This window comes from Pholcus phalangioides, unplaced genomic scaffold (genome assembly GCF_987345545.1).
Source record: "Pholcus phalangioides strain wild (caught in Gottingen) unplaced genomic scaffold, Ppha-v1.0 ptg000010l_1, whole genome shotgun sequence".
NCBI lineage: Eukaryota > Metazoa > Arthropoda > Arachnida > Araneae > Pholcidae > Pholcus > Pholcus phalangioides.
Window position 1 is genome coordinate 39,292,957 of NW_028301603.1, and position 144,179 is coordinate 39,437,135.

Genomic DNA, 144,179 nt, shown 5'->3' on the forward strand with positions numbered 1-144,179 from the left:
GTTTTGACTATGGGCCCAGGACAATATTTATCTGAGGTTTTACGTCATACATATTGTCATTTTCCCAATGTTATCTCGTATTTGGCCTTTTGTTTTATTTACCTTCTTCGGTGATCTCATCTCAAGCTTGTATGTCTCCATTCAGGAATGTTGCTGTCCAGAAGATCTGATCACGGGAAATATCATTGTCATGATGGAAACTTCACTCATTGTCTTTCTTTCTTCTGATGGAATGGGAGAGGCCGAAACATCTCTAATTTTTTGCCAAGAAAAATACCTATTTGGCGGCCTACACCAGTGTTTCTCAAACTATATAGCTCCCTCATTATCCTGTCGAGAAATTGTGTTTTCCCTATCACTTCAAAGTAACCTTTCACAGCTGTAATGATAATGACCTCTTTATTTGATTAGTATCTGTTTCCCACCAAGCTAAATTTTGAAGTCTGGGAACAGAAAAAAGTCACGTGGTCCCAATTACATAGAATTTTGTCGATGAGAGACTAGTGCAAAGCCATTTGGCTATTGCAATGGTGGATCTCTGCGATGGGGCATAGGCTTGGTGAGATAGGACTTCTTTTGTGCGCCAGTTTCAGTGGTTTCATCTGCAGCTAGTCTCAGAAATATGGCACAATATTCTCCAATCCTTTCGCCCCCCCCTATTCCTGGGGCCTACTTCCTCTAACTGGAGGTAGCGTGCGTAGAAAATGCTTTAAGGACCCCAAAAACAATGGGGGGTGTGCATCACTTTTTATAGTAGACGAAACAGACTTGCCTTTTTGGTGCCGTTTCACCGCGCTCCATCCATGCTTTGACTATTGTTTTGACTGGTGTATAGTGGTATATGCATGTATCTTCCCCCCCCCCCCACAGCCAAAAATTTACTTCGGAAGTCTCAAGGGTTACGAGCCAATATCGATAAATTTTATTTTGAAATGCCTTTTTGTATTCGATTTAGATCAATCGTGAGCAATCGCGGCACCCATCTTGAACAAAGCTTTTCCATTTCTAATTTCTCGTGGAGAATATTGTGAACCCGTTCTATTGAAATGCCAACAACATTAGCTATCTCAAGCAACTTCCAGCTGGTATCTTCCACGACGATACCAAGGACTTTTTCAATGATTTCTAGGTTGATGGCCTAAACCGTGTGTCCAGAACGCTCTTCTTCTTTGGCGGATGTGCGGCCCATTTAAATTCGTTTACCAACAAATAAAGGATCTTTAATGATGGAGCAAAATCCCAATACACCGATTGCAATTCAGCTTTGATCAACTTTGGCAACTATTTTAGATAAACATGTTTTCTTTTCTTTTACTGCAAGGCTCTTATTATATCCATTTCCAGAATAACTGTTGACAACACGAACCTAGAACGACCTGAAAAAATAAACCACAAAGCTCATTATGCTCAAATATGTTGCTCCGCCAATCAAATGCAGTAGCGCATTGAAGCCATGGTTGGTGTAAGAGAATAGGGATGAGGGCAATTTAAGGGGGTCATCCCACACCATCTCTAAGATGGCGAGAAATTTAAAAAGTGGAAGTACATACTTCTGTACCCCGGGAATTAATAGCCACCTCCACAGGAACTAATGGATATCATATATTGATGATAATTGATGATAACTAATTATGTGTGATAATATGATGGAATATGAATAAATGATGATAAAGTCCCCATTCGATGAGTGAGATGGTGGAGATGCAACATGTTAATAGTGATGTTATTAATGCTACATATGAATATGTTAATGGTGTATAATACATATAATAAATAACGGTTAAATAAGGGAATATAATATCTGTAAGTCATGAAGTAAATATTTCATGACTTACATATGCAGTGTATCAATTCTGAAAATTCCAGTAGGGACAAATTAGCCATATCATACAAGTACATGTCAGAGACCCGGAACATTGGGTCTGGACATCTCGAGAAAACTTTTAGGCCTAAAAGTATCAGTGCTATTATAATTGGAGATTTCACGAAGATATTCATAATCAGAGTTGTGTACAGGATCATAGCAGTTTCTGGAGAGCCTTTCGGCATAATTCATGGCTGTTTCAATCTTGGTATCTCTGGGTATATGCTTATTTCTGATAAGCCAGGTCAAACTTCGGAGTGTTACGTTTTGGAAACGTTCAAGAGCAATAATATTAGGATTTCTAGTGCGCGATTTAGGCAGGAGCTGCGTGTAAAGTAATGAAGGAAGTGTGATCAATTTATAAAAAATGAGTTCGTTGTTAATAGAAAGAGGGCCTCATTCACCTGCGAATTTTGCTAAGGGCCCCTCTGGCTTTTTTAATGACTCAAACACAGTAACGCAATAACGTTAGAGAGAGGTGCGAACGAGTCGGTGTCTCGAAGAAGACTATTTATTATACAATATAGGACACAATATACAAGCACCCACACACACCTACGCTGATAACTGCAAACGACCTGTTCATGGGACATGCAACGTCATCTATACACATACATGTATAACATAAACCAGTGCGATTACATTTTTAGCACCCTCCCTTAATAGCACATTTTCAGACAACACAAATGCATAAGTTCAGACCATACAAATTTCGGCAATGCTTTCGTGAGCATATCAGCAATTTTCCATTTACTACAAACATATTCCATTTGAGTATTATTTTCTTTGATAACATTACATAAAAACTTGAGCTTAATGTTCAAGTGCTTTAGCCTATCATGACTATTCTCATTTGCAACACATTTAATGCAAGATCGATTATTTTCATATACAACAAGTTTTTCAACATCCAATTATTTCAGAAGATACGTTCTTAAACCACAAAAGATCTTGAATTTCTTTTACCATAGCAATAACATCTGCTTCGGCAGAACACAAAGTAATGTTTCTTGGACGACAATGGTATAGGACAGTCATTTATCATAATAACATTACCTGAGACTGATTTTTCTATCATTGGGATTTGCTCCCCAATCTGCATCGACATACACTGACAATTTCGAAACATGGGAATCATTTCTTTTGTATTTAATATTTTCATGTTAACCGTTCCCTTCAAATATCTGAGGACCCTTTTCAAGGCACTAAAGGCAACGCCAGTTTGATGCTCTTGGAGCTCACTCAAACAATTGACAGCGAATAGAATATCGAGTCGAGTAACGTGAGCCACGTACAACAGAGAGAACCTATGAGATCCCTGTACGGTCCTTCGAACAAATTCCCACTCATGAAATTAGCAGATGTTGATTTCGGTTCCATTGGAACAGCACTAGGTTTGCGTTCATTCGTATTAAATTTCTGTAACAATCTCTTAAAATATATTGTTTCTGATCGAGATATAAACAATCAGAAGAGAATTCCATATAAATAAACTAAGAAATCTGATGCCAAAATTCACATTTTGACATTTCAAACTATTTAGCGGCCATTCAAGTATTACGTAAGCAGATTTTCAGCCATTTTTGACCCCCTTTCCCCCCTTGTCAGCAAAACACTGACCCCCCCTCCCCCCGTCAGCAAAATTTCGTCAGCAGCTTAGAATATTTCATATCTTCAAAAAGGGGTGGTTGATGACGTAAACAATGACAACACTTTCATTTCGGGGGGAGGGTGGGGGGAGGCAAAGTGATAGAAAAATATATTTGGCCATCTTTTCCCCTTTCGGTCATTTCCTCACATTTCGGGGGGGGGGGAAGACTAGATCCCCAAGTCCTTCCCACTTGCTACGGTCTTGCCTTCTATCTCTAGGCGATGCTGATTTGGCCCGCTGGCCGTAGTTTGCCCATCACTAGACTAGATGACTGGCAACGTATCGGTGGAGGGGGGGGGGGGATGGGAGGCCTAAGGCAACAGTGCGACCTAGGAGGCAATGAAGAATGTGCGACCACACATTACCTATTGTTCCGTCGAAACTCTCTCGCAGGCAAGCCTTGAAGGTAAGGGAAGAACAACAGGGTTCCAGGGTTAACAAGGTCTAGTGATTGCTATCAGGCCCGTAGCCCGAAATTTCATGGGGGAACCACTTTCATTTCGGGGGTGGGGGACACCAAAGTGATAGAGCAAAAGATATGATAATCTTTTTCCCTTTTCTCACATTTTGGGGGAACCAGACCCCCCCCCCCAAGTCTACCCCTCGTGGTAATGCGCTTATGGCCCCCACGGGACAGAGCCGGAGACATGTCTGGCACTACAGATCCCATCCATACAAGTCCCATTCCTGGCTACGTCCTTGATGGCTACTGGGTGCGTCGTCAATACCGGAGTAAAAAAAACCGATGCCCCCCCCCCCCCAAAGCATAACCCGATTTAAAGTATGGAGTATTAACCAGTATGGTAGTGTATAATTCCTAGATCATAACCCCATTTTAACTAACGAACCTGTATGGCGGTGCATAATGTGAAAGACGCCACTTTAATACCGGATTTGAATGCGGCTGTCGCACGGCGGTGCGTTTCGCGAAGAACGTGGTAAAAACTCTTTACTCGCCTTGAAATTCGTTGCATATTCTTGAAAACTGTTTGGAACAATAAATACTACGCTTTTTTACCGGCAGGGCGCAAATTATATGATTAAAGGGATTTTAAGGATATGAATGGATAAAAAAATGATATGTTTTTGTATTATGGCTATTGATAGATAAAAAAGCATGGATTTGTTCATGATATCTCATCATCATCATATACCTGTATATGACATTTGAATTGCAGTAACACGTAAGAATATTGATGTGCAGAGATGCATATTAAAAAACTTATAATAACATAAAAATGCTGCATAAAAAAATTGATTAAGAATTCAAAAAGAAAGTAAATACCGGAAGTTAAAATAAGCATAAAACGTAATTTAGACACAGAAAATTTATAATAAAAAGTTTGTAATGGATGGAAAATCTTATAGTCACAACGATATATTGTTCCGGGTAATTTTTCGCAAGAGATTGCAAAACAAAACAGCAATTTTTTCACGCATTTACAGGCTAATCAGAGAGCTAACAACTTTCTCGCGAAGTTCAATCACAACTGACTTTTCATCGAATCTCTCTCTTCTCTCTTCCCGAATCTGGCATCCTTCTATTCATAGGTCTGGTAGAAGCTTCGAGAAAAAGAATATTCCACAAATTTGTATTTCATAGTACCAGGTTTGTGGCGCCACAGTCTGGATGGGCGTAACCTTCTGGAAGCTTCTGCCCAACCCTCCACAAAGTCTTCGCCAATCGAATGCCTTTGCGCAATAGCGAAACCAGCATCAACTGCTTTTGAGGTTTTTTTGGATCACGTGATATCTCCCTCTTTCTTTGAGGAACATACAAACCGTGTCTAAGTTAACCAATATGGCGACTTCCTGCGCGACTCATGAAAGAAACGAATCTAGATTTAAAGAAACGTAGAAATGAATATTTATTTTTTATCTTTATTTAAGGGGCCTAGGTATTTCGATTTCCCCCCCCTCCCCACCCCCTGAACTTCAAGTTATCCATCTGTCTGTTCCAGCTTCCAAAAATCCTTAGTTAAAGCTGTGGAATTTCTTCGATGTACTTTTTACGGGCCCATAATTAATTTTAAAAACATCCTAAACTACATGAATTTATGCAGTTGAATATCAAAAGACAAAACGGAGACTTTAATTTTTTCGTGCTTGAGAAGATATAAATAAAAAGTTGAAATTCATGTTATTGCCTGGACATACAACTCAAAAGTATGTCCGGCTAATTACTTCATATTTAATTTCATCGGCTTCGTATATCTAAGTGAACTCAATATTTCAAAAATCTCGAATTCAATAAAATTTTTAAAATTATTGATGTGACGGATAACCCCACCAAATTTACGAATTTCTACAATAAAATCGGCAATTTTAACACTGATTTCTATGAGGATCATCCTTTGCCTGCCCCTCAAAGTGATGCTGATGATGATTCTGACAACTATTGAAAAAGTGGCAAACAATTGTAAAGGCATAAAATATTGTAAATATATACTGGCAGCATTAAAGAAGTGACAATCCATTGTAAAGGCATATTATACACGTCTGAAACGCATTGCTAGGGAACCACGGTAACCAAAGTAAATGATCCGAAAGTGATTGTTGAGGACCCAAAACCATTGTTGCCCGAGAGATTTTTGACCATTTGGGGCATTTGCCTTGCTCTGATGAAATTTTAAAGTAGCCTATCGTTCAAATCGGGTCCCATTTGATTTAGTATATGCAAAATTTGGTGACGGTCGATCTAAAATTGTGGATTTGTATAGAGAACACACATACACGCACACACAAACACACACAGAGACGTACAGAAAATCTCAGTTTTATATATACAGGGTGATCAGCGAATAAGCCCTTATTTCAAAATTGAATATCTCTACAACAAAGATCAATAGAATTATGCGGTAAACGGTACGTTTATTAGCAAAACTGTAAAAATGTTGCACAGAAATTTCGGAAATTTAGGTTTTTTTTTAATTTTTTAAAATTTAAAAAAACAAAAAAACAAAACTGGAGATTTTGGGGTTCCGAAAATCCATCCTCATTTGTGTGAAGAGAAACCACTACATTCGCCTAAAGTTACTGCATGGGCTGCGGTATGCGCCAGAGGCATTATCGGCCCCTTCTTCGTGCGAGAAACGATTACTACTGAACGTTACGTTACGATTTTGGAACAATTTGTCAGCACACATGGCGTTACATTCTTACAGTTTTGCTAATAAACGTACCGTTTACCGCATAATTCTATGGATCTTTGTTGTAAGAATTCCGCTGGGTAATTAACAACTTCGTCTTGCTTAATCACAGTATCGATTGACTTACACGTTGTCACTTCGCCTGGTATTCCGTTTTGAATGCTGAAATTGATGGCATTGACATCGTTGTTCGTAGCTGCTAATACAGCACGTGCACTGAGCCACTGATGATTTTTGTAATTCCGCGCGATATTTGGGAAAACCTTTAGAATCAATTCGTCTTTGGTTGATAGTTTTGATCAAGCGCTTCCAATGCTTTTTTGTGAGCCATTGTGCATTCGTCCCACATGAGATAAGTTCACACGTTTGGAGAAGTTTGCCCATTCCGGATTTTTTCGTGATATTGCATGTTGGAGTCTCAGTGGTTTGCAAATTCAACGGCAGTTTCAGTGCTGAATGCGCTGTTCAACCACCATCCAAAAGAAATTCCAGATGATGCAATTGCCAGTGCAATTTTATTCCGTGATCGTATGGTTGCCAAAATGATTGAAATGAGAAAAATTTTGTCTGTACCTCCATGCGCATCTATGAAGTACAATCCACCGCTTTGATTTGTAATTGCTTGCATGATTTTGTCATATACAATGCGTTGTTCTGGAACCAATTTCGGCGTGCAAAAAAAAATTTACCTTATCACTAGTTGGAACGGAAACACCAGTTGTAGTGGATATGCTACACAGTTCGTCGATATAAATGAATTATTACTCCTTTTATGCTTATAAACAAAATATTTATTGACACCTCAACTTGATTTCTCCAGCAGTTACTTTTTTCGTACATAATAAAACATATGAATCACCGAACAGACAGACAGACATATATTCGCTTTTATATACGGGGTGATTATAAAAAAAACTATCCCGACATATGGGCCCCTAACTATCATACCATTCACAGAAGCTGAATGAAATTTTGGCATAAGGTATTTTGATGTATGCGCTCAAGAATGATATTGAAAACAACAGTGTCACTCTAACAGTTACGGTTACAGTGAGAAAATTTCGAAAATATCAAACGGCAACACCAAGTTTTTTTGTATTGGAATGCGATCTCCATACTGAAAAACACTAAATAGCGTTGGAATGGCACCTGTAGCACGAAAATTCCCGGAGCTAGGCAAGGAAAAAGGACTTTGCCGTGCACCAGAGCATTAATGTTCGTTTCATTCGTCCCACCGTTTGAGATCCCAGCCTGATTAGTCCCCCACAAGGTCATGTGGAAAATTTGTGAAACACAATAAAATGCTTTATTTTATGTGCTGCTTCTCTGTCCTTATTGGTTGTCCTCACTTTTAGCCCATCTACCGCCGGTGATTTTCATGCTACAGTTGCCGTTCGAACGCTATTTAGGGGTTTTCACAATGGAGATCACATTCCAATACAAAAAACCTGGTGTTGCCATTTGATATTTTCGAAATTTTCTCACTATAACCGTAACTTTTAGAGTGACACTGTTGTTTTCCTTATCATTCTTGAGCGCATACATCAAAATACCTCATGCCAAAATTTCATTCAGTTTCTGTGAATGGTATGATAGTTAGGGGCCCATATGTCGGGATAGTTTTTTTATAATCACCCTGTATATAGATTAGCTATAACACCCTATAACATTTTTCTTCAATGAGGCTTTTTGTGATCATATCACGTGATATCTCTCTCTTTCTTTCAGGGACATGCAAACCGTGCCCAAGTTAACCAATACGGCCACTTCCTGCGCGACTCATGAAATAAACAAATTTAGATTTAAAGAAACGTAAAAATGAATATATTTGTTTCGCTTTTTTTTTTTTTAAGGGGCGCTAAGTATTTCGATTTTCCCCCTTGAACTTGTTCAAGGTGGAAAATTCATCTGCCTGTTTCTGCTTCCAAAAATGCTTAATTAAAGCTGTGAATTTTTTTGGATGTACTTTTTATGGGCCCCATAATTATCCTATCTATTATAAAGATTTATGTTTAAAATATCTTAACCCACATGAATTTATGCAGTTGAATATCAAAGACAATACGGAGACATTAATTTCCATGTAAACCCCACTAAATTTCCGCATTTCTACAGGAAAATCGGTGGTTTTAACACTGATTTATGAGGACTAAGAGGTGATGAACGAAAAAAAAAGAAAATGTACGCCGAGAAGCTGGGGTTTGTTCACTCTTCATCTGTGAAAAAATCAGGGTCGACCGGCAAAACTATTTTTGGGAGGGTTTTGGCCACGATTTTGTGCAAAATGCATCACTATGTGTCGGGGTGTTGTAGGCAAAATCAAGATTCATCTGAAAAGACCATGTCGTGCCATTCTTTTGACCATTCGTTGACGCTCAACACACCATCTCAGCCGCCTGTCGTATGGAGTCGAAATTAATCGCGGCAATGGATGTCTTGCACTTGCTACAAATTCCCCGCTGCTGTGCAGACGTTTTCGAATGGTAGACGCTATATTATCCGCCCCCTCCCTCCTGAGAGGCACAAGCGTCAGCCGTCCCCAAAGAAAAAAACCCGAAGGGAGATTTTATCTTACACCCCCCCCCCCCCGCAGCACTCGCCAGGCCTTCTAGTCATTTCTATCTTGCCGGCCTACCAAGCGAGCGAGCGACGCAGTCGTAATAAGATGTTCGTCTGCTACCCCATGAAGGCTGCCGCCAGGTGCACAGTTTTGATCCTGGAGAAGGACATAGATAACAAGGGTCTTTTCTACCGAGGCCCGAGGTGACCACCGATACATGCAGGCTCCATTTCCGTCCCAGCTCTATCGGTAGTAAATTGCTGTATGGCGATATGACCGGAGTTGGCGTGCGGTAAAGCAGTGGCCGTGAGGCCAGCCAATTGGATTTTGATCTTCCGTTGGAGGGCTCCCAGATGAGCCCCTTTGGCCGTCGTTGATCCTTTCCATGATTGGTGGAGTTGGTTCTATAGAGTCAGCTAGCCCTGAGGCTAGTCAATGGGACAATGTCTTCCGTTGGGGAGCTCCTCAGCTCCCCACTCTTCGGGCCTTTTCTTCAGTCATGAAGTCAGTTCTGTCTTTCAAAATTATTTCTGTCAAACTCCGATCTTATCTCCAGGATCAATTTACTACCGACTGAGTTGTGTGAGGAGTGTTTTCACCTAACAGTCAGAGTGCATATCTAGTGTCGTTCCTGATTCTTCAGTGCTGCCATCTTTCACATATTTCATATTGTGAGTTATGTGGAATGATTGAATATTTGTACCGTTGCAGGCCTGTTGTTCTCTGTGACGAAACCTTTTTGACAGGGAGATCGGCTCACATTCATACCTAGATGTTGGAAATCTCAGAAAACCAATTTCAGCCGACCACCACTGTGGCACCGGTAGGGTTCAAAACCAGGTCCTCGCGATGTGTGGCTGGTCACTATGACCACTCTACCACCATAGTGCCATCTTTTAAAGAGTCAGGTATATTTCCTCGAATCCAATTATAATATCCCCTCCTTTCCCAGTAATATCGAGTTCTGTACGTGCATGTAGTGCCGCCGGAGATGCTGTAGCTGCTTCCCATAAAGCTCTTGAAAAGCACTCTCAGGTTCGAAACCAGGACGATGTGACAAGAGGGGCGAATTATATATGTAAGCTCGTTTGATCGTCCCGCATTTTACGGGACAGACGGGTTCCCCATATTATTCGTCTCTTGAGGCAATTGTTCCTATTGCCGTTTTTCGATCCGCGCATGAACGAAAGTGGAGGCAGCCATCTGCAGTTGTGAACAAAGCGAAAACAGGCATCTTCAGCTGCGAATGCCAAACTGCAGACAACTTCAGCTGCGGATGCCAAACTGCAGACAACTTCAGCTCCGAATGCCAAACTGCAGACAACTGCAACTTCGAATGGAGCGAAAGCAGCATCTTCAGATTTGAATAGAACGAAAGCAAGCATCTTCGTTCACAGTCAAATATCTTCAGCTGCGAATGAGCCGAGCCAAATGTCTTCAGCTGTGAATGTACCCGAGGAAGTCTTCAGCCGCGAATATATAGGGCGGTGGCGGACATCTTTAGCTGCGAATATTAGTCCCGTTCACGTGGGAAGTAGAAAAAGCGGGTTTAAAACCCGCTTCAAGAATTTTCACCAATGACTGCTCTCCATTTCTTTCCTTTTACGAAGGAAAAAGTCGTCAAGCGGGTGCTAGAACTCCCAATGCTACCGCAATATTTGCGTATGTGAACGGGGCTATTTTGTAGGTGCATTGGATCATCCCGTATTTTACGAGAGACAGATAAATTTTAACCATATTTTTTGGCTCTTGGGAGGGGCGATCACCCCCCCCCCTCTGGATCCACGCATGTTAGGAACACTTCCGACGCTTCTGCGAGGCACGTGACACACAGCAGTGACTAATAAATGCTTGCTTGCAAAGTCGCGGTAGCCCGGTCGATAAGATACTCGCCTAAAGTACCAAAGGATGTTTAGAGGTGTCGCGAGTTCGATACCCGGTTCGTCCTTGTCAGAAAACTTTCCTGACATAGGGGTACAACAAAAAATGACGACTTGACCGAAGCACAAAATTGCTACCGCAGTGAGTCCCCCATCGAGGGGTTAGCGCACCAACCTCTCGACGAGTATAAAAAACAAGCCTGCCGTTCGGAATCGGCAATAAATTGTAGGTCCCGGTCTAATTAGCCCTCGTGTGCAGAAAATGACCGTGGTGCGACAAAAATGAGCAAAGTCACGACGAGGGCAAGCGTGATGTCAAATCCACGGTCTATATGTGTTAACGTTTCTTGCCCCCCCTTTTTTATTGAGGGCATCAATTTCACGTTGAGTAAGGTGGAACGTGAGTTTTTTTAACCCCCACACCCCCCCCCCCCCACTTGTCCGATGCAAAACCACATCTACGAGATTTTCTACGAAATATTTACCCGTTCATAGTCAGGTGTGTAATCATCTTGAGCAAGATCTTATTTTTCAAGTTGAAGCGATTTATTTTCCTTGTGACGAAGATCCGGTTTTTGTTGACTACTTATTTACCTTTATAGCATCTTCGAATTGGACGGATATCGGATATGTTGACGCAGCGGCTTGTGGATACACCCTCGTAATGTGCGCGTGCGTGTACTACAGAGTGGTCCCCTCGTGTGTGTGTGTGTGTGTGCGAGTGAAGTGAACCACAACCACTCCGAGTAAAAACAAGAGACGAACGAAGACCATGGAATAGACTCCAGCGTATTTTCACACGATCCAACGACATACCCAAATTCTCGGGGCGGGCTTCTTGAACGGTTCCGTAATAAGTACATCGGTGATGCCAGAAGTGTTGTATTTCAAGTGATCCATATCGAAACTTGTTCTTTGCCATCCACCAAGACAACATGGGGAAGTCGAGAGGTATGTCTACTTTTTACTTTTGTAACGAACCTTCACTGTCTTAGGCCGAACGCGTAGTGAGGCGACCACGAGGCACGGGAGTGCATAACAGAGGCCAACGATGGAACAGTTGTATTGTTTTGTTCTACATCGCACATACTCGAGCCGCCAGACAAAGAAGAGAAAGAGGCCACTCAACGAGGCGTGCGCGACTTGGACAATACTGATTTGTTTCACTTCGATCTGCTGATTTTCGCCATCTATACTGATTGTACCGCTTCTTCCTTTTTTTTCTTACCCTTTTCTGCGGAGGGATCATCATCATCATCATGCCCTTAAATTTCAGAACCCCACCGGCCATTTTCTTTATTCTCTTTCAGTATGTTCCGACGTCTCTTCCTCCACCCCTTATGCATTTTGTTCTTCCTAGTCGCTAGTCTTGAAACTCGTATCTCTCCGCTCCACTGGTAGGATGAGTTGCCATCTGAACGTTTTCCCGTCCTCCGACTCCCATTTGCGGTACGGCACGCCATCTCTCATCTCCAGAGAGTCCCATAGCGCCCAGTATCTCTTGGTGTGCCCGAGTGGCATGGTGGTAAGATGCTCGTCTACCATCGCGAAAGTTGCTGTCGGGGTAGCGGGTTCGAACCCTAGGGAGGATGTAGATAAGATATTTCCCCTAACGATCTCGAGGCGACCACCGATAGACAGCGCCTTCACTTCCAACCCATCTCACTAATGGCAGTAAATTGCAATATAGCGATATGGCCAGAGTTGGTGTTTGGTGAAGTAGTGGTATCTCTTGGTCGTCGGACTGGAAGAGGCGACATCCTGCCATGTTGGTTTATTCCCGGTGGATTCCTTCAAGTCCATGATCGGTCGTATGTCGGAATCTTCTAGCTGGGCCCTCCTGGTGTTCTCGTGGTTCCAAGGATCGTCACTTGAGATGTTATCCGTCTCACTACAGGATTCACCGGCCCGTACTTCTCTTCCGCCTTGAGGCAACGACGGCGGTTCTGTGGACCTATTTCTCTCATCAGGGCGTCGGCATTTCCATGCGCTTTTTCTTTACGAGGCTGGACCGTCCTCTTCATGTCATCTCACTCTCGTGAGAGAACAGCTCTCCGGTCCTGCCATTGGTCTTGTCTGCATCGGCGATGCACTCTTTTTCTGCTTCTGGAATGTCCATCACTTTCCTTGGAGGTACTTCGTTACGACCAAGGTTTCTAGGTTACGACCACATCCGAGCAGGGCGATACGCTCCTTCGGCGTGTGCAACTGGTCATTCCTCACGTCCAAGGAAATTCCGTGTTCCCTCAAGAAACCCGCTCCGATGATGCACGGATCCCTTATGTCTGCCACGAAGACGGTGTGTTGGTAGGTGACCGTGGCGAACTTCAGTGACACTCTCAATTTACCTCGCACAGTCATTTTCTGTCCTGTGACTGTCTGCAGCGTCAGCGATGTTGGTACGTAGAGAAGTCGTTGCTAGAATTTGCCGCGAGTCAGGTCCGTCCTGACGATGCTCACGTTGGCTACGGTGTCAATGACCATCCTACACGGCAGTCCACGGATCTCGCCTCTTACGTGGAGTCCGTGGTCTCCTTCGTGCAGCTGTGAGACGTGGTACACTCGGCATGGTCATCTTCCGCACCGGTAGCTGCGACTGAGCATACCCTCCACAGGTGGCCTTTTTCGTGGCGCTTCCAGCTTCCCAACGACTTGTGTTTCCGGTTCCCACGATCGTTCTTGGCACTCTTCAGAAGTTCTTTCAGCTCTCTGATGATGCCCGTCCTAGCGTCCTCCGCAACAGCACCGCTGGCGACCATCACTGGCGCGATGAGGCAAGCGATGCAGCTCGAGCGGATTGGTTAAAAAACTTGAAATTCCGGGTTTTAACCAATCCGCGCAGAGTTGTATGCTGCATCGCGCCAGTGTGAACCCTGCCTTACGGAAAGTCTGAGACAAAATATCGATGCATCCCGTATATTCCCCACCTGATGTAGAACGAGGCTCTTGGCTGTCCCTGCATCTACTTCATCCTCACTCCGTCGCATCATGATGCAATCGTTATTTTCCCTGTCCAGAGATTCCAAACCTGAGGGGGTTCTGACCCAAACTTGATTCGCATGGGGCTTCCTAGATGGGCCGTACAAATTCACAAAACAGCCAGGGGCTCTTGAGCTATGAGTCATGACCGACACTCGATTCACAGGGGCTCTTGAGCTACTACTTCTAAACCGCACATGCACCTTGTCCACATTCCTCTACGGAATTTCTAACGAGCTGGTACATGCCGGAATGTGCGCGTAAGTGTTGTGAACCTAACGTTAAGTTTCTTATTGTGTGTAAGGGTTTTTATGTGCAGTGCTGCCATCCCATAAATGGAATAGCTTCCTTCCCGGAGGTAGTTAATTGCAACACAATTGACACGTTTAAAAAAAATGCGATGACCATGTTGAGGTAAAGCGAGAAGCTATCCATGCTTAGAATAAGACAATCATAGCTATTCTTTATGGGCTTATGGGCATTACATAATATTTCATCATGTATATATATATTGTTTGAAATTGCATTTTTAATTGGGTTGCTGTATTTTTGAAATATGACATCCATATTTATTATGGGAGGCATCTTTTTCTCAGCCACCTCGTTGGGCATTTTGCCTACTATGACGTTGCATTTGTAATGCTTGTTAGAATGCTGCCATCTGTTTTTTAATGGAAATGATTCGGGGTGGGTGGGGGCATGAAAATTGAGTCGAAAAGATGCGAAATCTTCACGGATGCTGTATCAAGTCAGTATCTTCATCCTTTGCTTAATCACCTAAACCCATTCACGAATAGTCTTTTGGTAACTAATCTGGACGATCAAATCAAGTGACATCGGGGATATGCAACTGCTGGATATATGCTGCCATCTGTACATTTTTTGTCTTAAGCTGTCCGTTGGGACAGGATAAAAGAAACCGCGATACGCTTTTAGACTGTGTCACGAACTCTTTCCATTTCCGTTAATTCGAGTATCGAGCATCTTATATCCCCAAATCTTGTTTGTACGGAAAATTCGCCGGCAACAATTCATTGCCATACAATTCACTGAAAAGAAAGTTCATTGACAACTGTTAAATCCCCGTTACACATGTGCAAATATTGCGGCAACATTGGGAGTTCTAGCACCCGCTTGACGACACTTTTTCCTTCGTAAAAGGAAAGAAATGGAAAGCAGTCATTGGGGTGAAAATGCTTTTTTATATTTCCCATGTGAACGGGGCTTTAGTCACCTAGGAAATGAGAAGGTGAGGGAGTTAGTGAGCGATCTCAGTAAGCAAACAAATGAACAATGGAGAAAGTGAGTTGAGTAAGCGAACAAATTAGCAATCGCGGAAGTGAGCGAGCAAATGAGTGATGGGGGAAAGTGAATGATCGAGCAAGTGAACAATGAAGAAAGTGAGCGAGTTACTGAACAAATAGCAATGGAGGAAGTGAGTGCGCATGTAAGGCAAAGAGCAAGTGAACGAGTTAGAAAAATCCACCAGTTACTCAATCACTCACATTGTCACTCACTCACTGACTTGATCAACTCACTCTACCACCCACTCACTCGCCCAGTCGGTAACTCACTGGCTGATTTTGTCACTCACTTTGCTTCCTCGTTCATTCGCTCACCACACTTGCTCTATCATTCGTGCTGAGCAGTTATCAGTATATTGTTCGTCGGTCAAATGAATAGCGCTGAATTTTCGGTGAGAATCCCCTACATATTCCTCTATCATTAGCTCTCTACTTAGGAGACGCAAATAGCGCGACGACCAAGATATACTGGTTTTGTTCTACACCGCACTTACTCTCGATAAGCCAGGCAAAAGAGAGAAAGAGGCCACTGAACGAGGAGCGTGATTTGAGACAAACCTGGTTGTTTTCACCTCGATCCGCAGATTTTCGCTATCTGCTGATTGGTTCGTGTTTCTCCCCCTTGTTTTTCCTTCTTTCCCTCTTGTGCGGAGGGATCATCATCATCACCATAACAAAAATAGATTTCAGAACATCTATTGCCATTTTACTCTCTATCCTCCTCCTCCTCTACTATGTGCGGAACAAATCTCTCTTCCTCCACACTCTATGCTTTTTCTCCCTAGTCACAGTTCTTGCAACTCGTAACTCTTCGCTCCACTATGAGAATTCCGTTTAGAGAATGGCAAGATTGGCCACTTGAATGTATAGTCGATTAATAAACATCCTCATAGAAGTCAACCGAGAGGGGGGGGGGGTGGAGTACATACTGAAAATAATAATACTTAAATATCCATCCAAGCCTAGGTTGCAAAACCTTTTGGAGAGTATGGGCCACTTCATTGGTTTGAAACTGTACCACGGGTCGCTTGAGTAATCTGTATATGAGCCACGGGTCACTTAAGTGATCTGGAACTTCATCGCGGGCCACTTAGGTGATCTGCAACTGTATCGCGGGCCGCTGAAAGGGGACTGAAAATGTGTCAAGGGCCACTCAAGAGAATTGACAATGTGCCGCGGGTCAAGAATGTTCTGCATCTGAAATTGTGTCCCGGTCACTTAAGTAATCTAGGAATGTGGCACGGTTAGGGGCAGATTTTCAACGTCAGGAGTACCGTCGTGAGTACTGTATCCCCGAAAAAACCACCTTTTTTTCTTTCTTATTTAAGTGACCCAATATTTCAGTTGACAGCCTGGGCTTCAACCGACCTCAATCCGCTTCTGGCCACGAGCCATTTAGGCGAAGTGAAAATGGGGGCCAAATATAGGGCCAAAGTCAGTGGTTCTCGACCTTTAAAAGGTCGCGGTCCGGTTTATTTACTTATTTATTTCCGTGATTGTGAAAGGCCCGGCCATACACACACACGATTAATGGGGATGCAAATGGGTAAAAAATGAAACAACGAAACCACTCACAGGAGTGTTTGACGGATGTCAGGGTCCGGTTGAGAAACACTGACTTGAATGTTGCAGAGCTGCACCGCGGGCCACTTGAATGACGCTTTGTCCATTTTTTTACAAAATTTACTTTAACGTCACGGATCACATCAGATGACTCCCAGGGCCACATTTGGCCCGCGGAAGATGGGTTTTCAAAGGCATGTAAACTGAAGAGCCAAAAAAACTGGTAAAGGCAGGCGTATGCAAATAAAGAGATATGGAACCAATCAGAGTACGGCGCTGCGGTCGGCAACGCCTATATAACACAACAAGTGTCTGGCATAGTTGTTAGATCGGTTACTGCCGCTACAATGGCAGGTTATCGAGATTTAAGTGAGTTTGAACGTGGTGTTATAGTCGGCGCACGAGAGATGGGACATAGCATCTCCGAGGTAGCGATGAAATTTGGATTTTCACGTACGACCATTTCACGAGTGTACCGTGAATATCGGGAATCCGGTAAAAAATTAAATCTACTACATCGCTGCGGCCGGAAAAAGATCATGCAAGAACGGGACCGACGAGAATCATTAAACGTGACAGACGTGCAACCCTTCCGCAAATTGCTGCAGATTTCAATGCTGGGCCATCAACAAGTGTCAGCGTGCGAACCATTCAACGAAACATCATCGATATGGGCTTTCGGAGCCGAAGGCCCACTCGTGTACCCTTGATGACTGCACGACGCAAAGCTTTACGCCTCGCCTGGGCCCGACAACACCGACATCGGACTGTTGAGGACTGGAAACACGTTGCCTGGTCTGAGGAGTCTCGCTTCCAATTGCTTCGAGCTGATGGACGTGTACGGGTATGGAAACAACCTCATGAATACATGGACCCTACATGTCAACAGGGGACTGTTCAAGCTGGTGGAGGCTCTTTGATGGTATGGGGCGTGTGCAGTTGGCGTGATATGAGACCCCTGATACGTCTAGATACGACTCTGACAGGTGACAGGTACGTAAGCATCCTGGCTGATCACCTGCACCCATTCATGTCCATTGTGCATTCCGACGGACTTGGACAATTTCAGCAGGACAATGCGACACCCCACACGTCCAGAATCGCTGCAAAGTGGCTCCAGGAACACTCTTCTGACTTTAGACACTTCCGCTGGCCACCTAAATCCCCAGACATGAACATTATTGAACATATCTGGGATGCCTTGCAACGTGCTGTTCAGAAGAGATCTCCACCCCCCTCTTACTCCTACGGATTTATGGACAGCCCTGTAGGATTCATGGTGTCAATTACCTCCAGCACTACTTCAGACATTAGTCGAGTCCATGCCACGTCGTGTTGCGGCACTTCTGCGGGCTCGCGGGGGCCCTACACGATATTAGGCAGGTGTAGCAGTTTTTTTTTTTTTGGCTCTTGAGTGTATTATCTAAGCCAGTGTTTCTTAACCCTGTGTTACCTTTTGTTCACCTTTTCATTTATTTCCATATTATGCTATACACGGACACACGCAATTACCGTTTACTCAATTTCAAAGTTGGACAGAAAACGAAACTAAAGTTCATGGATACCTCGCTAGGTGGCATTTCCGTACAAGTTCCCATTCATATGAAACTGACCGCACGGTAAATTCATTCACTGGCTCAAGAAAGAGAGCTGGAACTGTTGTCGGTTCGGCTGATAAGTTCTTTTCCCCTTGAAGAAACCTGAGACGACAACCGATAGATGGCGCCTTCATTTCCGGTAGTCAATTCCGGAACGTGTGTGGTAAAAGGAGTATTCAGGTTGAAATCCGGAAAAAATAACTACAGGTCGGCCTGATCAGTTTTTTTCCCGAGAGGATTTCCGGAATGTGCATGGGCCCCCCCCCCCTGTAAACCGAGAAAAAGCAACCCGCAAGTTTGTGCATGTAGGACCTGAAAGAGATAAGTGCAGCCCATAACAATAATAATAAAAAACAGCACCATCGAATCGCCTCATGATTGGGGCCCGGATTCTTATCCCCTAAAGACGAAACGTAGGTTAAAAAAACCTGAATTTACCGATCACACAGTAATCACGTTTCATCTTTACGGGCACGAAAATCCGAGCCCTACTCGTGATTAATTTCTACGCAACGAATATATCCAACAAACGCTCCTAACGCACAAAAGATTCAATATTATAACAAAATAAACTATCTAAACAGTCAATCACTATAAATGTTCCCATCAATTATGAAGCGGACGGTATACCAAATAAAGTAAATATTTGAAAATCGCCATGTCATTCGAGCACGTAAATATCGTTCCCGCAATTTCGAAGAGTTAAACACTTCTGTTTTTCTTTCAACTCTTCATAGGCCTTCCTGGCCACTTTGTATGGTGACAGTCGTCCCAAACACACAGAATGGGAATCGGCTTAAAATTCCATTCTGGTCTGGTCAGGTCGAAGTTGAACGGGAAGCAAAATGCAAGCCGAAAACTTCACAGACATCTCGTTAGGTGGCTCTTCCACAGAGGTTCGCATTCGTATAAAGATGACCGTACGCTGATCGAAGGCCTTCATGCCCAGGCATGACCACAAGGTTATGCAAATATACGTAATAGAGTCCGCATCGAGCAAAAAAAAAAATCCCAACGGCCAACTACGCGGCCTAATGGTGGGCGTCCCATAAAAATTCGTAATTAGTTTAAAACTCATAAAAGTTGAAGGAATTCGTATATTTGAATGCAATTCTCACGAAGGTTTTCTTTTTTTGGTAGGACAAAACATTTTTGTTCTAGTTTTCGTTGATAGAGAGCGCTGCACGAAAGCACATCATTGGAAATGTATGCAAATGAGAGTCCTGTAACATTAAAGGGTGCGACGATTAACGGCCCATGTTCGGAATTTTACTGTCACTGGTGCTCACGCAAGTTCTTCATTACGATGATGATATTGGTGAAGTTGTTTTACATCAGCCACGAATCACTGGCTGAAGCTTTGGGAACGTTTCAGACACAGAAGAGATAGAAGAAGGGTCCCGTTGTGGAATTTTGTTATTTGTTTTCGTGCAGCGTCCTCTACTGACAAAAATCTGAACTAAATATTTTTCTGTAAAAAAAAAAAAAAAATTCTTTACGAAAATAATTTTCTGTCGCAAAACACGAATTCATCAAATTTTTAAACAGCTTACGGATTTAAGGGACACCCTGTACTTACTGCCAGTATATACGCAGGTGAAATGAAAAATTCTCATAGACATGAGTGTCATATGGTACTACATGCACGCATCCGGGAGGCCGATCTTTCGCCCAAGAGATCCGCAACAAGCGAAATATGGTAAGCAAATGGCCATCAGTATCCACCAGGGTTGCATAACCTTTTCAGTCCTCCGGCTATTAACGCTAGTTTACTCACCGTGTTTGTACTAACGCTAGTTTACTCACCATGTTTGTAGCCAGAGGACTGAAAAGGTTATGCAACCCTGGTGGATACTGATGGCCATTTGCTTACCATATTTCGCTTCCGAAGGATTTAACAACTGGCTGTTGCGAAGATATATTTCGGAAAGAGAGAAAATTCAACTGCCCCTGCGGGGAATAGAACCCACGTCCTTTCACTGAAAGGACGTGGCAACAGCCAGTTGTTAAATCCTTCGTATGGTAGCGGAGAGTGACGTCATCCTTGCATATTTCGCTTGTTGCGGATCTCTTGGGTGAAAGATCGTCCTCCCGGATGCGTGCGCCTGTAGTACCATATGACACTCATGTCTATGAGAATTTTTCATTTCACCTTCTGCGTATATACTGGCAGTAAGTGCAGTAGTGCAAGTACAGGGTGTCCCTCAAATCCTTAAGTAGTTTAAAAATTCATAGAAATGGAACCGTGTTTCTGGGGTAAGGAGGTCATTCAAGTATTACGTCAGAATCGGGGAGGGGGGGTTTCAGATTTGCTGACTTTTGATGAGAACGGGAGGGAGGGGGGGGGGGTTTGAAGATTGCTTACGTCATCAACCACCCCTTTTTGAAGATATGAAATATTGTAAGCTGCTGACGAAATTTTGCTGACAGGAAGGGGAGGGGGTCAGTGTTTTGCTGACTTTTGCTGACAAGGGGGGAGGGGCAAAAATGGCTGAAAATCTGCTTACGTAATACTTGAATGACCCCTAAGATGTAAAGTTGATTTTTCTTTTTTTGAGGAGAAAATAAATGGTCCCTTCGGGAAACCCCGTATGGCGAACTATGTTTGCCGAGCCGGCGGTTAGTATCTCTTAGGGTACGTCCATAGTGAACCGCTTCTCGCTACTCGCTTTATCGCGGCTGAAAAAAGATCGTGAAAACTCATTGGGGTGGCCATACTGCGCCCGCCTACCTGCATTTACCAGCTCAAACTGCTTTTACTCGCTTTAACCGGAATTAATCATTATTTCTTTTTCTCGCTTGACCGGCTCACCGCTTGCACTTTAAAACGGATATGTTCCTCGTATTCGTTTCGTTATTCGTATTATAGTGGAATAGTAAATCGACGGAGTTTTTGTAACGATTAATTATAGTTATTACTAATCGTTGATTAATTATGACATAATAAAAGCGAAATTGTTAATCATTAAGTAATTAAGGAAAATTAACAATTATAGTGAATCCAATTGGAGTTTTTATGACGAATAATTATTGTTAATACTTATCGTTAACTAGATATGACATAATAAAAGCGATATCATTAAGTAATCATTAATTAAGGTTAATTAACGATTATATTGAATCCAACGAAGTTTTTGTGACGGATAATTGTTGCTAATACTAATCGTCAATTAGTTACGACAATAATAAGTGCATTAAGGATCATTAATGATCATACTAAATCCAACGGAGTTTTTATGACGACTAATTATTGTTAATATTAATCGTTAATTAGTTGACATAATAAAAATGATATCGTTAATTAATCAAAATTTCGTTTGACTTAGTTTTATCGTTAATTAGTTTATTAACTAATTATGGATCATGATTCAATTTTATCGTTAATAAACTAATTAACGATAAAACTAAATTAAACGGAATTTTGTAACGATTAATTCTCGTTTTTTCTAATCCAAAATTTGTTGTGGCACTAAAAGCGAAAAATCGCTGATTTATCATCAATTAATTAACTATAATTGGCGATTACACTAACCCATTGCAACTTCAAGGCGAGTCCTATTCATTTCATGTACATTCGTCATTCTTTCATGTTTAATTTTATGATAAATATTTTTTGTTGTCAACAAAAACACACACAATAGATCCCCACGTGATAGCTCCATGATGCCAACTGCTCATGCAGGCAGACGCTCCCGCGAGTCGTGCACTATAACCACCGCCAGCTAGAATCGCGCGGGATCATCTCGCCTTCTACAACTGCCGCGGTTTAAACAGTAAAGCGAGTAGCGGGAAGCGGTGCACTATGGACGTACCCTTACTCACCGTGTTTCACAGTGTATGAGTAACTTACCCGGCTCGGCGAATATGTGTATGATCCATTTTAAGACATGACTTCTTCCAGCGATTGGTTTTTATTAGATCCGGGGGGGGGGGGGATGCATGATGAGCCAAGAATCATGTTTGACATAATCCTTGGCCCCTTTATGATCAGTGATTATCCCACTTTCTGGATCACACCCCTTCCCATTCGTTCATGATTTATAAATTAATGAACTCGCTTATAATCTCTCCTAAATATTGTATTTCCAGCCGAATCAGGCGCAGCCTTGATGACATTTCAGTTCGAAGATGTACTGCAACAGGCCGGAGATTTCGGTCGCTACCAGAAGAACCTCATATGCCTGTTCCTGTTACCGGCCGTCACCGTCATACCCTGGTTCATGCTCGGGGTCGTTTTCCTCTCGTCCACCCCGGATCACTGGTGTAGGAACCCGGAGGTGGAAAACTCTTCGATGCTGTCCCTCGAAGAGAAGATGCTGCTGCTGAGGCCCGAGAACGACCCTTTCTGCTCGGCTTACGACGTCAACTTCACCAACGTCATCATCACCGGGGGGAACTTGAGCATGGACGATGGAGGTTGGGACACGAAGCCGTGCAGCGAGGGCTGGAATTACGACGACACGAACTACTACGCCACTGCAAGTACCAGGGTAAGAAAATAAAATACATAATTTGCATTTATTTCTATCTAGACGCAGTGCCGTCTTAAGGCATGGGCCCTCACAAAAATGAGATCTGGTAGGTAGCATCTGGTGGCAGCATCAGCAACGTGAGCTTTGATCTGAGTTAGGTCTGGCTGCCCGTGTACGGCCAGCACCTCCTAGAGATGTTGTTAGGGTTGCCAAGTTCATCTGTAACGTCATTCAGACTACTTAGCAAGTTTGCCACATTTTGAATCACAGCATCCTATTTCGCTTCTTCTTATTTTAGCGTAGAATCTTCCTGGTTGGCTCACAACAAATACCGCACGGTGATTGGATGTGGAGCATAGAAATCGCCAATTCTGGGCCCAATATTATTTCCTTTTCTACACAACGATGATACTGGCACGAGTAGGGAATCTTTTTCTTCCTGAATGTTCTGAGGGAAAATGGACTACCTGCTGACGTCACGAGCTGCGTGCAGACGCCTTCTATCTCTACGAGGTGCTGGTACGACCCCTGGTATGTCGCGCACGATCTCTAAGGACAGAAGATTCGTTGGCTTTCTAGTTTAATGGTCTAGGACTGCAAGACCTTGATGACAATTTACGTGTTTTGTTGCCAACTGTAAGGTCAGATTTCAAGTATTTGTGTTTTAAGTATTGATCACAAGTTTAACATTGATGATTAATAGAACCATTAATATTAATTAAATTTAATTAATAATTAATTTAATTAATATTAATAGTTCGACTAATTATCAATGTGTTAAACTTGTGATTCATATATACTTCGGGCTCTCAGGAACTCTGCTATATTTATAAAAATACAATGATGTATTTTTCATGAGTAGTTTTGGTGATTTAGTGATTTTAGCGCTACCGCTGCAGGAATCGGCAGTTATGATAAAGGGGGTTTTGATGGGTTAATTGGAACCCCGTATCACTAATTATGGTTTTCGTACTCAGTGATTTTTGTTGTAGTAAAACGTATTCTGTGTTCAAGGAAGGGTGCCGTTGCCCTTAAAAAAAGCGGTCTTTAGAAAATTATAACTAGTAAGACCTTAAATATTTGAAAGCACCACGGTGCTCACTTAAACACCCAATAATGTTCGATGTTCGTCTAATTTCGTACCTCGTGAGGTCCTAATCGAACCCCACCCCCCCCCCTTCCCCGATTGAATCATCGCATTCAAGAGTTTGCACCAAAGAACTCATAAAATGCTGCCCTCACTTTGAGCATAGGCCAGAGTCAGAACAGGCAAGACGATGCTGTCTTACGCCTACCTGAATGGTTTTTCTGGGGCCTTCTTATCTGGCTAGAAGTGGTATGTTATAGCCTAACTATTTGCGAACAAACTTGCGGAAATTTTAGCTAGGTTTCCCTGTATCATGAGACCCATCTCTACGCTTGAGGGCCCCCAGGTAGGCTAGTGCAACGTCTGAAGCAAGTTCTTTACCTAATGAACCTAGAGCGGGCCACCACCGATGTGGATGGATCCTTCATTTCCCACCCAACTCCATTGGTTGGAAATTGCCTAATGGCGATATATGACCTGAGTTGGTATGCGGTAAAGTAGTTAGGTAGGCCAGTGCATTAAGACGGCACTGCACAGAGGCAGATTTATGATTTCGCTGCCTGTGGGCTGTAAAAATTTTACCGCATTTCTCTTACTCTAGTCTGATTTTCTTGGCGTCTCATTCTTCGAATTTGCCGTCCCGGGTTATGGCCCGCTCAGCTCTCCTCCCTGTCAATATGATTCGGCTCTATGTCCCTTTCTTCGTCACTCCCATGCACATGCTCCCTCCCATGCTCATGCACTGTTTTTGCCACTTTCGTGCTTGCACATTCTCGAGGTCATTCTTTTTGGTCGCTCACTGATCTGGTCTCTGTCACTCTTTTGGTCGTGCACTGGCCTGGATCCCTTGCTCTCTCTGTCACTCTTTAAGTCGCTCACGATCTCGTCCCTTCCCGTCTATGTCACGCTTTTGGGCGCTCACTGACCTGGTCCTTGCTCTATATGTCCCTTTTTTGGTCTCTATCATGCATACATACTCTCCAGGTCACTCATTTCTCATAGTATCTCAATGACCTAGTTCTATACGTAGGCAGTGGTGGATTTACGATTTCGCCAAATTTCTCTCATTCCACTCTAATTTTCTTGGCCACTCATTCCTCAAATTTTCCGGCCAGTCTATAGCCCGCTAAGTCCTTCCGCCTGTCAATATGCTTCTGCTCTACGTCACTCTTTTGATCACTCACATATTTTCCGCACTATCTAGGTCCCTCTTTTGCTCACTCCCATGCTCACGTAGCGTTTTTTTTTCACTCCCATGGTTACATACTGTTTTGGTCGCTCACATGCTCCCTCATTCTCCAGGCCACGCTCACTGACCTGATCCCTTGCTCTCTATAGGTCACTTATCAAATCACTCACTGAACAAGTTCCTCGATGTCTAGGCGGAGGCGGATTTATGTTTTTCCCACACTTCTCCCATTCTACTTCAATTTTGTTGGCCGTCCGTCCCTCAAATTTGCCACATGGACAACTTAATTCCCCCCCCCCTTTCACCTATAAATCGCCTCTGGCACTGCGCTCAAGTGGTTTTCTAGTGCCGGGTCTGAACGGGTGCTCGCGATTCGGAAAGGTTGAAGACCCCTGTGCCAAGCCAAAATTTGCATCCAATGGACAGTTACTTTCATAATTCTTGCGCCTATTGCAATTGGTTGGTGGAGTAGAATCAAAATATGGCACACACACACACTCAGTTTTTCCTCCCGTAAGTTTTGATCAAGTATCAGTGAATATTTCTCTTCCCCCCTTGGTTTATTGCAGTGGAATTTGGTGTGTGAATATGGACACTACAGTAGCATGATCGTCAGTACAGTTTTCATCGGCAATGCTTTCGGGGCATCGATAATGGGGTCGTTGCCAGACAGGTCAGTTTTCGTCTTCTATTCCTTAAAATGTAAGGGGGTCTGTGTTATATGTGTCTAATGTCTATGTCTAAATGTCTTTGCTTCACTCAATTCTGAATTCATTCTGCATACAGAAGCCTCTGTTACAAAAATTCGATACGCATTTCAGAATCGGCCGGAAGCCGACGTTCCTGTTTCTGGTGCTCCTGATTGGCTTGACGGAGATCACTTCCGTTTTCGTACCTGACTTTACCCTGTTCCTGATACTGAGGATCATAAACGGGAGTTGCGGAAGCCTGATGTACATCACATCTTACGTTATACGTAAGTTACCAAGCATAGTTTTTTGTTGGTTTATCTCGATCGCTGCTGGCACTGCGCATTACGTAATGTTGAGGTTTGTGGGATACGAGCAGGGTCGCAGCTACAGTCAGATTTGGTTATAATGACACAGATGGAAGATTCCACACGAAATTTTGTCGTTATAACAGAGTTGTCGTTACAACCGAGGTTGACGTTTTTAAGACATTTTCTCGATGAAATAATTTAATCGGGACAGTAAAGAGGAGACTGTGCGTGAAATTTTTATTTCTGTGTGATCAAGGTGCATCAAGAAAATGCGGGAAATTGGATCAGTTAATACGGGACACATTGCGATACAAGCACGTCAAATGCCGGCGAAAATGCCAAATACTGGGAAATCTGTACGAAACGAAACGCCGAAAGACTGAAATAATATTCCGTTTTATAAAGGTGCAAATAAAAGCACTAAACATTGAACAGACTATATTTTGATTCCGTTTAAGGCAGGTTTCCGTCTCGTACAGTGTACGTCTTAGACAGGTTTCAGTGTATAACCCTTGGCGAGTAATACAGTATTACAGCAAGTCTGGTAAAATGTATTTCATGAGGGAGGGGGGGGGGACTTGGCGAATATGTAAGATGGATATTTATGTAGGTCATATAAACACAATTTATAAATTACGCAAATTACAGTAAAATCTCTCTTTTGCGGACACCAACGGGGCAAAAAAATTCGTCCGTAAAATAGGGGGGGGGGTGACCGTTAATAAGGGGTTTGAAATGCATACTTTTATTGTAAAAGGGGACATTATATTATTTGGCAGTAAAAGAGGGGTGACCGCATCTGAGCGGTGTCCATTAAGAGTGGCTTTCACAGTACCTTCATTTCTGATTCTAGTAAAGATTAGGAATTGAAACTTAGTTGGAAAAAAAAACGGGACATTTTTATAAGGAAAAGTCGAGAAAGGCAAAATAACGGAAATGTTTTGTGTGCTGGTCATGTCGATGAACAAGTGGGAACGTCTAACACGTTGACTGGCTCTGAATTAATCAGCTCTAAGCTTGTTCATTCCCTGGATATGATCAGTTCTGTGCTTAGGGATTTCTTGGGGAAACGAGAACAAAAGCTAAAAAAAAAAATTATCGTTATATCCGAAGTGGTCGCTTTTCATCGACGTTATAAGAAGGGTCCATTAACATTGTGGGAGTCAGTCTGGGTCGCCAATTATTGACGTTATTGTCGAGGTTTCGTCATAACCGAGTTTGACCGTAGATTGTGACTTCTTCAGCTATAGGGGCAAGAGCACATTTTGATGCCCCTCTCCCCCGGGCAATGCAGAAAGAGCAATTAAAAGGTGAATTCTGCACTCCCCTATAGTGCAGCGCCCCCTTGGCACCAGACCCGCCTACCGTGGTGGTCAAGTGGTCATAATGACGGACTCACATCGCTCAGTATTTTTGCATCTAAGAGCAACATGTACAAACTACAACGATTCCAGAGTCGCTTCCCCAGGCGCTTCACTCTCTGGAGCACCAAAATTTTTCTGCCTCAACCAATCTGCACAAAGATTTGAAGGTGTCGTCCATGTATTCCCACCCACATCAAGGAACTGTCTCGAAACTACTTCGAAAAAAAAAGAAAGGGCTTGTCACCAACATCTGAGAGAGATCTCCGGTTATGATGCAGGCGAGTTTCTGAAACATCCAAGGGGCCTAAAAACATCCTCCATACAAAATATGTATACGAATTTTGAAAAATGTGGGTGTGCGCTTGTGTATACGCTGTATACATATTTTTGTAAACATTCAAACATTCAATAGTTCATCTTTTAAAAGATTCTGCCCATGTTTTACACATATAACCACTTACCTTGTTTTTACAAGATATCTGAAAAAAGAACACAAGGGGCAAAGATTGGGGCAGACGTAAACACTGTGGGGGGGGGGGGGAAGAAACACTGACATCATCAAGAGTTTCATTTGCTGACACCCAGACACCAGGCAGGAGATGAAGAAACATTGTTAGATATCCCGGAGAAAGCGAGGATGCAACACAGTAGATATTCGCTGGTTCCACGGTAACGAAGACGTCGAAGAAACGAAGCCCGTAGGTTGAAGAAGAACGCAACTCCGTAGCGTTATGAAACTAACCACTACGAACTAACGTCGTTTTAGGATGTGGGGGCGCCATGTCCACCCCACTCTCCCAACACAATGGAAAGTCGAATATATTTTTAAATACTTTTGTAAAAAAATGTCGTTAATGTGCTGTTTAATCGATTTCTGTTAATCTAAATGCTGAAGGTTGGCGTAACTCGAAATTTCTCCGGAAGAGATTCCTTTTTGTGACCCCTTCCTCCAAAGGTCGATCCTGCGTACGTCCTTAGTGATAGATCGGTAAGGCCGGGATTACACTATAAAAGTTTGATAAAAGTCCTTTTATATAAAACTTGAAAAATGCTACCAATAAGATCATCGGTTGGATTTTCTAGAATGTAACCAATAATCTTATTAGTGGCATTTTTAAAGTTTTATAGAAGTATTTTTATAAAACTTTTATAGTGTATTGATTGCCGGGATTATACACTATACAATTTTTGTAAAAGTGCTTTTATAAAACTTGAAAAATACAACCAATAAACTGATCGGTTGTATTTGCTCGAATGTAACCGACCAGCTTAATCGTTGTATTTTTCAAGTTTTATAAATGAACTTTTATGAAACTTCCGGCCTAAGGCTGGAATTATAGTATAAAAGTTTAATAAAAGTACTTTTATAAAACTTGAAAAATGCCCCCAATAGGATTATTGGTTGCATTCTAGAGAAAATACGACCAATGATATTATTGGTAGCATCTTTCAAGTTTTATAAAATAACTTTTATCAAACTTTCATAGTGTAATCCCGGCCTAAAACAAATATCAAAAGGTACAACACTCATGTGTTTTAATGAATATAAATTGATTATATATATATATATATATATACACCGTTTTTCCTCATAGAAATTTTAGTAGTGACTAGCGTCATCTATGTGTGTGTGTGGGCGGTTGAATATAAATTTTTAATTAAATTTGAACTTTACTATTTTTGTTTTTCCATTTTGCTAGTTTATAATGAACATTCTATAATTTTCTTATTTGATACTAATTAAATGCGAAAAAGGGGAGGTTAATTGTAAGTGCATATTTTCTAAAAGTACGTTTTTATTTATAAATTAATTCATTAATTAAAATTTGGCATTCGTCGCGGTTTCTTTCGCATAGTATCATTGTGGCTCTCATAGACAAAGTTTCTGGAAGGGTCCATTGTCACTCATTAGGGGTCATTCTAGTATTACGTCATCTCAACCACCCTTCGTAAAATTATCTAATGTTCTTAATGGCGTCTTTACCGAGTAAGCCAAAAATGAGAAAAACCTTTCCCTGGTTTGTGGGCACCTGTTGATAAGTCCTCTAGAGCAGTGGTTCTCAACCGGGGGGCCATATGGCCCCTTTGTGGTACTGGGATATTTCAGGGGGGGGCCACGGGAGAAAATAAAGAGAGGAAAGGGGGGGGCACAGAGAGAGCTGAGAAAAAACATTTAGGTGTGAAGCTTTTTAGTCAAGGGTGCTCAACCTTTTGAAGAGTGCATGGACCACTTCATTGGTTTGAAAATGGCGCCATGGGACAATCAAGTAATCTGGAAATATGACGCAGGCCACTGAAATGATCTGTAGATGTGCCACGGATCACTTAAGTGGTCTGAGAATGTGCCTGGGTCATGTAAGGAACCTGGTTATATGCTGCTTCATTCATTTTTACAAAATTAAGTTTGATGTCTTGGGCCCCCATCAGAAGATTCCAAGGGCCACATGTGGCCCGCAGGCCATGGGTTGAGCATATATGTCTCAAATAAACTATGGTTGGGGGAAGTGTAACTACTTACAGAATCCAGCACCCATAAGAACCGGGCCATCTTAAGTCCCCAGGCCTGGACCCCCCCCCATATTTTGCAACAGGGCCCCTAGGGTGGGGTCTTTCGCAGATCTCCTGGCTAGATTTTTCATGGGTCCTTACATATTAAATTTATAGTGTAAAAAACAAAAAAATTATGAGAATCATATTGGGCCCCCAGGCTGCTGCTCTGTCAGTCCCACTCTTGCGAGGGGCCACGCCCAGGGGACACATATCCATTAAGTGATCACTCCTCATGAGGTTTCGTACATTACAATGACTTTCGAAGATAAGTGGTAAATATGTGGTATATGTGTTATACTTTTTCCAGCTAATTATGGGACTACCAGCACATCAGGCCTACTAGCCTAGGGCCCATGACGTTGAGACAGCCCTGAATAGAACTAGAGGGAAGTTCAATAAATTCTAGCCCAGTGGTCTAGAGACCAATTTTATTTACAAAAAATTTTTTGGAGTCGGCTGATCTAATGTATACATGAATTGACATCATCATCATCGTGCCGCCCCAGCAATAATGACCATGCCCCCACCCCCAGACTTCAAAGTCTATTTCCGCCTATGCCCCCCACGGTATCAACCCCATCCGGTAGAAAATCCCAAACTTTTAAAAGCACTTGGTCACACAGTTGAAGATCTTTATCGAAAGATTAACCAAGACTGCAACTAGGGGGGGGGGAGGCAGGAACCTGGGGGGTCTGGCACCCTGGCTTGGGATCAGGAAGGGTGGCGAATTTACTCTTTTATTTCGTTAAAAAATGTGGGGCAGGGAGTGCCAGAATGGGTTCAGATCTGCCCAAGTAACAGGGTAAATTTCAGTTCCTAGTTGCGGCCCTGAGGGCGACACAAAAGCAGAGAAACTAAGTTAATTGCGAACAAGGACTCGTGCCATTGCTCAGTTTTTGGATTGAGGGAAATTTTTTGCTATATTTCCATAAAGCAAGCCCAGAGCCGTCTCATCAGCAGCAGCATCATAGGCCCCCAACCCCCGGGTAAAAATAAGTTTCCTGAGCATCTCCCCAATTAAAAATACCTGCTTGCCAATTTTCATACTTACTCTCTTCAAAACTATAAGCACATGAAATTGTCATGAGGCCTGATGAGGCCTGTCCGGCATTCGAGGCTCCCGAGCCGTGGGATCATAGGTCTCGAGTGAAATGATTTTTCGATTCGGGCCCTCCCCTCCCCACTTACGAATACCTGCTTACCAATTTACATACTTATTCTTGAAAATTGTAAACAGATCTAGTTGTCACATGGGGTCTCGGGTAATGCTTTAATGTTAAAAGTAAAGATGATGATGATGAGGGGGGGGGCACAAAACTCACTTGTGTGCTTAGGACCTTCATATAGATTAATTCAGCCCTGTTGAAGGATCTGAAACTATGCCCCATGGGCTGCTTAAATGCTCTGTAATCGAGCCACGGGCCACTTACGCGATCTGTAAAAACATGTGCAACTTATTTCATTTTTACAAAATTAGGTTTGAGGTGGCGGACCACATCAGATTATCCCGAGGGCCATATTTGGTCCATGGGCCATGGGTTGTTATGCGATTTATCATTATATGGCTTATAGGGTGGGTCGCAATGAATTTCTTAAGATAAAATTTGTGAACTCTTAACCTTCAAATAGCATTGAAATTAGCATAAATTGATTATAATAACATATAAAGGCATTTTCTTCCGAAATTTCTTCCGCACCCCTATGCGCCCCTCGAGTACGTCTGATTCCAATATGCGTTAGGAGGTAGAGGGGCAGGCATGTATATATAAGTACTTCATGTATATACCGATCTTCAATTTATTCTTGTCAATACGCCAACCTTCGAATAGCCCAGCCCCATGAGTGAAATAAATGATTGATTGACCATGTATTATATTCTTTACCCACCGCAGTATTGGAACTTGTTGGCGCTGACATGAGAACCAGGATGAACGCATTCACCACAGCGGCCTGGACCACGGGCTTGTGCCTGCTGCCCTTGTTGGCGTGGCTGACGAAGAGCTGGATTGGGTTGAGCATCTCGATTTCCGTCGCGGCGTTTTGTTTGCTTCTGACCTGGAAGTAAGAACCTATGAACCATTGAAAATTATCCCGTGTATTTATTTATATAATACAATGAAAATGTAATGAATTATGAAATATATATTTGGATTCCCCCCCCCCCAACAAAAGGATTTTACCGGAGTCACCGAGATGGCTCGCATCGCAAGGCCGCTGCGAAGAGGCTTATTCCATTCTGTGCGATGTGAGCAAAAAAAACGGAGGGAAAGCTCACGAGTCACCGGAAGTTTTGGACCAGCTGAAAGTGAGTAATTGAATGCCTGTTGCAATTAGTTTTTACCATAATATAGGAACAATTTACCGTAAAATGAAAAGAGATTGTACCAGGTTTTGAGGGTTTTTTTTTTGCTATTTCTTCATTTACCAACATAATTGGCTGAAATCGGTACAATTGGGGCACATCTCTGCTTCCTATTTCGAAGCAGAAAACAATTTTTAATTATTGAGTAGGTTGAAAAGTATTCTTTTTTGTACACTGTTGTTAGGAACCATCGAGTCGACTCCGACTCCTTGTGACTCTATAGATCAGCGGTTCTCAACCGGTGCTCCGCGGCCGCTCAAGGCACATAAAAAGAAACCAGTAAAATTAAAAAAAAAAAAATTATAAATATTTTTTAAATAGTAAAACTAAGTAACTTTGATGAATAATTAAAAAATTGCCATACAGGGCTCCGCCATTGAATTTTTTTACTAAAAAGGGCTCCGCGAGTTCATAAAGGTGGAGAACCGCTGCTATAGATCATGGCTCTCCAAGCTGGTCTGGCATTCGCAGCATGCTTCAGTTGTGCCAACTTCATTCCGGTGCTTTGCACACAACACCTCCTCTATCCATCCATGGCTAGGTCTGCCTCTTCCTCTCGTTCCTTCCATTCTTCCAAGCATTATCATTTTTCCTAGTGAGCCTTCTGTACTCATTATATGTCCAAAATGAGATAGTTTCTGTTTGGTGACTTCTGTTTCTAGAGAATAGTTAGCTGTGACTTCCTTCGATAACCGATTTATTTGTCCTTTCAGCATTCCATGGAATTCGGAGCACCCTTCTCTAGCACACCAAAGTTCAAAGGAATCAATTATTTTTCTATACGCTTTCCGTAGTGTCTAGCTCTCACATTCATACATTATTATTACATTATTATACTGTCCATGGAATTCGGAGCACCCTTCTCCAGCGCCAAAGTTCATAGGAATCAATTGTTTTTCTTCATGCTTTCCGTACTGTCTAGCTCTCACATCCATATATTATGATAGGAAAGACCAACACGTTTATAAAACTAATTTTTTGTTTTCATTACTACGGTAGCCTAATGTATAGAAGTACATTAGGACACCTCTTTTTCTTATTGATAACATCCATGAACTCGATCGTGGCACACAACCACACACCACTTACCTGTGAAGCAGAAATACTCCAGTTAATGTTGACTCCTTTTTAAGTTGAAAGTTGACACCCCCCCCCCCTCGGAAGCAGATACAGTCGAATCCCGTTTTAACGAATACCGTTATAGCGAAAATCTCGTTTTAACGAACACTTTTTAATACCCAAAATAGGTTTACATAGGAACAATGCTAAGTAACCTGGAATTCCTTTATAACGAAATTTCGCTTTAACGAAGTGATTCCTCCGGTCTCTTGGCGTTCGTTATAACGGGATTCGACTGTATTTTATTAATAGCCCTTATACTAAAGTTCATCTGGCCACACGCAAATCCAATATTTCCTCTTTCCTCACCATACGAGAGAGAGAAACACACACAAGCTTTTCCCCACTTTCATTAAAGTTGGTTTGCATTTTACCCAGAGAGATTTGTCCCTTCAGATGAAACGGCTACGAAATCATCTACATTGAAATCTGCTGTGGTTGCAGTGGCGCCATCGGCCCACGTAGTTCCTTCCACCCACGATACCTCCAGCGACAACAGTTTTCTTCACATACACACGTCCAATCGTTGAAACAACGAAGAACAGTGGTTACAGTACAACAAACAACAAAAAGGGGGGGGGGGAGAGGCACAATCTCACCCCATCTCATGCGGACTTTTTTTTTCACTTAAAGTGCCATTTGTTTCACAATCAAAAATAGGGCACAGAAATGAAACTTCACAGATTCTCCTTCAGGGTGCTAGGTGAATCAAAAATGTATTACTTACCAGCAGGGCCGTAAGTAGGATTTTAGCTGCCCCTAAATTTTACCGCCCGGGGCAGTCCCCCCACTCTAGTTCCGGTCCTGCTTATCAGTGCGTGTAAAACCATGGTACCACGGGAACCATCACTTTATGCGGGGTTTAAGAGTTTGACAAAACAGTGAATTGTCAATTAAAAATTGTGAAGGTTTTACTGAGCTCTCATCACAGAGAAGTGTGATAACGCTTGTCGCTTTGTACCAACATATCATTATCTCCTGGTAATCACTGGTAATCGGAAAAATTAATGACTTTAATAACAAGCCACTAGAGCAGGGGTTCTCAAACTGTGCACCGTGGTGCCCTGGCAGCGCACCTCCAACCTTTGTCAGGTCAGCTTTGTCAGGGAACGGTGACCCTGACAAAGGTTTTTTTTTTTGAAAATATCCTTTGTTAAAAAGCTCTGGGGAGCCGGCGGAGCTCGCGGATAAGTATCGAATAGGGAAATGGGGCGCCGCGGGTGGGAAAAAGTTTGAGAACCCCTGCATTAGAGGATATTTGTTTTCTGAATCTCGGGATGGCACATTCTCGCACTCAGTGGCATAATCTCACCCCATTTTACTGTAATGGGTAAATAATTTTATGAATCAAGGAAAGAGACTGCTCTATATTATGTCGAGGAGAGGAACACAGTTTGCTGTCTCCCCCTGGAGTTGAACCCCTGATCCTCTAGCAATCCGGGCAAGTGCACTAACTTATACACCACGAGAGACGTGACCCTGCATTCCTTAATTCCCTCACAGTAGCGTGACGCGCTGATGTAGGGACAACCACTACTTAACCGTGCACACACCTCCGTAAACATTTTACAGGGGAATTTCTAATGAATCTTAGTACATGCCGCAACGTGTGTTCTGAGAGTATGTGCCCCTACTGTGATTATGGGATCAGAGTTACGCATGTTTTGTGTTCTATTGGTGCTGCCATCTTCCTGTCATATTTTGAAGTGAAAGTGGCAGATACCTGAATTTTCATGTTATTTAAGAATCGTGTTGAAGGGGAAGTATAGAGACTGCAACCTAACTCAACTTCAGCAAATTGCCTCCAGGTGGCAACGGTACAGAGGTAGATTTTTCTCAGACCATAAAATGCATAAAGAAAAGAGACTTGAGTCAGTCCCGTATATACTGGACGACAAGCAGCATTCAGCCCCATCAATGTTTTATTCATGTCGACGCCTCCGAGTTCACCCCTCGACATAATATATCCAGAGAAATCATTTTCCTTGATGTATTATAGGCTGAGTAAAATCTCTCTCAATCCTCTGAAATGTTTCTCAAGTGTGTTATCTTCCACAGATGATTGGAGAAATGATGGAGAAAGACAAGCAGGAGGAAGAGAAAGCCAGCTATTTCGATTTGGTGAGGTATCCGCAATTGCGCAAGAAATTCTTCATCTTGCTGTTTCTTTGGTGAGTGAATAATTTCGATTTCGTATACGGTCCAGACATGAAATGAAACTGTCCTGTTTCATGGATCTTCGATGATTGTATTGTACATGTCTTTCATTTTCAATGCAGGACATGCAATACACTGGCCTATTACGGTCTTCAAGTCAACGTCAAGAACTTATTTGGCAGCGAGTTCTTCAACTTCTTCCTGCTGTCGGTCGTCGAGTTCCCCGGTCATGGCGTCGCTTGGTTCGTCATGCAGCGTTACGGTAGGAAATGGTGCACGGTCGGTGCTGCTGCGCTGACGAGCTTATCGTGCCTGGTGCCGGTATTCACGATAGGCCTACAAGGTTGGTTATCATCCCCTTTTTTTCTTTTCTTATTTTGCGTCATGGGGCGAAGTTAGTATCATAAGGCATCATAAGTAATCATCTGGGATCAGAGGCGGATCTATGGCTTATGATGTTTGTCGGCTTTTCGAATTTTGCCGCCTTTTATCTATTCTAGTATGGTTTTCTTAACCACTGATTCCTCAAATTCGCCTCCCCCCGCATATAGTCCACTTATCCGCCCATTCCGTAAATATGCCTCAGTCTCTAAGTCACTCTTTTGGTAGCTCACATATTTCACACCTTTTAGGTCAGTGGGTCTCCACCGTAGGAAGCCCGCGGACCGGTTGATTCCTTTCTGCGACTAGAAGGTTCGTGGAATAATCAGTCCACTTCCACGCCTGAGTGTTTAAACCGGATTCATGCCCCCCCCCCCCACTTCCACAAGAGTGGAGCTGGCAGGGCTCTAGCCTCGGAGCCCGAGACAATTCTAATCATTTTTTCTTTCCACGCTATAAAATCAATATAGAAGGGCCCGTGAAAAATCTGGTCTTTGGCCCGCTAAAGATCCCAGCCTAGGGAGCCCTGCTCCACGATGTGGGGGACCATGACCTGATTAATCGGTGATATGCAACTCAAATAATATGGCCCTAGTCTAGAGACTCAGAACACGCCACCTTTGATTCATTGATAACCTGCATAATATAGATTCAGCAATAAATTTCGGTAATCAATATTTCTTATTTTCTTATGTAGATGTTGAAGGTGGCAGCGGTGACATCATCAGTGTCATCGCTTCCGTATTTGGAAAACTCGGTGCCAGTGCGGCTTTCATGTCACTGTACCAACAAGCTCCAGAACTCTATCCGACGCCAGTCAGAGGGCTGGGGATGAGCCTGAGCGCCAGCAGCGGCACCGCATTCTCCCTCGCTGGACCCTACATCGCGGATTTGGTAAATTTCAATCACTCACAAAGAGCTCATCTAATTTTACTGTCCATTTCCGCTGATGTAAATTATCAGACTAGCGTGAAATCTCACCCATCAACTAACTTCTGATCGTTTCAGGCTGTCTACGGGAAGCATATACCGTTCCTGATATTCGGTGTCTTGAGCCTATGCGCCTCATTCGTGGCCTGTTTCCTGCCAGAGACTCTGAACCGAGAGCTTCCACAAACGATAGCTGAGTCGGAGAAATTCGAAATCGGGAAAGGAATCTTCAGCTGTTTCTCATTGTAAGTTGTAAAATTGTTGACAGCCTCTTTCTGACAATTTTGCGTATTCTTTCAACAACAAACGAATACACGTATTTGTTGTGAGCGTGTTATCTTGTTTTCTCAAAAATTGTGTCCTCCTCTATTTTATTGCAGCAAGAGGAGGTCTGGCAACACAGAAAGGAACCAGATAATCGGCTTCTCCAACCCGGTTTTCGCCAAAGAACGCAGCGTCTCGACCATCGAAGTATGCGAGAACATGAATTTCGTGAACCCGGTTCACGCACCATCGGCGGACATTACAGACATCACAATCGAGATCCCGAAACAGTACCTCCAGACAGATCTGAAGCCACCTTTGGAACAAAGTTCATGAGAACAATGAGCCGAATGTAAATTAATGAAAAAAACAATGTAGAATTGTGTTCATTATTTGTTTCTTAATATCGATCATTATTAAATATCATCACATTTCATTCAAAAAAGAGAAAAAAAAAATCTAAAGATACAATCGAATATATATCGACTGTGCTAATGATTTGGTGTTGAAAATCATTGATAAAGCATCATATATAGGATTAACTCAGGCCCATATACACAGACCCTGGCGTATTTATAAGGAAGCTTGGCGGGCTGTAGCCCCGGAGGGAGTGGGGCCACGAATTTGAGGAATCCGTGGTGGTGAAAGTTAATATTATGGGTGAAGGGAGGCAAAGTTTTTATAGCCCACAAGAGCGAGGAACTAGGCCAGTGGATCACCAAAATAGTGAGTGGGAGCATGTGCAAGTACGTAAATGACCAAAAGAGTTGCCTAAGAGTGAGCGGATAACGTCAGTGAGTGACCAAAAGAGCGACCTAGTGAGAGAGAGAGAGAGAGAGAGATTAGCGATCGACACGGATTGGTTAAAATCCTCAATTTAACCAATCCGTTTCGATCTGCAATCCTTTCACCTGCGATTGCAGTTTAAACTGTGTTGGCGAATACGGCCCTTACGGCCGTATTCACCGACATGGTTTAAACCAGTGATTCCCAACGTGGGCGTTAACTTGGAGGTAATGGAACGTTCCAGGGGGGGGGGGTGGTAGAAGCTACGGGTATAACATAGGATCCTATGGGTTAGATTGTGTTGGGGGGCGATGGGAGAAAAAAATTTCTGAAGAAGGGGGCGATGTGGGACAAAAAAGGTTGGAAAACTGGTTTAAACTATAGTCACAATTATTGGATAAAAGATTAGTATAGATTTGTTTTAAAAACCTGAATTTAACCAATCCGTGTCGATCTCATAAAATTGTGACTGTAGTTTAAACCATGTCGGTGAATACCGCCCGCCCTTTAACGCATTGGCCTACCCGGGCATGGCCCGGGGGGCCTCACAAAAATTAAATCTGTTTAATATATCGATATCGAGTAATGTGTAACTTAAATTAACGTAAATAAACGATATCTGTTAGGGACGGCGGGAGGCGGCGGCACCAAAAAAACCATTCACGTGCTTAAGGCCTTCAAACGTTTTAATCCGGCCCTGGTTACCAGACTCCGAAACATGCCGCTATGGTGGTCGAGTGGTCATAGTGACGGGTCTCGCATCGCGAGGATCCGGGTTGGAACCCCACCATCGCCGTAACAGATCGCACTACAGATATTTTTCTGCTTTTACTCTCACCTTTCGGCAATGAATGTAACTATTCCGACAGTGAAAATTTTTGTCATTAATCCTCAGCGTGCTTTCATCATCTAGGAATAATCAGCGCCACTGTTGGTGATCGAGTGGTCACAGTGACGGACTCGCATCGCGAGGATCCGGGTTGGAACCCCACCATCACCATAATGGTGGTTCGGCTGAAGTTGGTTTTCTGTGGTTCCCAACTTCGAGGCGCGAATGAGAGCCGATCTCCCCGTTGAAAAGTTTCGCCACAGAGAGCAACAGGCTTACAACAAAAAACAGTACAATTATTCAATCATTTCACTTCTCTCATAGTTAGAAAAATTAATGGCAGATGAAAGCACTATACACACAACACAAGCGTTACACAGAAACAAACTTCACTACACATACACACAAATACAAATACAAATTCCAACATGTACCAATTCGTTAGAAATTTCGCGGAGAGGAATATGGACGTAGTGTATGTGTATGGGTCAGGAAAGATTCCGAAACAGAAATGAAGATGCATAATTTTGTGCCTTCAGCAACGTTATTCACATATTTATACACAACAGAGAGTACCACTATTTTATTAATTGCGTGGTCACCAGGTAGGGTGTGGACTGTGATTCGCCCCCTTCCATTCGAAAAACTGTATACAGTCAAACCTCGTTAATGAGTCACTCTTGCGAGAGCAAAAATATGACTTAGTAAGTGGAGTGACTCGTTAAGCGGAGTAAGCCATAGCTGTGCCAATTCCTGCCTGAGGACAATGGGACTTCCAAAAAGTGACCCGATAAGCGGAGTGACGTATTAACCGGGTGGCGCACTAACGAGGTTTGACTGTATACTTCTGGGCTTCAGCTTGTGTGCCCCCCCCCCATTCACCCGGAGTACAAATTGCCACACTCCGAAATACAGTCGAGTTCGGCTATAACATACCTCCCAGTTGGTGATTCGAGGAATGGTATATGTTAAAAGCGAGGTTTTGAAATTAGCTAAAGTAGCAATAGTATATACAGAATGTTGTTTGAAAATTTATTATTGAGACTGTCACGGAAAAAATAAGCTTATGCAGGTCGTAGTTGGAGTGTATGTGCATCCGTATAGTTTTTGATTGATACCTGAAAAAACTGGAAACTTATTAGAAAACATTACATACAACAACGTGCACACATTTTTGGAAAGGATAATGATTTTTCAAGTTTATTAACGGTTTTTATTTGAAAAGAGAGCATCGTATATACAATTTATTCAGGAAAAACACAGCCGATGTTAAAAATTCTACACAAATTACAAATACAAAAACAACGCCACAACAGGCAAAATACCCAACGAGGTTGGCTGATAAAAAGACGCACATAACTCTCGCTCTGCCCGAGAGAGAGAGAGAGAGAGATCAATATGTACTTCTGAAATGGCACCGTTTTTTTCAACAAAAAGTGGCTTTTCATGATAAGGAACAACAGGTTTTCCTTTATCACTGCCATCTACAAGTTGATCAAAAAGTTACAAGAAAGTTAGAAATTATTAGTCGGAGAAAAGTTGCTGTCAGTGTGGCGGAGTAAAAAGTTCCCCTTTTTCCTCCGTTGACTTTTGTCAAAGATAGATGGCCATCAAATGAACCCGACTTGAAAATTTAACATAATCGAAAACAAAGGGGCGTGAATCAAACAGAGAATCCACAATCACCAACAAATTAGTCGATGGTACTAGAAAAAATAAAATATACAACCTCTGACAATAAAGTTCGTAAGACGTTCTGACAAAGAATAGTCCTGTAACATTAACGTAGATGAAATGTTAACGAAAGTTACCTTACTGTCCTTGGAAATAGTCACCTCCCATTACTATGCACCGCTGAGATCTCCTATACATGTCCTGGAAACTTTGCAACAAGTCTTCTTTTGGGATGGAGTTCAAAAGCCTCGTCACGTTTCGTTGGATGTCAGGAATATCGTCCTTTCAAAGCGAGTTTGAGTCGTGGGATTAGGAAGAAGTCTGGAGGATTGAGATCTGGCGAGTATGGTGGATGTTCAATTTGCACCCCCCCTTTTTTTTGCCAGGAACTGTTTGACGATATTGGCTGTGTGAGGGCGAGCATTGTCGTGAACAAGAAACAATGAACCTTGTTGTGCGTACTGAGATCGTACCCTGCGTAGACGTTTCATGAAACGGGTCAAAATTTCAATGTACCTTGCAGCATTCATCGTCGTTCCCTCAGGTACTTTAAATTGATCTTTTGTTCGTTCATTTTCCTGTTCTCAGTTAAGAACGAACGCACTAAACAAGCACCTTGTAAAACAAGTCTTTCACGGAACACAAACGACGCTCAACTGAACAACGGTGGCGGCAGATGGTCAACACCTGCCGCTACGCATGTGCAGCGTTTTACTTCGCCAGTCTTGCCAGATCGGCTGTTCTGACTTCATTCACCGAACTTTATTGTCAGAGGTTGTATATATACTGCATGTACACATTCTTTCATCCCTTTCAATTCAGGTCTATCGCCATGGGCATTACTACTTAGTGAGTTGTGTACCTGCCAGTCTGAGTGCATATCTAGTGTTGTGTCCGATTTTTCAGTGCTGCCATCTATATTTCAGAAGGGAAGTCTAACGATTGGATATTTGTATCGTTTGTAGGCCTGTTGCTCCCTGTGACGAGACTTTTTTCAACGGGGAGATCAGCTCGCATTCGCGCCTCGAAGCTGGGAACCACACAAAACCAAACTTCAGCCGACCACCACTGTGATGCCAGTGGGATTCGAACACGGGACTTCGCAATGCAAGTCCGTCACTGTGACCATTCGATCACCAGTGCTGATAATCCCTGGATGATGAAAGCACGTTGTCGATTAATGACAAAAATTTTCACTGTCGGAATGGTTACATTCATTGTCAACAGGTAAGAGTAAAATCAGAAAAATGTCTATAATGCTATCTGTTAGTACGAATGTTAACTATTTGGGAAATATAATTTCTCGTCATTGAAGAAATTCGCGTCTTTTTATGAGAAAACAACAAGATATCACTTAAAAAAAATGCAATTACATATAAATGAATAATGAAATATATATATATACTAGCTATAATACCCGGCGCTGCCCGGGTTTTCTTCAATGAGGCTGTTTGGATCATGCGATATCTCCCTCTTTCTTTGAGGGACATGCAAACCGTGTCTAAGTTAACCAATATGGCGACTTCCTGAGCGACTTCATGAAATAAACAAATCTAGATTTAAAGAAACATAGAAACGAATATATTTTTTTCCCCTTTTTATAAGGGTCGCTAGGTATTTAGATCCCCCCCCCCCCGCGAACTTGGGCAAATCAGTTTCAGCTTCCAAAAATGCTTAATTAAAGCTGTGGAATTTTTGCGATGTACTTTTAACGGGCCCATAATTAATTTTAAAATATCCTAAACTATATGTGTGATTTTATGCAGTTGAATATCAAAAGACAATACGGAGACATTAATGTTCATGCTTGAGAAGATATAAATAAAAAGTTGAAATCAATGTTATTGCATGAATGTCTAACTCAAAAGTAGGTCCGGATAATTACTTCATATTTAATCTCCTGGGCTTCGTATATCTCTAAGCGAAACTCAATATTTCAAAAATCGAGAATTCAATACAGTTTTTAAAATTATTTATGTGACAGAAAAAACCCCACTAAATTTCCGCATTTCTACGCTAAAATCGGCAATTTTAACACTGATTTCTATGAGGATCACCCTTTTCCTGACCATCAAAGCGATGCTGATGGTTATTCCGACGTCTATTCAAAAAGTTCTCATTACTGGGAGTATTGAAAATGTGGCAAACCATTATAAAGGCATAAATATTATACATTTACTGACAACGTTGAAGAAATGACAAACCATTGTAAAGGCATAGACACGTGTTAAACGCATTGCTAGGGAACCACGGTAACCAAAGTAAATGTTCGGAAAGTGATTGTTGAGGCCTAAAAACCATTGCTGCCCTACGGTTTTTTGCTCATTTGGGGCATTTGCCGTGCTCTGTTGAAATTTTAAAGTAGCCTATCATTATGTCAGGTCCCATTTGGTATATATGCAAAATTTGACGACGGTCGATCTAAAATTGTAGATTTGCATAGAGAACATACACACACACAGACAGAAAATCAATTTTATATAGTATATAGATAACGCAGTTATTTTGTTTGTAGTATGTTAGACCTGCATTGTTTTTAGGTTAAGAAAGTGTTTTTCGTATGTTATATCCACAGTGTATGTTTTAAGCGGGGTATGTGCATGGGCCATAATCCGGGGATTACAAAATCGTTTATTATATCCACGGTGGATGTTATACAGGGCCGTAGCGTGCCTTCTTGGAGCCCCTTAAAAAGGGGGAAAAATTATGCAAAATAAGTGTACATTAATTCTTCATTCGGCTCGGGGCCAGGGCCGTCTTAAGAGCATCATGGGCCCCCGTGCCAAATGATTTTTCTGAGGCCCTACCCGGAAAATTTTCGAAAATCTCAACCAGATCCCATTTTTGTGAGGCCCCCTTTTCTCTTGAGGCCCCGGGCCGTGCCCGGGTGGGCCCATGCCTTAAGACGGCACTGCTGGGGTGGGGGGGCCTCCGGGACAGTGCCCCGACCAAGTTACTGCCCTGATGTTATAAATGTATTCGACTTGGCCACGTCACTGCCGTGAAGTATCTTGTGTTACTTTCCGATTACTTTTAATTACCGTCATCAGTTGAATATCTGCATGTGACTAAAAGCTAAACGTTTTTTATACATGGAAAGAAAAAATAAAGTAGAAAATTTATACATGAAAAGCATCAAAATGATTTCGCTGATGGAAATTGATTACGTGTTACAAAAGTTCGAATTTTGTTACCGGAATTTTTGTCGCATCTCATGGTAAAACGATATCGTAAATTTACAGAAACCCGAGTAAGAATAATGGACTCTTTGAGCGGTTTTTAAAATTTTCCTGATTGACATTTTAACTGCCACATTGGAAATCACTAAAAATCTTTTACAAAGTGCCAAAAATTTTCAAGATTATTTTTTTTTCCGATTGCGAGCTGATAAATGCTCCCCCCTCCTCCTTCCCAACAAGAGACCGTGGAAATCGACTTTGCCCGTCGCTTTCGTTTCTCTCACTATGATACAGACACCTGCCATGAAGAGCGCAGCTTTCTAGGTATAGTTTATTTTTCTTTGGGAATTTTGTTTTTTTGTGTTGAGCTTACATTTTTTACTGCGCTGAAAGGGGGGGGGGCACAGTTTTCCTCTTTCTCTCTCCTACCAAATCGCTTGAAGCTCTCTTCAAGCGCTTTGTCTCCTACTATCTAACATTGAACAAAAGCTGATTCCTCCCACTGGCAGTTGATGGAATGGAGAGGGAGGGAAGGAGTAGAAAACATTTTTGACTACGAAAAAAACTTCAACTGAACTATTCGGGCTCGTCGATGCCGAAATAAAAGTGTTTCAAGAACCCGATCTAGGTCAGGGTGACTCAAATAAAGTCCCCGCCCCCTTTGCGTTCGCCAATGGTCATCGATGTTGTCATTAAAAGACTAAAAAATACAATTTCATCATTACGATATGAGTCGTTTCTTATTTTGAAATTAGATGGAAACACCAACAGTACAAATTCAAACAGCAGAAATTACTTTTTTTCAAATCTCGTCTGCTTCCTCCAAGGACCTTTTTTTTGGCTGCCTCCTTACTTTCCAGAGGAAAGCGCCGAACTGAAAATACAGCTCAGTTTGTGGGCTTCGCTCACAAGGAACCGATCGGAATGAAATATTATGCTCTTTTACCCGAACTTTCTGCTCATTTCTAACCTTGACATTAGATGGCAGCAGCAACGGCAGGGATCAAGACAGAAGAAACTGGCTCTTCGAATCTCGTGTCGTCTGCTTCTGAAAAGCTCCTTCAGTTTCAGCCAAAGCCGCTTGAAAGATAAAAGCTCTAATGCAGCTTTGGTTTCAGCTGACTCATTTTCACAGAGAATGAGCTGAACTAAAAAAGTCAGTTATTAAGTTTCAGGATCCGAAAATAAGAAACTGAATGAAATATAAAAACCTATCTTTCGAAGAAATCGTGACCATATTTTATAATAACTGGACATTCTAATTTTTGCACAATTTCTTTCAAACAACGCATTTCTGTATTCAAAAATTTTAAAGTGATCTCTTTTAGCGGGTTAGAAAAAACAAGCATTTTTGTTAAGTGATAGGATAGTCAAACTAAATATTGAAAAACATTTATGTCCCGTATGGTATGTACATTATAGGCATATCACATGTTCATCATCAAGATCGTTTCATTGTCTGTGAAGTTGGGTGAATTAGATTTGGCAACATCCAACATAACTCTTATCTTTGTTTATTATTTAGATTTCCAAAGTGCCGGCGAATAAAGAGGTTTATTATCGATACTGGAATTTCAGCATGGCTAGTTTTGACGGGCATATCGCCAAGAAACAAAAAACTGAATACGAAGGCGAAAAAGTGAGCCCTAATTTTCATTCATACGGTTTTATTTTGATTGCACGCTTTGATCATTAGGCCATGTTTCGACCCGGGCCAAAGCAATTATAAGATGTTTGATTAGGGGGAACGGCTTCCGTATAAGGGCAGCTTGGAGATTTTTGGCGCCAAACACGTCCGACGACCCAATCAAAAGTCGCCAAGACCGTCAGACACATTACGGGCCCCGAAAAAAAAAAAATCGCCAGCATAAAAAACAACGGAAACCAACAAGCACACAATAATTACTTAATACAATAATAAGCCCGGACCCTTGTTTAAGTAATAAATTGATTAGGGTTTAAATGAAATCCGGGCATTGTTCAAATAAAACCAGGGACCTTCTTTAAATAATAAAGCGATCAGGGTATAAATAAAATACGGGCACTGTTTAAATAAAGGAAAATATTAAAGGTGCAACCTGAGAGACGATAGAAGAATCTGATGTTGGTTTCCCTTGTTATGCTGGTGATTTTTTTTTTTCCGGCACGATATATCCAATAATTAATCCGATCCATGCACTACATTGTGGAAATCAAGCTCTCAATCACGAAAAAAAAATCTCATCTACCAACGGTTTTCAAAATGCTGTGGCTATGGGGTGACGCCATTTGGAAGAAAGTCGTTGCCGATGGCTGCAATGAACTACAGAGCTATGGGACACATTCTATATACTACAGAACTCGGTTTAAAAAAAAATCATATCATTGACTTTGTTGAGGTGTTTTGCTTATCTTTATAGATAGATAAAACCGCTCTCTCTCTCACAACCCCGGACTGATGGGAAGCATCTTACATCTGTTACCTCAAAAGAAGCAGAGTTGTGTCGGAAAAGTTAGCAATGATTTTTAGTGGTGGCTTCCCATGCTCGCAAGTATGAAATCACTTGCATTGTTCCCTACATGAAGACAGCCATCAACTCGATGCAAGGTACAAGCTATTTGACTGAAATAATTTTTTATAAAATTGCATCAATCTTTACCGGGAAGATGAATCCATATATTCATGTGATAGAGTTTGAGAGAAGACAAACTTGGAACCAATCTGTTTTGTCTGTGCGAAAGGCAGTCTGTAAAGCCGCATCTAAACTTGCCGCCTTACCAACACCTTCTATAGCAGAAAGCCTCAGTACGAAGCTTGTGACGTCACTTAAGTCATCCATTTTATCTATAGTCATTGAATACAATGTAAAAAAAAGGAAAAAAGTTTTTTGCATATGTCAGCCTGCTTTATTCCATGGCTGCAGGTGAAATGGGCGACTTCGTTGACATCAAAGCTTCGTGTGAGGGCTTTCTGCTGTAGAAGTTGTAGGCTCTACTCGATGCTCAAATGTGCAAAAACCTGTTTTTGGTCAAAACCGCCATACGCTGTGGACTAAAAACTGGTTTTTTTTTTAATGTTTCAGCATGGTGGGTCCGGAGCCGGCTTCATTTGCGTAGTGCATGGGCGAGCTTTCAGAACTTGTGTCGGAAAGAAAGTTTCATTGTAGGAGCTCTGATACGAAGAAAACGAGAATAGAGTTCTAGGATTGCTAGACGTCCGTATATACGGCCCACAAGGGTGTATGCAGGTTGGGATTGCATTGAATACTCATGAATTATTAAGGGGTCATTTTTAGAGGTGTTGGGGTACCGATGTGGCCCGAGCCCTCTAGGTTCCAGTGCCACTGAAATGCCGCTGTGGTGGTCGAATGGTCATAGTGACGGACTCGCATTGCAAGGATCCGGGTTCAAATCCCACCATCGCCATAGTGGTGGTTAGCTGAAGTTGGTTTCCTATGATTCCTAACTTGGAGGTGCAAATGCGAGCTGATCTCCCCATTAAAAAGTCTTGCCACAGCCTATAACCGCCTCTGTGGCTAAGCTGCACAAAGCCAAGGATATGGCATGCCAAATGTTCAAGCTGTTGGCGGCGGAATCACAGTCTGGGAAGCATTTTCCTGGTATACTCTTGGTCCATTATTTCCATTGGAAACATTTGTCAATGTCAGTGCCTAGTTCCACATCATTGCTGACCATGTGCAGCCATTTATGGCCATAATGTTTCCTGAAGATGGCTATTTCCAGCGGGACAACGCACCCTCCCATGGGTCTGGAATTGTCTCAGATTGATTTGAGGAAACATGATTCATAGTTTCCATTGCTCCAACGCCGCACAAATTGAGCATTTGTGGGACGAGATTGAAATGTCTGTTAAAAGCTCCGAAACACCACCTTCTAATCTGAGGGAATTAAGAGCTGCCATTTTGTTAGCATGGGCCAATGTTCCTCCTCAACAGTTTCAGCAACTTCCATACCTAGTGAAATATCTGCTGTCATCAAAGCCAGAGGAGGTCCCACACAATATTAGTAGCAGGGTGGTTCCTAGTTTTTTGGCCGCTGGGTGTATGCCTTATAAATTTTTTAACAGTTGTTACATGTTCTTATTCAATGACATTGACTTCTTTCAATTAATTCGTGTTATATATTGTTTGCAGGGTACTGCTGAGAGTGATGGAAGTTATTTGCCGAGAACTGGAGGACGGTAAATACTTTATCTATTACTTAAGACCAGAGTTTGACAAATCAGAAAAAAATTAAGAGCTAGCCAAATTTCTTAGGGACCAAGCTCAGTTTTGCTGCAGGAAAAGCAGTCTTAAATAACGTTTTCCCGACTTTTCTGGAATTTAATAACGCTTTCCCCATCCCCCCCCCCCACTTCCCATGTCAAAGAGACTTTTCATGCCAATTTTTCGCCTTGGCTTCGGTTGTACAAGCGTTGCAACTGGAGCCGTAACATAAGTTGGGTCATCTGGTTTTTTGCTTTAATTTACATTCTACTTCATCCACTGCACGTAATAATTCAGAAATGGAAATTACATTGAACTCTGCTCGGTTTTGGTATTCACAGAATCGAATAATGCTGGCAGACATTGAAAAAAAAAAGTCAGGAATATAGGAAATAAAATCCACATCAGAAAAATAATTTCCACAGGCTTTTCCGAAACAGTGCACAGCTTGGGCTCAACAGATGGGAATTCGCACCATGTAAATGATGAAAAGAAAATTTGTGCTCAACCACAAATGGAGTAAACAACAGTAATACCTTTGACCTTTGAAAACCAAACACACCCCGCTTCCCATCTCATTGAGATATCGAAGCGTTCTTAGAGGATGGGTGTGTCTGGAAATTTTATTAAATATCTTCAGAATAATAAATAAAAATATTACATATAGATTGCAACAGTAATACCTGCATGACGCACGGGAAAGTGACGGAATGTTCAATAACAGAACAATGCAAGAAACATTACATCCAATCGCCTGCGTACCTGCACACAGTACACAAATGAAACATAGAAAAGGGACATTTTTAAATTTCTATGTGGCCATATAATATACAGCCGAATCCCATTTTAACGAATACCGTTATAGTGAAAATCTTGTTTTTACGAACACTTTTCTAATCCCCCAGATAAGTTTACATGAGAACAATGCAAAAACCTGGAATTCCTTTACAACGAAATTTTGTTATAACAAAGAGATTTTTCTGGTCTCTTGGAGTTCGTTATAACAGGATTTGACTGTATATTGACCATTTTGTGCCCTAAATATGCATATGACTGCATGTAATATATGCCTATATTGTTCTACAACCATTGAGCAAAACAAACAGCCAATCACAGTAGGTTTTTTTTTGTGCAATACCCTAATTCGTGTAATATTAAGGTTCCGGTTACGCTATTTGTGGTTGATCTAAATCATCTGTGAACCTATTACCTGGGTGAAAAACTGTATGGGTGAATCCCACGAGGGTATAGAACTAATTTTTTATTTATTTTTTGTTATCACAGTTTGGGCTGCCATGCGCTGATCTACCATCCCATTTGGCAAGCTTATCATGCCACTAATTGTTGATCTTCTGTGCAAGTAAATATAAACTAGGTTATGTGCCAATATATTTAAAGCACATTGAGGCGTAGTCAGGGGGAACCTCACTACACATTCAAATCAATCCATGATTACAATATGAGCCTATTTCATTTTTATATAGTACCCTGTTTATGTCAATTCTTCATTATTTTTCCACAAAGCAGCTTTAGAGCCCTGGTAGACAAAGTAAGGCAGTAACAGGGGTGCAAGAACTGCGCCGAAACGGTTCTCTTGCTACATGGTGCGCCAAGGCGCCGAATCCCTGCGCATTTGCGCCCAATTCTTGTTTGTGGTTCGCAGAGGTACCGCTAATGCACTGTAGTGCGTCAAATATCCGGAATTTAGGAAAAAGAAGCATGAAAATTTTGTTCAAAGGACGGTTTCTTTCCGAGACACGGAAAAAGATACGGAGGGAGAAACTTCAATTTTTTTTCACTTCCCACCATCTACCACAATCGCGCTATCTCGTGACCTTGCAAAGTAGTTCTACTACCTTGAAGTATAAAGTCCTATACTGTTATTGGTTAAGCGGCGGGCTATCAAAGTCCCTGAATGAATATGTCGAGTTTTCCGATTTCGGAGAGCGTTTTTTCTTCTGCGGGTTATATACTGAAAATAACGGTAATTTCGCGTCTGCCAACCTGCATTCAAAGACGGCATACATCGAAAAGGGGATTGGCTTACTCGTTTAAATTACCGAATTTTTTCGGAGATCGTTGGGGAAAAATAGGATCTGTAAAAACTCCAGCTAAAAAAAATATTCATAGTTTTGTCATCTAGCCACTATGCGGTCGTGTGGTTATCATCGGCGGTTGCCGATCGTGACAATTTCACATTGCGAAAATCCGGATTTGGTGAACAGGAGCGGCTCGAGGAAAAAAATTTCTACCCATGCGGAATCTATTTTTGGCGCTACTGACGACTCTTTTTTTGTCAACAAAGCTTTTTTCACCCTTTCAACTCCATTTGGCACCCCCTCCTAGAGCGGCACCCAATATGGCCGCACGGTGCGCCACTGCATTGGTGGGGGAGGGCATGCTCTTAACAATAGTCAAAGGAAGGAGTTTGTACTAGGAGCATGCTCATTTTACATAACTTCTGTGAGATACCTTTTTTATATTAATGTCCTACCTTTCCAAAACATGTTGGAGAGAATGAAATGTTTGCACCCTTTCTTGTTTTTCGCTCTCCCTCACGTATTGCTGGGATGTTGCTGAACATTGTAGCACCAACAGAACTATTAATTATGTGTGATGGATGGGTTGCACTACAATGCAAAGAATTACAAGAAGTGAAATCAGTTCAGAGAATAGATAGATATTGGGCAGACATATTCAAACTTTGTAACGTTGAAAGCAGCCCAAAGTTCATAATTTTGCCAGTTTTGGTGAAGGCTTATTTATCTTTAGCACATGGTAACGCAGACAGTGAAAGAGTTCATTGTTAACAAATAAATAAAAGTCTGTTCAAAGATTAAAAAATTTGTCCATCCAATGCTTTAATGGAATAAGACATACAAAATCTTATGTTCAAGGGCATGAAAAATTTGAAAAAAAATTGTCATTGAGATGCTGAACTTCTGAAAGCGACTCGTGATTAGTAATCTATCAACATGCTATAAGGTTGAGAAATTATTTAAGTAAATAAGGTATTTATATTTTTCTTGTTTTTTGCATTTTGATTTTAAATTTAATAATTCCTTTAAATTCTGTGAGAAGCTAATTTTTTTTTCACGGAAACCCTTATTATATCCTGCACACACTTTTTTGCTATATCAGGATGAATAAGATTTTGGTGTTGAAGCAGCAGAAATTCTTGCTGCCTAGGTTTTTAGTATGCATGTTGCTTAATTTGAAAAGAGTCTAATAACTTTTATTCGTCATTTCAGTAATGCATGTTTAGTAGTGACAGATAAGATAATTCAGAAAAAATTTAAATGGATTTTAATTTATGAAGGAAATTTATTTAGAATTATTTGTTTCAACCATTTTTGGCAAAACTTTTGGCATTTCACAGAAAAATTACTTATATTACAGATAAAGTTCATTTTTAGTTCTGCACCATTTTTTAAATTTCTGCTCCAAAAATGAAATTTGATGCTCCGAAATAGATGAGGGGCACTTGCACCCCTGCAGTAACAACCAGTCTAATTGAGCGAGCACAGGTAAAATAATAGTAACCAAGGTGCCACCTTTCGGGGACTTTCTGAAGGGGTTCTATTTTCCCATTCCACTCATATTCAGTCACAAATACTGATTTTGTAGTTGCATGGCGTCCTGGCTCCTGGGATTTGTCAAGTTCTAATTTAGACTAATCATTTATTTTTTCTTCTGTTAACTGTTTAAAGGCTGACTATGAACAAAATCACTTATTGTTTTGAAGTTTGGAATTCAAAGTCCTTTTGCATGCCTATACATAGATCAACTTCGAAATTTGAAGAAAAATATTTTTTTCTTTGTTTTTCATGATGTTCCATAAATGGAACATTGGCACTTGGGGAGAGGTGAAAGCGGAAACGGTTACCGCCTATATTCCCACGATTTTTTACTTCTGGACTACAGTTATCACATGAAATTTTCTGTTTTTTAACTACAAATTTGAATTTGAAACACATATCTATTTTTTTAACATAAAAATGTGTATAAAATTCAATTTTTTTTCCTAATGTTCATAATAAAAGAAGAAAAAGATCTTTGATGGACCCATTAGTCATATTGGTAGCATTTAGTGTTTTTGGCAAACCACACCACATAGTTGCGTCACAGACACAATATAATGGCCATCAGATGACCTGGCATCTTTTTTCAGTTGACAACGTGTAACATATCGCCCCTTTGGGTCTCTTGTTACGTGTTACCGATGTCCCGATAATCCCTCTCCCTAGTTAACTAGCTAACACTAGGTTCTTCCCCCAGGCGAGGACCCGGTTGTGTCAACAACCTTTGATGATTATGTTCAATGTATATGGTTATTCTTTGTAAAGAAATAATTGTTTTCTCAATTACCTTGTTTAATTAGTGGAAGGCCGCAGATTTCCGCTGGTTATGTATAATCCATTGTCTTGGTCTCACCCTCAATAGCTTTACCTAAAATCCGGCCGGCTTCGTTCACGGTTATTGAACTGTTGCCAACCAGAAATACAGAATATCCGAAATAATTCCTATTGTGTTAGGATATGCAAATCAACAGGATTGATGTCATAGTTTTCCCGATGCACCGGAGGAAACTTGTTCTCTCAGTGCGCCGAGAAAAACCAGAAGTGTCGCATTCAATCTCCTAACTTTGAGCAGTTTGATCTACTCACTCCACACATTGGAGTTGTTGGCTGAATGACCTCTACTAACTAATTAAATTGTTGTTGTAATGTTACTAATGTTGTAAAAATGTGATCCTTCAAACTAGGCTTCCCCTCTGGTCCGGGTAGTTGTGTCACGTATAATCCTCTAGTCATGTAATAGTTATTATCGTATATTCTAGTCAGTCGGAAAGTGGTTCCTTGACCCACGAAATGCTACGTTAACCTTCAGTTGTATACAGCCTAGGTCTTCAACGTTGTGCTGGCGATCGATAGCGTGATTCGTTGATGAAAGTGATTCAACAAGTTGCGAAACTTCGGAAAGTTGTCCTGACATCTGTGGGTTCTTGAGGTGAGCCTTCTCAAGTGATCAACATCGTCAGCTCACTTGAAAACCGAACACTCCGTTCTGGACGTAGGAACTATGAGTTGTTCGATGATGTCTAGCTGGTGATTGGAGTTGATCCCCGGCTACATGGAGTGAGACCTTTTCTTGCTGTTTTGCGAATCGAAGTTAATTATCAATCTCGGAACTAATATGTTGAACTCTAATGTGTTACTCAAAGTATGTTGTAACAATAAATGTTTTGATCTGGAACTTGCCTAGTTCACTTATTGCCTTTTGAGTTAATTGGGTCCTTGAATCACGAGACTGTAACATATAAATACGTTACGAAGGTGGACCTGGATGAATAATTAACCCCTCCTTTCGTAGAAGGTTCATTGTCACTCTTCTTCGGTATTTCAAATGCAAAATGAGATCCACTTCTCGCAACTCTGAATGAATTATTCCAACGTGCTATAATGGTCATATGGCAAATCTTTTCCCAATGGAATCTAGAGCTGAGGTTTTGATCGGATTGTAGAAAGATTTTTTCTTTTAAATCCCATGCAATAGTTTTTTTGGATTACTTAAACCTGCCTTTTCTTGAAGCGTTCACATGAGTGTTGCATTTTTTCTGCTCTACATTTTTTGAAGAATGCGTTTCTGGAGTTTCTAATACCTCATCCTCAATGTTGCAAAATATATCTAGCATTCCACACACATCAGTCGGAACTGTTGTCACTAAATCATTTTCAACAATAACATCTTCATCCGTGATGTTCTTATTTTCATTAGCAAGTAATTGGCATATACCATTATTGGCCATTATATACCATTATATTATATTGGCATATAACATTAGCCCCAAAGTAGAATGTTTTGCGATGTTCTGCAACGAGCCCTCAGCTGACTGAAAATGTTCTGCGGTAAAAATTCGCATATACACAATAGCGTTTTTCTACACTATTCTTAAAATTCTTCCAGATTGTTCTGCAACAGCACTGGTTGTTCTGCGATATATGTCGCACATTTTGGCACATTCTTCTTTGGGGTCTGCGAGTTATAAATATCTTACTACTTATGTATATATCTAAATGTTTCTGAGTATCCTACAGCTTCTTCTAATGTGAGATATCTTTCGGACAAGGTTACATACAGCTGGACATAAAAAGACTATCTACTGATTGCCTGCCAATCTCCTCGGTTTGATTAGTCTACGGTTCACAAAAACATGTATTTCTAAGAATGCAAGAATAAAAAAGTACTTACCCAATATAAATATAAACAATTCATCCCAGAAAGCACATTCCTCTGTGTCATATTACCCAGAATTTGCCCCATACACATGTTGGATGATGGCAACACCCTGGGGTTCAAACCAGCGCACTGCACATTAGATATCTCTAGAATCCCGCTCTCTTGAAGATATAGATTGCAACAGTAATACCTGCATGACGCACGGGAAAGTGACGGAATGTTCAATAACAGAACAATGCAAGAAACATTACATCCAATCGCCTGCGTACCTGCACACAGTACACAAATGAAACATAGAAAAGGGACATTTTTAAATTTCTATGTGGCCATATAATATACAGCCGAATCCCATTTTAACGAATACCGTTATAGTGAAAATCTTGTTTTTACGAACACTTTTCTAATCCCCCAGATAAGTTTACATGAGAACAATGCAAAAACCTGGAATTCCTTTACAACGAAATTTTGTTATAACAAAGAGATTTTTCTGGTCTCTTGGAGTTCGTTATAACAGGATTTGACTGTATATTGACCATTTTGTGCCCTAAATATGCATATGACTGCATGTAATATATGCCTATATTGTTCTACAACCATTGAGCAAAACAAACAGCCAATCACAGTAGGTTTTTTTTTGTGCAATACCCTAATTCGTGTAATATTAAGGTTCCGGTTACGCTATTTGTGGTTGATCTAAATCATCTGTGAACCTATTACCTGGGTGAAAAACTGTATGGGTGAATCCCACGAGGGTATAGAACTAATTTTTTATTTATTTTTTGTTATCACAGTTTGGGCTGCCATGCGCTGATCTACCATCCCATTTGGCAAGCTTATCATGCCACTAATTGTTGATCTTCTGTGCAAGTAAATATAAACTAGGTTATGTGCCAATATATTTAAAGCACATTGAGGCGTAGTCAGGGGGAACCTCACTACACATTCAAATCAATCCATGATTACAATATGAGCCTATTTCATTTTTATATAGTACCCTGTTTATGTCAATTCTTCATTATTTTTCCACAAAGCAGCTTTAGAGCCCTGGTAGACAAAGTAAGGCAGTAACAGGGGTGCAAGAACTGCGCCGAAACGGTTCTCTTGCTACATGGTGCGCCAAGGCGCCGAATCCCTGCGCATTTGCGCCCAATTCTTGTTTGTGGTTCGCAGAGGTACCGCTAATGCACTGTAGTGCGTCAAATATCCGGAATTTAGGAAAAAGAAGCATGAAAATTTTGTTCAAAGGACGGTTTCTTTCCGAGACACGGAAAAAGATACGGAGGGAGAAACTTCAATTTTTTTTCACTTCCCACCATCTACCACAATCGCGCTATCTCGTGACCTTGCAAAGTAGTTCTACTACCTTGAAGTATAAAGTCCTATACTGTTATTGGTTAAGCGGCGGGCTATCAAAGTCCCTGAATGAATATGTCGAGTTTTCCGATTTCGGAGAGCGTTTTTTCTTCTGCGGGTTATATACTGAAAATAACGGTAATTTCGCGTCTGCCAACCTGCATTCAAAGACGGCATACATCGAAAAGGGGATTGGCTTACTCGTTTAAATTACCGAATTTTTTCGGAGATCGTTGGGGAAAAATAGGATCTGTAAAAACTCCAGCTAAAAAAAATATTCATAGTTTTGTCATCTAGCCACTATGCGGTCGTGTGGTTATCATCGGCGGTTGCCGATCGTGACAATTTCACATTGCGAAAATCCGGATTTGGTGAACAGGAGCGGCTCGAGGAAAAAAATTTCTACCCATGCGGAATCTATTTTTGGCGCTACTGACGACTCTTTTTTTGTCAACAAAGCTTTTTTCACCCTTTCAACTCCATTTGGCACCCCCTCCTAGAGCGGCACCCAATATGGCCGCACGGTGCGCCACTGCATTGGTGGGGGAGGGCATGCTCTTAACAATAGTCAAAGGAAGGAGTTTGTACTAGGAGCATGCTCATTTTACATAACTTCTGTGAGATACCTTTTTTATATTAATGTCCTACCTTTCCAAAACATGTTGGAGAGAATGAAATGTTTGCACCCTTTCTTGTTTTTCGCTCTCCCTCACGTATTGCTGGGATGTTGCTGAACATTGTAGCACCAACAGAACTATTAATTATGTGTGATGGATGGGTTGCACTACAATGCAAAGAATTACAAGAAGTGAAATCAGTTCAGAGAATAGATAGATATTGGGCAGACATATTCAAACTTTGTAACGTTGAAAGCAGCCCAAAGTTCATAATTTTGCCAGTTTTGGTGAAGGCTTATTTATCTTTAGCACATGGTAACGCAGACAGTGAAAGAGTTCATTGTTAACAAATAAATAAAAGTCTGTTCAAAGATTAAAAAATTTGTCCATCCAATGCTTTAATGGAATAAGACATACAAAATCTTATGTTCAAGGGCATGAAAAATTTGAAAAAAAATTGTCATTGAGATGCTGAACTTCTGAAAGCGACTCGTGATTAGTAATCTATCAACATGCTATAAGGTTGAGAAATTATTTAAGTAAATAAGGTATTTATATTTTTCTTGTTTTTTGCATTTTGATTTTAAATTTAATAATTCCTTTAAATTCTGTGAGAAGCTAATTTTTTTTTCACGGAAACCCTTATTATATCCTGCACACACTTTTTTGCTATATCAGGATGAATAAGATTTTGGTGTTGAAGCAGCAGAAATTCTTGCTGCCTAGGTTTTTAGTATGCATGTTGCTTAATTTGAAAAGAGTCTAATAACTTTTATTCGTCATTTCAGTAATGCATGTTTAGTAGTGACAGATAAGATAATTCAGAAAAAATTTAAATGGATTTTAATTTATGAAGGAAATTTATTTAGAATTATTTGTTTCAACCATTTTTGGCAAAACTTTTGGCATTTCACAGAAAAATTACTTATATTACAGATAAAGTTCATTTTTAGTTCTGCACCATTTTTTAAATTTCTGCTCCAAAAATGAAATTTGATGCTCCGAAATAGATGAGGGGCACTTGCACCCCTGCAGTAACAACCAGTCTAATTGAGCGAGCACAGGTAAAATAATAGTAACCAAGGTGCCACCTTTCGGGGACTTTCTGAAGGGGTTCTATTTTCCCATTCCACTCATATTCAGTCACAAATACTGATTTTGTAGTTGCATGGCGTCCTGGCTCCTGGGATTTGTCAAGTTCTAATTTAGACTAATCATTTATTTTTTCTTCTGTTAACTGTTTAAAGGCTGACTATGAACAAAATCACTTATTGTTTTGAAGTTTGGAATTCAAAGTCCTTTTGCATGCCTATACATAGATCAACTTCGAAATTTGAAGAAAAATATTTTTTTCTTTGTTTTTCATGATGTTCCATAAATGGAACATTGGCACTTGGGGAGAGGTGAAAGCGGAAACGGTTACCGCCTATATTCCCACGATTTTTTACTTCTGGACTACAGTTATCACATGAAATTTTCTGTTTTTTAACTACAAATTTGAATTTGAAACACATATCTATTTTTTTAACATAAAAATGTGTATAAAATTCAATTTTTTTTCCTAATGTTCATAATAAAAGAAGAAAAAGATCTTTGATGGACCCATTAGTCATATTGGTAGCATTTAGTGTTTTTGGCAAACCACACCACATAGTTGCGTCACAGACACAATATAATGGCCATCAGATGACCTGGCATCTTTTTTCAGTTGACAACGTGTAACATATCGCCCCTTTGGGTCTCTTGTTACGTGTTACCGATGTCCCGATAATCCCTCTCCCTAGTTAACTAGCTAACACTAGGTTCTTCCCCCAGGCGAGGACCCGGTTGTGTCAACAACCTTTGATGATTATGTTCAATGTATATGGTTATTCTTTGTAAAGAAATAATTGTTTTCTCAATTACCTTGTTTAATTAGTGGAAGGCCGCAGATTTCCGCTGGTTATGTATAATCCATTGTCTTGGTCTCACCCTCAATAGCTTTACCTAAAATCCGGCCGGCTTCGTTCACGGTTATTGAACTGTTGCCAACCAGAAATACAGAATATCCGAAATAATTCCTATTGTGTTAGGATATGCAAATCAACAGGATTGATGTCATAGTTTTCCCGATGCACCGGAGGAAACTTGTTCTCTCAGTGCGCCGAGAAAAACCAGAAGTGTCGCATTCAATCTCCTAACTTTGAGCAGTTTGATCTACTCACTCCACACATTGGAGTTGTTGGCTGAATGACCTCTACTAACTAATTAAATTGTTGTTGTAATGTTACTAATGTTGTAAAAATGTGATCCTTCAAACTAGGCTTCCCCTCTGGTCCGGGTAGTTGTGTCACGTATAATCCTCTAGTCATGTAATAGTTATTATCGTATATTCTAGTCAGTCGGAAAGTGGTTCCTTGACCCACGAAATGCTACGTTAACCTTCAGTTGTATACAGCCTAGGTCTTCAACGTTGTGCTGGCGATCGATAGCGTGATTCGTTGATGAAAGTGATTCAACAAGTTGCGAAACTTCGGAAAGTTGTCCTGACATCTGTGGGTTCTTGAGGTGAGCCTTCTCAAGTGATCAACATCGTCAGCTCACTTGAAAACCGAACACTCCGTTCTGGACGTAGGAACTATGAGTTGTTCGATGATGTCTAGCTGGTGATTGGAGTTGATCCCCGGCTACATGGAGTGAGACCTTTTCTTGCTGTTTTGCGAATCGAAGTTAATTATCAATCTCGGAACTAATATGTTGAACTCTAATGTGTTACTCAAAGTATGTTGTAACAATAAATGTTTTGATCTGGAACTTGCCTAGTTCACTTATTGCCTTTTGAGTTAATTGGGTCCTTGAATCACGAGACTGTAACATATAAATACGTTACGAAGGTGGACCTGGATGAATAATTAACCCCTCCTTTCGTAGAAGGTTCATTGTCACTCTTCTTCGGTATTTCAAATGCAAAATGAGATCCACTTCTCGCAACTCTGAATGAATTATTCCAACGTGCTATAATGGTCATATGGCAAATCTTTTCCCAATGGAATCTAGAGCTGAGGTTTTGATCGGATTGTAGAAAGATTTTTTCTTTTAAATCCCATGCAATAGTTTTTTTGGATTACTTAAACCTGCCTTTTCTTGAAGCGTTCACATGAGTGTTGCATTTTTTCTGCTCTACATTTTTTGAAGAATGCGTTTCTGGAGTTTCTAATACCTCATCCTCAATGTTGCAAAATATATCTAGCATTCCACACACATCAGTCGGAACTGTTGTCACTAAATCATTTTCAACAATAACATCTTCATCCGTGATGTTCTTATTTTCATTAGCAAGTAATTGGCATATACCATTATTGGCCATTATATACCATTATATTATATTGGCATATAACATTAGCCCCAAAGTAGAATGTTTTGCGATGTTCTGCAACGAGCCCTCAGCTGACTGAAAATGTTCTGCGGTAAAAATTCGCATATACACAATAGCGTTTTTCTACACTATTCTTAAAATTCTTCCAGATTGTTCTGCAACAGCACTGGTTGTTCTGCGATATATGTCGCACATTTTGGCACATTCTTCTTTGGGGTCTGCGAGTTATAAATATCTTACTACTTATGTATATATCTAAATGTTTCTGAGTATCCTACAGCTTCTTCTAATGTGAGATATCTTTCGGACAAGGTTACATACAGCTGGACATAAAAAGACTATCTACTGATTGCCTGCCAATCTCCTCGGTTTGATTAGTCTACGGTTCACAAAAACATGTATTTCTAAGAATGCAAGAATAAAAAAGTACTTACCCAATATAAATATAAACAATTCATCCCAGAAAGCACATTCCTCTGTGTCATATTACCCAGAATTTGCCCCATACACATGTTGGATGATGGCAACACCCTGGGGTTCAAACCAGCGCACTGCACATTAGATATCTCTAGAATCCCGCTCTCTTGAAAGGCAGATGTTCCATAAATAGAACATGCCTATTTAAACGCACGTGGCTGTTTAATGTTTAACAGTACAAAGAAACTAATTGATTTACTTTGATGTATTAAGTGGTAGAAACACACAAAATAATTTTCAATTCACTTCAAAATTGAAATTTTGGCAAATTTTAATCGAAATGGGAGAAAAAATGCCAAATTTTAAAATTCTGTCGAAAAAGTTTAAATTAACATGAAGTTTCCAAATTTATTTCAAAAAGTACTTTGAACTCTTCTCTATATATGATTAAAACCGGAAATATTTGAATCAACTTTTATCTGATATTTTTGCAAATAAAACCTGTGTTCTATTTACGGAACATTGGCCTTTAAACGGTTAATGGCTAGAACTTGGGTTTTCCCAGTCAACGCTTGTATGCAGCTCCCCAGAGCAGTGTAACAAAGAAATCGCTTCTAAGAACCTTTGTCAGCATTGCCACTGACGAAGGTTGCCAGCACACAGTTTGAGAACCCCTGGACTAGAATAGCGCAAATCCAGTGAAACAATAGCATAATACTTTGTGGACCAAGATAAAATATCATTGATTGTGAAGGAATTTCATTTCACATCATTGTATTGCGATTCTAACTGCCACTTCAGCTCTGATTCAGAGCAGTGCTAAAACAAATTTGAAAGAAGTATTTTCCATTGCTTTTAAATAATATATTTGTCAATGATTATTATTTTTTGTATGAAATCAGTTCAGACAAAATAAAACCTTTTATCTCTCAATCTATTGACAATATTCTATATATTCTATGTTTGTGTGAATTTTTGTAAATATGCAAATCAAATCTCAATTGATCAAATCGTCTTTATTGTAGTTACGAAGAGAAGCCAAATCATGTGATTCTTATTACAGTCCAGAATCCAGCATATCCAATAACTACGGTAAATCTTTCATCTTTATATTATTGTGATGAATTCACCATTTTTGTGCTTATGAATTTATTGTGATTTACTGTGATTTTTGTAATTTTACTGTCGTCTCATCAAAATAAATAACTGTAATAGATAGATAATGAAGAACTATATTATTAAGTGGGGGGGAGGGCAAAGTTCTTGCCAGAAATTTATTATTTGGATAAAAGGATACAGAAAAAAAAGGAAGAAGTATCTTTTTGGAAGAAAGTCGTAGAAGATTGTTCCACAGTGATCCCAGGCAGACAATATGACCTGTGTGCAGACCTGCCAACTCTTCAGATTTAGGCGGAAGACTCCAGATTTTTCATCCTTCCTCCTGCTCTCCAGATTTGTTAAAATTTCTCCGGATTTTGGCAGAAAATTAGATTTTACACGAGCTTTCACGTTATCATGCCGTCAATGACTGCTGTCGTCGTTAGGGAAAACACCTGTGGAGGACACCTGTGGCCATGGTCATTTCCATCGAGCAGCCGTAAAAAAGTCTTGGTGACCGCATTTAAGCAACTGGCAAAGACGTGACTTTGTTTACGTAGCGTTTATCGGCAATCATTTATTAGGGCCATGACCTTGGTTGGCGAAATTCCTGTATAATCATTATTGTATTCCATTAACAGCCGTGCAGTGAACACAAATTTTTTGTCACCAGCTTTGTATTTTGAAGTTTTTAAAATTGTTTCCTCCGATTAAATATGTTTTCAGAAAGAAAATATAAAACTTTAAGCTATATAAAGCTTTTAAGAGTTCATATACCCAAGATTATCAATTTATCAATCACTGATTTATCATCCACGAAAGGAAACCATTATGTTTTATGAACAGTATATATGTAGATGGGATTTCTCTCTATATTCTGCATGGAAAGACTGACATGGAATTATATTCTGCTCAGGGGCAATGCAGAACCTGCCTTGAGGGGGGGAGGAAGAATGGAACTTTTCTTAATTGATTAAAAAAAAAGTTTTTGTGAATTTTTTTTGATTGTGATGAGTGGGGTGGGTGGTACCCCCTCGGGAGAATCTTCAGATTTCTGGATTACAAAAGTTGTCACATCCGTGTGTGTTTCACAATCTTTTTGCTCTTGCACTGGGCAATTTACAGCTGGATTGTCAATTGGAATGCCCATAGTAGAAACAGTATCCTACTGCTATAGCGTATGCAGTGGACTCTCCTAAGATGGAATTCGTCACGGTTGCAGCCATGAAAGAGCACTAAGCTTGGATTTTCAGTGGAACCAATTCATGTGAAGAATTTTAGATTTTTCAACAGACATTTTACCCTTCCCATAGGCCTATTGCTCCTAAAAGTTGCAAACAACAAACAAAATTTTGAATATTATTAGAACACACTTTAACAGTTCCAAAACGATTGTGATTATGCAAATTAGACTGTAAACAGGACTATTGTAGCTCGTCTGGCACTACCTATCATTTCCGGCAAGGGCTTTGTTTCCCACCTAATATAAATAAATGAAAATTTCTATTAGAAATATCATACATTGACTATACCAGGGCTACTAGATGCAGAGCCTGGTGCAAAAATAATAATAGTAGGGCGTCTTCACAGTTTTCTACGAAGCAAGTTTCCTCTTTTATGGTTCATGATCAGTTTATTTCAAGTGATCATATTCACAATTCCTCGGCTGGAAGATTTTCACAAGGGAAAATCTATGAGACTTATCTATACATTATAATAAAGTATCGTAATACACATTTTTGACAATCTCATTCTAACTTCTCGCAATTTGTGAATTAAAAAAAAGTATATATATTTTAGCTTAAGTAGGAGTCTTTTTTTTTTTTTTTCTTCTTCTTCTGGGAAATGCATTACAACTGCAATTTCCGATAGCGTCTCATTTACATCCCTTGATAAAATTTTCAGCACTTTTAATAAATATTGGTGATTTTGCTGACTTGTAATAGTTTTTTGGCAACATATGACAATTTCCCGTATTTTGTCATTTTCAAGATCCCATTTTTTTTTGTAATTTTCCTTAATGAAATGTGATCACCAGGTTTTACCGTTTTTTTTTTCTCAAGAAGTAAAATTTTTTCTATAGTGATTTACAATAGCCATTAATTTCAGTAATTTCAGCGATACTTGGTGATTTTACTCAAAATTGCATGTTTTGGCAACAATTAGTGATATCCTGTTAATAGGATCACCATTTCCTGTATAGTTCTTGATGAAATATGCTTGCCTAAAATATGAGGGTGTAGGTCTTCATTTGAACCCAAGAAAACAGTTTCACAATTGAATGATTTCATTCAATTATTATTAAAATTATTAAGTCTGCATGCAGACTTGACAACATCTTGCACTCATACCATCGTCACGGTCCACCTATGGTCTGCGTACCTTATGTTGAGAAACACTGTGTTACAGTATATATATATGTATTGAGTGTTATATAAATGTTTATGAATATGTTATGTTTTTTTTTTTTTTAAATAGGAAGTGATTCACAAGATTTGTAGTCCCAGCGGAAAAGTTGTGAGAATTGTCATCTTCAAGAAGAATGGAGTGCAGTCGATGGTTGAATATCCTTTGAGACATCACATTTTTTTTTATAATCTGTGTAAAATGTTATGTTCCAGACATCCAGGAGATATTCGTTGTGTTTAAGGCAGGGGTTCCTAAATGTTTTCAGGCCTCTCGCTCATCCTACTTTTCCTATTTTTTGGTAAAATGCCCTACTTTTGTCCTACTTCCTCAGTTTTAAACTATTTTTTTTCCAAATCCTGTCAATAAAATTTGTGTAATTGATTTTAATTGAGCAGGGAAATCATTCATATATTGCCAAATATTACAGATGTTCTAGATTGCAATTAATGATTCGGCCAAAGCAGAAATTGTATCATTTTCAAGGTTATTTGGGGGAGTACATGGATTATTTGGTTTAATTTTAATTTGTTTAGTTTGAGAGTTCAGCGAGTAGAGTAGTCATTAAAAAGTTCTGTCTGGGGGGGGGGGGGGATAATTTTGTATTTACTACTTCACGGTCTAACAAAGCAGATGGATACATAGTCCTATTCTAGTTTTAGGGATTCTGATGCAACCCAATAGCATTCAATTGTCTTCTGTATTTTTAAGGCATGAAGACGCATAAACAATATTTACAATGCTTAGCAAAGCTAGAAATGAAAGTGCTTCATTTGTTAAAAATAGAGATGTAAAATTCTCGAGAATAATCTTTCGGAGAATATTCAAGAATATATTCTCTGGTAGGACTACTATTATAAATAACTTGAGAATATTCTTGTAAGTTCTTGATGAGAATATTCTCCTGTTGTTTATAATATAGTTACATATAATATCCTTGAGAATATTTTCCGGAAGGACTACTTTCATAAATTACTGGGGAATATTCTTATATAGAAAATAATAAGAATTATTCTGAAGTTATTATTATTAATAGTCATATATTATCTAATTATATTATTATTATTAATAGTTCTTCCAGGCAATATTCTCCTCCATGAGAATACTCTTCAGTTACGGGGAAATCTTTCCAGAGAGTATTATCAAGAATATATGTAATAACATGTATTGTAATAAGTAATCTTGATAAATAACTTGAGAATAATTATTATTTTCAGTAAGAATTATTCTCTGGTAATTTATAATAGTAGTCCTTTAAGTCCTTCCTGTTCCTGTCAAGAAGACAGTGAATATTGAAGTTTGTAGACCACAATATTAAAGTTTGAAAGCAAGAAAATTAAACCAACAGGGCTGAATTGCACAACTTTTAAAGAAATGTGAGTGATACAGAATTTAAGTGTATGTGCATTGAAAAAACAGGTCTGTATCTTAGAATGGCAGTGATTGTGTAATAATTGCTTCCTTTATCAATCAACTTTGGTTTAATTTCTTTTGTTGTGAACTTATTTTTGAAAATTTATCTAATTTTAAAATAATTTTTTAAGGTTTTAATCTGAAGGTTTCTAAAATCTTTATAACCAAACTTTTAAAACCTCTCATCACGAACTGGAGTCACGACCTCGAAATAAAAGTTGCCATTGGGGGTGATTATACCAAAAATTGTTTTGTTGTAAATGTTTCAGGTAATGAAAACTGATTATTTAAAGTTATTTAAAAGAAAAATGAATATTCTCAATTATTCTCTAATTTTTACATCCAGGAGAATATTCTTACCTCACATCTCTAGTCAAAAACAATTACACTGACACTGAACAGTAAAATGTAAACAGATCCCTTTAAAAAAAACGGATGGACAACGCAGCAGTAAAACTATCTGGTTCACCTTGAATTATTTACATTGAACCTTGTAATGTACACATTTTGCACTGTGCTTTTGGAAGTGGTCTTGAAAGAGCATCATTCTTAAAAAAAATTACATGTCTTCATAATTTGCTGTTCATTGTCGAAGAGAGTTGACAGACTGGACTTTAGAAGACTCTTCGAGAAAAAGAATAATATATTGTGAGAAGAGGCAAAATAATTATCTGTTGTTGCTAGTACACTGTTTTGGCGAGAAATTATGTTTGCTGCCAAGTCATTTCTGTCATTTTACTTCAGTTCGAGTTAGTGCTATTAGGATACTGAAATAGTGCTATGAACATAAAATTTATTTTTAAATATCTTTTTTTTAAATATGTTATGATTATGTTGTCCGTGGGGAGACCCCTTCCTCATCCTACTTTTTCTTATTTTTTTGAGTGGGAGCCTTGCAAATAGCAATTCTAACTTCTCTAGAGAGCTTGTTTATTGCAGTTTTTATATGTTTATTTCACTTTTTTCCTCTATGTTTTTTTAACTGAGCTTCACATTTGAAGATGTAGAATCAGCTACACGAGCAAAAGAGAGTCTTCATGGTTGTGATATCTATTCAGGTTGCTGTACCCTCAAGATTGAATATGCTAAGGTAACAAAATATTGCAGGTCTGATAAATAGTTATGAATTTTACTCATTTCATGTGTGACATCATTAATAGGCAAGATTCTTCAAAAATCCATGTGAAAACTTTGAAGGAAGAAAGATGAAATTTTGGAGGTTAGCTACATTCACTCGAAAATTTTTGCCAAGAGGTTCATTAAACCCCTCAAGCTAGTTTGAAATATAAATACAGAAGCCCTATTTGTGGTATTTAAATTTTAAAAAAAAATCACACTTTTTGAGCTCAGAAAAATAATTAATAAAATAATTTACATCTTTTTCAATTGTAAATCTAAAATTTGTAAAAAAAAGTAATGTTACAGTAAAATGTGTATACTCTATGCAATGGAAATTTTACTGTGATTATTTAAAAAAAAAAATCCGGGGTAAAAAATTTCTCCTCCTATACATACCACATACTGAGATCTGCGCACTGGAGTTAAGAGGCAACAAAGGTTCCTTACACCATAGCTATGAAAGTCAGGAATGGTGATGAACAGCACCTTTTATTAAATTTTAATGTCATTATTGGTCGCATATGAATGTGAATTCGTTTGTGTGTTCTCAAAAAATCAGTTATTTGAACAAACACATTCCCCAATTGTTTTGGGTAATCAGTGCTCTAATGTACCCTCCCACCAGGAAGAAAAATATTAACTCCCCGACTCAAAAATGTCCTGTGCCTGTTACTACTGGGTGTATATTCACATATTTTTCAGGTCATGGAGTTTGAATCAAAGCTTGGACATAAGTTTGCTTTCATATCATACAGTGTTGATTTGTGTCAACATTTTGCTCCAATTCGCTAATTTGTTTCATTTCTATTTAGCCAACGAAATTGAATGTTTACAAGAATGACCATGACAGTTACGATTACACGAACGAAAGCCTTGGTAAGAGCATTAAATGACTTATTTCAGTTCTGGAATTTATTTTATTCCCCCTCCATCCCACATTATAGGACTATGCCATAAAATTTTACAATTAGAGGATGTATATGGCATGTTTCACTTCATAATTAAGTGCAAATAACTGTGCTTCTCATGTGGTTTATTGTGAAAATTAGCCCGATTCAAATTAGTACCATCATTAGGTGATGCACCATGACCTTTTTTGTTAAATTTTTTTTCCTACTTTTGTAATGTTTCAGCAACACAATTTTTTAATATTTTTGTATGCTTTACTGACAAATTGTGATACCTGGCATTCTATTGATGGAATGCTGAGAGTTTGAGTCAATTTATGAAATACAAGTGGTTTCAGAGGCATGTAGGGGATTCCAGCCCCCCCCCCCCCAAACCAACCAAAAATTAGGAAAACATTTAATATTTCAGTGGAAAAATTGCAAGAAAATACCCTTTATATGCTAATTTTAACTAATTTCTGTTAATTTAAATGTTTTTGAAGGGTGTTTAGTATCAGTGAAGGTGTAAATAAAGGCTGTTAAGTATTAGGGACACTCAAAATTTCTCGAAAAGAAAATATCCTGAAGTCAATCTTGTGTATGCTCCTGAATGTCTTGTGATTATACCATAGTATATGTTGTACATATTATAAATATCACACATGCATACAAAATACCCTTTGCAGGTAGTGACTAAAAATCCTCATTGTTTTCACCTGTGCAAATCTGTTATTTTATGCAGAGGGTTTTGACATCTGTGAGGAATAAATAAATAAACTGCTGTAATATTGAATATAGTGATTTTCTTCTACTCTATGGTGAAAATTCTACATTTGCTGAAGCATTTTTGGTCATGTATGGCCACCGCACACACAGCTTAGAGGGAAGATTTATTCTATCTGTATGTCAGAAATAAAAAGTACTATGTCCATTTTTGTCAATATTGGGATGATTCTATTAATTTGCAGTACTTTTGTTATACTACACATATAGGTCTAAGACACCAAGCCCTATTTTAATGAATAACAGATATTCATTTTAAAACAAGTGAGTTTCATAGAAAGACACACTAAAAAATCTTTGAACAACACTTCTGTAAAATTTCCCTTTTGTGGCATGGCATCTTTTACCCCCACTTCTCAAACAAGGTTCGAAACAAGCTCTTCTTTGAGATTCTGTTCTTTATGTGAAGTCGCAGCCATTCAGTGAAAATCATGGGAAGAGTATGATGGATATGAGCAGAATTTAATATTATAAAATCATTGTGACTTGATTTTCTTTTGTTCCCAAGATTCATTGCCATGTAGAATCAAATCTATTTTAGATTTTGCTGTCACTTTTCGTTAAGAGGTTTTTTTCCCCAACGTAAGCGATTGGCATCGTCAGGAGTTATGATTGTACTGAATTTGAAGATTCATTTCTAGCTACTAGCCCAATTTTTTTTAGCCAGTAACACGAATGAATCGCCTTCTGATGATGCCATCCACTAACATTGAAGACACACTGATGAGAAGAAATTGAACTCATACCAATGATTGCCCTTTGCCCAAAGAAACTCATTGAATTGGTGATGGCTATGAAAATCTTGTTATTTAATTTTTTTTAATGCTTGTATCATTGTTTCTAAACAGTTTTTCAATAAATATTTTAAACCAAAATAGATTTTTTTTTTTTGCTATTTGGAATATATTTTGTTTCAGATTCTTTTGCATTTCATGTTTTAATTTTTCCAATAAAATATCTATCATCATAACTTGACAACATCACACGAACAATGCTCCATCCGAATATTTCACTCTTACCAATGCCAAAGTAGGGAAAAGGCCTTGAGAATCAGTAAATTAATATATTTCCATTGTTCAGTCTTGATTCTGCTGAAGTTCCAAATGGCACATGGCGTAATTGTGCATTCTTGAATATGATACTATTCATTCACAACTTGCAAACATCCATAGGTGCAAGGGCATTCAACCTTAATTGTAAATATATAAGCCTGCTTCGATGAATTCATAATGAAAAAAAGAAAAGAGCTGTTTGTGAAGATTTATTTTATTATAGAAGAATGTGTTTTTAAAAAAATTCATTATCCATCCTTTCTCTAAAAAAAATTTTACATAGCAAGATATCCACATCTCCCATACACTCTTTCATGCTGTATTTTATATTATTCTCCTTACATGAAACGGTTTCTCATTGGATCTGTCAAGAAGAAAGCTGCTTAATATTTTTCAAAGTATCTTTAAAGTAAGATTTTTGGAGGATTTTGTGATGAAAGAACATTAGTGATAGAAGCAGAGCTCTGAATTGGTAAGAAATGGATATTTAGTTGAAGGAAATTTTCATAGTCACTTGCGTATCCAGTGCTGCATACCAAATTGAAAAATGCCAGTCAGTCATTTGCATCTTCGTTACTGTTACAAGTAATAGAATTAATTTATTTTCTTAAAACCAAAATGAATTTATACTGCAGAAGCTTGTCATCAATGTACAATATCAGTAAATGAACATATTTGGTTTTCGAAAGCTGGATATTAACTATAATGAAGTGAAAACTCTATCGCAGAAAATGAAAATCTTCTGAAATGCAAGAACCAAGTTTTGTTTCCTGATGATCAAGATGAAATCGTTGTACATCAGAAAAATATCTTTGTGGTCTAGCATGCTCAATTTTTACTATTCACACGACAAGATATTAAACGTTGGAGCCTTGACCAACAGCAGCAGCAACAACAGCCATCACTCGCTATAAAATGGAAACTGACAGACATTTCAACACTGATCTCCCATCATCATCACAAACCACCACCTACAACCAACATTTGACACTCTATATAAACAGCTTGCTATCTAATGGTATGATCTCGTACAACAGGAAAATATCAGAGAAGACCATGAGCTAGCCTCTCTTTTGTTCTCCTTGTTGCCGTTGTTTGTGAGATTGTAGCTGAAGGAAAAAGAGACGAAAAGGTTATATTATGCATTTTTTTTAAATCTCATATGTACAGGATGATCTATCTTGATAGGTTATATTTAACTATATAAAGAACTCCCATTTTTTATTTTTTGACATTTAACACTTCTGTCCTCATACTATCATATACATTTGCATGAATATTATATTAACTCATTATACAAAAAAGACCATGCAGAAATAAATTTTTAATTTAGTAGAATAAAAACCTGTCTGTGTAGATTTTAGTATTTTATTCTGTTTTGTAGTCATGTGAGGTACGCGATATAACATTCCTTCTTCAGGGATCTGTCTATTCGAAATTTTGGACTTTTTTTTCAAGACCCAACACAAAATTTCTGGATGTGAGAAATGGACCCTTTGCAAAATGCAAGTTAATAAAACCATAAATTTAACATTTCATTTATTTTGTAATAAATCTACTGGATTACTTACTTTTCATAAAATTAAGGAGGGTCCTATAAAAGAGTCTGGACAGACCTCTGTTATCTACTGTTGGCAAGACAAAGTAACTTGTCCTACAAAGGTAGTTTCCATAGCATGCGAAAGGTTTGTTATTTTGTCTGTGAAATTTTTTAGTAAAATAGTTAAGTAGTGGGTGATGTTCAATGTATTAATTTATTCTTGATCATCCTGTGCTCTATCTTTAATTATTTTCTCGAGAATGTTTGGCCATTGAAGTATCATTTTTTGTGATTATTGTGTCTTTCTAAAGGTAATTTTTTTCTATTTGTAATTTCCCTTCTATGATTTCTAATGTATCCTGTATCAAGGATAGTGTAAATATTTCTGAACAGAACAAATATTTCCCAAGTCTCAAAGTGTGATTTTGGTCTTTATCCTCGTTACTTTTCCATTATTTAACTGATAAAATATATTTAAAATTATGGATATCAGTAGCATGTTTATTATAAGCCTGTTAAATCTTTTGTTTGATCAATTTTGGTGTTAAAAAATGTGAATACTTGAGAGGTTTTGTGATTTGTGCATATGTCTTTCAGGTAAAACGACTAGTGACAGGCCTGTGTTGCTCTCAGAACCTCCTCAAGGATATGGAGCTCCACCTGGTTATTGTAAGCATTGAATACTCTTTCTTCCCACTCTTGTATCATTCTTTATTCTGTTTGTAAAGATTTGAACCTCGCTAATCCAAACCTATGCTTAATCTGAACAACTCATTGAAGTTGAAGGTGCATCAAGGAAGGAATGACCCACCCCACATACACACAAGACCCATTTTAAGCATTGCTTTGAAAATGGGGCACTACAAGCTTGCCACTTTCAATTTTAATTCCAATTAACCCATTAACGCCAGTTGGTAAGAAAATTTGCCGTCCAACATTTAAATTTTTTTCCTTGCTAATAAATTGTGGGAGTGGTTCCACTCTCTGTTTTTTCCCTAAGAATCAAAGTCATTTTTAATGGGTTAAACCAGCACCTCCTAGAAATAGAAGGCCTCTGCAGTGTTTGCCGTAAATGTCATTCAGACTACCTAGAAAGTTTGCCACATTTTGAAACATGGCATCCTATTTCGTCTCTTCTTATTTTGGCGTAGAATCTTCCTGATTGGCTCACAAATACCGCATAGTGATTGGATGTAGGACATAGAAATCGCCAGTTCTGAGCCCAATCATTTCTTTTCCGCACAACGATGATACAGACACAATCGGGGAATTCTTTTCCCTGAATATATTCTTAGGGAAAATGGAATACTTACTGACATCACAAGCAACGTGCGGATGCCTTCTATCTCTAGGAGGTGCTGGTTAAACACTACTATGGGGCCACTCATGACCCAAAAGACTCGAGACATATTCAGTTGTACCGAGACAATCTTATCTTCAGGATAAGTGTTGAGATGTAGAATTGTTGAAATCTGACATTTCTAGATTGGTTCTTTGCACTTAGTAGGTATTGTGTATACTTTATTCCCTTGCATTAGCCGGCATGCTGTAAAACTTTTGGATCACCAGCACACCCACCTCTGAACTAAACTTAAACTGTTATTTTTAGTGTCGTTTGTGATAGAAAAGTTTTTGTTTGGTTTCATTTTGCATATTTTGTCTATTTATATGCAGCATTTAATTTGTATTCATATTATATGTTTGTATGGATGTATATATATGTTTTTTTCCTATCTTCCCAGTAGATAATGCTAGAAGCCCTTATGGGGATTATATGTCTAATGGACCTCAATATGCCACCCAAGATAGGTAAACTATATATTGTAATAGATGTCTTGGTTAACATGATTTCTTCTCTAGAGTGGTTTTTAAATTATAAGTGAAGAAGAGAAATGATCAAAAATGCTTCGGAACTTCGTGTGATGATTGTGATGAACCGGAACTTCATGCAACTATGGATCATAAGCGAATACAGGCTTCTCAAACAGAGGGTGGAACGAATCATGAGGATTGTGTTTTGTTGGGACGGAATGTACATCTCAGTCCCCCCCCACACTTATGCCAATAAAAATGTTTGTTACTGAGGGAGCAATCATCACCCCCCCCCCACCCTGTATCTGATCTGCCCATGCTATTGATACTGATGGCATAGCTGCTAGGGAGACTCCCAAATTTCTACTTAATCTCCCAGACTCCTTCTTTTACCTCCCAAATTTCACCCGTGATTGTAAAAAATCCTTACATTTAGGGAAAAAGTTATTCCTTAAGAATTTACCTGGAAAAAAGTGCTGCTTCATAAGTGTTGTGTAAATTGTTGCCATTTCGTCAAACCACAAAAAAATATTTCATTTTTGGAGAGAAAACACAAAATTCGCCAATCAGCAAGTGTCGATTCAGCCTTTTGAAATTCAAAATTGGCATGATCTCGTTTATCTCCTTTATCCATATGTTCTGTTTCGGGCCTGATGGAGGATGTCCTGCTGCCATCTTTTGGTTTGGGAGATTTGATTTTTGAGAAGTAATTTAACTCAAGAACTTTAACCTACTTTCTTTCAATCTGAATACAACTTAGGTCTATCACCATCTATGAGTGATTTACTATCTAGTGTGTTGTGCCGGAAGTGTAATTGTGTGTACGTAACAGTCTGAGTGCATATGCAGTGTTGTGTTTGATTTTCCAGTGCTGCCATCTATATTTCAGAAGTGAAGTGAGTGATGCATTGTGATTGAATTACATTTGTACTGTTGCTTTCTGGGGCGAGACTTTTTGAAGGGGAGATCGGCTCACGTTTGCACCTTGAAGTTGGGAGCCACAGAAAACCAACTTCAGCTGATCACCACTGTGGCGACTTTAACCTACTGGTTGGCCATGATTAGTGATGGCTTGCATGATATCATGGTTTTTGCAATGGGAAAATATCCCTAAAATTTCCCATTTATTTTTGTATGGAATTTGGATCTGCACGAAAACCTCCAGAGTTCTCATTCTCCAAAGTTGGCAGCTATGTGATGGAAAGTTTTGGTTTTCTTTCCCACATGAGGTTCAAGGCATCCTTGGAGGAAAAAAAAAGTTTAAGGGCACATTGGGGTGATAGGTTGGTAAAACTATAGTTTGTTTCAGGTTAACTTTGCAGTGGAGAGAAAGGTAGAGAGTGTACTCCTTCGCTGCAAAATAAAGTTCCCATAAATCGAAGTTTTATGATCATCATTTATACAGAATATTTCAATTTTTTTAATGATTTTGTGAAAAAAAAAGAAGGAAAAATATCGTTTTGAACTTATGTTTCTTCCTTTTGAAACTTTTGAATTAGAAAAAAAATATTGGTAAATATGTATAATATAAAATTGGTTACCATTATCCAAAAATCTATAGCAACCGCAACAACATTTTTGCGGTATCCTAGAAATCATCCATACCTTACAGAGCCACACATCAATACATTGGTTAAGAGGCTTTTGTTGCTATGGCAACGAGTGATGAGGTTCCCTCGTAGCTTCCTCTTCACTGCAAAGTTAAGCTGAAATGGACTATGGTACAAACTACAACTTTTTAACTACTAGTCAACGCCTACTGAATAAATTTATTATATAGGAATCTACATTGTTTTCTAATAGAAATTTTTTTAGTAATCTTTAGTGCCATCTATGGTTGAATGGAAAATTTTCTTTGAACTTGGACTTTACTTTTTTTTTCAAGATTTTCAGTCCATTGGAATTTTTTCTAGTTTTATTATAAAATGTTAAAGGATTCAAATGATTAAAGTATTTAACTTTATAATATAATAAATATTTTTCATGAAATGTATCTTTATCAGTGAATTAAAATTAATGCAGAAATTATTTACAATGTCTGTGAAAGTTCACACATTGATATTATTCTTGGTTTCACATTATCCTTGTGGAGTAGTCCATTGTCACTCATGCTCTCAGCCAGGGGTCCTTAAAGATGTTTTAGGGGTTCTGTGAGCTTGGGTGATAAAATAATTAACTTTTTTTTTTTGCATTATATGCTGAATTTTCTCATGCAATGTGGCTTGTGACTTTTATTTTATCAGCAAAATGAGTTGGAGGATATATAGCCTTCATTCTATTGTTTTATTGGCTCAAAAGGTTAGTAGAACACAAAGCCCCCCACTTTATAACTAGGACGTTATCAACAGAACATCCTACACATGTATTTTGTAATTGCTTACAGCAATGATTGAAAATGTGTTAAAAGTTCAGTGTGAATAAAAATCTCCTACTGTTAAGCATAGCTTTTCTTCATTACATCACATTCATAAAAAGTGCTAATTTTTTAAACATAGTTGCACTAATGAACACTAATTGTACTAACAAAAACATATTGCAATGCAAAGTTGCCACAAATCTAAAGACTTAGGAAGTGTATTGCAGCTGTCACACTCTAGCATTGAATATGGAAATTTATCTTGAATATTTGGTTCTAAAGTCAAATTCGTGAAAAATATGATATTTAGAAAAAAGTGCGAATGGTTCTGAAAATTAGCTAATCAATGGTTTGCTTTTTATGAGAAGTTAGATTTCAATTCTAATTAGCCTTGTTTCTATTACAGGTATGCTTGTGTTCCATATGGCAGAGATGTCCCTGGTTACGGCAGCAGCAATGCTATGTTGCCACCGCCTAGTGCTGCCCCCCAAGGTCATGTAATTATCATTTATGGTCTTCACAGGGATATGAATGCCAACAGGGTATTCAACGTGCTCTGTGTATATGGAAACGTGGCTAAGGTTTGTTAGTGGTTTGCTATCAATTTACCTGGTGTATGAATTGATTTGGAGTTTTGTTAAAATTTTTATTGTCAGTCATAAAATAATCCTTCGCTTCCTAGAAAGCTATTCTGAAGTATGCGGTATAATAAAAGCAGTCTCATGAGGTGCTGTAGTCTGTACCAGCTGACATTCATATGTTACACGACCCCTTGACAGAACCAAGTGTGCCCGCTTTGCTACCTTGCTTATTATGGTAGTTTGCACAATTGCTGTACTGCCCATATTAGTGAATGCTCTCCAAAATTATCTTTGCTATTAGTTCCATTAGTATCTGTACATTTATTGGCTTGCTTCATTCAGCCATTTAAACATCTAAAATAAGAATTTTTGCATTTTATGAGGTAACTTCCACTAAGAATATTGTTCTCAGATTCATTTCAGTTGGACCATGTAAGTTCACTATTATTGAATTGATTGAAAGCTAACTCAAGATGGTTTCAATTATTTCCTGAACTTCTCCTAATGATTTTTAATTACTTTTTTGTTCTTATTTGAAATAGGTGTAGCTTTTAGGGAAGCCTTGGACTTTGTTATTTATTACCAATAGAACTGCAACAAAGAAAACATGGGCAGCAAATATTAAAAAAAAATTAATATAAAATGTTTGAAGTTATTATTTTCAATGTCAAAACATTATTACTTCCAACTATTTCTTGGATTTTATCCATTTCTTTGCTTTTTTCATCTCTTTGTGAATGCACTTTTTATCATTATATTTAAACTTTTAATTCTGATAGAAATTGTTATCCTAGAAAAAATGTGGAAACTTGTGGGCATACATGAGTGAACTCCTTCATAATCATCTCTCTTTCAGCTCTTTATTAACTCCTTTTCAATGGTTGAATGCCTTACGCTCACTATGGAGAGATTTAAAAACACATTCAAAGCCATTCTTCTCCATGTCTCTGATGGCACCGTTAATCCACTAAAGGATGAAGTATTTATCCAAGAGAAGTTTATTGGAGAACATTTTTTGCGGGTGTTTACTGATTTACATAAGAATCACAAAAAATATGAAAAATACTACCTGTGCGTACTAGTTACACCAAAACAACATTATAAAAAGAAATCTCTTACTTCAATACAGTACATTATGTAAGTCAATGTTGTGTGCAAGAAAAAAATTGCAGGGCTGTTACATTACACAGCAGCTTCAAGACCTTGTTCACTGAACCAAGGTGACAAGCACCACTTCAAAGGTATGAAACAAACCTTACTATGTAGCTCTGGCTTCAATCACCAGAGATTCCAATGCTTCCAATTTCTCTAAGAATATTCCAATTTTTCAGCCTTATTGAAATCTTCCAGTTGGAAAGCAGATTCTCTTCAAATTTTTTGTATCTTTACAGGAAAATTTTTAAAATTGTGCTTTGCTTGAATGAACAATCCCTAAAGAAAATGCTCTTTCAGTCCTTGCAATTCCAGGCTGACTATGTTTTTTTCAGGGAAAATATGCTAAATTAGTATTTCAAGTAGTGGGGAATCAACAATAATTACATAAAATGGTGCCAAGAAAAAGTTACAAATTATAGGTAAAATCACCAATGGCGGGAAATGAAGTGCTAATGCAAGTCACAGTGGGCTGAAATGAATTTTAAAAAAAACAGTTCAATATGTCAAATATGTGATACAATATTCATATTTATAGTCATAATTTTTCATTTATAAGTTAGAATAATAATTTTCATCCTTGATTTCAGTGAAGGACAAAATTCAGTTTGACTGTTGAAAATATGGGTTAAAATATGACATACCGTATATACTCGTGTGTAAGCCGAGTTTTTTTGTGGAAAAATTCGTTCCCAAAGTGGAGGGGGGGGGGGGTCGGCTTATACGCGGGTCAGTTTTTGATGAGAAAATATCAACCCCAGCAATCAGTGGTCATTTTTTGTAGCAGTGTTCGAGAAACTGGCATTATTGGTATAGGATATGTTCAAACCCCACAGAACTGATAATGTCAAAGCCGAGGCAAAGAAATCGAAAACATCATTGGTTGGTGGTGGCTAATGTTGATTGTACAGCCTTTAGATATGAGCATCAACAAGCCTCTTAAAGACTATTTGAAGAATTTGTGGATCGAATGGATGAGTTCTGATGATAAAGAAACTACAAAAAACTGGTGCCTTGAAAAAACTTGACATTGGTCTCTTGTGCCAATGGGTACATGAGGCGTGGAATTCTGTTTCCACCGAAATTATCATCCGATCCCTCAAAAAGTGTTGCATTAACAATGTGATGGACAGAACTGAAGATGACATCCTCTTTGAAAGTGACAAGGGCGATGATGTCTCACCCCTATGATGATCTGATGGATTACCATGAGCTTGGGGGCTTAGAAGAAATAGATTAAAAAATTTGAATCATTTTCAATTGTAAATTTCCGTAAACTATTCATTTTGAATGAAAATATAAGAATTTTTTTTCTCTTTTTGGGGTCGGCTTATACACGGGTTTTCAATTTATTGCGGTTTTGGTGGTCCTGAAGTGGGGGGGGGGGGGGTTAGCTTATACACGAGTATATACAGTATTTTTTTTTTTAAATCAGACCAGTAAAAAATATGGGAATGTCCCCAAAAATTTTGTTTCCCCCTTGCAAAATATTTCATCACATGATAAACGTCAGATTTTTCAAGTATGGGAATTAGCACCTATGAATCAGTGTGGAATCAGAATGCCATGTTAAGCAAAACAAAGCTGATTTTTCTCAGATGTTAAAAGTAGAGGCTTAGAAGCTGCTATTGATGAAACTTTATTAAACATTTGGGAAAATTAAGTTTGACCTATTCGTCCATTTAGAATCAAGGCTTTAGAGAGACAGATTCCATTTTTTAAGAATAATTTGGCCACATTATTGTCAGTCTTGAAAAAGTTTGTTCAAAATGACACTATATATTGACAATTCACCCAGTCACTTGCCTGCTGCTGTAATAAATTTTTGCACCCTTAGAAATTTGTTTTCTTCCTTTTTTTGGGAGGGGGAGAATTAAAAACTACCTTGCTTCAACACAAGCAACTGACTTTTCTTTATGAACCAAAGTGCTAATAAAATATGCTACACATGGATTATATCCTCATATTTTAGATTATCCTTAGTCTAATGAGTATAGGATCACAATGACAAAAAATTGTCTCACTTCAAAGATTTTTCATGATGGAAAAAGCATTGGGGAGGGGGGGGGGGGCTACCATCTTCTAATGCTTATAAAGAATAATCCGAGAGACAATGATTAGGTCTCACAAATCATCCCACTGATTATTGTTAGAAGGGAACCCTGTGCAGATCCTTGAGAATTGTGCTTGAGACCACATAATATGAAGGAAAATACAGGGAAAAGTGTTTTCTTTCTCTTTCATCTGGCCACTAGCTGGTATGCATTCAAGATATTTTTTTCTCTAGCATTGCTCTCCTCAGGTTCCTATTATTATTATTTGTCATACTGTATTTGAGGGGGGGGGGGATTTATCGGAGATTAATGCAAGTATAACAAGCAGAAAAGGATATTTTTATGTGTATTTTATCGTTAAATACACATATTTGAGTATAAATTTCATTATTCGTGCGTAAAACAATTGAAATCATGTTTGCATCCCCTCAGCCTTAATTATCCCCATATACATATAACTTTTGCAATGGTCTGTTGGAATTTTCTTGTTTTGAAGAACACAATATTATTACTCAATCACCATTTGTGATTGATTAAGGTTAATAGTTTTCGAGAATTTAACAAATTATGCCTCATCTTGTTCATATTTTTGTTCCGATGTAACACCTATATTCCGTACGACGATCTGCAGCTGATTTGCAACTTTTTTCGCATGAGTACATTTCAATGTTAATTTAAAATTGAGTTTGTGATCAATCATAAAATGCTAAGTGAATTCCTTATTTGGCGAGTGAAAAAGTTAATCACCCGTTTATTTCTCAAGGAAATTTATTTTTTGTACATTAATAAAATTAAAGTATTTTATGTTTTTGTGATTGTATTGTCATTATTTTTCAGAAACGAATGTTAAAAAATTCATTTTCACAAGCGCAATGTTATTGCACGAGTGTAAAGTTCCATAATCTGAATCTCTGAGTGGTTCTTCCCACTTGTCACGCGGAATGAGACAGATGCATGTTCAAGTTTTGAGCTGGTACCAAAATTTTTTTTCCTCCTTGAATAAATAGTGCAGATTATCCTCGTCTCTCAGACTATTTTTTTTTATAAGCATTGGAAGATGGTAAGCCCCCTGTGCTGTCAGGCAAGCCTCCTAAAGATTTTACAGATACATTTTTGCTTATCATAACTTTTGCTATTTTTGTCTGCAAAAAAAATTATAACTGTATTTAACCATTTTTAAATTATAGGTAGACATGACTGCAATTTTGATTAAATCTTCTTTTCCCAAAAGGCTGATTTTTTTCAAACATATTTGGTTCTATTTAACTGTGTGATATTCAATACATTTTTATGCTGAAATACATCTTGCACGCTTATTATTTACCAGTCACCTATCTCAAAAGTTCCACGTTACTGTCCTCAAATAAGTTTTTTTTCTTCTCACTTTGGGGATTTAAACAAGCTATTGATTATATTTTATTTTTTAATTCATGCTTTTTAGTGTTTAATTTTTTCTTTCTTTCATCGATCAGATAAAATTCTTGAAAAGCAAAGAAGGTTGCGCAATGGTTCAGATGGGAGATCCGATTGCGGTTGAACGAGCAGTTGGCCATCTCAATGGTGCCATAATGTTTGATAGCAAACTGCAAGTGGGATACTCTAAACAGGTCTACCTGAATGATGTCAACCAGCCATTTGAACTTCCTGATGGAACGCTGTCATTCAAGGATTTCACTAAAAACCGCAACAACCGCTTCTCTACTCCAGAGGCTGCACAGAAAAACAGAATCCTTCCCCCGTCGAAGCTTCTGCACTTTTTCAATGCTCCATTTGGAATCACCGAAGAGGAGATGACTGGGGTGATTAATCATTGCTCTGTTGTAATTTAAAAAGTTACTTGATGGAGATATGAATGTCATTAAAGTATTTGTAATTTTTGAAGTACTTTTTAAGTACTTATAAATGGGGAATGAACTTTACTTTTTGTAATTGAAGAACGTAAAGCTTTAGTACCACGATGGTGCATTGGCAAGGTGATATAAAACATGTATTCTTGTCAAAATCGAAGACAGTCTTATTGATAATGTAATTCATTTGATATCTGATTCCATTGATGTGACTTATGATTGTAACATAACTGAGATTTACTATCCAGAAAGCTTCAGTTTTTGACAAAAAAAACAAACCAACATGCAATTCTAATTTTGACCTAAATTTTCTCTAGGGGTACTTCATCAAAACTTGCCAAGATTTCCTTTGCTACCAAAATCATTAACTTATGCCACATAGATCACAGCAAAAGACAGGGTTCTCAACACTCTGCAACAGATCGCACCCCAATTTGCATTTAAAGCCCAATTTGCCTCTGCTAATACAGAGGCAATACTCCAGACAACCAAGAGTTCCTTGTTCTTCCATTGGTTTTATTTGTTTATGGTTTTTGACTATGATGCTCCGAAAACGACTCTCTGTTGTATGGCCAAAATGTGTAAGCCAATGAAAGAAGAAAAAATTCATTTGTCTTTGAAACATTTAAACAATATCTTCAAACTAAAGTTTAATTACCAACAACATCAAAACACTTAGTTTTACACAAGGTCTGTCGGCTACCATAGTTTCATATTGATAAGTATGTCCCATAAAGCTGTGTCAGCATGTGTACTAGTGAGTCAGTGAGAGTGAGCAGTAGTGGCAATCAGGGCCATCATTAAATTGCCATAAGCCCTCGGGCAAAGTGACTTTTCTGAGGCCCTAGCTGATAAATTTACTTGTTTACTCCCAAAAATTTCATCTCATTTTTGTGGGGAGAGCTGCCAGGCCATGTTTTAGGGTGACATTAATAGCGAACACAGTAATATCATTGTAAAATTATATCATTTGTAAAGACAGACTTTGGTTTGCTACTGTGATAGTCTGTGTATTCCTTTAGCACTTTTTCAAAATTACAAATCAATATAAGTTGTGCTGTGCATATGTTGTGTACCTAATGTGAAGTTTGCCTTTGCCTTGGAAGGAATGCCTTGTTACGAGCATTCCATTATGAATGACTTTTGTACCCCTTTCAGGCTGACTGACTGAATGATGGCCTAGTCATCCCCCCCCCCTTTTAGAATGGAGGATCTTTCCCATGTTCATAACCATGAAGAAAAGCATTGCCTTGGAGCCATTCAAGTATTATGTCAGTAAATTTTTAGCCATTTTGACCCCCCCCCCCCGTCAGCAAAATTTCACCATCTCTGCCCTCTACCTCCTAATACATGTTGGTGGGATTAGAGACGTATGCCCCCCCCCCTTCTGCCTGCCAGACGATCAAAAATTTATTCTTAAACGCATAAGCATTTTAAAAAAATTAAAATTTCAAAAGAAAATACCTTTATATGTTACCTTATATGTTGTTATAATCAATTTCTGTTAGTTTCAAAGTTATTTAAGGGCTAAGAAATCAAAATTTCTTTTTAAGAAATTCTGACCCATCCACTACACTATATATGGTAAGTCTGTGGACAAAATGTGACCTTGGGGTTTATCTGAGGTGGCTGGCCACATCAGATAAACCCCAAGCCTGATTTTGTAAAAATAAACTAATCAGCAGATTTACAGATACCTCAAGTGACCCGTAGCATAATTCTAGATCATTTAAGCTGCCCGTGACACATTTTCAGATCACTCAGGTAGGCCTGTGGCACATTCACAAATCACTTAAGTGACCCGTGACACAGTTCCAGAACACTTACGCAATCCGTGGCATGATTATGGATCACTTGAGTTATGCTTGGAACAGTTCCAGAGCATTAAGTCTTCCCCCCCCCCCCCGCAGACATATTTCCAAATCACTTGGATCAGCGAAACATTTAGAAATCACTAAAGTGGCTCTGTAGAAGACTTATGAATAGGGAGAATGTTACTTCAGGCACCCACAAACTAGCGAAAGATTTTTCTTGTTTTTGGCACACTGAGTAAGATTCCATTGAGAATATTTAATATTTTTATAAAGGTTGGTTGATGACGTAAGCATCATCCAAATCTTAATCCCCCCCCCCCCGTCATTAAAAGTCAGCAAATCAGAAACCCCTCTCTCTCATAGATGCTGACGTAATACTTGAATGACCCCCATGCAATAAAATCCTACTGCGTGAAAGTACTGAGTTGCTTATTCTTGATCCAGCTTTTCCAATGTGTCACAGTGGCATAACCAGTTAATGTCCTTTATGAGCAATGTTTTTCTCTTCAGGAATGTGTGTGGGCCTATATAAATGATAGTGACTTTTAACAAACGTGTGGTATGGCTTCATGATATGTTGCTTCATCTAAAATTCTGTCCTTCCCCCCCCCCCCCCCCACCTGTGATATATCAGGTGGATAAGAAAGTCCTGGACACATTTTAAAAATTAATAACAAATGAACTAATTGACATAAAAAGGTGCAGCTTGTGATAAAATACTTATCATGGTCTGCCACTCTGTCTCAAGAAGAGCAGGTGGTTGAAGACGACTTGGGCCTAATTTGAAAGCCTTATAATGACCTAGGGGTTTTCTTGAGAAATTAAAAGAAAAAGTTCATATTTATTCAGAGGTGGTAAAGCAAAAAAACTCAACATATAACACACAAAATTCTACACAAACGGTGCATAATAAATGCTTACGACAATTTGAATCATAATATTATGGCGTTTTTCAATATGAGCTTGAGCTACATCTAAATGGGTGAAAGGGTACTTATATGTTGGAATATGGTAGTTTTATGTTACACTGAAATTGTCACAAACATTAATTGTACACTGTGTTGCATTTTATGTAATGTGAATTTTTTTTTGCAGTGCCACCTGCGGGTGAAATTTGAATTTTTTTAAAATTTAAGAATCAAAAAAAAAAAAAATCTGTGCCATGATATATATTTTAGTGCGAACCACACCTTTTTATGTTGATTGATTGATTTGTTATTTATTTTTAAAATGTGTTCAGATCTTTTTGTCCACACTGTACTGTACCATTCTTAATTTAGCAACTTGAATGAGTTTAATTTGATGAACCCTTTTACATTTTGCCATTTTTTTAATTGCGGAATTTATTAAACTGCATTTTCCCCCGCTTATTTCTTATTTTATAAGAATGAACGGGCAAACATATGACATCTCATTCTTTTATTTGTAAGGTCTTTGAAGAACATGGAGCTGTTCCACCGACTATAGTGCGAGTGTTTCCGGCTAAGAAAGATTGTGAGTGAATTATTGCTTTGGTTTTCATTGTTGTTATTATTTGTTGTTGTGTTTTTCTCCTTTTTTTCTAAATTTCTGAAGACTAAAAAATTTCACTTTTGGCAATTTTCTGCATGGGAGTCAAATTACACATTTTCTTGGTTGCCAGAAATCATCCATAGAAAACCGTTAAAAAACAGAACAAGTCACAAAGACTATCATTATCACACCATTGCTTCACATTGTCTTTCTGAAACCATCGTTAAATTTTTTATGTGGTACAATGAGTGCTATCATCACCATCCTCGGGGTGTCAACCATCACGGAAAAGTCACGGGAAAAGTACTAAAATTTGGGTGAAGGTCACAGATTTTTTACATCTTTAAAAGTTTTTTTTTGAATCACTATTTTTCTGGGACATTTAAATTTCTTTCTTCTTTTTCTGTTTTTTTTTCTCCAAGATTTTTTTTGCTGGGATAGGGGATGGGTAAACAAAAAAGAATCAGAAGAAAGACATTATCTGTCAATTTGTATATTGGGGAAGAGGATGGGTATCATTATGGGTAGGGGTATTCAGCTGAATGAACGAGAACAACAACTTTTTCTTTAATACGATTAAATAATCAACGTTTGGGTGTACCCAAAATTCCAAAACGAACGTTCGTTTTGGAATTTTGGGTACACCCAAACGTTGATTATTTAATCGTATTATCAAACCCAAAAGATAATCCATTTCTAACTTTCTCTTTCTTTGCTTGTTGGGACCTTTGAACATCTGCAATATCTCCTGAAGCAGTGGTCTTGGGAACAATATTGGTTTCCATATGAGAAAGGGCATAACCCTCACATCGTGGAGCAGGGCCCCTAGGCTGGGATCTTTGACGTTTCGCAAATTCAGAATTTTCACGTGGGGGAGGGGGGGGGGCTCCATAGTGAATTTATAGTAGAAAACAATGATGGTAATTGTCCTGGGTCTCAAAGCTATAGCCCTGTCAGCCCCATTCTTGTGGGGGCCATGAGAAAGGACACCAATTTTATATCATTTTTTTTGTCATGCCGATCTTTACCGACTAGCTATAGCGAACGATAAAATCATGCTGTGACTACGATTTTTTGCCACAATTCTAAAATTCGATAATTTTATATGGCAGTATTCTTTACTCCCACCCCTAAAATGGCTGCTCCCTAAATTTTGCCTCCCAGGGAACCCTGCATTGCAGCAAGCTTAAGGTATTAATTCACGTGCCTATTTATGCTTTGAAGTGAAGATTCTTTAAAATGAGAATCTGCCAAACTGTTCTTGGAAGCCTCCGATGAACTATGAATTTGGCTAGGGAATCGCAGGCGACAAAAGTGTGAGAACCACTGGAATACAGATACATGAGCCTATTCTAGGTTTTGTGATTCTGATGCTACCCAATAACATTCAGTTGTCTTATGTATTTTTAGGGCATGCAGAAGGAATAAGCAATATTTTCTATGCTCAACAAAGAGCTAGAAATGAAAATGCTTCATTTGTCAAAAATGATTACACTGGTATTGAACAGTAAAATGTAGAGAAATCCATTTAAAAAAATATAGACTACGCAGTAAAACCATCTAACTCACCTTGATTTATTTACATCGGATCTTAAGTGAGTTTGAACGTGGTGTTATAGTCGGCGCACGAGAGATGAGACATAGCATCTCCGAGGTAGCGATGAAATTTGGATTTTCACGTACGACCATTTCACAAGTGTACCGTGAATATCGGGAATCCGATAAAAAATTAAATCTACAACATCGCTGCGGCCGGAAAAAGATCATGCAAGAACGGGACTGATGAAAATCATTAAACGTGACAGACGTGCAACCCTTCCACAAATTGCTGCAGATTTCAATGCTGGGCCATCAACAAGTGTCAGCGTGCGAACCATTCAACGAAACATCATCGATATGGGCTTTTGGAGCCGAAGGCCCACTTGTGTACCCTTGATGACTGCACGACACAAAGCTTTACGCCTCGCCTGGGCCCGACAACACAGACATTGGACTGTTGAGGACTGGAAACACGTTGCCTGGTCTGACGAGTCTCGGTTCCAATTGCTTCGAGCTGATGGACGTGTATGGAGACAACCTCATGAATCCATGGACCCTTCGTGTCAACAGGGGACTGTTCAAGCTGGTGGAGGCTCTGTGATGGTATGGGGCTTGTGCAGTGGGCGTGATAGGGGACCCCTGATACGTCTAGATACGACTCTGACATGTACGTAAGCATCCTGTCTGATCACCTGCACCCATTCATGTCCATTGTGCATTCCGACAGACTTGGACAATTTCGGCAGGACAATGCGACACCCCACACGTCCAGAATTGCTACAAAGTGGCTCCAGGAACACTCTTCTGACTTTAGACACTTCCGCTGGCCACCTAAATCCCCAGACACGAACATTATTGAACATATCTGGGATGCCTTGCAACGTCTGTTCAGAAGAGATCTCCACCCCCTCTTACTCCTACGGATTTATGGACAGCCCTGCAGGATTCATGGTGTCAATTACCTCCAGCACTACTTCAGACATTAGTCGAGTCCATGCCACGTCGTGTTGCGGCACTTCTGTGGGCTCGCGGGGGGCCCTACACGATATTAGGCAGGTGGACCAGTTTTTTTGGCTCTTCAGTGTATAATTATGTTGTCTAAGGGGGTACCCTCCCTGTCCTACTTTTTAATCGTGCTTGTTCCGTTCCTACTTTTTCTAATTTTTTAAGTGGGAGCCCTGAATATACTATTCCTTCAAATGTCTTTCCCATTTATGAACTAATTTTCTCATGTCCATGCAAAGTCTTGAAAATGCGCGTTGACTGTACATAGAACATAACTGTACAAAAAAACAGGCCTCTTTGTGACCGGTACAATCACGCAAAATTATATACTTGTTGAATAAGAGCATCTGACTTGTAAAACCATTGCCTATGCTTCAAACATATGATTCTAAATTGCAAATACTGTGGGCAGCAATTCTGATAAAACTTGTTGTTATTTTTCCATATAAATAGCTGAACGAAGCTCGTCTGGCTTGCTGGAGTTTGAAGACCTTTCTCATGCCCTCGAAGCCCTTGCACTGTGTAACCATGCTTCAATCCCGAATCCAAGTGAGTCAGTTTTGTATTTACTGCATTATTCCTCAACACATACTTATATGCATAGTTTATAAAATAAAGTTTTACTGCACTATACTATTATGAATACACAATTACATTGTTTGCTAGCATGGGAAAAATTGATCTCTAAAGTATGGGATGATCCGACAAAAAATGGGATGATCCGATAAAGTCACAGCTCCTGACACATTGCACTGGAGCTGCGCCTGACTTCCATGCTCATAATTCATGATAATACTTTCACTGAGTTGATATATCATGTCACTGTATACAGTGATATGATATATCAACTCACTACAATTATACTCAGTATAACCGTAAATCCTTCTACAACGATATCAAATATCGTTGTAGAATCCCCCCATCTATATTGTAATATATATGGGAAGGGGGGGGGGTGCATCTTTAAATGAATTTTATTAATCATCTAATCAGTTTTATGTTTCTTGCAGCGATAAAATGCTTTAAAGTACATTTTCTGATGGTACTCACTAAACAGATTTAAAATAGATGTCAACAAAACAGCATACATCTGGTGTCATATAATGAAAATTTTGCCTCTCTCGATGTAATGATAATCCCTCTACAGCAATTTTTTTTCTTGGTCTGCAGAGTTTCTGTTATATTGAAGTCTCACTGTGTTTTCAGAATGTTGGGCTGATGTTTTGTTTTTTTCATGGCTCAATTTAATTGTTTTGTGGATGAAATAATATATGTTATTGTATTTTTTGCCACAGATTCGAAATTCCCGTATTTGCTGAAGCTGTGTTTCTCATCTGCTGCAAGTTCACGGAATCGTGGTGCAGATGACAGCTACTGAATTCCTTGGACGTCGGTCAACTGATGCTCCAGTTTTTTTTTTCTTTTTAAACATCGCAAAGACATAGATTTAGATTTATCTGCACTTTATTGCGTTGTCTTTGTTTGACAAAGTTATGTCAAGTGAAACTTTTATTGCGGAGCAACACCTGTCGAATAGATATTAAATTATATTTGACAGGGATTGTATAGATGGAAAAGTCATTCCTTCTTGCTCGATCTGAAGTATTTGCTGTGTATTATGCATTTTGTATTTGTATTGTATTTTTTTCCTCCAAATAAACTTGTCTTTGAGTTCACTAATGGTATTTTTTAAACTTTATTTCGGGTATATGAAGAAATGACCTATATATTAAAAAATATTCATTTGAGGAAACAAATTCCTGTCTCTTGAGCAAATTTCAATGAAAATGTTCAAGTTTTATGGTGTAAAAGTTTCCCCGTAGCAGTGGTTTTTGAAATCAGGCCTGTGAATTGTGTTTCGGACCAAAGAAGACAGAACAGAAAGACAAACTTTTTGGCAAAATATGATGAATCAAGATATGATGTTGAATCACGCTCTCTTTTGCTTTTTTCCAATAGCTGTTTACTAGCCATTCTTCAGTGCATTGGTTCCAAACCTTCCATGCTTGAAGACTGCCTAAGGATAAGCATGCATTTCTAGGTTCACACAAGCTTCCTTTGTATTTCTGGGGGGGGGGGGGAGAAGAGGGGTTACACACATTTCTAGGAATTTTGCAAGTTGAGAATTCCTAGAAATGCTTGTAACGTCTAAAAATGCATGCAAGGCTTGTGACATGATTGAAAATTTCCAAATTTATTACATCTTTCTGCCTCATTTCGATGATGCAAAATCCAGTGTTTCTCCCTCGTCATGACACCTCACAACGCCATGTTTTGGGAATTGCTACATTAGAATATCAATGAAACAAGTGATAATAGCATTATGCAGTCTACGAAACGTCTTGCAAGGAAAGGGTCTCAAGGCGTTGTCCTAAAAAATTTTATAAAAGAATTCAGAAATACAAACATTCTCACTTTCCAAGGTATGCATGCCGATTTAAGATAAGAAAGGCAACCTTAAGAATTTTTTGTGAGTAAATAAAAACACGTTTACGGAATTGTTCTAACGTACCACCCCTCAAACAAAGACAAGCATAGAAAAAACAAGAGATTTTTCAGATTAAGACAAGAGATTAAAATCTCTTGTTTTTTCTATGCTTGTCTTTGTTTGAGGGGTCGTACGTTAGAACAATTCCGTAGAGAGGAGATTTAAAACTGGCAAGTGCATTATCAAACATTAGATATGATATCAAGCACAACATACAAAGGCTTGAAGATACTGGGAGGGCTAAAAATATTGTCAGGGGAAGGGAGATTTTGCCAAGTGTTCCAATATTCTTATAGGTCTTATCGAGATGGTGGCAAATATTGAGTGGGCTTGGGCTCATGAACCGGATAGATGTTTACGTCCATGATAAATCTGCATTATACAGGGTGTTTCAAAAAGAATCACCCGATTTTAAATATGTATATTACAAAAAATATTGGGGCGTGGTAGCCGGGTTGATAAGATACTCGCCTAAAGTACGCAAGGATGTTTAGAGGTGTCGCGAGTTCGATACCCGGTTTGTCCTTGTCAGAAAACACTCCTGACACAGGGGTAGAACAAAAAACGGCTACCGCAGGGAGTCCCCATCGAGGGGTTAGGGCACCAACCTCTCGATGAGTATAAAAAACAAGCCTGCCGTTCGGAATCGGCAATAAATTGTAGGTCCCGGGGTCTAATTAGCCATCGTGTGCAGAAAATGACCGTGGTGCGACAAAAGTGATCAACAAAAAATATTGGACAGACACAAGATTAATTTTATATTAGATGGCTAATCAAAGTTTTTTTTACAAACCAAATAAAAGGTGCTCAATATGTTCACCTTGGGGTGCACGGCATATGTCTGTATATATATACGGTAGTCAAATTCATCCCAAACTTTTGCGAGCATATTTGCATCCACGGCTGCTGTTATGCGTATCTTCAGTTCGGCTAATGTAGCTGGAAGAGAAGGCATATAAACGTAGTCTTTTATAAACCCACAAAACGGAAATCGCACATTGAGGTCCGGCGATCTTGGAGGCCAGTGATGCTCAACTGAATCGTCAGGTCCCATACGGCCGATGAATCGTTCATGAATGCGATTGTTCTCAAATTTTCGAACGCCCAAGCTCCTGCGTGGGGGTGCTCCGTCCTGCTCGAAAATGAAGTCAACCAAATCGATTTCTAACTGTGGGAAAAACCAATCTTGACAAAACACTGAAGTGGCGGCCGGAGGAAGAGCGTTAGCGCTACCTTTTTTTCCGAAGTAAAATGGTTGTAATTGCTTCTGTCGTGAGTGAGAGGTGCGATTGGTTCAGGGAGTAACAGTGAGCGGCCTAGTTAGCAAGTGAGAGACCAGGTGATTGAGTGTGTAACCGAGTGAACAACACTGAGTTGATGATATAATGAACAACCAAGTGAGTAAGTAATGGAATGAGTGACCTGGTGAGTGAATGACGAAGTGAGTGGGTAAGCTAGGAAGCAAGTGAGCGATCTAGTGAGTAAAAGTGACCTGTGAAATAATTGAGTGACCTGGGAAGCAAGTGACCCAAGGAGTAATGAGTGACCTAGGGAGTAAGTGAGTGATCTGGCAAGTAATATACTGAGCGTTCATATACTCGCTCATCAATGCACTCACTCGTTCACTTTCTCACTCATCTGAAGCTCGTCATCTCATCTCGTTGTCTGTGAATTTTCCGGACACCCTTCGTTGGGGGGTGTTCAGTGTCACCTTCAGATTTCAGCGAGTTGAGAAAGTTAACGTATAGAACAAATTCTTAAATTTTAGAATTTTGCCCCTCCCCCCCCCCTGAAAATTTGTGAACCCTGGGCTCATGCCCCGTTTGTCCATGGGAGAAAAAAAGCCCTGGGCCAGTGAGAATACACGCATTTCTTCCAGAACAAACTGACGGCGTAATATCCCGGCGAAAAACAACGAAGAGGTCGAGAGGGAAAAAAATGCGAAGATATATATTATTCTTTAAACAGTAAAGTTTTTTCCAGGTTTTCCGAGAAATGCAATATTTCCTAATGTCAAGCTCCACCGAGATTCTTTTTCCTATTTCTTCGTCATGTCAACATGAAGTTGCTCATCATGTTTTCCCAAAATAGAGAAGAAGAAAAAAAAAACTTCATTTGAGTATTTAATTAAAAAATATATACATATAATTTTTTTTCTTCTTCGCTCGCTTGACGTTTAAGATGATGAGTTTATTTTTAAGGTTGAAAATAATTAACTAAAATAATAGTTAAAACCCCTAAAAAATAACTTTTCGTAGGAAAAAGGGAAGATTTTGATCGCAATATCCGTTTCTCCAAGAATTTTAGTTGACGAAAAGTATGAAGAAATTCGCGGCTTTGTATGCTTTTTTCATGAGAGAGAGAGACGCCATGTTTGAATTTCATTTTATTATTATTTTATTGAACAAACAGCACAATGGACAAAACAGACAAAAAAAAAAAAAAAATTAAACACTTTTCGACCCAAAGGGATATAAATAACCTTCCATGGGTCGTACTGATACATTACATAAAGAATTTCTAGCAACATACGTAGATATATTTTACTACAATTGCTGCACGCAAGTCACACCAAATGCCTTTACCAATTACCTTAAAATGTTAAACTACTGTCTGATATGTCGAAATACAGGTCACTGAGCTATAAGTAAAGTGGAGTGAGGACTGCGCGAGCCGTCGTCCTACGCGACCGCATCACCCTTTTGGAGCGAACCGGGTAAAACATTTCCTGACCATGTTAATGCAATGGGGCAATTCCAAATATGAGACATGTATCTCGCTCCGTCACGCCCACTTTTGTATTCCTCCGCGTCGGCTCGCGAACGTCTGTGTTATTGAGTAGCGAGTCTTCACTCCAATTTACTTATAGCTCAGTGATACAGGTATATTTTTACACACAACAAAGATATAAACAAACTAGCCATAATACCCGGCGCTGCCCGGGTTTTCTTCAATGAGGCTTTTTTGGATCACGTGATATCTCCCTCTTTTTTTCTTGAGGGACATACAAACCGTGTCCAAGTTAACCAATATGGCGACCTGCGCGAAATAAGCAAATCTAGATTTACACAGAAACGTAGAAATGAATATATATTTTCCTGTTTTTAAGGGGCGCTAGGTACTTCGATTCCCCCCCCCCCTTCCCCTGAACTTCAAGTTATCCATCTGTCTGTTCCAGCTTCCAAAAATCCTTAGTTAAAGCTGTGGAATTTTTTCGATGCACTTTTCACGGGCTGATAACTAATTTTAAAATATCCTAACCCACATGAATTTATGCAAATAAATATCAAAAGAGACAATATGGAGACATTAATTTTCATACTTGAGAAGATATAAATGAAATCAATGATATTGCTCGAATATCCAACTCAAAAGTATAGGTTTGGCTAATTACTTCATATTTAATCTCCTGGGCTTCGTATATCTCTAAGCGAACTGAATATTTCAAAAATCGAGAATGCAATACAATTTTTAAAATTATTGATGGGGCAGAAAATCCCACTAATTTCCGCATTTCTACAGTAAAATCGACAATTTTAGCACTGATTTCTATGAGGATCACCCTTTTCCTGACTCTCAAAGCGATGCTGATGATGATTATGACGTCTATTCAAAAAGCCTCATTACTGAGAGTATATTGAAAATGTGGCAAACCATTATAAAGGCATAAACTATTATACATATACTAACAGGATTAAAGAAGTGACAAACCGTTGTAAAGGCATATACACGTCTGAAACGCATTGCTAGGGAACCACGGTAACCAAAGTAAACGTTCCGAAAGTGATTGTTGAGGCCCAAAAACCATTGTTGCCGGACAGTTTTTTGCCCATTTGGGGCATTTGCCCTGGGCTGACGAAATTTTAAAGTAGCCTATCGTTCAAGTCGGGTCCCATTTGGTATATATGCAAAATTTTGATCGGTATATAACGATCGATCTAAAATTGTAGATTTGTATAGAGAACACACACACACACACACACACAGAAAATCAATTTTATATATATAGATTTTACTCCTTATATCATTTGCAATTTCATTAACTATCGAACGAAACGATAGTCTGAGTTTTGTCTCCTGCGTTTCCTTGATGCTGCCAAGGGTGACCATACGTGCCGTATTTCGCTGGACATTCCCGTATTTTCACGTAATTCTGGCCAAAAAATGCTCCGTTTTTCCCACGTATTTTCGACGAAGAAAACTTGAATTTCTATTCTTCACCGAATTCACCGATTAAAACTATCTGAACAACTGTGTTGTGAAGAAGTTATGCAGTAGAACCTCCTTTAACGGAAACTCCCCGTTAATGGACAATTTTTTGATGCAAGGTCCCGTGGAATAGGGGGGGGGGAGGGGCTTTAATGTATTTCACTCCCCAAGAGCGTACACTCTCGATAGCGGACAGTAAAATCAGGCAAACTCTATTTTTTTTTACAAAATGGAATTCATTACTTTTTTGTCATAAATCGAGAAATTATCCTATTCAACTGAGATTATGTTTAATCACAAGCTCGTGCTAGTCAATATGATAAATCGTCAGTTTACATATGACATTACTTAATTAACTGAACATTACTATGGTCGAGGATGGCTCTGTTGGGCCTGTTTTGGTTGGCTCTGTTTTGTTCTGATGATGCCAAAAGTAAGCAGAGTTGTCAACTCGTGATAAAATCACAGAAAAGTCGCCAATCACGGGAAACGAAGCGTAATTTCAAATACCAGCGAATTAAAAAGAAACCTGGCAAATATGGGAGGTGATTCTTATTTGTAGTCGTAATTACCGTAATGTAATTTTTGAGTTGGGAAGATATAGTGGTCACGTGACGTTCAAATGAAAATTTCTTATTACTCCATATTTCTTGTTAAAAATGCCTTAATGACATTTCAGTATCAATGTAATGGCAGTTTCAGGTGTCTTTGAAAAAATATGTGTTTCAACAAGCTTGGTGCCTTATTTATACACCAAAAGGTGCCAAATTGGAACGAAGTTTTTTGTCACCTGCGTCTCAAATTTCACTGAAAATCATAATTTTTTTTTTATTTTGCTCTGTATATATCTGTAGCGTGCATTTTATATCATGAGAAACCATTAATGAGAATAAAAAATATAAACCTGTTTTTATTGCAAATTATGCAGGGGACAAAAAATGACTAAAAAAATTTACCGTTCATATTTGGCGAATTTTAGCGTCTAAATAAAGCGCCAAGCTTGTTGAAACACATTTTTTTCAACTAAGAGACCTGAAATTATTATTTCGATACTGAAATGTCATTAAGGCATTTTTAGTAAGAAACATAGAGTAATAAGAAATTTTCATTTGAACGTCACGTGTCCCCCTTAATCGGTGATTTGAAGAATAAAATTAACTATTAAAAGTCAAGTTGCTTTCGTTGAAAATACGTAAAAAACCGGGACATTTTAGCAAAAAATTCGAGACAGACAGAAAAACCGGGACTATCCTAGGAAATACGAGATGTATGGTCACCCTAGTAACTGCATAATCGCCTTTAAAATTGATAAATGTAGTGAAATTGAATCAATCTTTCTTTATCGAGACTATTGGGGATTATGCATAACCACCGGTTTATCACTTAAACACACGCGCGCAAGCTCAAACCCTGATCATAAGCGTAAGCAGGACTTTTTCAGGGGGTTGGGGGGGGGGAGTTACGTTATTTCCCGCGAATTAACACGATGATCTCGGCTCGGGGGACGACGACGACGACTAGAAACCCCTTCCTTTGTCGTACGCCAATGCATCCAATGCATGCATCTCATTTACCAAGTTTTAAACGTTCTATTTCGTAGGAGTCTATGATCACGTGACGAAGGCATTGGGTAAGGGCGAAAATGTAGATGTTGTTTACCTTGATTTCCAGAAGGCAGTCGATCGTGTCCAACGTGGTAAACTCTTGAAGCGTTTACACGAGATTGGAATTGGGGGCAACTTGCTGAATTGGATAGAATCGTGGTTAAGAGATAGGTCTCACCGAGTTACGGTGAACGGGGAATTCTCTGGTTGGACAGACGTCACAAGTGGAGTTCCTCAAGGAAGTGTCCTTGGTCCCATACTTTTTTCACTTTTTATCGATAAACTCATTCTTCCGCTTTTTCGAGACTTAGTTCGTCCTGGACTGGAGTATGCTGTGAGGTTTTGGAGACCATACCTACAGAGGGATATAGACTTGGTTGAAGGGGGTGCAGAGAAGAGCTACGCGTGTCCTTATTGGCACACGGGGCTTGAGTTATGAAGAGAAACTTAATTTTTTGAATATGTTTACATTGGATGAACGCAGGTGTCGAGGAGATATGATCGAAGTGTTCAAAATTTTCAATGGGATGGATAGGATGGACCATGAACCAACCGCCAATCGACTACTTTTACAAGGGGACACCAGTATCGATTGGTGAGGGACAATGCAAGGCTATGGTGTCGCAGGGAATTTTTCTCTAATAGGGTTGTTAATAAATGGAATAGCTTACCTCCGGAGGTAGTAAATTGTAACACAATTGACACGTTTAAAAAGAAATACGATAAACATGTTGGGGTAAATTGAGAAGCTATTATACAGAGAATGAGAATACTATTAACACACACATGCAAGCTCAAACCCTGATCATAAGCGTAAGCAGGACTTTTTCGGGGGGTTGGGGGTTACGTTATTTCCTGCAATTTAACACGATGATCTCGGCTCGGGGGACGACGACGACGACTTGAAACCCCCTTCCTTTGTCGTACGCCAATGCATCCAATGCACGCATCTCATTTACCACGTTTTAAACGTTCTATTTCGTAGGCGTCATTTTTATCCACTGCAATTTGCAGTAGTTTCATTTTCCACCATTGGCAACTTTTCAGTGAATTTTCACTAACAGTTGGCACCTTTGCTTACATTTGGCATAAACTTTTTGGCGATAATTGGTTGTTCCGCATTTGGAATCCGGATACCCTGCATTTTTCTCGAAAAATATGGTCATCCTGTCGGTGCCACATATTCATCCGAAAAACTACGTCCACTGGGAGAAACTTTGTTCTCACTTCTTGTGACTGACTAATATGAGTCTATCAGTCATCTTATGCTGCCAGGTCTTTTTTATGACCATTCTTGACTGGTCGATCCGTTGAGGCGATCCCACCTATATGAACGGATTAAATTTTTTTTGTTCCAGTTTCCGACGTTCCAACAGCAGATGAAAAAGCATGAGATTTGTGGTATGGACACTTATCCAATTACCATCACAAGGGAGAAGCTGATGGGGGGATCCCTAGCCTTGAGCCCACTGAACTAACCACAGGCAGCCCCACAGTTTGGTCTACGTAAAAAAAAAAAGAAAAGACGATTTCTAACAGTTTTCCGGGAGAAGATGGGAGGATAGTAAGAAAAAAAAGAAGAGTCTGCACCTAACATAGGGCCACACGAGTAAACAGTATTACGTGAAAGCCAATACCATCTCAAGAAGCTCAACACAGCTCGCAACATGCATATCAGCCTCACCCATTCAGTCTGCGGTCTGGTGATCAACTTCTCATATTGTTCATTTTTACTCTGAATACTTACCAGAGAAATTCGATGGGGGGGGGGGGGGACGTCTTGGGTCCCACTAGGGCCCAATTTCCGTATGGGGGAAGTGGAGCATTTGTCCGGGCATCCATGATTTTGGAAGGCTGTAAAAATTCAAACAACATGCATTAATAGACAATTCTAGTTACGGGGGAGGGGGGGTCCCGTTATCATTATTCTACCCAGGGCTCTCTCATGTCAATGTCTGGCCCTGCGTACCACTTATACATTAAAGGGGGGATGGGGGGTGGGCATGAATTCATCGTTAGAGAAACTGCGGTGCATTTTCCGATAGATCTGGCCTCCGACATTCACGACGGAGTTGAAACAGAGTCTTAACAGGAATCAACGGAATCCTTGAACAAAGCCCAAAATAGAGGTCTCCTACTCAAAGAGGATTTAAATTACAGTATTTCGATTTATTGCTTCAACATTTCATTTGATTTTGCTGTTGGCCTCGGGCGCCATTGGCCAGAACAATGTTTCTTTACTATTTTTGAACTCAAAGCCATCTCAAGATCATCTTTGGCCTCCGGGAAAATGATGATTTACGGTCCTCCGCCTGACAGGAATTTTAAACCCTGCCAGTTTGTGTACTAAGATTACGAACATGGATTAAAATCCCTGAGTTCCAGTTTTTTTTTTAATCGATTCGTAACGGTACCGACTCGCAGAATAAGAAACCAGGGTAGAACCATGTTCGTACCCCGTTACTTTCATAACACCAGTTCTCATAATTACGTATAACAAGGTGCCTATACAAACTACGCTGACCTGACGTGGTCCCACGTCACGTTAATTATGAAAGTAAGGGTACGAACATAGTCTACGCTGGCGGCCTTTAGACCCTCCTTTACGCTGGATTCTGGGAGTAGCCGCACCCGTTCCCACCAAATTTTACTTGAAATTTTTATTTCTACACATTCAAACATTGTTACAGCTCTCTGAGGTCCACTGCCAAGTACATTCCAGGACTGCAAAGGGATGACCCTGAATAAATCCACCTCTGCCCAGACAGCTAGGGTCTACGCCAGTGAATGACCAAAAAAAGTTACCTAGAGAGTTAGCAAGCACGTGAGCGAGCACAAGAGTGATTTAGAGCTTGAGCAAGCACGTGAATGACCAAAAGAATGACCTACAGTGCGTTCAAGCATGTGAATGACCAAAAGAGTGATCTAGGGAGTGTGAAAGTATGTCAATGACAAAAAGCGTGATCTAGACCGTGTGCAAGCTTGTGAATGACCAAAAGAATGACCTACAGAGCGAGGGACCAGGTCAGTGAGTCACTTAGAGGGCTTGCAAGCATGTGAATGACCAAAAGAATGACCTAGAGCATGTGTAAAGGTATAAATGATCAAAAGAATGACCCAGCAAGGAACCACGCCAGTGATCAATCAAAAGAGACTTAAAATGTGTGCAAGCATGTGGATGACTTTGAAGCATGGGAAAGACCAAAAGAGTGACTCAGGAACACATATGTATTTGCAAAAGGGGGAGGGGGCAAGCGGGTTATAGCACAGTTTGTCAAATACAAATACAACGCCACAACAGGCAAAATGCCCAACGAGGTGGCTGAGAACAGATGCCCATAACTAATATGGATGTCATATATTTCAAAAATATAGCAACTGCGATTGCAAATGCAATTACAAACAATATACATGCATGATAAAATATATTATACAATGCCCATAAAGAATACTTATGGTTTGTCTTATTCTAAGTATGGATAATTTGTCGATTTACCCCAACATGTTCATCGTATTTATTTTTATGTTTGGTGTTTGCATAACTCATACCCCGTGTCCCAATAATTACACGGGGCTTCTCTGCACCCCCTTCAACCAAATCCATGTCTCTCTCTGTAGGTATGGTCTCCAAAACCTTACAGCATACTTCAGTTCAGGACGAACTAAGCCTCAGAAAAGTGGAAGAATGCCTTTAGGAGAACGTGAAGAGACCTTTTTGAAAATGAATCTGAGCATTCGATTCGATTTTTTGACCACCGCTGAACAATGTTCAGAAAACCTAAGTCGCTCGTCAATGAGAATTCCCAAATCAGTGACCCTAGTTGCATCCGGGATAGCGACACCATTCAACTCGTAAGAGAATTGTTCGAACCAAAATGAGCGACCATGCACTTGTCAAAGCTAAACGTCATGGTCCATTCATTTGCCCATGCTGCAATCCTGTTTAGGTTGATCTGGAGCAACTCCCTATCACTTTGATTCTCGACTACTTCCCCCCCCCCCATGAGCTTCATGTCTTCTGCGAATTTTCTAGCAATTCCATCGATACCCTGATCGAGTTTATCGATAAAAAGTAAAAAAGTATGGGGTCAAGGACACTTCCTTAAGGAACTCCACTTGTGACGCCTGTTTAACGAGAGAATTCCCCGTTCACCATAACTCGTTGAGACCTATCTCTTAACCACGATTCCATCCAATTCAGCAAGTTGCCCTCAATCACAATCTCGTGTAAACGCTTCAAGAGTTTGCCATGTTGGACCCGATCGAATGCCTTCTGGAAATCAAGGTAAACCACATCTACAGTCTTGCCATTACCCAAAGCCTTCGTCACGTGATGATAGAAGCAAAGGAGGTTAGTTACACATGACTTCCCCTTCCTGAACCCATGCTGATTATCCGACAATACATTATTCTCGTCTATCCACTTCACAAACTGTCTTTTGATGATTCCAAAATTTTCGAGATGGAGCTCGTCAAACTCACTGGACGATAATTTGACACCGCTTCTCTACTACCCTTCTTAAATATCGGAACAACGGTAGCTAGTTTCCAATACCTTGGGACGATACCCTCAGCAACACTATTCCTGTAGGTCTGTGCGATTGGCCCCAACAATTCGTTAGTACATTCCTTGAGGACCCTGGGGTAGATATCATCTGGTTCTGGTGCTTTGCTTGTGCATACATTTTTTAAATGGTGCGAAGAAAATTAGACTAGAATTGGAAAAGGGCGGCAAAACCATAAATGCGCCTCGGGAAAAGGGGCAATATGGCCCTCGGTTTTGATCCACTGGGCTGGAACAATATCAGTTTTCTTCCTTGCGGGGATGGGGGGGGGGGGATCAAGCATATGCGATACGTACGGTACATTAACGTGAAAAAACGCGTGTCCAATGTCCGTTCGGGGAAAGCCGGATCCTAATTGAATCGTAGAATCCACGTGTGCGACTTTCTAGAAAACAATACAATCAAACGAGAATGGAAAATTAAGAATTCTCTCTTATTATATTTCCGTGTCCTCATGTTCAATCATGTATTCACCTCATGTTTCTTGTACGTGACTCCCTTCTGGGAAAAACGCTTTTCCCGCCTTCCGCTCAATGTGATTCCCAGAATCATGTCCCGAAAAGCAAACATTTGGGCGGCAACCACCACCACCCATCGTCAAAAAAGGCAGCAGAAGCACAATATCGATTTCTTAAATCCTCACCGATATATCACGGGTTCCGCGGTGCCACGTGGGAAGGGCACCACACCTTCCTCCCCCCCCCCCCACTTCAAGTCGAAGTGCTCGCGACTTCCCGGCCAGTCGGCAACAAGCTTTTTAATTGGAGCCATTCATTAGATATCCGGCTATCACACACACACACACACACACGGAAACCCGTGGCGGTTTGTCCCGAAGGAAATATGCATCATCATAATGTACGGGATCGGGAGTGAGGAAAAATGGCGGGAAGGGTTCGGTGGGGGAACCTCTTGGGAATCACACACACACTAACTCTCTATGGGAAATTCTGTTCAGGTTCCGGAAACGTTTATCACCATTCGTCGAAACATTGTTCATCTCGATGAGTTATTTTTCAATGGCCTTCCTGAAGCCATCTCCATACATTAGAAGACCTTTCGATACGATTCTCGACCAATACCAGTGAGGATTCGTTTCATTAGGGATGGACCGTGGCTCCAGAGACAACTGTTTAAAAATAACTTCAGCTTTAATTAGCCGTGAAGCAGCGCGTTTTATTTTTCAGTTTACCCTCAGCGTGGTCAGAGGCGTATTTAGGGGTTTGCCGCCTGTGGGCTACATGAATTTTGCCGCCTTTCTCCCATTATAGTCTAATTTTGTTGAATACTCTTTCCTCCGGCCATTGCTATGACCCACTTGGCCTCCCCGCACTCCTAAGTCACTCTATTGTACACTCTTTAGTACACCTAAATCACTCTTTTGGTCACTCTCATAGTCACACGCTCTCCAAGTCACTCTTTTGGTCACTCTAATAGTCACACTCTCTCCAAGTCACTATCATAGTCACACTCTCTCCAAGTCACTATCATAGTCACACGCTATCCAAGTCACTCTTTTGGTCACTCTCATAGTCACACGCTCTCCAAGTCACTCTTTTGGTCACTCTCATAGTCACATGCTCTCCAAGTCACTCTCTAGTCATTCACATGCTTGCACTCTGTTTTTGTCACCCACATGCTTGTACACTGCTTTGATCACTCACATGCGTGCCCGCTGTTTTGGTCACTTACATGCTTTCACATTGGTTTGGTCACTCACACTCTTGCACACGCTTTTGGTCGATCAGTGACATGGTTTCTTGCTTTATAGGTCACTCGTTTGATCATTCACACTTTTACACGTTCTCCGTGTCATTTTTTTGGATATTCACATGCTTTCTCAAACTCTCTTTTGGTGATTCACATGCTTGCACGCTCTAGGCTACTCACTGACCTAGTCCTCAACTTTGTAAGTAACTCTTTTGGTCATTCACATGCTTTCGCACGCTCTAGGCCACTCACTCACCTAGTCCTCAGCTCTGTAAGTAACTCTTTTTGGCCATTCGAATGCTTGCTCACACTCTAAGTCACTCTTTTTGCTCACTCACATACTTGCAAACTCTTTAATTCACTCTTTTTCTGTCTGGGCAGAGGTAGGTTCATCGAGATTCACACTAATTTTGCAGTTCTTCTCCCAATCTACTAATCTGCTGCTCCTCTGAACTTGTTGCCCAGGGCTATAGTCCGCAAAGACTCCCTGCAAATACGCCACCGAGCGTGCTCCAATCATCCAGGGATGATCAAAACTTTTTCTTTTAAGATGAAATTCTTTAAATGATGAGTAGATGGCGCACGTATATATATATATATACAGTCCAGTCAACCTCGATTTACGAACTTAATTCTTTCCCGATGTCCGTTCGTAAGCCGAACTGTTCATGATTAAATAATTTTCCCTATAAGGATAAGTGTAAAATGAATGAAATCCGTTTCTGGTACCCCGACGTTTTTTTATAGTGTGAATTTTCGCAGCAGTGCCTGTGCATAACGCGAAACTAATGAAAATCATTAAAATTATAAGTTACTGAACGCTCGCTATAACGACCCAACGTAATAACGACCATGCCATTTAAACGACCGGTACGATAAGTACCAATAACGATTACCATATATATTTTCCTTTCGATATAACGACCCTTCTAATATTACACCCGCTTTCTATGGGACGTAGGGGCTCGTTATATCGAGCGTCGACTGTATATCTACAATCCCAAAGCCTTCGAAATCTCTGCTCGCAACACAATCTAGCTGTAACGTCAATCTACCACGTCAGATCACAGACTTCTGAAACATTCTTCCATCGAGATTCAGTCTGTTTCTTCTGTTCGTAAATCGAAGTAGATTCGTAAAGCGAATCATTTTCCGCTGTTCGTAAATCGAATTGTTCGCAAACCGTTATTATTCTCCGTTAAGAATTCCCCCCATAACTAAGACGCTAACCAGGCGGAGTCATCGTCCCCGATCTTGGAGCGACAGAGCAAACAGTTTTCTGTTCGAAGTGACGTCTAATCGTAAAGAAACAGCAGGATAGGTAACACTGATTGGATATAGCAATGATTCTTACGACACACACCGCTCTAATAATGGTGGATAAATTAGCGGAGGATGTCAACGAACTTACTAGCACTGATATCGACCATATCAAAAACTAACAAATACTTTACCTCTTTATTACGATTTTCAACACCATCTTGACCGTGACTGTTGAACGTTATACAGAGCACCGAACTCAGAGAAGAGTCCCTATTCTCCTTCATCTTGGAGTAACGCAATATTACATTGGTATAAAGTATGGCATAAAAGGATAATATATACCATAGAGTGTCGTCTATCCGACCTCCGCTTATCCGACATGCCGTATTATCCGACGTCCCACTGAAAAAAAAAACAACAACAAGGAAAAAGCTCATCAATGGGCAACAAAGTTATGAGCGTAGTCTATTTTTTTTTTTTTTTTGAACCCGACTCTACAGTGGTGCACCCGTCTACACTATTATGGCCCCCACAAAGGGGGGGGGGGGGCCGACAGGGCTCTAGCCCTGGGGCCTGGGACAGTTCTCACCATTTTTTTGCTTTTTCACGCTATAAATTAACTACAGAAGGGGCCCCATAAAAAGTCTGACCAGGGGGCCGCGAAAGATTCCAGCCTGGTGGCTCCCTCTCCAGGATGTGGGGGGCCCATGCCTATGACCCATGGGTCTGTCATTCGCTCCACTTTCACTCGCTCACTGTCACAATTCACTACTCAATGCAGTGCCGTCAATCATTGTATGGGGATCGGTTTGTCGTAAGTTGCATGCGCATGCGTCTGTTAATTGACAAACGTTGTCGTGTTGTTTAAAAGTTGAAATTGACTCAAGTATGGCGATGAAAAGAAAGTAAAGTCATTGTAGTATCGACGGAACAAAAACTTGATGCAATCAAGATACTGGACAAGGGAGAAACAATCCTTGAAAGGTAACTGACGGCTTTGGTGTTGGACGGACCAAATAGAAGAATGGTGTGCGCTGCAAGAGTTACGGAAAATGCATTGAAAGTGACTATGAGAAAGTTGGTGAAGCTTTGCATGTTTGGTTTACACAGCTCAGGGACAAAGGCGTGCCTTTTTCAGGGTCTATTTTACAGCAAAAGGCGTTGAATTTTCGTAATGAATTCAATGAAGGGGGGGGAGCCCAGATTTCACAGCAAGTGTCGGTTGGCTCGACCGATGGAAGATAACGCTACGGTATATTCGTCAGTTCAGTGCTTGTGGTGAATATCATGGAATTTTCAAGAAATCGAGGCATTAAAGAAAAGATTTCAGGAATTTTTATTGAAACTGAAAGGCCTAACTGGTGACCTGATATTTAACTGTCATGAGTCAGGCCTTAAATTACAAAATGTTACCTATTAAATATTACCCGGTTTGACGTGTTTAATAGGCTTTTTCTTAAAAACCTCCCTATTATCTGACATTAATTATGACAATGTCCATTAATATTTCAACACTTTCAAATTTCTGTGCACACGATCTCCAAGGAAAGATCGAGAGATTCGTTGGCTTTGTAGTCTAGGGCGTTCACCCGGGAAGTGAAAGGACGTGGGTTCGATTCCCCGCCAAGGAAGTTGAATTTTCTTTCTCTTTTCAAAAATTCATCTTCGCAACAGCCAGCTGTTAAAAACCTTCGCATGGTAGACATTTGTTTTGCAGTCCTAAATCCTAAATATGACATAGTGGCCTGTGGGTTCCGACTGAAATTGGCAAACAGCGCATACCCCTGAAACCATTTCTTAGCCGTCCTGGAAAAGTGTGCGATTTTCGCCATGGTCGTACATTTTATTACTTTTCAAACTACTTAGAGCTTAATGTTACCCATATTTGGTGCGTGGAGGGAAATCAAAGCCTAAGCAGGCAGGAGGGGAAATAAAAGTATAAAGGCACTTAACAGGGCAGTGGCAGAATGTCAATTCATCAGTTAGGGCGTCCGTCATTAAGTTATAATTAATAATTTTTTTAACATTAATTATTCATCATATTGCATATATTACCTACTCTCATTTTTATGTTCAGCGTCAACTATATACCATATTAATAAATGCGATTATATGTTATTAAATGCAGTTAATTATGATTATGTGATTAAATATATATTATCTACAATAATTTGATATTTTGCAGTTAATCTAATTATTTACACTATATATAGTTGCTTATATACATTTTTCACAATCCCGTTACCTCCGGTCTTTTCATAACCAAAAAGTTTTTGGGTCTGGAAAAAGTGGATATCTGATCTTTGAGTACTGTAGTGGCGGATTGGTAAGATACAGAGTTAGAGATGGGAAAGAGTTCAGGGTACATGGGTACAAACCTACCCACCTCCAGATAGTTACACTTTTCGCCGCTGTGGTGGTCGAGTGGTTATAGTGACGGACTCGCGATGCGAGGATCCGGGTTCGAACCCCACAGTGGTGGTCGGATGAAGTTGGTTTTCTGTGGTTCCCAACTTCAAGGCGCAAATGCGAGCCGATCTCCCCGTTAAAAAGTCTCGCCACAGAGAGCAACAGTCCTACAACGATAAATCATTCAATCATAACACTTCACTCATAGTTAGAAAAAAAAACTGGTGGCAGATGGCAGCACTACACATAACAAGCATTACAAAGAAACAAAAAACTTCACGTCAGGTTTCACTACACGTACACGCACATTCCCGCGTGTATCGATTCGTTGGGGGTTCCGCGGGGTGCATGTGTGGTGTAGCAGTAGTAGGTAGGGCCTCCAAAAAATGGCTCGGGGGATCCCTGATGTTCTTAAGTCAGCCACCCCGTTGGGCAATTTGCCTGTTGTGGCGTGGTATTTGTATTTGTATTTTGGGTAAGTGGATATTTCCCTACGGTGTTGGTATTCTGACTCTTCAAGAGTTTGGAAGAGATTATTAGCCAGCTTTTGAGCAAAGGCGTGTATGGTGGGCATTCCTACATCGTTTCTTACACTTCTATTCCTGATAAACCAATTGGCTCCCTGCATAGCTCTTATTGTTTTGATATTGTTCTAATTTAACCATGTGTTGATTGCTCGAGTAGAGCCGCACTGGTGCAGCATATAAAAGTATGGATCTGATAGCAATTTTGTGTACACTTAATTTGTTCTTGGCAGTGAATGTTGATCTGTCTGCAAGTACGCGTTTCAGAATGTGTTTTGCTACGTCTGCTCTCTGTATTACATAATTGCGTTGTTGCACAAATGACAGTCGCTTGTCAATTATTATTCCCTATTAGTACTTATAAAAGGTTCAATGAATTTCCCCTCAACCACTATTCCGGCATCTGGGGGTAGATCTAGTTTTCCTGTGATCCACATAAATACTGTCTCATCCGCATTAAGTTTAACTCTGCTGTTTTCGCACCATGTTTCGACTTGATCAATTAATTCTTGTAAATTACTTAATGCCTTCTGTGGTTTTTCCATCTATACAAATTATCACTGAATCCTCTGCGTACAGCGCAGTAATACTCTTAATGGCCACTGTGGAAAATCATTCATGCGATAATTGTGGAGGCACGGCCCTAAAACACTGCCCTGCACTGTAGATGACCTAATTCGTCTAGTTGTAGATACAGGGTGATCTGCGAATAAGCCCTTATTTCAAAATTAAATATCTCTACAACAAAGATCAATGGAATTATGCGGTAAACGGTACGTTTATTAGCAAAACTGTAAAAATGTTGTACAGAAATTTCGAAAATTTAGTTGTTTTTTCTTAATTTTTTAAAATTTGAAAAAAAAAACAACAAAACTGGAGATTTTGGGGTTCCGAAAATCCTCATTTGTGTGAAGAGAAACCACTGCATTCGCCTAAAGTTACTGCATGGGCTGCGGTATGCGCCAGAGGCATTATCGGCCCCTTCTTCGTGCGAGAAACGATTACTACTGAACGTTACGGTACAATTCTGGAACAATTTGTCAGCACACATGGCGCAGCCCATGCAGTAACTTTGGGCGAATGCAGTGGTTTCTCTTCACACAAATGAGGATTTTCGGAACCCCAAAATCTCCAGTTTTTTTGTTTTTTTTTTAAATTTCAAAAAATTAAAAAAAAAACTAAAATTTCGAAATTTCTGTACAACATCCTTACAGTTTCGCTAATAAACGTACCGTTTACCGCATAATTCTATTGATCTTCGTTGTAGAGATTGTTGTTCAAATATATTTATTTAACTTCACATAAAAGTCAATGGTTAATAATAATTATTTAAAACTGTTTATAAGAATTTCTTTTTGGCTTGTAAAAGAATGCTACAAGCCAGCAAACGTACGAAATACAACACGCGTGTCAAGGGCGTAGCGAGGGGGGGGGGGAATTTGGGGGTGTGCCCCCCCCCGAAATGTGAGAAAATGACCGAAAAAAGGGAAAAAGATGGCCAAATCCATTGTTCTGTCACTTTGGTTCCCCCCCCCCCGAACGAAATTTCTGGCTACGCCCCTGACGCGTGTGGTTTTAAAAACAAATATTTTTTGAATTCATACCGTTGTGCATCTTATTTTGAGTAAGATAGCAAAATGTATCACAAGATGGCGTTCTAATGAGTATCGTCATGAAAATTTTTCATGTGCTTTAAACTAGAGTTTCTTTAAATACATTTGTGTCAACTTATATTAGAAGTTTTATTATATATATTAGTTATTAAAAACTTTCCTATCAAACCGAACATAGACTATCGACTCTAGTCAGTTTTTAGTCTCATTGCCCCTGTTTACAAAAAAACTTGAGCACTGAAAAGTTCTCAGGCTCCTCATTTTAAAACAGTGATGACTGAAAATTCTCAGGCTCCTCATTTTAAAACAGTGATGACTGAAAATTCTCAGGCTCCTCATTTTAAAACAGTGATGACTGAAAATTCTCAGGCTCCTCATTTTAAAACAGTGATGACCAGGGCCGTCTTAAGAGTATCGTGGGCCCCCGGGCCAAGTGGTTTTTCGGAGGCCCTACCTGGTAAATCCTAGAAAATTTCCACCGCATCTCATTTTTCAACATTGAGGGCCCCCGGGTGGGCCCATGGGTCAAGACGGTACTGGTGATGACTGAAAATTCTCAGGCTCCTCATTTTAAAACAGTGATGACTGAAAATTCTCAGGCTCCTCATTTTAAAACAGTGATGACTGAAAATTCTCAGGCTCCTCATTTTAAAACAGTGATGACCAGGGCCGTCTTAAGAGTATCGTGGGCCCCCGGGCCAAGTGGTTTTTCGGAGGCCCTACCTGGTAAATCCTAGAAAATTTCCACCGCATCTCATTTTTCAACATTGAGGGCCCCCGGGTGGGCCCATGGGTCAAGACGGTACTGGTGATGACTGAAAATTCTCAGGCTCCTCATTTTAAAACAATGATGACTGAAAATTCTCCGATTCCGTGCTAAAACCGGAGGTCTTCTTGGGCCACCTGCTCAAATCTATTCGTTGAGATATAGAGGCAGAACCATGGTTTGGAGGGGATGGCTGCTCATAATCGATCATAAAAAAAAAACCCCTCACGAAAACACCACGTCGCTACAATACTCTCAAGTGATTGACAATGCGTTGTGGAAACAGCAACTGACAACACCAGTCGCGTAAAGGTATTAGACAACCTTTCGTTGCAGTGATTGTGTTCACATGTCTTCGACTGACGCGAGTCTTTTAGATGGGAAAATGGTCGATTCCGATGGACAATGGGAAGCAAGTGACACACGCAAATATTGGATCGGGGTCCCTTATATCCTCTTAATAATAATAACTAAAATCCAGAAGTTCAAAGAAAATGCCATTAATGCCTATTTTGGCCCCATTTTAGATTTTTGTTTTTGTAAAAATGCATTTTTTGAATATTTTTTCATCCATAAATGCCTATTTCGACATTTGCGAATTATTTTAGAGGCCATATTCAGAACTTGGATACGTTTAGAACTTCAAAAGCATCGCTGTTTTTAAAATCTTCAACCTTATTTTTATATTCTCTCTCTCTCTTCTCTCTCTCTCAGGCCGGGATTACACTATAAAAGTTTGATAAAATATATTTTATAAAACTTGAAAAATACAACCAATAAAGCTCATAGGTTACATTCGAGCAAATGCAACCGATAATATTATTGGTTAAATTTTTCAAATTTGATAAAAGAACTTTTGGAAAACTTTTATAATGTAATCCCGGCCTTATTGAAAAGAAATCCCCCCCCCGCACTTCCCAGACCCATACAAACCCAAAATAGGCATAAGTGTGGTACTGAAATTGATGTTGGGCATACAAGTGCCCCAAAGACCTATCGTCTCTATATAGGAAACAGTTATTTTCCGGATATTTTGCTGAGGTGGACTCGGAAAGAAAAGTCATCACGTCTCCGCCGGGACTCCAACCTAGGCCCTCTTGTTGCATACCGGGCAAGCATGCTACCATCTACACCACTGGAGACATGATCCTGCTTCACTTATTTCATCATCTCTGTTAAAAAAACATGTTTTTCCGATTATAATCCACATTTCGGCGTAGAATTCGCACCATATTTTTTCAGATTACAATCCACATTTCATCGAATTCGCATTAAGATCGTGATGCGTCAAGGTCAGGGGTGGGGGGGGGGGGCGCTGGTTCACGCGAATTTTCCAAAAAAAAAAACCACTTTTCGAATTTTTCAATTTTCAGCGTCTGACTGTGTTCAAGTTTTTTTTGTTCTTCCCAGTGCCGTCTTAAGGAATGGGCCCGGGGGGCCTCAATAGAAAAGAGGGCCTCACAAAAATGGGATCTGGTTGAGATTTTCGAAAATGTACCTGGTAGGGGGGGGGGGCCTCAGAAAAATCATTTGGCCCGGGGGCTCCATGATTCTCTTAAGACGGCCCTGGTTCTACCCTGTACTAGAAATATTTTTAAAAATATTTTACCATAAACTGTTGGCAGGCGTGTGTACAGGGTGTTCTGTAAGTGCCAGCACGGGCTTTATCTCATGAAACGTCCGTCGTAGAGAGATGATTGCAATTTAAGAAATGCTCGCCAGGCGTTCAAAATTTAATGCGGGTAAAAGTTTTTCCCGCATTTAACGCTGCTCTTTCCCAAATTACCACCGCTTTTTCGAATTCAAATATCTCTGTGAACATTGCACTTAGAAACATGGGGATTTTTTTTTTTGTTGGGTTCAGGAGAGACAGGGCAACAACTTTCTACTTTACCGTGATTATCTTCCAGTTTCAGCTAGCATTTATATTTTGCAGATAATTTTGTAGTATTGAAATGTATTCGATAAAATTTAGCTCCGATCAAATCTTGAAGGACCACAAACACTTTTTTTTGGCATGATAATATTAACTCAACTTGGCTAATATAGTATTATAGTAACCCCCCTCTTAACGGACACCCCTCAGATGCGGTCACTCCTCTTCTACGGCGAAATAATAATTTCCCCTTATATATCATTCCAAATCCCTGATTAACGGTCACCCCTTTATTTACGGACGATTTTTTTTGTCTTGTCGGTGTCCGCAAAACAGAGGTTTTACTGTATTATAATGAAAAACTGAAACAGTAGATTGAGTTAGGACAGAAAATTTCTTATCCAGTTTTTGGATCCTTAATATTTAGTTATCCTTAATATTAGTTATCCGCCAATTTAGTTACTTTTCCTTTTTTTCTAATAATTATAAATTCCTTTTTCTAGTGCCTATTTTAGGCATTTTTAGTGCATTTTTGAACGCCTGTTTTGACCATTTTTAGTGCCTAAAAACTTCCGGTCTCTAATAATAACCATGGGATTACAGCACGGCCAAAGGCATCTCGAAATGGACTTGCTTCTAGGTTTTAGAACGGATTTAAAAATCACTTAAATATTCGAAATTTGTCACGAACGTTTTTCCGTCCCGGAAGCCAACTAAGCCATAAATGAAACGTTGATTGTCTGAGACAGTTTCCGAGACAATTAACCGACGTAATCCATGGGAAAATGCCTTCGCTAATTGAGAGTGATATCAATTTCCGACATTCAAGGACGTGGGTTCTTCATTTCTCATTGAGAGATTTATTTTGTTTAGATTGGTGACATATACAGCTCCGCAGGGGCGTACGAAGGATCGACCTTTGGAGAGGAGGGGACACAAAAGGCTCGAGGGGGGGAGGGACCACAAGAAAAAGCTTCTTCCCGAGATATTTTGAGTTAAAAACCCTTCAAAAAGCATTTAAATTAACAGAAATTGGCTTTAATACAGCAGCATATTGAGAATACTTTCTTCCGGTATTTCAATTTTTTCACCGAAATATTATAATTTCTTCTAACTTTTTGGTCAGCTGGGGGCAGGGGAAAGGGGAGTACGGGCTCTCTCTGAGCAACCCTCCTTCCCTGTGTACGCCTCTGCAGTTTTTATCCGAACATACGAACACGTTCCGTAAGTCGGAATATGAGTGTGAAATTATAGAGAGCAGCCATACTTCTCAATGGAAAAGAAATGTGGTTTTGTAACAGTCAATTATCATCAATGAGCGATGTAGAAGCACTTCTGTCATCTTTAATACTGTGCTCTGAAACTTTAGAACACCAATTTTGCAGAACCCTAGGGCATAGGTTCACTGCTGGTGTTCCGTGGAACTCTGGAGTTCCGCCAGAAAGCTCTGGGGGGGGGGGGAGAGGGTTTGTTTTGTTACCATAGGACTGTCCCGTAAACAGCTAGGGTTCTGTAGAGCAGGCTCGTAATCCCCTAGGCTTGCAGATGACAGTCTCGCAGTCATCAAGGGCTCTGTGCAACAGTGTCGTAGTGTCGTAATCATCAAGGGCATCGTTCAGGAGTTCCGTGCTCGCCAAGGGTTCCTTTTTGATTATAACATAGTAATCAAGGTTTCCGTGTAACAGTTTTGTAATCTTCCAGGGTCCGTAATCATCGAAGACAACTTTTAAGAGTTCCGTAATCATCAAGATTTCCGTGTAACTATTGGTGTACACGGAAACGGAATTAACGTGTACACCAATTGGTGCACACATATTTTCGAGCCGGAAATATGGTGATACTTTTGCGGTAAGTCTCCCTCTCTCTCTTGGGAAGAAAAAAAAAATTGCACACTCCCATATTGAGAAAATCCTGCGTACGCTGCTGCGCGTAACAGTCCCGTAATCATCAAGGGTTTCCCTTGAGAGTCCCGTAATCATTAAGGGTTCAATGGGCCAGTTTCGCGATCATTAAGGGTTCAATGGGCCAGTTTTGCAATCATTAAGGGTTCAATGGACCAGCTTCGCAATCATCAAGGGTCCGTAATCATAGTTTAACAGTTTCGTAGTCATCAAGGGTTCTGTGTAACAGTTTCGTAATCATCAAGGGTTCTGTGTAACAGTTTCGTAATCATCAAGGGTTCTGTGTAACAGTTTCGTAATCATTTAGGGTCCGTAATCATATTTTAACAGTTTCGTAATCATTGAGGGTTCAATGGGCCAGCTTCGCAATCATCAAGGGTCCGTAATCATAGTTTAACAGTTTCGTAGTCATCAAGGATTGTGTGTAACAGATTCGTAATAATCTAGGGTCCGTAATCATATTTTAACAGCTTCGCAATCATCAAGGGTCCGTAATCATAGTTTAACAGTTTCGTAGTCATCAAGGATTCTGTGTAACAGATTCGTAATAATCTAGGGTCCGTAATCATATTTTAACAGCTTCGCAATAATCAAGGGTCCGTAATCATAGTTTAACAGTTTCGTAGTCATCAAGGATTCTGTGTAACAGATTCGTAATAATCTAGGGTCCGTAATCATATTTTAACAGCTTCGCAATCATCAAGGGTCCGTAATCATAGTTTAACAGTTTCGTAGTCATCAAGGATTCTGTGTAACAGATTCGTAATAATCTAGGGCCCGTAATCATATTTTAACAGCTTCGCAATAATCAAGGGTCCGTAATCATAGTTTAACAGTTTCGTAGTCATCAAGGATTCTGTGTAACAGATTCGTAATAATCTAGGGTCCGTAATCATATTTTAACAGCTTCGCAATCATCAAGGGTCCGTAATCATAGTTTAACAGTTTCGTAGTCATCAAGGATTCTGTGTAACAGATTCGTAATAATCTAGGGTCCGTAATCATATTTTAACAGCTTCGCAATAATCAAGGGTCCGTAATCATAGTTTAACAGTTTCGTAGTCATCAAGGATTCTGTGTAACAGATTCGTAATAATCTAGGGTCCGTAATCATATTTTAACAGCTTCGCAATCATCAAGGGTCCGTAATCATAGTTTAACAGTTTCGTAGTCATCAAGGATTCTGTGTAACAGATTCGTAATAATCTAGGGTCCGTAATCATATTTTAACAGTTTCGCAATCATCAAGGCTCCGTAATCATAGTTTAACAGTTTCGTAGTCATCAAGGATTCTGTGTAACAGATTCGTAATAATCTAGGGTCCGTAATCATATTTTAACAGCTTCGCAATAATCAAGGGTCCGTAATCATAGTTTAACAGTTTCGTAGTCATCAAGGATTCTGTGTAACAGATTCGTAATAATCTAGGGTCCGTAATCATATTTTAACAGCTTCGCAATCATCAAGGGTCCGTAATCATAGTTTAACAGTTTCGTAGTCATCAAGGATTCTGTGTAACAGATTCGTAATAATCTAGGGTCCGTAATCATATTTTAACAGCTTCGCAATAATCAAGGGTCCGTAATCATAGTTTAACAGTTTCGTAGTCATCAAGGATTCTGTGTAACAGATTCGTAATAATCTAGGGTCCGTAATCATATTTTAACAGCTTCGCAATCATCAAGGGTCCGTAATCATAGTTTAACAGTTTCGTAGTCATCAAGGATTCTGTGTAACAGATTCGTAATAATCTAGGGCCCGTAATCATATTTTAACAGCTTCGCAATAATCAAGGCTCCGTAATCATAGTTTAACAGTTTCGTAGTCATCAAGGATTCTGTGTAACAGATTCGTAATAATCTAGGGTCCGTAATCATATTTTAACAGCTTCGCAATCATCAAGGGTCCGTAATCATAGTTTAACAGTTTCGTAGTCATCAAGGATTCTGTGTAACAGATTCGTAATAATCTAGGGTCCGTAATCATATTTTAACAGTTTCGCAATCATCAAGGCTCCGTAATCATAGTTTAACAGTTTCGTAGTCATCAAGGGTTCTGCGTAACTGTTTCGTAATCATCTAGGGTCCGTAATCATACATATATAGAAATTACATACATAGAAATATATATTCTATATGCATGTGGCCATCTGGTTGGCCTTTGTCATTCACGAGCTATTAGTTGATTGTTGACGCCGTCCATGCACGGTGCCTTTCAACGTATATATATATATATATATATATATACGCTCCAAGGTTGAAATATTCTATCAGCTTCCATATTTTCTCTTCCTTGCGATCTTCATCTCCACAAATAACCAGTCTCTCAATGAATCTTGTATCCGTAATCACAGTTTAACAGTTTCGTAATCATCTCAAAGGTCTCTAATCATTACATAATTATCAAGGATTTCTTTTAAGTGTCCCGTAATGATTGGTGGCACAGGAAGGGGGGAGGAGTTGGGGGTTGACCCCCCCTCCTTCCCCCCGAGCGAGATTATGGTGTTTCTTTTGCAGTAGAAAACGTAAAGCCCTCTCTTCTTTTGAGAAGAAAGAATGTGAACCCCCCCCCTCCCCCATTTTGAGAAAATCCTTCGCACTCTACTGCGTGTAACAGCCCCGTAATAATTAAAGATTCCTTTTAAGAGACCCGTAATCATAAAGGGTTTCTTTTAATAGTCCCGTAATAATCAAGGGTGCCATGTAAGTTTCAAAATCATCAAGGCTCGCAATCATCAAGGGTTCCTTTAAAGAGTCTTCGTAATAATTAAGGGTCCTGTGTTAAAGTCGCGTAATCTCAACAAGGGTTCCCCGCGAACTAAAACGTTGGAAACTTCTGCCCCAGGGTTTCCCAGAAATGTAGCTTATTGGTAAAGTGGAAATGGTTATGAATAAGTAATGCAAATCGGGCGGTGTTTTAGAAAACTTGGATATTGTTTCAAGGGTTCTTTGTGAACAGCGGGCATCTTTTTGCTGTTGGAGTGCCGAAGTGCTCCAAACAAGTGCTCCAGTGAGAGTGACTGATTCTTATGTGTGATTTTGTAATCAAGAGAAATGAATCGAACACCCCACATTCAAGGATTAGCGATATGCTGATTTGAGTATGCCAGAATTGCCACATGGGTGCTCTTCCCACGATATTGTTTTACTTCCTCTTTTACGGTGCTCACAACTCGAAAAAAATGGCGGAGAACTCTATTCTAGAGCAGGCATCTTCAGCTCGCGTGTGATTTCGACAAAGTTGTCTTACAAAGTTTCGACTTGATCAAAGTTTCAATTAAATTACCTTGTACAAATTGTATTCAGGATTGAAATCATCCTGATTTCATGCATTCGTACATTAAACTTGCCGTAAGGGTGCTCTTCTTTTGGTGATGGGTACAGGCAGTGCTCACGCGACGAGGAAACGGTTGGTCTCCGCTCTAGAGTCTAGAACATAGTTTATCAACCTTTTTTGTCCCATCGCCCCCCAACGCAATCTACACCATAGGATCCTATGTTATACCCGTAGCTTCTACCGCCCCCCTGGAACTTTCCATCGCCCCCAAGGAGGCGTTAACGCCCACGTTGGGAATCACTGGTCTAGAACAAGGGGTCTTCAACATTTCAGACATTGCAAGCCAATTTTTTTCTCAATGAAGCCCGAGGGCTAAGACGTATTGTGGTATCTCGATTCACACTGTGGCATCTTAACGGCTGGGCACAACTCAAACAGGAGACTCAAACAGGAGTGGGAGCTCTCCATATATAATTTGACAAGTTCTTATTGTGAGATTATTTTTTCAGTAAATCTGAATTTTTTCATTGATTCTGAAATTATTATTCTTTCATTTACCAAGAATCTTCATTAATTCTGGAAATATTTTTCATTAATTATTAATATTTCAAGAATTGCGATATACTTTTTTGCCACCAAGTGAGTATGGAATCATTTGTATACCAATTAATTACGAAAATATTTTTCTAATTATTTTTTCATGAAATTATTTCACTCATTAATTCTAAAACTTTCCCCCAAAAAACGCAATTTCTAAATTACTCTTTTCCGTCCAAAATTCCGGAATACATTTTTTTATATTATAATGTTTCTTTTTCAGCGCATTTCCACAAATTCTGTATTATATGTAAGCCTCTTCGTCGACAGGCAACTACAGAAAAGATTCGAGAGCCACATGTAGTCCGCTGGTCATGCGTTGAAGACCCCCCCCCCCCTCGTTTCCAAAAGGAGGTCCGCGGTTCTAAAGGTGAGCAAGAAGTCGTGAAGAGGGAACTAGAAAAAACTTCAAGACATCGCCACGTTTTTGTTTATCAAGTCTCACGGACCAAAAATGTTGACCAAAAAAACATGGACACGACACACGAAATATTGAATATCTCAAAATTTCGTCGAACTTTGAAGATTTGGGAATCTTGTCGGCATTATAAACCGATAATCGATGTTGTTGTACTGTGTATGGTTACTATTGGTTAGCGTTCAACTCGGAATCAAGAGTTATGAAGTTCATCTCTTTCCATTGATCGATGATTCGTGGGGAATGATCTCAATCGAAACGTGCAATAAGCCCCCCTCAAAGATGGCTTTTGTGTGGTTCAATATGCCACGATCAATCCCGAAAGCTCATTCGTATCGGCTGCAGCAGGACAAAATTAATGTCAGCTGCGGACTCGACGCGTGTAATTTGCGTTGTGCCAGAGTGTCTTAATCTTTCTGTATCCGTGTATATGGATCGATCAATCGAGTCTCAACCGCCATGTCCGCATGTGCCATTCATTCCCCCGAACCCCCCTAGATCGTAAACTAAACCTGGATTAAAGGCACTAAAACATGGCGCGGAATCACGAGAGACTTCAATCCCGATGGTTACGCGTTGTTATGATATTAATTGATTGGGCGGGCGGGACAATTAATGATGGGCTTAACCGCTAAAGTTCGGATTCTTAATGATGACATCGTCTGATGCTGCTCATGGAAGTCACGTGACTAATCGCTGTATATTATTATCATCATTATTATTATCATCGTTAAAACATCATATTTGATGTTGGAACTGGAGATAGATAGAACTGAGATAGAGAGGGAATCCCATTGAAACAAAGTTAAATTTTCCATTTTCGTTTACTTGACTGTCAGTAGTAACAGTAAATTGCGGACTCTGATTGGTTCTCGAAATGGTCAGACTGCGGTCATTCGTAGTTTTCAAGTGAGGATCCAAATACGAGATCGTATTTCTCGAAAGCCGGAAGAAATTAATCTGTCCCGTAAAATACGGGTAAAGATTTTAAACCTTTCTCTTCCCATCCCGTTACCCCCCAGTGCAATTCAATTCACCTTCCCGCACACAGTACCCCAGATAATGCATTTTTTATTTGTTATGAAATTTTTAGTCAATTACATTAATTATCCATTGATTAATTTTTTTTATGAATTATTTAATGCATTTTTTTTCTAAATTTCATTTTCGGTCTATGGTTAATAGTTATTTCTTCCTCTTTTTGAAAAATGATTGAAAACTGAACTGAAAATTTTTCAAAATTCGAGATTAAAAGCTTCTGAAAATACTTGTTGATTCCAACAGGAAAACAATATTGTATACGTTTTTTTAGCACTTGATGAATTTTTCTGACTCTTTTCTTTTTACCTGAGACATGCTCAAACCTAAGCGCAGCATCGTAATAACACGAGGTGCGATTGTGAACAAACTGATGAATGCAGTGAAACCCCCTCTTAACGGCCACCCCTCAGGTGCGGTCACGGACGCCATTCTTATCATTCGTTTCGTTGGACTAAATCTCCTATACGGACACTTACATTTGCAATTATCGTCGCTCCCTCTCGAAAATTTTGGAAATTATAACCGAAAGGCAGTTTGTGAAGTGGATAGACGAGAAAAATGTGTTGTCGGATAATCAGCATGGGTTCAGGAAGGGGAAGTCATGTGTAACTAACCTCCTTTGCTTCTATGATCACGTGACTAAGGCTTTGGGTAAGAGCAAAAATGTCGACGTTGTTTACCTTGATTTCCAGAAGGCATTCGATCGGGTCCAACATGGCAAACTCTTGAAGCGTTTACACGAGATTGGAATAGGGGGCAACTTGCTGAATTGGATAGAATCGTGGTTAAGAGATAGGTCGCAACGAGTTATGGTGAACGGGGAATTCTCTGGTTGGACAGACGTCACAAGTGGAGTTCCTCAGGGAAGTGACCATGACCCCATACTTTTTTTACTTTTTATCGATAAACTCGATCAGGGCATCGATGGGATTACTAGAAAATTCGCAGATGATGTGTGGTGGGTAATCGGGGGTACTCAATCGGGGAGCAATGGGGGTAATCGGGAATCAAAGCGATAGGGAGTTGCTCCAGACCAACTTAAACAGGATTGCAGCATGGGCAAATGAATGGAGCATGATGTATAGCGTTGATAAGTGCATGGTCGCTCATTTTGGTTCGAACAACCCACGGTTCTCTTACGAGTTAAATGGTGTCACTATTCCGGATGCAACTAGGGTTACCGATTTGGGAATCCTCATTGACGAGCGGCTTAGGTTTTCTGAACATTGTTCAGCGGTGGTCAAAAAATCGAATAGAATGCTTGGTCTCATTTTCAAAACAGTCTCTTCGCGTTCCCTAAAGTCATTCTTCCGCTTTTTCGAGGGTTAGTTCGTCCTGGACTGGAGTATGCTGTAAGGTTTTGGAGACCATGCCTACAGAGGGACATAGACTTAGGTTGAAGGGGTGCAGAGAAGAGCTACGCGTGTCCTTATTGGCACACGGGGCTTGAGTTATGCAAACACCAGACATGGCCCCCGCTCTGTCCCTTGTGGGATATAAGCAGGCTACCTTGCTGATAATTAAAAGAAAAAGCCCCGCTAGCCACCAAGACCACGGGCCGACCTCCAACCCACGCAAAGGACTACAGACACTAACACCCAACATGGTCCAGCTCTGAGGCAGATTACCTAGCTGCTGAGCCATGCTGGAAAAACTCTCTTGATGTCCGGTCCCGGCAGGCATCCCCGGCTCGTAAGAGGCTTGAGTTAGGGCCCTTTCACACGGAGCGGATGCGGATGCGGACGCGGATGCGGGTCCGGAAGAAGTTTTAACAATTGGAATATACTGCGCCTTTCACACGAGCCGAAAAATCTCCGCACCTAGGAAATGTTCATGCGGGTCCGGACGTCGTCCGCATGTGTCAAAACCTAAGTGCGGGCTCCGCATCCGCACATAGAAGTTTTGACAATAGGTTTATTCGGAGCTATTCACACGATGCGGATGCGGAGCGAATTCGTCCGCATCTTTGGCTACTTTTTGAAGGTGATTTTTCACGGATTTTTTTTAATTATTTGCCATAAATACCCTTAAAAGCACCATATGATGGTCCCTGCTCATTAATATAATGTACCTACATACGTGTATCCCTTCGTTTCCTTCTGAGATTGAGATATAGCAACTTTAACTGCCTTTTGTCCATATTTCACAATTTTATACAATAAAACCTGCCAACAACGGCCACTGACGGGACCAAAATTATAAGCCGTTCTGTAATTCATTACGAATATTTAATTGACTAAATACTTTAATAACTTTCAAATTTAATTTAAAAATGATAATTTTTTTCTTTTTAAATTTTTAAAATATAAACATCTGAAATATTATTTTAAATATTTGTTATTTTTTTAAATTTTTAATCTTAATTTTTTTAAACTTTAAAAAAAATACTTTTATTAAACAACGTTATCCATGTACGGTTTGTTCACTCAGGGCCGTTTGAAGACCCTAGCGCTTGAATAGTTTTGGTGGTTCCCCCCGAATACCTACAAGTATATTTTACTCAATATTTATATATTTATAGTCTATAAACTTAAAAAAATGAAATTTTATATTTCAGAAGTGACTAATCTAAGGATGGGATTTCACTCTACAAGGTTTATGAAAGTTATTTTATAAAACTTGAAAAAAGCAACTAATAAATTGCAAGTGCAACCGATAAATATATTAGTTGCTTTTTTAAAAGAATTATTATAAAATTTTTATAGAGTAATCCATACTTGAGGCCGGGATTACACTATAAGGTTTTGTAAAAGATCTTTTATAAAAGCTGAAAAATTCAACCAATAGGCGCATCGGTTGCATTCAAGCAAATGCAACCGGTGATCTTAATGGTTGAATTTTTCACGTTTTATCAAAGAGCTTTTACAAAACTTTTATAGTGTAATCCCGGCCTAAGACAGAATTGTGATGTGAATATTTCTAAGCATAGACATTTTGAAAGTCCCAACCCCTCCCTTTTTTTATACTTGCAAATTCTTTGATATTTGCTGAATTTTTTTTTTTTTTTTTGGAACATCGAATGTTTTGGATATTTTTGGATTGGATTTTTCGAACATTGGATGTGTTTTTGGAATTTTCTTTCATATTTTTCCGAAAAGACAGATTTTTTTTCAAAATTTTTTGAAAATATTTTAAGATATTTTCTCCCATCGACTACTTGTGAGGATCGGAATGGAGGCATCTTTAGGCTCAATGATAAAAACCACCAAAGAATGCCTATAGGCAGCCTATGGGCACTGAATCAGGGGTGAAGGAGAAAAATAATTACAAAAATTGCGAAAAAACAGTTTTTATGCACGAATTTCGAACTAAAGATGCGGGCGATTCGTCCGCATCTTCAGTGCTCGTTTGAAAGGGTATGCGGACCCGCGTCCGCATCCGCTCCGTGTGAAAGGGGCCTTATGAAGAGAGACTTCATGTTTTTGAATATGTTTACATTAGATGAACGCAGGTGTCGAGGAGATATGATCGAAGTGTTCAAAATTTTCAACGGGATGGATAGGATGGACCCATGAACTTTTAGTACACCGCCAATCGACTGCTTTTACAAGGGGACACCAGTATCGATTGGTGAGGGACAATGCAAGGTTATGGTGTCGCAGGGAATTTTTCTCTAATAGGGTTGTTAATAAATGGAATAGCTTACCCCCGGAGGTAGTAAATTGTAACACAATTGACACGTTCAAAAAGAAATACGATAAACACGTTGGGGTATATCAAGAAGCTATCCATACTTAGAATAAGACAACCATAAGTATTCTTTATGGGCATTGTATAATATTTTATCATGTGTATATATTGTTTAATTGCATTTTTAATGGGGTTGCTGTATTTTTCAAATATATGACATCCATATTTTTATGGGCATCTCTTTCTCAGCCACCTCGTTGGGCATTTTGTCTGTTGTGGCGTTGTATTTGTATAATTGCAGAAGACATTGCGGAGAGAGAAAAAAATTGATGTCGTATCAAATACAGCGAAAAACGAAAAATTGTAGTTCATGTTATTGCAAATCAAAAAGAAAGAAAAAAACAGTGTCGGGAGGACACACAGATTAGTGGCCCATTCAAGTATTACATCAGCATCGATGAGGGGGTTTCCGATTTGCTGACTTTTGATGTCAAGGGGGTTGAACCGCATCAACCACCCTTTATGAAAATATGAAATATTTTTAATGGCATCTTACTTGGTGCACCAAAAACGAGAAAAACCTTTCGGGAGTTAGTGGAAACTTGATGTAACATCCCCCTACCCATTGATAAGTGCCCTACAGAGCCACTTTAGTGATCTCTAAATGTTTCGCGGATCCAAGTGGATCCAAGTGATCTAGAAATGTGTCCGGGACGCTTTAGTGCTCTGGAACTGTGCCACGCATCACTCAAGTGATCCGTAATTATATACCGTGGATCACTTAAATAATCTGAGAATGTGCCGCGGGTGCCACTTAAGTGCTCTAAAACTACGTCATCAAATTTAGCAGTAATTAGTAAATTGCATTTAAAGCGATGAATTGGAATTTATGGCGAAATTTAGTGTGATATCCCGTATTTAAGATCGCACTTTCCTCGATGATGCATGATTAACCTAAGCATGAAGGCATGATTTTATTTGAACCCATATAGGTATTAATAATATCAATTACAACGAATCAAGTCTGCCTGCGCGGACTGAAATATGCTGCGGTGAGCGATTCCAGTAACACTCATACACCATCAATTCATATCATTCGAGTTTCAAAGAGATCAATTTATCTATCTACCAACCGTATATACTCGTATATAAGCCGACCCCCTCACTTCAGGACCATCAAAACCGCAATAAATTGAAAACCCGTGTATAAGCCGACCCCCCCCCCCCCAAAAAAAATCCGTTCATTTCAGAGAAAAAAATTCTTATATTTTCATGCAAAATGAATAGCTTATGGAAATTTACAATAGAAAATTATTCAAACTTTTTAAACCATTTCTCTTCTGAGTCTCCATGCTCATCGTAATCCATCAGATCATCATAAGGTGGGGCATCTTCGTTTTTATCCTCATCTCAGCTGTCTCATCGCCATTGTCACTTTCAAAGAGGATAGATATCATCTTCAGTTCCGTCCATCGCATTACTGATGCAACACTTTTTGAAGGATCAGCGGAAACAGAATTCCACGCCTCATGTACCCATTGGCACACCAGGCCAATGTCAGTTTCCTTCAAGGCACTACTATCATCGGAACTCATCCATTCGATCCACAAATCCCTCAAATAGTCTTTGAGAGGCTTATCGATGCTCACATCTAAAGGCTTAGCAATCTACAATCGACGTTAGCCCACATGGTATCAAAGGCAATGATGTTTTAGATTTCTTTGCCTCAGCTTTGACATTATCGGTTCTGTGAGGGGTTTGAACATATCCCATACCAATAATGCCGGTATCTCGAACACTGCTACAAAAATGACTACTGATTGCGAGGGTCGATATTTTCTCTTCAAAAACTGACCCGAGTATAAACCGACCCCCCCCCCCACTTGAGGAACGAATTTTTCTACAAAAAAACTCCGCTTATACACGAGTATATACGGTAATTTGATTTTTTACGCCGCTACCTAGCCCTCTGGAGCTGCCCGAAGGCTTACAAACTGCCACGACTGGCGTACGAAGGGATGAACAATATTGTGCTTTCATGTCAGTGATGTAGTGTATTTAAGTGTAAGGAAAACGTCCATTCGCGGGAATAAAGAGGGCTTCGAGTAGGGAAATATCTGGGAAAGTTGCCGATTTAAAAAGATCTTCTTGCCAGAAAATGGCTAAGATATGTATTTTCGCCGCTGAAATCGCGCAATTTTCAATGTGACGTCCCAACAAGAGAAGCACCATTGGCTAAAATCTGGGCTGCTTTCCTATTGGCCGATAGTCATTTCAGTCAAAAATCTGTAAAGATAGATGTCAATCGGAATTTAATAAATGAAAGTAACTGCCTGGAGATTCAAGACCCCCCCCCCCCTTTTCATGTCTGATGGACCTATTTCGCTACCTTCATCATTTTCTCAACAGCTTGCTGGGTCCAGTTCACGTGTCCCGTGATGCTTTCTATCAGCTTTGCAGCAACCTTTTCGGAAATCCTGATCACTTTTCGTGAATACATCGTTGGGAGAATTCCTGATGGCCTGTCAACAGGATCTGCTTGTGTATCTTGTTGTTGACGCTATGAAGATGGTTGACCGATGAGTCACGAGATATTTGCGGTCTGGTGATCGGCTCTGTCAAGCCCGGTTGCTTCCTCGTGGCTGTTACCATATTCTTTTCTGACGGTCCCAGGACGGACTTGGACTGCTTCCGAGTCTTCTGCTTCGGCCTATAATAGGGAGAGAAAGAGCAATTTCGACAATTTGCAGTGTGGAACTTTCGGTTTCTTTTTTTTTTTTTGGGGGGGGGGGGGTTCCGCTTCTTGAAGATGTCGCAGGAGTCGTGATGTGACTGACACTCATAATATATAATACAATATAAATATTGTCGAATAGATCGTAGACAGTGCTATGAATGCTGCGTCCACTCGTCAGACCTTGATACTCCATACGAAGGCGAGGCAGGAAGTTTTACGAAACGGTTCGTCATCTCTGCAATACCTGTTAGAGGTTGAGCTTACCAGGATGTTCTCTGCATCACGTTCGAAACCGGCAAGGAAGGTTTTGATGTCGCCATATAGACGGTCCACCTCGCCAATCGCAGCCTCATCCTTGCTGACGTAGCCTACCTAATTTTCCGTCAGAATCTCCCATTCGTCACGCCCAGCAGAAATATTGAAGACATGCATAGTCACTAAAGTTCTCACATTGAGCTTTACTAACCTACAAGTAAAATTGAGGAGTTGCAATCTTCAGGAAAACATACAGGGCATCCATAATTAGAAGACCCTATTTTAAAGTAGCCTACAGGTGAAAATAGTCATCAGAAAATTGTGAAATTTTGTGGAGGACGTCATGAAGTGATGGGAATTTGTTTCGGGAAAAAAAATTGATTGCACATGTCACCACTGGGGGGCGGGGGGGGGGCGTTTTATTGAGAAATGGAACATTTAGGCAAACGTTTACAATTTCAGCAATTGCTAAACACTTTTACAATTGTTACTGCAGCAAAACATGTTCCACATGATGGCCATAATTTTCAGATACCATGTGAAATCTCAAGATGGCATGTTCTACAACTGATCGAAGTGTGTGCGAGGAAATGTGCAGCACGTGGCTTGAAATGTTGCCTTTAAGGTCAAGTAAAGTTCTTGGATTGCCACGATTTACCAGACGTTTCAAATGCCTCCAAAGCCAAAAATCACATGGATTAAGGTCCGGGGATCGGGGTGGCCATAGATTAGAGAAGTGTCGGCTGACGACACGTTTTTCTGTAAAATGTTTTAAGAACATTCTTAACACATACTGCAATGCGTGGAGGAGCTCCATCTTGCATAATTATGGTATCTGCAAGGCAGTGACATGTTTGCAGAGCCGGAACAATTTCGTTCTGTAACAGCAATGCATATCGCTTCCCGGTGATAGAACGTAACTCTTCGTAGAAGTAGGGACCGAGAATAAATGATGCAGCAAATCCACACCATACCGTCCCTTTTGGTGAATGCAACGGAACCTCTAAGATAGCAAGGTTCTCAAATTTGGCAGTTGTGAGTATTGACTGCACCATCCAAGTGAAAACGAGCTTCATCTGTCCAGAGGATATTCCAAGGCCATTCTGAATTGACCGTTCTGACCTCAACTCGAGCTAGAAACTGCAGTAAGAACCGGAGTCGAGCATCCTAATCATGTGGAAGCAACCGCTGTTCGCAGGATATTTCGCATGATCTTATGGATAGTTGAACGTGGCCTATCCAACGCCTATGCTACACGCCTGACACTAGTGTCAGGAATTTGAAGCTTTGTCCTTTTCCACCAGAAGCGAAACCTCCTGTACTGCGTTTATAGAAACGGGTTTTCTTCCTCTTCCAGGACGAACAGCCAACGATTCTGTGGTTTCTAATTTCGTTATCATACTCCGAAGGTTTTCAACAGTCGTTGGACCTTTTCGAATCCTCTTCCCAAGTCCGATATTTCCGTAGATCAGTTACTGCGGAATTGCTGTTTTGGTAAAACAATTTCACCGAGAAAACGAGATCTCGTAAACTTATCGTCATTGTGTGAGCAGCAAACAGATTGAGAAACATGATCTCCGCGAATGTTTCTAGGCTTTATAACAGTTGCTGACATCACATAAATTTACACGTTTACTGCAGGTATCCAAAGTGAAACGCCCTCTGGTGACAACATGCGCAACTAATTCCCCCCCCCCCCCCGAAACAAATTCCCATCACTCTTCATGAAATCCTCCACAAAATTTCACAATTTTCTGGTGACTGGTTTCGCCTGTAGGCTACTTTAAAATATGATCTTTTAATTATGAACGCTAATCACATAGAATCAGAAAGTAATGCAGGGGGCCCTAGAGTGGACACTTTTGGTCTCCTCCCCGGTTATGTTTTTATCTGGAAACAGCGAAGGATATGAAAATATTAATTACTTGTTATCTATGTAACCTGCCTGGAATCGATGGGAGGATGAATCAATTAACAGCCATAATATTATTGTGGGGGGGGTGGGAGGACTCCCGGGGACCTCTTCCTCGAGGACTCACCGGGCAACCTTGTGAGTGCGATACTACCTTTCACTAAATCTACTCTTGAACGTTTTATTTGTACCTTGACTAAAGGGGTCCACGGATGATTAGAGGAATAGTAGACGGATCAATCATCCTGTGATGATCTGAATATTTTGTGCTTCTTGACATGAAGTTCTTATAATGACGTATAGATGGCGCGTACGTATATATATATATATATATATATGCGAAGTTATAGAAATCCATTAGCACACAATCATGTGTACGGTTCTCTCCTGTACTTCCATACTTTACTCATTAAAGTAGTACCAAAAAAACAAACAAACGTTGTAATGCACTGTGCTCAGTGCTCTTCACATGAGAGAGAGAGAGAGGGAGAGATAAGGATGACCATTTTACTCGTGTAAGAGAGAAGCGTACGTCAATTTCAGGTCACTCACGCAGGACCGTCTTAAGAGCATCATGGGGTTCCCGGGCCAAATGATTTTTCTGAGCCTCTACCAGGCAAATTTTTGAAAATCTCAACCAGATTGTGAGGCCAATTTTCTCTTGAAGGCCCCCGGGCCCATGCCTTAAGAAGGCACTGCACTCACGTCCTGGAGCAGCCCAATAGGACTCAGTCACTTTTCAAATTATCCCTTTCAGACCCCGGGGCCACAAATGTGTGAGTTATTCTTTGCGAGTGTAGAATTTTTTTCTTTTGACCTCAAAGAGAGTCAAGTCCTGTGACTAGGAGTAACAAAATAAGTTTTGAGTTAGAAATATGGCGAATATGAGAGCATTTGGGGCTTTTATCAGAAGGCAGCACTTTCAGTGGGTTATTAAGATGGCTTCCGGAGAAAGTGCCTCCGGGAAAAAGTGTGATTTATTACATAAAATTTTGTAATGAAATTCTGGAAAAAATTTGTACGCGAAGATCAATATTTTTTGGCAACCCTGCGCCATCTTGGCTGAAAAAATTTGAACGAAATGAATTATTTTTTCACGAAAGCCATGGCCCCTTTCTGTTGGATCGATTCTTTTTGCACTTGTAGAATAGGTCATCCCGTAACTGTTGCTTGCAGGCATCACGGTGCTCGTTGAAGCACCGTCAAGTGCTCGTTATACTGAAGTCCGATTTTCATCTTCTCACGACTGTGGATACGCTATTGAAGTTGTTAAATGATTATTATTATGATCCAAGTTTGAGCATAAGTAAGAGTTTCCCCCCGCATGGGTGGTCCTTTTTCTGACAATGTCTATCGATTGTCCTCGTGACTCGGAAGAAAGTTGAAGACCCTTCCATATACAGTCGAATCCCATTTTAACGAATTTTGTTATAGCGAAAATCTCGTTTTATATAACTGTGGGGGACTTTTTCTACTCCCCCACAAATAAGTTTACATATCAGCAGCAATGCAAAAAGCTGGAATTCCTTTATAACAAAATTTCGTTAAAGAAGTGATTTCTCCGTTCTCGTGGAGTTCGTTATAACGGGATTTGACTGTATTGTGCTACGAAAAAAGTATGGGATTTTCTTGTTTTTTGTTTGGATTTTGTAGAACTCCGCATCAAAAGACATACACAACAATCATTGCTCTACAATTGAGCCAATCTAATTTATCAATGGGCATAATCCCCGTAGAGCGCATCCGCTAAATACTATTTACCGTATTTTTCGGATGTATTCAGAGAACTAATGTAATTAGACTTAGGAAGACACTCGGTAGAGAAAGGCGCACAGAGCGAACGACTCACTCACAAAAGAACCTTTTAAATCCGACCCCGTACCCCACCATTCGATTGTTAGCAACAATCAGCAGCTCCACCGCAACAAACACGGCAAAAAAAAAACTTCCGAACACTTGAACGGATTCCGAAATAAATTCATTTAAAAGTCAGTTCAGTCCTGTTTGCGTGTAATTATTACTCGGAGATTAATCATCTGTAATTATTCGAGAAGTTTCGAGTTCAAAAGGCGGCTTCTGCTGATAATTGCTTTGGTACCGGGACTTGGCTCCAGGGGAGTAAAAAGCCAAAAAAGGGCTCTTTTTAAAGAAGCCAAAAGACGATCGTGGGACGGACTTCGAGCAAAATCGATCAATTAAAGCTGTTTGCAATTCTTAGGAATAAGCCTTGTTTTTGTAGTTGTTATTGTGATGGCAATTGTAAGCTCGTGGGTCATCTTTGAAACGATTACGACCTTTTAGTGCAATTATATATATATATATACAAATAGCACCCTAACGAAGAAGCCGTAGATTTCTGAGCAGACTAGTATATTGAATTATTTTCCGGGAAATATATTTGAGTATTGCAAATATAGCGTTTACTGCAGACGTTTCAGCTTCCGAATTCTACGTCAAAATTGAATGTATCGAATATTTTGTGTGGCACCTGAATTGATGTGATAGAAACCCACGCCTTCTCAAGTTAGGGGCCTAGCTGGTGCCCCAAAATCAGGTCCAGCCTAGTCAGATGTGGTTTTTTTTTTTTTAAATTAGTAATCTGTGTTTTGGTCATATAGTCCTTTTTTTCTTCAATTTTCAATCACTTTACGATCAAGGACGCAATATTGCGTGGAATAAAATTTAAAAAAAAGTTCTCTCTGTTTTCTTTAATCTTTCCTCATCACCGCGAAGCTTTGTCGCAACCTTTACCTTCGTGATGTATCCTTCTACTATATACATGTAAGAGAGAAAGGGAACGGGTAGGTGAAGGCGAAAAGAGAAATCTACTTCGTATTTACTATATTATCTGTAAGTATTACAGAGGTAAAAGAGAGAGAGGGGGGGGGTATAGATAGAGCCCTATCTTATACTTATGTATTACACTGCTTTTCACTCATTTGTTTTTGTTTTCTTACTTTTCTGATTTTTCTTTCCTTCCTTTTCCTAAGGTTAGGCCAGGACAAGGTTACCATATTTATCGCCGATTCGTCAAGCAGAGATCATCCAAATTTCTTACCAATCGCTTGCAAGCGAAGAGGTTAAATTAAAATTCCACTTTCCAAGGCCGCAACTAGAAGCTTAATAAGCCGGGGCAGGCATACATTTTGGCACCCCGTTTGTAATGTTGAAGGAGAGGTTGAAAGGTGAGAGTTGCTCCTTTCCTGGTCCCGCACCCGAGCACCAGACCCGCCAGCTCGCCAGCCCCCCCCCCCCCAGTTGCAGGCCTGGTGCTTTCATCTGCCGGGGTCTCGTCGAACATTCAAACCCGGTGCCCTAATGTTCGTCTTTCTACATCTGATTAGCTTTTCTTCAAAGCTTCTTGGGTCTTCTTTTGCCTCTTTTTCATTTGGGATCCCCTGTTTTGGGGGGGGGGGGAATTTCAACTAGGATCCCGCTGTATCCCTCTAGGGGCGGGCCAGCAATATATGACTGATTGATTCCCCTGCTTGTAGGGACTGGCAGTAAATAACGATAGGCTCGAGTATTGTTGTCGGTTAATACACGCCCATACTTCTAGGGACTCCGCCAATATTTCTTCGCATAATGGATGGAAACCGGACGATGATAGACAATCAAGATTCCGATTATCCTGGATAATCTAGAACTTGCAGAATTTTGACATTAAATGAAAGATATAAAGCCATAAATGGTGGACATCGAAAAAAGTTCTTTGTAATTACTTTATATAGCCTCTGGGTAAGTCCAGACCAACTCATCAACCGCCATTAATGCGTATTGAGACGTCGGTATTTCCGCTACTGCCCTCTATGCCGTTTTTTTTAACGTTTCAACGTCACATTGAACAGAAAACTGATTTTTCCACCCTCGATGTGAGCCCGCTAGAGATTTTTCAAGGCGTCTTATAGCTGTGGTCAGTAAGAAGCTGAGTGCCTGCATGTACATCAGAAGCAACGGTCTGATTGGTCGCTTGCGAAATCAGGTAATTTGGTTGCCGTATTAGAATTTTCTAAGAAGTGCCTATTTCAACTGAACGGAAGCGAACCTGGCGATTGGAGGTGTGGATTTGTTAGCATTGACTAACATAGTTTTAAAACGTTAAATGTACAGGATGTGCTTATAATTAAAGTTCCCGTACGACGTTCTCTGTTGGCGTTCAAAATATTGTATTGATATTTGAAATTTGTTTGGAGCGACCCATTAATAATCCACCTTATATATTGTTTTTGGATTCTTTTTATATTTTTGTGCACATTTAAATGAGTAGAATCAGTGGTAATTTTTTTTTAACTTTTTTGAAGACGTCCCCTTGGAACACTTTCCTTCTCAGTGTGACTCGCATTTTGAGAGCAGTATGACGGTGTATTTTTAACAGTATATTAAAAACCTGGCTTATACGTATTTTGCAATGATTTTCAACGGAACTTCTTGGAACTTAATCTCTTAGGACCTCATATCTGACTGAAAGTACCAACTTACGAACCGGTTTCGCTCTAGAAAACCATAGCACTCCCTCGTGTGGAGCGTAGAAGGGGATGAAAACCTCTAATTTGTCCCCTACGAAGTATTGGACTTAGGGGTTTTTCGTGGTGATTTTCTGAGCTTTCATTATTAAGTCTACTGTTGGAGAGGCTAACGCGTCACAACTCGTCTAATTTCGTGACGCTAGGTTTCCCGTTCTCATTCCGAAGGCAAAACCGTCTTGCATTGCAACTATTCTATGGGAAAAATCGGTTCACCGCACTCTCGACCTCTTACCGTTGATTATCCAATTAGAATTATTAATAGACGTCCCATACATGCTAATGCATTCATTCGAATGCCAAAAACAATTAAAAATAATTTCCGTGGGCTTCGTAATTGGATAAAGAACTCATCAATCCCGACTTCGGAAACATGTCTTGTATTTATCCGAACGTCTGATGGAATTTACGAGTCAGAGCTGAAAGCATCAAATGTTCAGTAATAAGTAAAATAATCAGTTTAAAAATACTTCATAACTTATAAATAATCCTATTGAAAGTTTTTTTTTTTTTCCTGTGTGTGAAACGAAACGAGGTTTGGATTCTTAATATTATGACAACAGACGCTCCCTCCATCGGCTTGTGCAATTCACCGAAATCCTCATTCTCAAATAAGTTTCATCAAGAAATAACTCACGAGTTGGTTTCGACGCCGTGGGTGAGAAATATCCAATTATTCATCATTAGAAAATAAGCTAATCGACTAATTTTCTTTTCTCATAACTCGAGGCATAATCTTGGTGAGGGAGGGTTTTATAAGCTTATCGTTTCTGGATGCTTGAGGAAATATCAGACTTTGGTCTTAACGTTTCATTCACAATCTGCATCATCACATAAGACTCACTGGAAGGCGATTGCGATAATATTTTAAAGACTATAAGAGACGACCCACGAGTCCGTCGAGGATTCACCGCATCAATTTAATATGATATATGGATAGATTATACAAATACAACGCCACAACAGGCAAAATGCCCAACGAGGTAGCTGAGAAAAGGATGCCCATAACAAATATGGATGTCATATATTTCAAAAATACAACAACCCAATTAAAAACTTTATCTTCTTTATCTTTTGTTTAATAAATGGGCTTTATGAATAAGTAACGTTTGTTTTGTTTCTGAACCTTTATTTGCCGGAGCTGGCATTATCCTTAATTTATGGCAATGAGTGTATTTCATTTATTCACATCCGTATTACAGGAAAAACTCCCTGCGACACCACAACTTAGAATTGTCCCTTACCAATCAATACTGGTGTGCTCTTGTCGAAGCAGTTATTGACGGTGTATTAATGACTCGTGGTCCGTCCTATCAAACCTATTGAAAATTTTAAAAATATCGATTATCCCCCCCCCCCGAGACATTTCCATTTCTCTAATGTAAACTTATTCAAGAAATCAATATCAATTTTCTGTTCATAGCCTTGTGTGCCAAACAGAGCACGCGTAGCTCTTCTCTGCAAACCACTCGACCGAGTTTATGTCCCTCTGTAGGTATGGTCTCCAAAACATAACAGCATATTCCAATCCAGGACGAACTAATCCACGGAAAAGTGGAAGAATGAGTTTAGGAGAACGCGAAGAGACCTTTTTGAGAAGGAGCCCGAGCATTCTATTTGATTTTTTGACCATCGCTGAAACAATGTTCAGAAAACTTGAGCCGGTCCATATCAAGATGGATGACCCTAGTTGCATCCGGAATAATAACGCCATTCAATTCGTAAGTGAAATGTCGGTTGTTCGAACCAAAATGAGCGACCATGCACTTGTCGACGCTAAAAGACATGCTACATTCATTTGCCCTCGGTGCAATCCTGTTTAGGTTGGTTTGCAGCAACCCCAATCGGTTTGATTCCCGACTACCCCGATTAGTTTGACTCCATCTGCGAATTTGCTAACAATCCCATCGATATTCTGATCGATTTTATCGATAAAAATTAAACACGTTGAGAACAGTTGATAGCAGAAGAGCAACTGAAGGTTTTAAAATACCGAGTCATATCAACAGGTTGAATTACACAGGGTATCCGGGCTACAGACATTCAAAAAAGTTATAGCTTATAGTGAGAGGACAACCCATGATTAGATTAACCAATAAATTTTGGTTGCGTTGAAATTTTCTCAAATTCATATTTGCAGGTTAATTATAATTCTATGTGAGCACCCCATCTGCAGACAAACGATGTTCGATATGTTGCCAAGTCTTTAGTAGAATTTGAGTTGAAATTAAATCAACTGCTGCAGCGGCTGTTTCAAATTATGTACGAGGCTTCACATTCCACTCAGTACTAAACACCGTTTCAAAAAGACGTCATTTGTATTCAAGTAGCCAAAGCTCGCACTGGACGTTGCGTTGTGGCGTTTACGCACTGGCTACAGCCAGAGCGCAAATGTTGCGGGAAAACGTCCCGAAGCAGCTGTTTATAGTGCACATGCGTGACCTTGGCAGGAAACTTGGAGAAATCCCGTATCTATTCTTGGTACTTCCATAACTAAGCATGTGTAGCTCTCCCAGTGTTTACTTACATCCACAAAAAAGGAGATTGATTGAACTTACAAGTATAAGCTATAAGGAAAGCAGGCGAGTGGTATAGATCAGCGTTTCTCAACCGCCGGGCCCTTACACCAGTCAAACCGGGCCGTGAATTCACTGATTCGTTTTTGCCCATTCATACCCCATTAGGCGTGCGTACGACCGGGCACTGCCACAGATGGTAGCATGTTCGCCCGGAATGTAAGAGGGTCTGGTAGTGGCCAAGTAGACCAGGTGACATTTCTTTCCGAGTTCACCTCTGCATAAAATCCAGAAAATATTTGTTTCCTTGATGAGCTATTACTTTTGGATACCTTTTGTCCCGGACGACACGTACTTCAAGCGTATTTGACAGACCAAGCGTAGGCAAGCCTTTGGGGTGCTGGATATGATTGAAACGATGACAGATCGCATCCAATGGAATCCTGACTGCAGATTACGTATGACGCTTTGGGAGTTGGGTATGTTAAAGATGTTCTGGCGTTGATTGCTGAAGCCTAACTTGGAAATTGGCTCTTGGGGGGTTGGGGGAGAGGACTGTGGAAAAATAACTAGAGAGATCACCAGGGAACCTTGAGGACAAGACTATTAAAAGCGTGCAGAAGTTGTACTTGGCAAAATTCTGTCTCCAGCTTGAAGAAAGAAAAAGAAAGTATTGTGGAGTATTGTCAAAACTAGGACGAATGCACAGATGTTCTGAGCACTAAGATCCACCTTCTTTTTATCTCGACCTTGTACAAGTCTTCCAGTGGAAGATGAGATGCCAAGAAAAAAAAGAAAAACTCATTGAAAATGCAGAAATATGCGAAATAATGCCTTAAAATCACTAAAATATGCTCTATCACGTAGAAATAATGAAACACGCAAAAAAGTAAAAAAAAAAAAAGGCAAAGCCATAGAAATCCTAGCTCTAGTAATGACTCTAAAAGATGTACTTTCTGAAATACTGAATAAAGCTTGAGAAAAGAAATAGATGTAATGGGGTTTTTTGACCATGCATTTGCCATGTATACACGGGACCATACAGGATTAAAGTTCATGTCACAAATGCAAAGTCCAAGCTATATAAAGGTAGGATGAATTTGTAAAGGTCCTTGTAGAAAAGGTCCTAATTAACGACCCCAATGTCTTGAGGGGACTTCGTCCTGCCTTATTCATGATTTTGATGGGGTTGGTGTCCCGTGAAAGACAACGATGCTTCATTTCTGTGAGAAAACAGTTGGAACTTCAAAACCAAAGAACCCATTTGAAACTCATTCCAAAGTCTTCAAAAGCATGTTGCTAAAATCTATAATGGTCAACCTAATGGCTGAATCCAATTCGTTCAAAAAGTACCGAGCATTCCAGCAAACCTTATTTTCCAGCGGATTTCAGTGTATTACCACAAAGACAAGAAAACACGGGGACGGTTTTGAATCAATGAGCACAACTCATTCTCTGCAGCAGACTGGTCTGTCAGCAATCCTTGTCTACAAACCGTGATCTGTAATCGAGGACATGGCCTGTCTAAAGTGTCATGCCAGTAGTGATGACAAATGGAAATGTCTTCAATTTTGCAGCTGAGACATCGGTAATTTAAGTCATCGCCACTACATAATAGTACGTACCACCACTACTACTAAACCACACATGCGCCTCGTCCTCATTTCTCTGCGGGACTTCTAACGAATTGGTGCATGTTGGAATGTGGGTATACGTGTTGTGAACTTATGTGAAGTTTGTTTCTGTGCAATGTTTATCATGTTGCCATCTGCCATCAACTTTTCTAACTATGAGTGAAGTGTAGAGATTGAATAATTGTGTACCGTTGTATTCCTGTTGCTGCCTGTGGCGAGACCTTTTAACGGGAAGATCGGCTCGCATTCGCGCCTCAAAGTTGGGACCCATAAAAAACCAGCTTCAGCCGACTAACACTTACTATATATCGACGGAATCTGTTGAGATCATTTTGAGAAAAATCATTGATGAAATGTACGCACAGATTTTGTGCATACATTACATCTTTCGAGCGAAGTAATATATTTTTAAGTACAGGGTATATATACAGTAATGTGTGAAACACTCACACTTTTCAGCTTAATTATATTGACACTACTCCGACCGTTGTGGTGGACGTATTGAAACTTGGTATATACATTATTTGGAATATGGGGGGAAGATATTTGTGATAAAACGCGTCACCTTTTCACCTGGTGGTGGTCAGATATTCAATTATTTTTTCTTACTAAATACAAATACAAATACAAATACAAATGCAACGCCACAACAGGCAAAATGCCCAACGAGGTGGCTGATAAAAAGATGCCCATAAAAATATGGATGTCATATGTTTCAAAAATACAGCAACCCAATTGAAAATGCAATTAACACAAATTACAAGCAATATATACACATGATAAAATATTATACAATGCCCATAAAGAATACTTATGGATGTCTTATTCTAAGAATGGATAGCTTCTCGATTTACCCCAACATGTTTATCGTATTTCTTTTTAAACGTGTCAATTGTGTTACAATTTACTACCTCCGGGATCCTTTCTCTTCCCTTCCACGGTCCATACATCCTATATACAAAATTATAGGCGTACCCAGAATTTTCCCAAGGTGTGGGGAGGGAAGGGATTTACGTTTTTTCCTGCAAAAATAACGCTATAATCTTGGCTTGAAGGGGAGGGTGGAGTTAGAACCCCAAACCAGCCCCCTCCGCCTGAGTACGCCAATGTACAAAGTTCCATCAGAGTACCTCCCCATCAGAATGGGCGCAACGTACGACTGCGTGATGCCAGTTTATTTATGAACACCCTGTATGAACAGTATTTATATGCGACGGATATTTATTAAAACGGTTCGAATCACTGTATCAAACACTTCAAAGCCATTTTGATCAAACTGGAAAATAACAAGTATAAATTACCCTTTAAACTTTAAAATTGAAAGAAAAGTTCACAAATAATATTCCCGAAACAGTCTTAACAGGTCGAAAATCACTTCCCATCGCAATATCGTAGGTGGAGCAGGAATTGCTCTTGACAGCATGGATTCTTCGCATAAATTCTGAGATACTGTTCATTCTAGCCCTTGCAGTGTGAGTGTGTGTGTTGGGGGGAAAAGGTGGGAGGGTGGAGTATGCGTTATTATTGTTATTACATAATATAGACTGCCATGAGATGTGCAATTATCGATCGTATGACTTGCCGGAAAACAAAATCTTCTGAGGATGAGATTTATTCCTCCCGATCACGCCACGGAGGCCATTCAGTTCTTCCCTTTATTCAAGATTATGATTCCTTTTTTGCCTATTCTCAATGGGGAGGCCTAATAGATGACTTCGTACGTTATAGTACCTAAAAATGGTGAAGTTTCTGTTTTTGAGGAATGGTCAATTCAGGTACCATGCACATAAACCGTCAGCGGCCCATGCTAAAGAGTCGGAGGACAAGTTGATCGTTCGTTAGATGTTCGTCGCTGTGAATTTATTTTTTTTTCGATAGCAGAATGTCTCCGCATAGCGAGAATGCTCCATTTCCAGTTAGCAAAAATGTTTTGTTTCTTGATAGCAGAATATCTAAACGTTGTGGAAATGTTTCTTGTTGTGGGAAATGTTCATTGATAACAACGTTTCCACATTGCGAATTTTTATTTCTACTTCGAGATAGCAGAATGTTTTCACATCCACATTATGAAATATTTTATTTCTTGGTAGTAGAAATGTTTTGTTTCTTGATAAGAGAATATCTCCACATTGGGAATTCATTTCTAGATAGTAGAATTTCTCATAGGTTAAAAAACAAAAAAATGTTTGTGACGGTCAAGGCCGACCGTATCCGTTAATGTAGGTGGCGCGCTCGAGATTCGCTATCGTATAGCAGTCGTGTTCGAGAGTAGTTCGAATGAAGTTGTTGTAATGTCGCCCACGCGGTGTATGTTTTGTTCTAGCCGGATTCCTCGCAGGGTTTAAACTACTATATTATTATTTTCAAGGGACTGAAAATTTACATCTGGGGGGGGGGGGGAATCCGGCTTACGACAACATATACACCGCGTGGGCGACATCACAACAACTTCATTCGAACTACTCTCGAACACGACTGCTACGAGAGCGAATCTCGGGCGCGCCACCTATATTAACGGATACGGTCGGCCTTGACCGTCACATGTTTCATTTCTGATAGAATGTCTCCACGGTTGGCAATTTTTTTTATTTTCAAACAGCAGACCTTTTCCATATTGTGAAAATGTTTTAATTCCTAGAGATAGCAGACTGTCTCCACATGTTGAAAATGCTATATATAGCAGAATGTCTGCGCAATATTTAATTTGATATAATGCCTTAATAATATTTTATTTGTAGATAGCAGAATGTCCCCACATGTAGTGAAAATATTTTATTTTTAGATAACATTCTGTTATTTAAAATGTTTTATTTTTATAGGTAGCAGAATCGAATCACTCAAGTGATCTGGGAATGTGCCGCGACCGTTTAAGTAATGAAGAAGTGCCCCCCCGTGCGGTCACTTTAGTGATCTAGAACTGCGCAGCGGGTCACTTGAATGATCCGAAAATATGTCGTGGTCCGCGAAAGTTCTCTGGAAATGTGCCGCGAATCACTCAAGTGATAGAGGAACAGATCATCAAAGTGATCTCTAAATGTACCGCGAGTCACCTAAGGGATCTAGAACTGACCTAAGGGATCTAGAACTGCCCTAAGGGATCTGTTAATATACTGCGGATCACTTAAACGATCTGGGAGCCTCTTAAGTGATGTTGAACTGCACCGCAGATCAGTTGATTCATCTGGCGTGGCTCATTTTTACAAAAATAGTTTTGAGGTCCCGGGCCACATCAGTCACTCCGAGAGACACATTCGGCACGCTTGGCCATAGGTTGAGCGTGTGGGCCCTACTTCTTCCAGCAAGTTCTAATAAAAAAATTTAATCTTAATTACTACAATAAAATTCGAATAGTTGTTGGCCCGTCTAAATTGCAAAATTGCATGCCGGAGAGTGTGTGAAATCGCCGACCATTTTCATAAAATAGCTACTTTACGTAGGGAAACGAATACATTCCAAAAAAAATGTTCGTTAAAGAGCACTGACCACTGAAATCTGTACTGCTGTATTTAGAGCTGTGAGATACTTCCAGGCTGTATAAATTTAGGCTGTGCATCCGATACATTAAAAGGGCTGTCGTAACGAATTCTCAGGGCCATATTTCAAGAGGCCGAATTGAGCATCCAAAAAGGTTACATAGTTACGTAATTTAAGGAAATGCTAAAAAAACCACCTTAAAGAAATAATTTTAGAATTATTGAAAAAATAATTTCACATAATTTATGAAAATCTGTAATTGATGGAAAAAAAAAATAGTTCCAGAATTCTTGGAAAAGAAATTATTGCAGAATTAATTATCAAGAGTAATTTTCAAAATTGTTAAAATTAATCTCAGAATTTTAGAGGGATTTCAGAATTATTAAAAGTAATAATTTTCATGAAAAAATTAATAATTTTTGGAAGAAATAATTTCATAATTGATGAAAATTTAAAATTAATGAAAAAATTAATTTTCAGATTTGTCGGGCGGAATTTAAGATTTATATCATAAGAGAAATAAACAATAAGGAATGAATGGAAAAAAAAATTAATTAAGAAACCGTTGAATAATGAACTAATGAATTAATGAAAGGAAATTATCCGAAAATGAATAGAAATTCAAATTTGATGGAAGAAGTAAATTCGTAAGAGTGTTCAATAATTTTGCGGAACCGTGTTTGATAACCGAGAATACCGCGGTACGACTTGGTTGCCACGGGCTTCGCGAATTTGGCCCGCAATGGCTGGAAGATCGGATTCCTTTTGTACAGCAATACATGGCTGTTGCACGCACCATCTATTGGCAAAATAGTCAAAAAAGTTTGTATGACAGTTATTTTTAACAATATATATATAGCTTCAGTTTAAAGTTACCTGAATACGATAAATTACAGTAAAATAAACGTTTTTTTTGTTTATAATACAAAATATATCGTATGAATATATAGATACTGAAAATAGTTATATATATAATAATTTAATTATATTAAAACAAATATTATTTCTTTCACGCTTATTAGCAATATTTATCTGAAGTCGTAAAATATCGGCTTTAGACTACGGGACATTTGCCGTGGTAAATACGCCAGGGCCACGCATACATAGGGTGACCATACGTCCCGTATTTCCCGGGACAGTCCCGGTATTTTCAGTTTTTTTGGCAGTCCCGACTTTTTGGCAAAAGTGTCCCGGTTTTTCCCGTATTTGACACGAAGCCTACTTGAATTTTTATTCTTTATTGAAGTCAAAGATTGACATTATTTTTCAACTTAGAAATTATTTTATGATAATTACAACTATATATGAGAATATTAATCTCCCACATTTGGTGAACGCTTCTTTTTCGTGGAATACATTTTAATCCACTGCTATTTGTAGTAAAGCATCATTTCCCGCCATTGTGATTTTCCGTAATTTCAATAATATTTGGCAACTTTGTTTGGTTTTGGCGTCATTTTTGGCGATAATTGGCGATGTCCCGTATTTTCCCGTATTTGGAATCCCGATGTCTCGTATTTCTCTCGAAGAAATATGGTCAGCCTACGCATACACCAAGAACGCGTTTCCGGTTATACTAGTCTGACCATATTTACTCCAGAGAAATACGGGATATTGCCAATCATCGCCAAAAGTGAGCGAAGTGCCAACTCGGACCAAAAAATCTCTAAAAAAAGTAACCAATCGCGGGACATGAAGCGCCACTTCGAATTGCAGTGAATTTAAAAAAAAAACCGATAAATATGTGAGATGAATATTCTTGTTCGTAGTTGCAATTATCGTAATGTAATTTTTGAGTTGGAAAGATAATTTTAATCGTTAATTTGAAGAATAAATAGTCAAGTTGGCTTCATTTTGCAAAAAAGTCGGGACAGCTAAAAAAAAAACAAACAGAAAAAACCGGGACTGTCCCGGGAAATACGGGATGTATAGTCACCCTAGTTTTTACCAATTCCATTGGGAATTCACCAGAGGAATGCACGAGCTGCATGCGCAGTTAAGTAATATTAGCAGCTTGTACGATGCTCCAATGCAGAACAGTACCAACCTACAAAACAAAAGTTATGATTGGGGGGTCCCTACCGTGGTATCTAAAGGACCCCTAGTCATATATGTGCATTCATATACAATTACAAAAAACGATGAGAATCAGATTATGCTACGAGTTCGGGGTGTGGGGGGGGGGAAATCTTTGACAATATGCGTTCAAATACGAGATTCAAAGTAACATGTACTAGTATAAATATATACACAAAAGTGCGAGACTGTAGAAAGCAAATAAGTAAAAATGAAAAATAAATCGGGAGCCCTGGAGTGGGACCCAAAGAACCCTCCCCGAGTCATGAACATTAAATTTCTAAAAAGCATGTGCGAGGGCACGCAAATACGGAAATGATCAGATCATACCAAGAGTTCGGGTGGCGGCCCTATTTTATGGGGCTCCAATACAGATGGACAATACAAATACAACGCCGCATTGCCCAACGAGGTGGCTGACTTTAGAACATCATGGATCCCCGAGCCATTTTTTGGAGGTCCAGCATGCACCCCCCCCCGGAACCCACAACGAATCGGTACATGCGGGAATGTGCGTGTACGTGTAGTGAAACCTGACGTGAAGTTCTTTTTTTGTTTCTCTGTAATGCTTGTTATGTGTAGTGCTGCCATCTGCCACCAGTTTTTCTAACTATGAGTGAAGTGTTATGATTGAATGATTTATCGTTGTAGGACTGTTGCTCTCTGTGGCGATACTTTTTAACGGGGAGATCGGCTCGCAATTGCGCCTTGAAGTTGGGAACCACAGAAAACCAACTTCAGCCGACCACCACTGCGGGGTTCGAACCCGGATCCTCGCATCGCGAGTCCGTCACTATAACCACTCGACCACCACAGCGGCTTTTTTTAAAAATTACCCTTTTGCCAATTTCTTGAGTGAAACTACAATATGCCCCAAATAAAATTTAGAAAAGTAATTTTTTGGAGGTGAGTGGGTTTGAACCCATGTACCCTGAACTCTTACCATCTCTAATTCCTTATCTTACCAACCCACCACTACAACACTAAGTGGCGTGTGTTGTGGCTAACCAATCACATGGCCAAGTTGTTTCCGTGCGAACGGCTTCAGTTCGCAAGTCGGTATCAAAGTTGGACCTCGTTGGATGAATACAAATTGCTACAAATTGCATTTTTGATACAAATCAAAATTCAAGGGCCACAGAGAGGCGAAATGTCCAACGGGGGGGGGGGGCTGAAAAAAAAACTCGTAAAATTATCATGTCCCTACAAGATTCATCGAAAGACTGGTTACTTGTGGAGATGAAGATTACGAGGAAGAAAATTCATCACTGCCCCCACGGGTACTCGAACCCTGGTCTCTCGCTTGTCGGACGAGTGCTCTGCCATCTAAGCTATGGAAGCAGATAGAATACTTCAACCTTGGAGCGTATATATATGTTGAAAGGCACCGTACATGGACGGCGTCAACAATCAACTAATAGCTCGTGAATGACAAAGGCCAACCAGATGGGCATATGCATATAGAAACGTCCTCTCCACTTGTCAATACAAGATTCATCGAAAGACTGGTTATTTGAGGAGATGAATCTTGTATTGACAAGTGGAGAGGACGTTTCTATATGTATGATGTCCCGTTGAAAAAACTTTTAAACACTTCAATCACATTCCCACTACACCTGCGTTCTTCTAATGTAAAGCGGGTTCAGAAAATTCTCTCTTTATAGCTTCAAGCCCCGTGTACCAACAAGAGCGCGCGTAACCAGGGCCCGATTTCCTCATGGCCAACTTGAGCATTTTCTCAGTGCCCCAAATTTACAATACTATATATTTCACTCAAATTATGTTCGGTAAAATTGTTTTTTAGGAAAATTAATTTGTTTTTTATAAATCACACCATATTACAGGGTGGACAAAAAGTCCGTAGAAACTTCAAAAATGATTAAAAACCGGAAAAAAAATGAAAAACGGTTTGCAGGGTTAGCATCGCTGAAAGGTCATCGGAATTTTTTTTTCACCTGCTGCACTCTGCCGTTGCTGGATTTGTGACTCTCTTGCAATGTGTTACCTATCCCCTGTGGTGGTGGTCATGTGGAGCACATACTGCTGTAATAAACGAGTTGGAGGCATTCTGTTCGTTATTTGCGTATCTTTTCTTTGACTTGTGTACGCCAGCGCCACCCATCGGCGGTTTTTTAATGATTTTTTTTCCCCGTCTTAAACAAATTCCCGTGACCTAGCGATGCTAACCCTGCAGACAGTTTTTTATTTCGGTTATTTTCCCGGTTTTTATTCATTTTTAAAGTTTCTACGGACTTTTTGTCCATCCTGTATTTCCAAAGTGCCCATTACTGGCAAAACCTATTAAATATCAATTTCCATATTATACCAATCAGTAAGAGACTTTACACAGCGTGTACAATACACCTATTGCAATACAGTGATACCTCCCTCGGCTAACGAAGATGATTCGTCCAGGAATCTCATTCGTTAGCCGAAACGTGTTTTCCCCCATAGGTTTGTACAAAAAATCATTTAATTCGTTCCAGAAACGGCCCAAAATTTGAAGATGAAAGTTTTTCTTAAAACACCAAGTAGTGCAACAAAAATGACAGTAACTGAATAAAAAGGTTAAAATGAGCAGCTTCGAAATTGGATAAATGAGAACCTACCGGGAGGTGAGAGATACTGAAGATATTTTTATCATAATGCACATAAAAAAAAGAAACAACAGCTTTTAGATAATAAAGCTAGATAAATCTTTTATTTTACATGAAACGGTTCGATCATTTGATCATTTTTGTCGCACCATGGTCATTTTCTGCACACGAGGGCTAATTAGATCGGGACATACAATTTATTGCCGATTCCGAACGGCAGGCTTGTTTTTATACTCATCGAGAGGTTGGCAATTTTTTCTGCGGTCATGCCGCCGTGAGAAACGGTTCGAAAATTTCTCCAAAATAAAATTGAAAGTACAACTGGAAAAAAAGCTCTGAGGTGGGCCAACACCGCCTATAGAACAAGGCCTCCGCACGAAGCTCGTGACGTCAATGAAGAAGCCATTTATCCTATTGCCATTGGATATACTGCAAAAAAAGGTAAAGACATCGCATCCGTCGGCCTGCTATATACAATGCCAATAGGTGAAATGGCATTCTTCAGTGATGTCACGAGCTTCGTGCGGAGGCCTTGTTCTACAGGTGGCGTTGGGTGGACGTGAGTTAATAAAACTCGAGTGGCAGTAATTCTGATGGTGATTGGTATTAAAATTTAGTTCACGTACATACATTGAGCACGTGCTGAATATTTGCATGTGCATATATACATATCAACGAGAATGTTCGTTAGCCGAGGCAGAAAAATCACGAAAAAAAAATCTTCGTTAGCCAAAAACTTCGTAAGCCGAGGTGTTCGTTAGCCGAGGTATTGCTGTATTAACTCCACGACAAAAATATGTTTCAACGTGTCACAGTATTTCATTCGATTCTTCAGTTTCGTATCCTTCCGACCGTGAAATGATTTATGAAACGGTGACAAGAAAGTTTTACGTGTTGTTTTAACAGCGCGAAACCCTGAAATATTCATAAAGATTCATAAGACTGCATATTTTTAATGCAAAAGTTTAATGCATCTGATCTTACGAACACTCTTCCACACTAACTGCGACAATGTCCATCCTTGGTTCAGGTTGCTGACACAATGCCCCACTAATGTTAAATAACACCAGAGGTTTGGAAGAAACGTTTTTCCAAATGTTGAGACAGCATTGAATCGATTTAAGAAACTTTGCTCCCGGCATCTCACCCCTAGCACGTTTCGACCCCGGTACATTTGGCCCTCGCAAATTCCGATCTCGACATTTCGCCCTCGCAAATTCCGATCTCGACATTTCACCCATAGCACGTTTCGACCCTGATACATTTCACCCATAGCACGTTTCGACCCTGATACATTTCACCCATAGCACGTTTCGACCCTGATACATTTCACCCATAGCACGTTTCGACCCTGATACATTTCGCCCTCGCAAATTCCGACTTCGACATCTCGCCCCTAGCACGTTTCGACCCTGGTACATTTGGCCCTCGCAAATTCCGATCTCGACATTTCACCCATAGCACGTTTCGACCCTGATACATTTCGCCCTCGCAAATTCCGATCTCGACATTTCACCCATAGCACGTTTCGACCCTGATACATTTCACCCATAGCACGTTTCGACCCTGATACATTTCACCCATAGCACGTTTCGACCCTGATACATTTCACCCATAGCACGTTTCGACCCTGGTACATTTGGCCCTCGCAAATTCCGATCTCGACATTTCACCCATAGCACGTTTCGACCCTGATACATTTCACCCATAGCACGTTTCGACCCTGATACATTTCGCCCTCGCAAATTCCGATCTCGACATTTCACCCATAGCACGTTTCGACCCTGATACATTTCACCCATAGCACGTTTCGACCCTGATACATTTCACCCATAGCACGTTTCGACCCTGATACATTTCGCCCTCGCAAATTCCGACTTCGACATCTCGCCCCTAGCACGTTTCGACCCCGGTACATTTGGCCCTCGCAAATTCCGACCTCGACATCTCACCCCTAGCACGTTTCGACCCCGGTACATTTGGCCCTCGCAAATTCCGATCTCGACATTTCACCCATAGCACGTTTCGACCCTGATACATTTCACCCATAGCACGTTTCGACCCTGATACATTTCGCCCTCGCAAATTCCGACTTCGACATCTCGCCCCTAGCACGTTTCGACCCCGGTACATTTGGCCCTCGCAAATTCCGACCTCGACATTTCACCCATAGCACGTTTCGACCCTGATACATTTCACCCATAGCACGTTTCGACCCTGATACATTTCGCCCTCGCAAATTCCGACTTCGACATCTCGCCCCTAGCACGTTTCGACCCCGGTACATTTCGCCCTCGCAAATTCCGACCTCGACATCTCACCCCTAGCACGTTTCGACCCTGATACATTTCGCCCTCGCAAATTCCGACTTCGACATCTCGTCCCTAGCACGTTTCGACCCCGGTACATTTGGCCCTCGCAAATTCCGACCTCGACATTTCACCCATAGCACGTTTCGACCCTGATACATTTCACCCATAGCACGTTTCGACCCTGATACATTTCACCCATAGCACG

General features: G+C 39.8%; 2 protein-coding genes across 3 annotated transcripts; both read left to right on the plus strand.

Annotated features, from left to right (window-relative positions):
- Positions 1 to 11,843: 11,843 nt before the first annotated feature.
- Positions 11,844 to 37,812, plus strand: LOC149081443 (organic cation transporter protein-like). The gene is made up of 11 exons (XM_089238375.1): positions 11,844 to 12,055; positions 22,638 to 23,038; positions 25,866 to 25,969; positions 26,118 to 26,272; positions 32,103 to 32,271; positions 32,383 to 32,515; positions 35,750 to 35,862; positions 35,971 to 36,191; positions 36,927 to 37,123; positions 37,238 to 37,404; positions 37,540 to 37,812. The coding sequence occupies exons 1-11, from the start codon at positions 12,040 to 12,042 to the stop codon at positions 37,757 to 37,759; spliced, it is 1,896 nt and encodes a 631-aa protein (XP_089094501.1). The 5' UTR covers positions 11,844 to 12,039; the 3' UTR covers positions 37,760 to 37,812.
- A 7,569-nt stretch (positions 37,813 to 45,381) lies between these two features.
- Positions 45,382 to 87,724, plus strand: LOC149081444 (heterogeneous nuclear ribonucleoprotein L-like). 2 transcript variants are annotated; one of them, XM_089238376.1, is made up of 13 exons: positions 45,382 to 45,530; positions 48,025 to 48,071; positions 61,104 to 61,170; positions 63,655 to 63,740; positions 65,989 to 66,085; positions 66,927 to 66,990; positions 70,974 to 71,045; positions 72,119 to 72,185; positions 74,951 to 75,125; positions 79,804 to 80,130; positions 83,423 to 83,486; positions 86,502 to 86,597; positions 87,344 to 87,724. In XM_089238376.1, the coding sequence occupies exons 1-13, from the start codon at positions 45,471 to 45,473 to the stop codon at positions 87,424 to 87,426; spliced, it is 1,305 nt and encodes a 434-aa protein (XP_089094502.1). In that variant the 5' UTR covers positions 45,382 to 45,470; the 3' UTR covers positions 87,427 to 87,724. The 2 variants fall into 2 exon arrangements, with proteins under 2 accessions (XP_089094502.1, XP_089094503.1); XM_089238377.1 differs by having other exon boundaries at positions 72,122 to 72,185.
- The last annotated feature ends 56,455 nt before the right edge of the window (positions 87,725 to 144,179 follow it).

Bases quoted from the DNA above. Each gene is read 5' to 3' on its own strand.
- LOC149081444 (XM_089238376.1), top strand. From the start codon at position 45,471: ATGGCTAGTTTTGACGGGCATATCGCCAAGAAACAAAAAACTGAATAC. The intron at 66,086-66,926 runs GTAACAAAATAT...ATTTCTATTTAG, and splicing joins TCAAGATTGAATATGCTAAG to CCAACGAAATTGAATGTTTA. The intron at 66,991-70,973 runs GTAAGAGCATTA...TATGTCTTTCAG, and splicing joins TTACACGAACGAAAGCCTTG to GTAAAACGACTAGTGACAGG.
- LOC149081443 (XM_089238375.1), top strand. The intron at 25,970-26,117 runs GTCAGTTTTCGT...TACGCATTTCAG, and splicing joins ATGGGGTCGTTGCCAGACAG to AATCGGCCGGAAGCCGACGT. The intron at 36,192-36,926 runs GTTGGTTATCAT...TTTCTTATGTAG, and splicing joins ATTCACGATAGGCCTACAAG to ATGTTGAAGGTGGCAGCGGT.